Source organism: Eulemur rufifrons, chromosome 12, assembly GCF_041146395.1.
Source record: "Eulemur rufifrons isolate Redbay chromosome 12, OSU_ERuf_1, whole genome shotgun sequence".
Classification (NCBI taxonomy): domain Eukaryota; kingdom Metazoa; phylum Chordata; class Mammalia; order Primates; family Lemuridae; genus Eulemur; species Eulemur rufifrons.
Window position 1 is genome coordinate 18,454,776 of NC_090994.1, and position 144,179 is coordinate 18,598,954.

Consider the following 144,179-nt stretch of genomic DNA (forward strand, 5'->3'; position numbering starts at 1 on the left):
ATTTTCTTTTTCTAAAGGTTTTCAAACCTTTAAAAATATTTTCAAGTATTTCTAAAATATGTATGTGCTGCTTCTGTAATAAGAGAAAAATATAATTTTAAGTTAAAAAGGCAGCTCTTTCTCACATGATGTTCTCAATACTTATATGAGATGTTTGTGTTTTCGAGGGATGATGGATGTATAGGAAAGGCTATTGGTTGCTGCTTTTTAAAACTTAATATTCAATTTATTAAAGTGACAAATGGAAAAACATAGTTTCCCCTTAAGCTTTTAAGTTCAACCTAAAAATAACATTATTATAGTTCTAAGTCTTGTTACATTTAACAATCACTTCCGAGAGAAGGCTGATTAATATTTTTACAGTCTTCTAAATATTCTGTCTCATTTACAAATGTAGTAAAACTGTCTTAAAACATTTTAAACTGTATTTATAAATTTATTATAATAGATTCTATTTTTATGTATTTTAGATATCTGTTTAACAAGCAAAACTTTCCCAGATACTTCGCCATTACCAGTAAATCTATTAAATCGTACTTAAAAAATATAAAGAATCTCAAGTTCTTTAAAATAGTCTAACATTGTTTACAACTTAGCCGAATTCTCATACTTTTCAACTTAAAATTCCAATTCTAAAATGAATGTCTTGGCCACAGGTTTTATGTTTACTCATAATGCTAATCTTTCAAAATGCCAAATTCTTTTAAATGTGACAGTCATTTGAAATGCCAACAAGACCCAGATGATTCCTAAATCCAACATAAATGATCAGTTCTATGGCTCTGATTTGCTTTTTCATGTATGTATTGTCATGGGTTGAATTGTGTCCCCTCCTCAACTCCCAAATTCATATGTTGGCATTTTGACCCTCACTGCTTCAGAGTGTGGCCTTTTTTGGAGATAGGGTCTTTACAGAGGTGATTAAGTTAAAAGGAGGGGGCAGGAAGGGATGCCAGGAGAAGGTGGGGAGGATGGGCTTTGAAGGCCATGTTGACAGTTTCACAGTTTGGGAAAGTTGATGAGCTGAGGGCTGATAACTGCAAGGAAAGTAGAATGAGGTGGTGAAAATAACTTAGCTCCTCCTTGAGAGGTGCAAAACATGTTAATAGGCAAATGCCCTAGGGAAGTCAATGTAGTCATCCAGTCCCACCATTAAAGACACATTCCTTTGGGATACGTGACATTATGTACCAGGGGCTACTGTTGGTATATTCATAATCCCTAAGTAACTGGGCAAGACCTCTTCATTTCTCTGGTTTTTTTTTTTTTGTATCAGTTACTTTTCCTTCTCTGTTTCACTTCTCCACTCCCCTAAGGATCCTGTCTGGAATTACTTCTCATATTATATGCCCTCAAATCCTTGATTTGAGATCTACCTCTGGGAGAATCCAATCTGAGACGGTAATGCACAAGTTACAAAATTGTGTGTGGAGGGGAAAAGCTAAGCTTGAATATTCTGGGGGGTGAGAGGACAGTCTTCTATTGTGTAGCAGAAAGAACAGTGAATTTGGAGTCCCAAAACTTTAATTGGAAACCTAATGCTATGACATATTAGATGAGTAAACTTGGAAAATGGGCCTCTTTGAATCCCAATATCCTACTTTATAAAAATGAAGGTAACAAATGATAATCAAACGATAATCTATGCCAAAGTGTCTAACACATAGTAGGCACTCAAGAAATATTTTTTTTATCTTTGTTCATATTTCTATGTTATTAATACGCAGTTAGAATGACAATGTGATACTTTAGAGAGTAAAGGTCAATTACTTTAAGGTTGTGGGAAGTTTGTAAAGTATTAGAACACAAATCCATTGAAATCTGTTAGTCCAAATTTGAATCTTAGCCTCAATAGGTCAGTCTTTGGAAGTGAATTTGTCAAATACTTGTATCTCAATAATCAAGTGTACTTGATAACACCGGACCAGTCAAATCCACACTGTGTATGCAAACTACAAACACACACACACACACACACACACACACACAGACACTGATCTTATTTATATAACATATGTATGATTCTCGGTTTATGTGGGTCACTTTAGCTCCAAAGAATCAAAGAACTTGGCCCAAATCAGCCAGAACTTAATTATTAATATATTGGTCACTTATCCCTATTGGAGACAGCATTATTATTAATCCTGACTTTTCTAATGGTCCATTCACCAAGATTGGCAGTGTGTTCATAATAAAAAAGTTTATTTTACTCTACTTAAGCAAATTTTAACTTGGATCTAGAATTTGAAGGCTTAAGTGTGTCATACTGATCATTAAGAGATAGACTTTGAGGGCATTACAAACTAAATGTGAAAATTATCTCGGTGAAGTTGTGTTGAACTCAATTTTGAGGACAACAAAAATAATGAAACAATAGTAGATGTTTTTAAAAGAAGACTTATTCTACATCATTATCCTAAATACTTTATACACAATATGCCATTACATTCTGATAGCCAGCATATAAAGCAAGATCGTCTGATTTTCAGTTGAGAGATTTAGGGAAGATAAATAATTGTCCATGGCCTTGTGGTTATTATATGTGTTATTATAGAATGGGGATTTTGAACTGATTCCATCTGACTTCAATGTTTATGTACTTACTAACTGGCCACAATGATGCATGATTATATAAAATTTTACCTAAAGTTTCAAGAGATGCACAACCTTCCAATCTTGTGGCTGAGCCCACAGACTCTGGGCCAGGAACTCTTTTGCTACGGTTCCTGCTACCAGTGTAGGCCTCAGCTGTCACCTTCCCCAGAGTTTAATCCCTTGATTAAAAATCACCATTGTTCCCTTTTGTTGACAAATGTGAGATGTATTTGTTTAGTTTGACATAAAAGGACCCTGAATGAAGCCTTTCCAGCTTCATTCTTTTATGATCTGTCTTCTCTACTTCCTACCCTGTATAACTTTCATTCGACCGAACAGAACTTCTTGCTCTTCTCCCTGTATTCATTTCCTAGGGCTGCAATACCAAAAGACCAAAGACTAGGTGGATTAAACAACAGAAATTTATTATCTTGCAGTTCTGGAGGTCAGAAATCTGAGTTGAAATGTCAGCAGCATTGGTTCTTTCTGAGAGCCATGAGGGAGGAATCTGTTCATGCCTCCCTTCTGTTATAGCTTCTGGGGGTTTGCTGGCAATCTTTGGCTTTCCTTGGCTTCTGTCACCCCAATCTCTGCCTTTACCTTCATATGGCTTTGTCCAAATTTCCCTGTTTTATTAGGACAGTGGTCTATTGGATGAGGGGCCCACCCTACTCCAGTATGACCTCTTCCTAACAACTGATTCCATCTGCAATGACCCTATTTCCAACTAAGGTCACATTCTGCGGCACTGGGGGATACAGGGCTTCAACATGTGAATATTGGGAGGACACAATTCAAATTATAACACCTCCCAATATTCTAGGTGCTTCTGAGGATGCTGTTTAAAGCTGTTCTTCCCCTATTTCTTTAGAGTGAATTTCTATTCAACATTTAAGGCCATCTCAAAAGTAAATCCTTTTGTGAAGACTTCTCAAATCTCCCATGCAGTTGGCTACCAACTCCAAACCCATAGGACACTCTTCCTGATGTTGTAGCCCTCCTTAAGTGGTAGAGTCTAATTCATAGTCTCTTTAATTCATAGTCTCTTTTGAAACAGTAGGCCTTTCACGGGCTGTATCTATTTTTTATTGACTTCTGTCTCTTTAGTGCTATCCTGGTGTCTGGCACATAGCAAGGGCTTGGTAAAAGTTGTTGAGTGAGGAAGGCAAACATTCTCCTATACTCTACTAGGGTCCTTCCAATTTTCTGGCAAAGCAAAGGGTAAGGGGAAGCTTTATTGAGACTATTGATCTTACCAAATATAAGGCTTTATGTTTAAGGATTTGGAGATTGAAAAATTTTACTTTGCTAAATAAAATAAAAGACAGAGCTAAAGTGGTATTTGCTGGTGAAAGTGTGTGATAGCATTTCTCACTTCAATTTTCCCAGCTTCTGCTTTATGTAGTCTCTGCTACCTCCTGGCTGGTGTTTAGCCATTCCAGGGGTCGACCAGATGCTTGTGCAGCAGCCTGTGGGTTCACCTGTGGTCTTGACACTTTCCAAGGTTAGGCTGGGCATCAAGCATGACAAGCGGAGAGAGGATTTTCCTTGTAGTTTTTCTAAGGCCCGCCATCTCAACATGCGTTCTGTTTTTCTGTGTTTCCGTAGACTCCCACCAGTTGGCATGTGAAGGCAAACCCTGGCTAAGTACCACATCAGAGGCACTAACTGTAATGATAAATACGTCACTCCATCGAACAGAGTCTCTGTGATGGACACACGTGGGTGGATGTATTTCTGATTCCTATCCGTCCTACTAGGATGCAAAGCATTTAGCAGTCACAGTGGCTTCACCGTAACGCGGTTAGCATTCCCAGAGTAAAGCATTTCCACTCCTGTCACTGCGAAGGATAAATGAGTTCCTGCAAGGGAGGGAATAGAAATAGCTCCTTCAACATTTTCTTTAAGTGGTTGCTTAAAACCCTCGGCACAACAGTCTCCATCACAGACAGCTGCTGATTTTAACACTGATGATTTGCATTCGCGTAGTAAGGACTCAGAATTACTTTCCAAATATTTCCATTAAAACTTATACTGCTGTTGTGAAATAAGTACATGGTTAATTGTATTTAGCTCATTTTTCTAGGCAGGATCATGAGCCATTGAGTTTAATTTACCTAGAAAATACGGTGATTTAATAATATACGAGACTGATAAAATGACAGCAAAATAATGCAGTTCATTTTCTTAACGGACATTCTAGAAATTCAATATCATGGTTTAAAATATAAATTAAATATCCTTATTCAACGTCGCTGCCATTTTCAGAACTTTGCTTTGCAGCCTCAGTGGTGGAAATGCTTTGTTCATCCTTTGGCTTTTTAGAAATAGCCAAACGATATCCAGAACTCAGGCCGGCAAATACAGTGGAAGAACCCACTGCACAAAAGAGGTTGGGAAAAACAAAACCTGATTCCTAGTCATGTATACATTCTGAGTTGGCTGTTTTGAAAATTTCCCCCCTGCCTGAAATGTTTTCAAGATAGCAGTACTACTGAAAAATAGCCTCTTAAGAGATGTATATGGTAAGTCAGTATTTATATATGTAGGTTTGGGTATATTTTCCTCTTAATAGTCCCTCGACCCCATTCCCATTTCGCTTTCTCCACCACCACAAATGATTTTTGTCTCAGTTCTTCCTGTACCCATAAAAGGACTTTGTGTATCCATTTCAGTGGTCCATGCTCTGAGAACACAGTACCCCTCCTGTCTGACTTAAATACTTTCTTCTTCCATCATACTCTGGGTCGCTGTCCATTATGAATACAAACGCCGACTAAGAAATGTGCCAGCCAATCTGATATCTAGGACAACAATCTTTGTGGGCCACCAAACATTATGGCTGTGACTCAACATTTCTGAAAACGAAAGATTGAGAAAATGGCAACTACCCAAATTCCTCTTCCTACTCTACTAACAATAGTCAATACTTACACATAGTCCAATCTCTACCAGGCACTGAGATAAAGGCATGAACTGTATTAATTTCTTTAAGTCTCACAGCAACGCTATGATGTAGAAACTATCATTAGTCTCATTTTACAGAAGAGGAAACTGAGGCACAGAGCGGTAAGTAACTTGTCCAAAGTCACACAGCTAGGAAGTATCATGTCCCATATGAAGAATACTATAGGTGTTAGGAAAATTATTTCAAAAGCCTCTTAGGAAAATACCCGAGACTTCTTCTCCCCTTCCCCCCATCCTGGGTTATGTTTGGGAAACATGAGATGTTCATTTAGCTCCTTACTAAGGAGGGTAAGCTCAGAGAGTGGTGGGGGTTTGCTTGGCTGAGGGTATGTACCTTCTGCAGCCAGAACTGGTTGTTCAGGACAAGGAAGACAGAGAACACAGCTGCTACCGCCAGGGTCCTTCTGTGTCCTTCCCCCAGGCAACTCTCAATCTCTCCTCTAAATGCATCTGAAAAAATGATCCAAGAATACAAGTTAGAAGGGGCGACAGTGTATTATTAGTCCGCTCGGGGTGTTCAATTATTAGCCTGCATGAAGAGCCCATACGTCTTTGTCAGAGGCTGCTCAGACTGAGTGTATTTTAATGGAATGGGCTCCAGGAGTAATTCAGAAAGAGAAAGAAGAGAGGAAGGCTTGGAGCAAAAGTGACGCAGGTGCTTGCACCGTGTTGTGACAATGGGACTGGACCTTCTCCCTAACCCATGAGCGCTTCCGCCAAGACACTGCGTAATGAACTTCATTTGCTTGTTTTTGTCCTCCCGGGGAGGACCTGGGGTTGTGGCTGTATTGCCTTATGCCACCAGGGGTTTTGCTGAAGTGGTGGAATCTTTTTCCTCTTTCAGTAAAATTTAAGTCCATGTCAGGATTCTCACAGAAGTTTCCATATTTGTATCTGAGCCAAGCCACCATTAGGCAAGAGAACAAAGACATGGCATTTTATGTTAGGAAGAGGCTGCCTTGCCTACAGTAATTGACCCAGGTCCCCACAGTCAACTACATAGAAAGTCTATTAACAGATTTTTATGGATGCACCATAAAGAATGTGTGATGATCACATTGTCTGCCCAATGTCCACACTATCCTAGTGCACACACCCTGCCAATATCCCTGTGTCTTCCAATATATTTTGCTTTTTGCATAAAGAACTGTTTTCTTAAAGTCGTGTTTCTGTTTAGGAATCTATCATGAATACCAGTTGACTCTTAAATATAAACCCCTATGGTGTATATTTCCAAGCTTCCAACAAATATGCTGCTCTATATTCTCAACTAGCTTAACTCTGATCTCTAACCAGGAAGTGTTTTTTGGTCCCATCAGGGCCAATGTATGCACTGATGAGGTCACCAATAAGATGGTGTCATCTCAGGGGACTCCATAGGAGTGGTGATCCCCAGGTATTTCCCCCATCCGCTCGGATGCAGCCTGCTGTTTCATTATTAGCAGTTCTTCCATTAGTTTCACTTTTTGATCTTGTGCACAGTGCTCCCTCCCTAAGAGATGTTCATTTCAAACTGTTAGCAATTGACACTTCAGCGTGAAGGACGTGTCAGAGAGCAGGTGTGACAGGTTAAGATCCATAGAACATGAGAGTGCTTGAGATAAAGGAAGAAAGTGTCACTCCATACGGGACCTTTCACGTGGACACGTGTGTGCGTTCAGAGATCCTAAATAAACAAACGAACCTGTTTTTCAATTTACACGGAAATCCAAGGATGATTCATCTCCACAGATTGATTCATGTTAATTGAAGGTAAAAGCGACAGTCTATAATCTGTATTGCTCTTTTATTTAATATTCTATCTTTAGAGGGAGGAGGATTTGGCTGGAGAACTGGGAGCTGTTACCTGCCTGGACCCGGTAATCAGACACCCTGAATTTTCGAGAGCTGGTGTTGTACATTTCACATCTTCTGTCACATTTCCAGCCCACTACATTCATATCCATGGAACTACACGTCCAGATTGTTGCTCTAGAATAGCTGAAAAATGTCAACCCTATACTTAGGACAGCCCTTTTAGGGAGCTTATCTACTCAGAAAGACATACCATTTTCAAAGGTTTGTCTAGTGATTCTAGAGTCAGAGATAAAAACAAACAAACAAACAAAAAAGAACAACAAAACAAACAAAACCCACCAACCTCTCTCTGCTAGGATATAGTTCAACTGATCCTTCGTTTTCTTTTTACCTCCTCTCCTAGAGAAGAGTTCTATGAATCTTGCACCATATTGGTCTCTTAAATTGAAATTCCTTTGTTCTTGATCTTTATTTAGGACCATGGTCTAGAAAGCCTTAATGATCATTTTTATTCTGTGGTCTCTTCCTAATACTTTGTTAGTGTCACTCTACCTAGAATTCACAGTAGGTGTAACATTTCACATTCACAAATGTACATAGATGTGCAAAGATGTGATTTTTGTAAAACTGAACTTAATGTAGCTGGTAAATACCTGTTCTCACCAGGTAGGCAAAAACATAATCATACCAATTCAAAATTATTAATCAACTCCAGTTAAAAAAAACTTTGTATCTTCATGTGCCTACTGAATGAACCCAGATGTTTCTCCACTTTGCTGTCTTTCTTCCTGGAAGTGATGTATGTTCCAAGATGGCTGACTTATTATGACTTACTGTCCTGGATCGGGTGAGCGCTGTCTGGTCTACCTGCTAACCGTGTCCTCTTTGACCATCGCTGAGATGGAGCTTGTCTCATCTGGCCTTGGACATCCATTTCTGATTCTGCTACATCTACTTTGGTTATCTGAGACTCTTGCCCAGATCCCAGATAACATTCTGCAACACCTCGGTTCAACAAGCAAAGCCAGTTGGTTTCTTCTGTGCTCTTCCTTGGGGGCTGGGAAATTCTTGGTTGCTTTTGCCACATGTTCACAGGAATGTTCTGCTTCCCAAGTACTTGGTTCTCTTCTCTGAGCCCTTCAGCTTCCCAGACTATGCTCTGGTAGGTCAGATATATACCTTCTCTTCTAGGACCTAGGTTTCTATCAGTATTTACATAATCCATCCTCAACTTGGATGCATTCTAAGGTACCAACCAGTTATTCCTGACTTCCCAATTCTTCCTTCCTACTCTCTGGTTGCACTTTTGTCTCTTGGGGGCAGGAAGCTGCTCTTGGAACATGACTCATAATTCCCTTCTCTCTGATTCATGGCATAAACACTCTGCTATGAGTCCTCCATGGCTGTCAGCCCTTGGGAGCTTAATAAAAATTCCAGCTCCTACTGTAGCAAGACTTGGATTTAAGGCTCTTATTTCTGCTCTTTTCAACAATGTCTGATTTGGTGCTGGAAGTTTACTAATAATGTCTTTCTTCCTGGGTGTTTCTGACCTCCCCTGGGGGCAGCACCTATAGAAGATAGTTTTGGTTTTCTCGGGGGCTTTCAGTATGCTAAAATTTCCCTCTTCACCATCCATATTTCATTGCAAGACTTGTTTCCATAAAGGTCATCACAAAATAGAGCACTTTCTCCTCCTCCTCCTCCTCCTCCTCCTCCTCCTCCTCCTCTTCTTTTTAAAAACAGGCATTGATTGCTACATTTATTAATTTGTCAAGATCACTTAATCTAAGAATTGCACTACTGCAAAAGACAAAATGCAGTGGGTGATCAAGGAGATGATTTTATTCAGGCTGTTGTACTAGGGAGACCATTCATTAATGAGGAGCAAGAACACCTGGGGTTTCAAGAGGCCCATAAACAAGGAGCCAGGAGGGAGGAATACAGTGAGACTTACAGGCTTGGGGACTAGAGTGGAGGGAGTTCTTATGGTATCTGCGGGACAAGGTGATGCTTTGTGGTTTAGCCATTTCTCAGAACACAGAGGGCTACAGGACTGAAGTTCAAGTTCATCCATCCCATTGTTGTTCAAGAACGTCATTCTTCTTCCTTTTGTAATCTGATGATTACCCAGAAGTTTAAAGTAAAAAACCAACAAAAAGCCTTTTACAATCTCTTAGTAAAGCAGACAAATATAAACACAAGCTCTGTTTGAAAATCTTTTAAATAAATCCATCAGACCTTAGCTAAGTTTGATCACGGTAAACAAAATTCCCTTTTTGTGAACTTGCTACATCCATTCAGGTTTGTCCTACACAGTAGCCGGTTGTTTTACCTTAGGACAAAGCCCTTCTATTTTTCTAGAACAGAAAAACATCCTTCAAACTTTGCATACAAAGTTGTATCTCTTTGCAGCTATTGCTTCCAGTAGGGTCTCATTCACACAGGCACTTCCATGTCAGCAAGAAAATGAAGAGGCAGATAATAGTGAACTGCTGCTCACCCATCCTTCCCAGCAGACAAGCTGAGGTCATAAATATACATCTCACAACTTCCAATAGCCATGCCTATTCCTTATAGTACAACTTTTCAAAGTGGTAAAATTGAACATGTTCATTAACAGACCCAGATATAGTCTCCATGTAACATACAACATAAGAAGCCAAAAGTATATAAACTTAAAATTATGCTTAATTATTAATGTTTTAGGAGTATGTCTTACTTAGAAATGATCTAGGTTTTCAGTGAATATCTATGAATTAAATTTAGTGTAAATCTAAAGTTTTAAGTTGCCTAAAGACCTTGGAAATTGTCTTCAAGCTGATGTACTATAAAACATAATTACTGTTGAAATAAAGGTTGTCATGATGATTTATTTGGTTGAATATAAATTTATACTTTTCATAATTTTAAACATTAGCCATCTTAAACATTAGTAATATAACTTTAATCAATCAGTAAATCTGTATAAGTTTGTACAGAACATTCCCAAGGAGAATAAAAATCTATGTATATATTATAGTTTAGCCCTGATAAATCAGAGAAGACATAGTTACTTTGATTAAACTAAAAATATTAAACTATTGTTTAATAGTCTTGTTTGCCAAAGCTTTATCTAAATTATGTGAAGTTGAGTTCCTAAATCACAGCCAAGTTAATTTCTGCAAAAATAAATTTTAAATCAAGCACAATGAAAGTATTTGAGATTCAATTTTCCTAATTTCCGGGAATATTAGTAATATTCAATTTATGTAAGTATTTATGTAAAACTATAAGAATAGAGCTCCTTTAGGAGATTTTATGATCTAATTTAATGATACCAGCCCAAGGTAGACGAATATTATGCATTCACACAATGAAAGATAAAGGCCTTTCTGAATTACAGATATGTAAACATGAAGACATAGAGAAAGCTTATAGCTTCAGTTCTGAAATTTTGGCCATGGGTCAAATATAAACACGTTATTACAAAACTCATTGGTTCATATCAAAGAACTGTTCTCCTCACAGTGGGTATAAACCCCCAATTTGTTTGAGTTCAATACAGACAAGTAGAAAAACAAAAGAAGACTAACAAACCAGGTCGCCTGTCACCTCTCGCCCAAGAGAGACACGGTCTTTACAAATCATTAATCCATTTGCAGCGATCATCACATGGTGAGACCACTGAACCCCAAGAAGCCAGAACCAGAACTGAAGTGAGTGCTCAAAGTCAAGTCCTTGCCACGCTACCCGTGGACGCGGGTCCAGAGCAGAGGAGTCAGGGTCACAGCCGGGGCCCCAGAGCAGCAGCCAGGGACGGAGCACACAGGGCTCCAGGAGGCCCCTTTGCCTGGGTGGTGCAAATGGGGACCTGAGAGCAAGCTGTTACCCTGTCCAAGTCACGGCACCGAGGCTGTGCAAGACAAATCTATTCATTCAGGCTGCCGCAATAGGGAGAGCACTCATTGATGCGGAACATCCCAAAGAAGAGGGGAAAAAAAATCTGTTTTGTTTTTCTTTTAGTTTTGAGACGAGGTGTTGCTCTGTTGCCCAGGCTGGAGTGCAGTGGTGCCATCATAGCTCACTGCAACCTTGAATTCCTTGGGTCAGGGGATTGTCCCACCTCAGTTGGGACTACAAGCGCATACCGTCCTACCTGGATAATTTTTTTTTTCCCCACTTTTTTAGAGATAGGGTCTCACGATGTTGCCCAGGCTGATCTCAAACTCCTGGACACAAGTGATCCTCTTGTATCGGCCTCCTCAGTAGCTGGGACTGTAGGCACACCAACCACTGTGTCCAGCTTGAAAAGTGGGGGTTTTACAGAAACAAAGAAACAAGGAGTCAGGAGGAAGGATGGACAGTAAATCTTATGAGATTCACCAGGGAGGACGTTTTTATCTTTGAATCTGTGAAGGCAGTGTGGTCCTTTGTGGTGAGTCAGTTCCCAGGAAATAGAGGGTTTGGGAGATTACTTAAATGTCAAACCTCAAGGCTCAAAGTTCAAAATTCTCACCCCCTCACCTTCTAGTAGATCTCCACTGGTACTGGGGGTTAGAGGTTGAGGTGAGTGTAAAGAGACAGATCTGTATAACTTGGCAAAGTTATTAAAGTGAGTTTGATTACACAACCTCCCAGGTGAAAATCTACCTTATCTATTCCTTAAATTCTTTTAGGTCAGTAATCATATAATCATATCCCTTTGTGATGTTGGGGAAGCTATTTAATTTATCTCCGCATCCCTCTCCTACTCAGCAAAATTAGGAGGTTGCAGACAGGTACAATGATGTTTGTGACATATTTATGTTTATAAAACCGAAAGATTGAAAACAACCTAAATGAGGCCGGGCGCGGTGGCTCACGCCTGTAATCCTAGCACTCTGGGAGGCCGAGGTGGGCGGATCATTTGAGCTCAGGAGTTCGAGACCAGCCTGAGCAAGAGCGAGACCCCATCTCTACTAAAAATAGAAAGAAATTATATGGACAGCTAAAAATATATATACAAAAAATTAGCCGGGCATGGTGGTGCATGCCTGTAGTCCCAGCTACTCGGGAGGCTGAGACAGGAGGATCCCTTGAGCTCAGGAGTTTGAGGTTGCTGTGAGCTAGGCTGACGCCACGGCACTTACTCTAGCCTGGGCAACAGAGTGAGACTCTGTCTCAAAAAAAAAAAAAGAAAACAACCTAAATGGTATGGGGGAACAAATAAATAAAATATTTATATTCATACAATGGACTACACAATGGCAGTTTAAACAATTTGTTTTATGTACATGATCACAAATAAATCATAAATATACGATGTTAGGAAAGAAAAGTAGAGAATGATCCCACCAGTGTGTCATTTATGTAAATTTAAGCTCGCAATATAGAAACGATACTGTGTGTAGTGAGTACGTATATACATGAAAGCATTTTAAAAATGGATGAGAATTGGGCTGGTCCAATGCGAGCCACATGTGGCTGTTGAGCACTGGGAACGCAGCTAATCTGAACAGAGATGTGTTGTGAGTATAAATTACACACCGATCGTGAAGACAGTATAAAAAAAATAAGCAAAAACAACTCATTAACACTTTTTAAATGTTGATTGTTGAAATAACATTTTGGATATGTTAGGTTGTATAAAATATATTATGAAAATTCTACCTGTTTCTTTTTACTTATAAAAAATTTTATAATCAACTTTTAATTTCAGAATAGTTCTAGGTTTATAGAAAAATTGCAAAGACAGTCCAGAGAGTTCCCATATACCTTATGTCCCGTTTTCTTATTATTTATACTTACATTAGTATGGTGCATTCGTCACAAGTAGTAAACCAAATTTTTTTTACATTATTATCCACAATCAATTTTTAATTGGCATATAATCATTGTACATATTGATGGGGTACATAGTGATATTTCAATACATAAAATGATCGTGATCAGATCAGGGTAATTAGCATATCCATTGTCTCAAAAATTTATCATTTCCTTGTGCTAGGAACATTAAATATCCTCCTCCTAGCTATTTGAAACTATATATTAGTGTTAACTATAGTCATGCTACAGTGGTATAGAACACCAGAATTTATTCCTTCTAACTAACTGTAATTTTGTATCCTTTAACAAATCTCTACCCTTCCCAGCCTCTAGTATCCTCTGTTCTACTTTTTACTTCTATGAGATCGACTTTTTTTTAGTTTCCACATATGAGTGAGAACATGCAGTGTTTAACTTTCTATTCCTGGCTTCTTTCAAATGTGGCTACTAGACATTTAAAATTACATGTGTGGCTCACATATTTCTGGTGGGCAGTGCTGAACTAGAAGTTTATACCCCAAATCCAGGTCACTGGGTACTCTTAGGAAATGGGGAAGGAAATAGCATTTGGGATGATATTTAACCGGGTCGTTAGTTATTTTAGTAATGTTTAATTGTATTAAAGAAAAAGAGACTAGAAGCAAAAACAACAAAAATCTTGATAGCTGCTAATTCTGAAGTATGAGAGTAGAGACGATTTTTATAATATTTGTTATATCTTTTTAATTCTCAAAAAAGAAAAAAAAAACAGTTGGACTAAACAGTCTCCAAATAGTTGCATAGCTTCCACTCTTGTAGTTGACTAGATAAAATGACCAGTGCATTGCAGTTTATTAAAAACTAGCCATGTAGCCTCAGATAATCACTTGAGATTGTCACCCAAGTCAGCCTTAGAGAGTGCCTCGTTTTTATTTTCTACAAAATGAATGATTAAAGAGATTCTTGAAAATCTTTCCAGCTCTTGAAGAAACTTGATTTGTTTTTTTACCATCTCATTTCAGGGGCCTAGTATAGTAAATGGTAATAAATTATTGTGGAAAAGTTTATGTTGATCAAAACAAATGTTTCTAGTAGCGGCCATGACGTTGACATATACTGCTCCATGTAATTAGTCTGAATGTATTTGTTTTAGGAATTCGATATAATTTTGAATTAATCATCATGAAAATACTGGGATCTTTTGAAATTTATTTTTCTGTTTCTATAAAGAACTTTGCCTTTAACGTGCATTGGGAAACACAGTGCAACAGGCTGCTATGCAGAGCTTGATGAGGTACATTGTTACTCTGTGTAATGCCAGTGATGAAACTTTGGAGTAGTTATGTTTCAGTCCCTCAAAGTACTGCAAAGGGTCTTCTCTTGACCCTTCATAAAGTATTACAGCATGGATAAAAATTTGAAAAAATATGTGTTTTTTTTTTTTTTTTTTTTGAGACAGAGTCTCGCTCTGTTGCCCCGGCTAGAGTGCCGTGGTGTCAGCCTAGCTCACAGCAACCTCAAAGTCCTGAGCTCTAGCAATCCTTTTGCCTCAGCCTCCCGAGTAGCTGGGACTACAGGCATGCGCCACCATGCCCGGCTAATTTTTTCTATATATATTTTTAGTTGGCCAGATAATTTCTTTCTATTTTTAGTAGAGACAGGGTCTTGCTCTTGCTGAGGCTGGTCTCAAACTCCTGACCTCGAGCGATCCTCCTGCCTCGGCCTCCCAGAGTGCTAGGATTACAGGCATGAGCCACCTTGCCCGGCCAAAAAAATATGTTTTAAAATATGTATTTACTAAGAAATAAAGGATAAATAGTATTATTGTCTATTATTGACTCGAAACCATCCTTCAAAATGCAGGTAGGTTCTCTTTATATGTAATAAGTATTTTTCTTTAAAATCCATCTTTCCCAGAGCTATTAATTACAGCTACACACCTAAATGAGGGAGAGAAACAAATTACTCTTTCTACTTCTGTTGTTTTTTTCTCCTTATATTTCCTAATTGATCATTTTCTCCTGATTTTATTTTTTCTTTTCTTTTTAATGAGTATTTGGTTTAGTGGTCCTGGGTGGCTATTCAAAGATATGCAAATATGAAAACTAGACAAGAGTAGAACACTTAGATAGAGCTTTACCTAATGATAATTTCTATTGAAATATGTTCAAAGGAAGTTTTATCTGGTAAGATACAGAATCTATACTGTCTGGGCAGATAACATGGAAAATAAAGAATAATCTCTTGTTAAGAGTTCTAAAATTAATTGATCATTTTAACAGATAGAAAATAGAATACTAGTTTTTTACAGACATAATATTTGGCAGTAAAGAATACACAGAAACTTTTTCTTATGGATAAACCCATCAAAATCAAGCCAACTTAGATAAAATGTTAACACATGTTGCTTCTTTTCAGACTTGAGTATTGTAAAGCAATACAAATATAAAATTCTCTCTCCTTTTTACAAAGGAGAACTTTCCTGTAGCCATTTAGTGTTTGTCTTTCCTTGTCCCCTACAGGTTTCCCATTCTGGAACAAGCAGACCCTTTAAGACAAAACTCTCTTTTTATATTAAACAAAAACACATTCTATTAATGTCCTTTGCCTACATAGTCACACTTCTCTGCCACCACGTTGTTCTTAGTATAGTCTCAAAGTCCCTATTAATTATAACTTATAATTATATTGTAATATAATATATAACTTATAATTATAATTATAATTATCAAAGTTACTAACTTCTATTTCACAGAGAAAACTGGGAGGTAGATAACTGAGGACCTGCCTTTCATATATAATCATTTTAGCAGGCTAGCTAATCTTAGGGATATATACAGTACATCTTTCTGTAGTCATTCTCTAACTTCTATGCTTTCTTACAGTGGAAAAGCTAAACATGTTTGTCAATGTAAATCAAAGGCATAGGTACTCTACAGCTTGTAAACATAAAATTATGCTTGATAACCTATGCTTCAAAATGTAGTCATACTTAAAAATTAGATAACCAATAGTTATGTATTAATTAATTCAATTTTAGTCCAAGGTTTTAAGTTACCTAGGGATCTTAATATTATGTTCAACCTGATACATTGTAAAATGCAATTACCGATGATACAAAAAGATTTTAATAAAAATGTTTCAAAGTAATTGAACACAAATTAACATTTTCATAATCTTAACTATTACACAGGAGTAACATTAGCTTTTTCTTGATAAATAATCTGCTATAAAATATTTAGAAAGTTCTGATTAACTAGTTTCTTAATGAGAAAATAAACCCTAATCTTATAAACATAAAATGTACTCTTGTATTACATTCCATGCTGATAAAATTTGTGAATAGACATATAGCTATATTTGTTTTCTTTCTTCAACCCAAATTATTAAACTAAAGATTATTGAAACTTAATTATATAAACATGTATTCTCATATAAGAAATATTTTTGAGCCGGTGGTTTCTATAAGAAGATTTTTTTTTCTTAAAAGCCTAGCACATTTTTAAGTTTTCAAAAGTTTAACATCCTATTTTTCTATGAATTTTGGAAACATTTTTCTCTATTGATCTATGAGAACAGGGTTCCTTTAATCTAAGATATATTATAACCTAATTTACTGAACTCTTTGGAAGGAGGAATACAGTTCATTCTCAGCAAGAGTTAAAGGCCTTTCTGAATTATAGATATACACATGTTGAGAGGGCTTAAAGTTTTAGCTACACATCAAAGTAAACACAGAAGCCCAAAAATTCACCGTCCAGATCTTAAAGAGTTGTTCTCCTGCACAGTGGGCACAAAATTAGTTCTTAATTGATTTGAGCTCACAAGTATACAAAACAAACAAACTAAAGACTAAAAGATTGGACTCTATGTTGTTTCTCATTTAACAGAGAAGAGATCTACATCATCCATATGGCAGAAATCTCCGAATGCCCAGACCATGAAATCAAATTTCTAACCATTGCTGCCATCAGATAGTGAATAACTTATCAGCTGTGGGTGATGGAGGAAAAAAAAAAAAACAAAATTAATAGATAATGGGAGGAAAGCCTAGAGAGTCAGCAAATTTAAACATTTGTTGCCACCTGGAAAGAGCCAGAAGGCAAAATAAAAGAACAGCAGTGAAAACAACAACAAAAATCAGTTACTGTGCTTAAACAGGTCACTTCTCAAGTAATACATTTTATTTGGCTTTGTCAAGTGAGTCCTTTTGGTAATCTTGGTGCAACAAAATTGATGTGTTATATTTCTTTGCCAATTGGCTATTAAAAAACTTTTTATTATGGACTTTTTCAAGCACACATAAAATAGAAAGGGCAGCATAATAAAATCCATGTTCTCATCACTGAGTTTGACCATTGTCATTTGTGCCAATTTTCTTGCATCTAAACTCACACCCACTTCCCCCTATAGATTGCTTGAATCAGAATTCAAATTAGTTCCACACAGTGCATTTGGTTGATGTATCTCTTAAGTCTCACTGAAGCTGTGAATTCATCTTGTACTTTAAAAAAATCTTACCTTTTATTTGTTCAACAAACTGGGTCACTGATCTCTTAAAAGTTTCCATATTCTAGATTTCATAGATTGCAATCACCAGGATTTTAACATAGTTCTCTGTCCCCTGTATTTTCTGTAAACTAGTGGGTACATCTATATATTTTATTCAATTCAGTTTTGATTTTCTGGCAAGAATTCTTCATAAGTAGCATTGTATACTTCCCTCAGGAGGATGGACTGTCTCTTTTTTTGTGATGCTAAAATTATCGTTGGGTTCAGGTGTTGCCAGCCTGAAATTTTCATTACTAACCTCCCTCTCAGCTCTTTACCTAATGATGTTAGGTTGATGATCAATGCCTAGATCAATCATTTCATTAGGGATTGCAAAGTGATGATACTGTATCATAGCTTCGTGATTTATTAGATAGAATGCTTCTATTAAAAAAAGGAGTTTTTTTTTTTTTGAACAAGGAAATGACATAATCTAAGTTGTGCTTTAAGAGAATAAAGCTGATATTGATATGAAGAATGGGTAGGAAGGTGAGATACTGGGTATAAAGATATAATTTAGCATTCCTACAGATTGTCTCTGAGAGTTAATGAATGGCCTGAGAAAGGTAGTAATGGAAAGGAGGAAATTGACAGAAAATGTGGCACATGAACTTGAGCTGTCAACTGTCAGAAGAGCATCAGAGAACCCGGTGTCTGGGAAAATGTAGGTGCCACTGACATTAACAGAGAGGACTAGGGATTTGGAGAAGGAGGGAGATGATGGCTATTACTTTGTCTGTTTTCCTGTCTTTGTTAATACAGGCATTCTCTTCCTGCTGCATTTTCTATTGCATTGGAGAGTCTCATTTTTAAGAGTTTCACAGTGATTTCTGTCAATTCCCTCAGGGACCTCCTTTGTGATCTAATATTTTTCACCATCTGGAAGTGGAAAGATTTTCCCGACATCTAATCAGAATTTTTATTCCTTTTTCCTCTCTGAGCTGCAAACGCAATCATTTCAAGGGTTTATGGCTGGGCATTTTGATTTTTTTTTTTTTAAGTTTGAGGGACCACTGTGATGATTCAGCTAATTTGGAATTCAGAAGGTTGTCTCTGAGGATCTTTTAAATACATAAACAAAGGAATTTTATTCCATTCCTTTGCCCCTACTTAACCTTTTTTTCTACCTTCCTTAAAATATTCTTCTCCCCTGTGTTCTTCAATTACTGAGCTGTCACTTCCAAGCCTGGCCTCCTGCTTGAGTAACCTACGTGGACAGGATTTAGTTGTGTGGGTCTTTGCCCATAAATCACTTTTCTACTTTCTAATCATTTGTGTTTCTGTTCTTGTAACTCCCTTGAGTTGATCTATATTGTTCTGGCATCAGTGTGCCTAGGCTTGAATTCGGGATTCCAAAGCAAACTTATCAAAGACACTTAAAAAGAGATTTTTCTCTTTGCCATGTTTGGTCACCATTCCATTGGCCTTTGTTGCATTGTCTGCCCATTAATTCCTTAGTGTTTACCAATATTCTCCCCTGATATTGGAAAAGTCACATTTAGCCTAAGAGCATAGCAGTCAGATATAAAGAAATACTTTACTTCTGTTTTATTCTGGTTGAGCCAATAAATTCAGAGAAATTTTATTCCAGTGATTCATAGCATAAGTAATAAACCTCTTCCTTAAACACTTTATAGAAATTGATTTTTTTTAAAGTGGAACTTTTGAAAAACACAATGAAAGAGCTGGACACATAAAATAATCTTATATAGAGACTTTCTTGAAAAGTAAAGAACTCTCCCCTCCTTTTTTTGATACAGGGTCTTGTTCTGTTGCCAGCGCTGGAGTGCAGTGGCATCATCATAGCTCACTGCAACCTCCAACTCCTGGGCTCAACAGATCCTCCTGTTTCAGCCTCCTGAGTAGCTGGGACTACAGGTACATGCCACCACACCTCGCTAATTTTTTAATTTCTTGTAGAGATGTTGTCTCCCTATGTTGCTCAGGCTAAGAAACCCCTTTTTAACAATGAATAACAACTCCCTAACTAATGTGTCAAATTTTTCATATTGAATTTTCTTTAATTGTGATGGGAGTCTGGAAGACACTCCTTCTTTCGTTTCTAATATAAACAAAGAAAAAGAAAATCCAGACACAGAGCTGAGTATCAAGTTATATCAACAAGTGGGATTTTTAAGAATTGTCACCAGAAAAGAACCCAAACTCTGTAAAATAATTTAAAAATAATTTAAAGAGGTTCATTCTGAGCTGAATATGTGTGACCATGTCCCAGAGAGCCACACGCCCAAGAAGCCTTGAGCAAGTGGTCTCACCATCGTTAGGTTACAGTTTGGTTTTATACATTTCAGGGAGACAGGAATGACATGTAATAAGTCATGAATTAATACATGGAAGGTGTACATTGGTTTGGCCTGGAAAGGCAGGGGATCTCAAAGCAGGGGCTTACAGGTTATAGGTGGGTTTAAAGATTCTTTTATTTGTAATTGGTGAAAGAAATGAAGCTTTGTCTAAAGGTTTGGAATGCTTTAAGTTAAGATAAGGAAGTCTGCTAATCAGAGACAAGCTACTGGACACATACCAACATATAACCACACTCAAGCGATCTGTTAAGTAAATTGATGACCTGCAGGTGTTGTTTAAGCTTTGTCTTACATAGCCTTAGGCCTACTAATGTGTTACAAGGGATATCTCCAAGATATGTCTGACCTCCTTTCTCATGGCCAGCAACTCAGCTTTAGGGTATTTCTGGGGTCCCCTTCACCAAGAGGGAGTCCATCCAGTCAGCTGGGGGCAGTGCTTAAGATTTTATTTTATTTCACAGAATCAAGGATGGAGGGTTATCTTCCACGGGCTGTGGCTGCTTCTGCAAAGAAAACTACCAATCGCGTGGTAGACGTTGTTTATGTTTTGATGTAGTCCAAGCAGGCACCTGGTTCTCTGTACCTCACCTCCAGCTGAGAAAGGCAGTTTCTGAGAAAGAAGAGGTTTTTCTATTTGAAGCTGGTATAGAGTTCAGAGTGGTTGGGGGCTTATGTATTTCATAACTCTTCAAAATGTGAATAAACAATTGCTGTATCATCATGTCTATCTTTTGGAGAGTCTGTAAAAGAGACCTAGTAACTTCTGAAAAAAGGCAGTGCACCTCTTCTATTCCAGGCTCTCTGAAAGAAGCCAGACCATTCACGGCAGTTTCCAGATGAAACCCAGTACAAGGGACATCAAATGTGGGAGCTGGCCCCACCTGGCCTCTGGGATGGCGGTGGGAGGCTAGTTCCTGTGTGGGAAAAGCAAACACATTAGGACAAGTCAGATCATGGAATAGAAACTGAGTCGGGTGTCCTGCATCCCAAGCCTTGTGGGGCCACCAGAGAGGCAGCAGGACTGATTTACAGGCCAACATGCTATGCAGGGTACTGAGTGTTTGAAGCTGGCAGCCTTGCTGATGTGTGGTTGAGCCCATTATACCTGGCGGGTTGTTAATATTTTAGATATCACCACTGAGAAAGCACTCGTTGCAAAGCTCAAAAAAGAATCCATTCTTGAAGTTAGAGTAACTCCTGAACTATTCAGTTCTGCTCATTTAAAAATATATTTGAGTATTATTAAATAAGATCTCAGAACTTCCACCTGAGAGTGTATGTATATTTAGTTCTCAGTTTAGCTAAGCTCTCCAGATTGAGAGAGTGACCCAGTTAATGGAAAGCAGTTATTTGGTTGGTTGAGTTATTTGGTTATTTTCCTGCCTGCTACGTGTTAGTGAATTGCAAACACAGAGAACAAGGTAATCTTTCTGAAATGTGTGCTGGGTGGCTCATGTTTTTCTTACGAAGTCCAAGGTCTCAACAGAGGCATTTCTGGGATGAGATGCTCCAAGCAAGTCACCTTGAGTGATCGCCTGATAGTACCACAGAAGCCAGGGTTATTTCTCTGGTTTGCCATTAAAAACCCATACCAAAAGCATGGCTAAACACGTGTTCTAGGGTAACAATTTCCCTCTCTTGACGTTTTCCAACTCAATTACTAACTGATAATCCTTGATTTTCCCTTTTATGCCACTTGTTTTTTCCCAAGCTTTAATTCCCTAGAAAACTGAGTTTGAAACTCACATAGAATGCTTTCTTCCTTCGTTCTCAAAAGCCTAAATGAATTGAAGGAATGAGATCATGTGCTTAATCCAGACTATGCTCTTGTGGTGAGGCTGGGCATGGTGACATGGGATGTATCACACGATCCCAAAGAAAGATTGGATCAGTGACCCAGGTGCTGACTCTGCTCTTCAGAGTGTACCTGGACCAAAAGCTCCATGATGGAGACCGTAGGTCATCCAGGACTTGTCATGACCCGCTTAGCAAAAGAGTCTGAATACCTGTTAATAAGATACGCTTGGGTCTGAAAATACCAGAAATCTGCCAAAGTTTGTGATTCATCAGTAATGAACTGTAGAGACAATTAGCTAAATTCATCTAATTTGTTGAAATTCACAGCTAGGATTTTAATTTACAAGTAGAGTGGCTGCAGCTGTTCTGCCTTTCAATGTATGTTAAGCCTTTAGCATGAGATCTTCTCTGTAATAACCTTAATGACATTGAGCTGAAGCAAAATTCCTGCAACTTCAGTGAGTCTAAGTGTTCTCCATTCAAAGCTGTGCTAGTAAAATAGTAAAAGATTCAGGCCGACAAAAGGACTGTCAAGACCACTGGAAATAGCTTCAATCCATCCAAGGTGGTCATATCGGGCCATGTTGGATTAGGATGTGAACAGTTTTGGTTAGGTTGCTAGTAAGTGATGGTGTGTCATTAGGACATAAATTGTCCAGGGTGTAATGTGATAAGTTCTCCGAGGTTCAGCCAATGATAATAGGAGCATTCTTTTTTGAAAACTTGCTCACTTTTAATGCTTGCTAACGTTTCTCCATAATTCTTGTGGAAACAATATACATCAGACAAATAATCATTGCTTAAGGAAAGAAGTAAGGCAAATTTCTCTTTTTCTTACACAAAGTACAAGAGGACAATCTTTTGTGATATAAGAAATCAAGCTGTGATTATACCTCTTCTTTGTTGGGAGTCAGTTGAACAAATCTCAAAACTTTGCTTGGAAGGAATCCTTGAGGCTTTCCTCCCTTTGCAAATTTTTATAACATAAATTAAAGAGTTAAGATTTTTGCCATAACCATAAGGGCATAAGATAATGCATGGTTAGTGTTTGTATATGATCTGCTTACATTCTTTATTTATGGTGGGGATTTTTTGCACTTTTTTTTTTTTTGTTTGTGTTTGGGTGTATAGATTTATACATGTATAACTATCTAACTACAACAATACCCAGACCACTGTGACAGAAAAAAATGCATTTCCTACCCCTCTCCCTTTGTTATAGATGTATCTAAATAAATTTGGCCACAAAACAAATAGGTTTAAAAAAAATAGATACTGGCTGCAGCAACAGATGAGTGCTATAGGTTTTTACATAACAAACTTGTGATCAGGTAATTTGTAAAATTAAAGCAAGTATCAGATGAAATTCTGACGCACAGACCATCATTTATTAGCGAGCAAGCACATAACAATTCATAGTACTGTGTAATAAATATGGTGACCCCACTGTCCAGGTTTACCTAGGACTGTCCCAGTTTTGCACTGAAGTCTCAAGTCCAGGAAATACCTTAGTCTTGAGCAAACTGGGATCTTTACTCATTCTATATACAGTCTCTCTTTTTAGATGCCTTAGGCCGCCTAATCACACTTGGAATGACAGCTTTCCATGGGACAGATGAAAAAATTATGAAGCAAGATGTAGTCAAGTTTATAGGTGACATATTGTGAGTACAGCCCTCTGCACTATGAGCTGGCACAGAAACATTCAAGGACTGCAGCCTAAGTGCCATGGAGAAGAATAAATTGGAAGGATCTGCTAGACTCCTGTATCCCAGTCATGCACTAGTAGAGCATCTCTAAAATATTTTAGCTAATCCATAAATCTTGAAAACCACTCATGTCACCATGGAGAACTCATTTGGGCACCTACAGGCTAGTTGGTTAGCTATGACTTTAACCGAAGGAACCAACGCCTTTCTATCACTCACTGTTCTGTCTTGAAAAGCCTCTGTTGTTGCTCACCAGAGCGGTTAGTTGTAGCAGCCTCTGGTTTTCTGATTACACACCTGCTGACCACCACTCCAGAGTGGATTAAAACCAACACTATGCATTTATATGGCACTGTATATGACCAAATATTTTAGAGTAGACACCAGTCATCAAAATAGCATATGCCCCAAGAAAATCTGAAGGAAACCCGTAGACTAAGAAACTTGAGGAAGGATACTTTCTAAGGGTAGAAAATCTAAAGAACTATTTGCTAACAACTTTTTCAAAATATGGAGATTGTCTCTATTACAATAACAAACTTCAGCAGAAAGGAAGTTAAGCCCCTTTCTCTAAGAAATAGCAAAATTAAACCTGTGCCATTTTAGTAAAACATTGACCTACCAGAGAGATGGTTTTGGGGAATGAGGTTTGAATTTTAGTTATTCTGTACCTCCTAATAAGCTCTAGAACTTGGACAAGTCACTGTACTTTTTTTTTTTTTAATTTTTGAATTTTCATGTCCTTTGTTGTTAAGAGTAGTTGAGCTTTGAAGTCCTTTCTAGCTCTTAAAAGTGTCCAAAGTATAGATTATAATTCTAAGTATTTCAGTTTTTCACTTTAAGTTTGAAAGGGATAATTGGCTTTTCTTGGGTTTTGCCAGCATGAAGTAGAAATTTGGCTACTCTGCACGCTGCTAGTTCTTCAATCACCGTGTTTGACACCTTTGGAAATGGTAGATGATTTCTCTGAAGCGGAGAATATAGCTGTGAATGCAGTGGCCTTTTGTAGCATTTTCAAAGTGTCTTTAAGTCCCTTTGACTCTTAGGTATAGTGAATATATCGTGACCACTGGACGAGCTTTGCACAAACATTCTGCATGCGTGCTGACTTCATATTCAAAGACAATGCCCTAAGTAGTCATTCCCTAGGAATGCAGATATTTCAGCTTTGGCATTAAATGTCTCTAAATGGAATTTGCTGTACAGATAAAGCAGAAAACACAGCAAGCTTTGACTCTGAGGACATTTCCTTTGATAAAATACACTCAGAAAAAGTCAATGGGAAGAATATGATTTAAGCCCCTTGTCTATGTGAGAGCAATGATTTTTATAATGCAAGGTGAAGATATTCAAACCAATTCTCTAGAATATTTTAGTTGATTTTTCAAACTGATGGGCTGCCTTACTTCTAACATGTAAATCAAGTGAGCTGTACACTTCAGAGCACAAATTAGAGGACTGGCACCAGACTCCAGCAGTTAGACTGCCGGAGAATCGATCTAGCCCATTTAAGCATCTGGAATACCTATGTTTCATTTTTGACACTAGAGTTTATGCTTATTGAGTGGGGGAGCTTTAACTCTACAGTGGCAATAAACTCATTAGGAAGTGTCATCTGGGATTATAATGCATGTTATATAAATATTTCCCATGCTCAGACACAGTCTTCATTAACTCTTTAGTAGAGAATCTGCATGTGAAAGCAGTCTGAACAGTTTTGGGCATAGTAGGATTCGAGGACAGTTTCTCTCTCCCATAGGCTTGTTACAGTGCTTGAATTCCGACATTAGGAAAGAATGCCTATGAGTGCAAGACTGATCTTTCCTCTAGAGACTTCTAACAAAATGATATGTCGACTGACGTTGTTAAGAGGATTTGCTTGGCCAGGTGCAGTGGTTCACACCTGTAATCCTAGCACTCTGGGAGGCCGAGGCAGGTGGATCATTTGAGCTCAGGAGTTCAAGACCAGCCTGAGCAAGAGCGAGACCCTGTCTCTACTAAAAGTAGAAAGAAATTATATGGACAACTAAAAATATATATACAAAAAATTAGGCCGGGCGCAGTGGCTCACGCCTGTAATCCTAGCACTCTGGGAGGCCGAGGTGGGCAGATCGTTTGAGCTCAGAAGTTCGAGACCAGCCTGAGCAAGAGCGAGACCCCATCTCTACTAAAAAATAGAAAGAAATTATATGGATAGCTAAAAATATATATACAAAAAAATTAGCCGGGCATGGTGGCGCATGCCTGTAGTCCCAGCTACTCGGGAGGCTGAGACAGGAGGATCACTTGAGCTCAGGAGTTTGAGGTTGCTGTGAGCTAGGCTGACGCCACGGCACTCACTCTAGCCTGGGCAACAGAGTGAGACGCTGTCTCAAAAAAAAAAAAAAAAAAAAAAAAAAAATTAGCCGGGCGTGGTGGCACATGCCTGTAGTCCCAGCTACTTGAGAGGCTGAGGCAGGAGGATTGCTTGAGCCCGGGAGTTTGAGGTTGCTGTGAGCTAGACTGACGCCACGTCACTCTAGCCCGGGCAAGAGAGTGAGACTCTGTCTCAAAAAAAAAAAAAAAAAGAGGATTTGCTCAATATGGCCTCCAAACGGGGTCTTGTTGGAAGGAAACTCTAATTAGGCATCTTGTAATCCTGTGTTAGACAAACAGACGTACAGCTAGTTGATTTGAGGAAGTATGATCCCTTCCTCAGAGCGTGTTCTCCAAAAAAATGCTTTGCCATAAATTTTGAAGGCAATGGGTTGATATAACCGTTGGTGAGACTATGATGAATGGAGTCACAGGAAACGAAATGCTGGGTAGCAGGACCTCGAGAAATGCCCTTGGTGAAATGTACTTGTGCTTCCCTACTCAGTGGCTCGGCTCTGCCCCCATCTCAACCCCCGTCTCGAGTTCTTAATCTCAGCCCTCGCTTTCCTGGGCTACACCTCTTTGGTCCATAAGCAGAACAGGATCACTGCAGAGGAAAGTGGTTGGTGCCAGAGATAAGCTTTGCTGGCCACATGGCCTGCCCCAGTCTTGTGTATTTTCTCATCTGTTATGTTCCAGTAGGGTCACCTTAGAATCCACCAAAGCTTTGTTTTGAGCTCCTCTCTGGGTTAAGATGAGTCAAACTCCCCCTTCTGGGTAGGGAGTCCTTTTAAATGCCATTGCTTAACTTTTATATAGCACTAAGACTTAACCTTCTGGGTTCTATCTTTGCTGGATGGGACTCTTCCTCTGCCCCTTCCAGCCAATTGTCCTCTCGTGCCTTCCAACAATCTCACACTTCCTGTGTACTTTCCCACAACTGTTGTTAATTCTACAAAATATGGCTTACAACAGAGAACAAAAGAACTTACAAGTATAATTGATCCTGGAGGCTTCTTCATATATCATTCATGTAATGGGTCATAGAATTCTAGCAGGAGCCACAACTTATGGGCCCACTGTGCCTTTCTGGATCATCTTTTCCTAAGACAAATTAGAAACCTTGGTCATTAGGACCAACACGAGTTTTTGTACACCCTGATTGTACTTCTACAACCAATGGATTCTCAAGAATCTAGTAGGTGTGCCCCATTGGGCTAGAGATGTGGATGCTGAGCCCTAGCCTCTCAGCCTTACCTCAGAGGAAGAAAGTGAAACACGTTTATGGTGACAGTATGTCTGAAAACTTAGAAATATTTAACTGCCTCCAATAACAAATTGACCTGGAACATATCCTTATTAAAAAAAAAATACTGGGTTTTAATGAAAAAGAATGAAAGCATTTACTAAAATGTTAATCCACATAAAGCACTTGGCAGAGAGCCTGGCCGTCCTAAGTGCCTGTGCTTAGCATTCTCCATTTGACCCCTTGGCAACCCTCCCTCCAACCCCCCCACTGTTCATTCTCCCACCTTCTCTGGCCGGCTCTCTTCCCAGGAGAGGAGATCTCTACACAGGACTACATTACCCAGGTTCCCTTGCCAGCCAGCTTCTGTTTGGGGCCAGCCAATGGGAGGAAGTGTCAGGTGAGCAGAAGGTGGGTGGAGAAAGAGGAAAAAGAACTTCCTTCCTGCCCTCTCCTCTGCTTTCTTCTCTGGCAGTAACCCAGCCCCTTTGCTGCTGCGGGGACATCTTGCCTTCCTCTGTTCTTCCAGCCCCAGGTAAGGTAATGCCTTCCCTCTGCAGCTGGTCCCCGAGTGCTTGTTTCAACTTCCCATTTTTTGTTTTCCAAATCTCTGTAGGTAATTCCTTCATTAAATCTAATTCACTTAAATCAGTGGTTCTCAACCCTTGCCACACATTATCACCACCAAGGGAGCTTTTGAAAACTACCAATGCCTGGGCTGGTGTCCCCAGATTGGTGTAACAGGCTGGGGTGGGGTGTGGGTAGTGTCTAAGGCTCTGCAAGTAATGTAGCCACAGTTGAGAACCACTTATTGAAACCATAGGAGTGAATTCTGACACACTGCTCAGTGAATGTTACCTGTTGTTTTTCCCACCACCACCTTTATTTCTACTGTGCTAATGTTAATTTTTCTCCCCAGTGTAAAGATGAAGGAACTTTTACATAGAGTTTAAGAATTTTTTTTTTGACAATCAAGTGATTTCTAAGTTTAGAGTTCAATGTATTTGGTTCAAAAAGCTCATGTTCCTTGTGCTCTTTCTACTGTGATAGATGGTCATGATCAGGTCTTCTCAAACTTTAATGTGCATGTAAAACACTTGGGGCTCTTATTTAAGGGCAGGTTTTGATTCAGTCATTGTGAGGCCCGGGATTCTTGCAGTTCCAACAGGCTCCCAGGTGATGCCAATGCTGCCGACCCAATGACCTCACTTTACATATCAACGGCCCAAACAACTATTGCCCATCCTCTGGTTTTGTCACACCTGCAAAAATGCCTCCCCGTCTTCATCATTTTCACCTGATGACCTTGCTTCTTACCTCACTGAAAAAAGGAGGATTCCACAGACTCCACGTGTATCCACTTACCTGTGTCTGCACCCACACACTCTGCCTTCCTGCCGGTAAGCACAGAAAGAGCGTTTGTGCTCCCATTCAAAACCATTCCACCCAGCACACCAGGTCCCACCTGCTCTTGCTCACCCAAGGGCATTTCTTCGTGCATACTCTTCTCTGTTCCCCATCATTCCCCCATCCCACCATCCTGGATTGTTTCCATCAGCATAATATATAAACAACATTAGTTTTTTATCTAAAAAAAAAAAAATCAAAAAAACTTACTTTGATTCCATTGCCCCCACCAACTTCCACCCCAATGTTTGTACTTATTTGCAAAGAAATTACTCACATTTTCCATATTTTTTGTTTCCAATTATATTCTTCCCATTCTTAGGCCCATTCCACCTTAATCAGCTCTCATCAAGGCCATTAATAAGATCCGTGTTGCTAAATCTATTGGTCAGTTCCAGTCTCCACCTAACTTCTTCAGCATTTGGTTCATTAACTCCCTTGATGTAGTTTCTTCACCTTGGTCTTTAGAATACCACATTCTCTTGGTTTTTCCTCCACCTCACTAACAACTCCTCTTATCTCTGACCTCGTGGGTGTGCTCCAGGGCTCAATCTTTGGCTCTCTTCTCTATCTACATTTACTCTTTTGATTATGTCCTCCAGCAGCATGGCTTTAAATACCATGCACATGCCAAACTTACATCTCCAGCTCAGATCTTTTGCCTGAAAGCCAGACTCATAGATCAAGCTGCCTATGTGACATCTCCGCTGGGATATCTAATAGGCATGTCAAACATAACATGTTCAAAACCGAGCTTCTGATATTCTTCCTTATTTCCCCCATGGTTTTCTCCATCTCAGCTGATGCACTTCCATCCTTCCAGTTGCTCAGGACAAAAATCTGTAAGTCATCCTTGACCTGCCTCTTGTATACCTCACATCCAAGCTAATATGCAATCCTATTGATGCTTCAAAATATATCCAGAATCCATACTTCTCAACACTTCTACTGCTATAATCCTTTTCTGAGCTCCTTGCTTGGATTTACTTCAGTAGCCTCCCACAGAACTCTGATTCTGCACTTGCTACCCAATATCCAGTCTCTTTCAACAAAGCAGATGGAGGATCCTTTTAAAATCTAAAATTATGTGGCTCCATAGCTTGGTATCCTATAAAAGACTGTTCATTTCACTCAGAGTACAAGCCAGAGTTCTTACGACCATCAAAAGCGTCTATGTAACCCATCTCCCTTCTTACCTTCCCCAGCCTTACTATTTTTTATGTCCTGCTACTTTCCTGAGCAATCATTTTTCTGCAGGTATATTGGCTTCTTTGTTGCTTGAACTTTCCTAGGCATGCTCTTGCCTTTGCACTAGCTTTCCTTTGTCCCTAGAATGTTCTCCCTTGATTATCTGTGTGGATGGCTCTTTCACCTCCTTCCAGCCTTTGCTCACATGTCACCTTTTCCGTGAGTCCTATTCTGATCACCCTACTTAAAACTGGAACATTTCCCCACCTACTGCCTCTCTGTGGCTTCTCTGATTTCCATTATTCTGCTCAGTTTTGGTTTTGTTGTTGTTGTTGTTGTTTTTAAATATACAATCTTTTTACTTATGCTTGATATCTATTGCCTGGAGTATAAGTTTTCAGGAGGGCAAGGATTATTGCTTTTTGTTTCCTAACTTTTTTTTATTACCTAAAAAAGTATCTGGCACATAGTGATACTCAAAAAGGTTTGTTGGAAAAAAAAAAAAAAAGAATGAATAAGAGAACAGTTTTATTTTTTAATAATTTTAAGATGGCAGATAATAGAATATTTCTTCAAGAACCGAGGCTCCGAGTATCCTAAGTATGGTAATGAGACTCAGACAAAACACACAAAAAATAAAGACAAAAGTCCCATTTCTTTCCAGACTTCTTTGTTTATCTAGGCTCAAAGAAATGACTTCTAGCCAGAAGTCACTCAGGAGTGGGATTCATTGATGTGTGAGAAAGATCTTCCCTAAGCTTTGGCCTCATCTGCTATCTCAGTTGAAGTGAACAGCTATTTCCTATTTTCTGTGCTGAACAGCATTGGCCAATGTTCTATACTATTTTTAAAAAGTCTCTTAACATGGAATTTGGGCTATTGACAGAATGGATGGGGGAGTCTGGGGGGTGGCTGGGCTAATGTTCAGCATTTCACTGCACAGAGCCCTCAGGGTAATGTTCTCAAGAAGAATCAATAATTGGAGGCCGGCTAAATAGCTTTGTTTCCCTCAAATATGAACCTGGTTACTTTATCAGGGAAACAGATGTTTATGGCTTTCAGGCAGAAAATAATAAGTCAGGCAGGTTTACAAGCCCCCTTTCCATCTTGAAAGCATTTTTGTCAGCTTCTTCATCCTTGGAGAAAATTACCAAATCAAGCCCTGAAAGGTAGATGATTAGTGGGTGTCACACTTGGCATCTCATTTCTTCTTCCCAGATGGGGATACGGAGATGCTATTGACCTCCCACTTAGGGGAAAACACATTTTTGACAGCGGAGTTGTCTCAGGACTTTTTCTTGGAGCATAAAAACCATGTAATGTAGAAAATCAAAGGAACCTGGGATGAGGTGCTCAGACAGCCCAGATCATGGTTTATAAACAACGATTCAATAGCTGTGATTTATTATAAGGGAGAGAAGAATCTCACATCCTCCTCCCAAAAGTAATTTGCAACAGGCAGAAAGGAGTCATCTAGAAAACCTCTTCATCCTTTTATATTTCGAGGACCAGTTTCTACATCTTTCAGGAAAATTCAGGGAAGAACAATGATGGTTATAATACAAGGTTATGGAGTCTCCGAAAGTTGAAATCCCAAGTTCAGAAAGCACTCGCTGAAGTTCTTCAAACACAGAGGGATACCTGTGAATGTTCTTTCAAGCAGTTTAATAACGATTATACAAAACACATGAGATGCCTGTGGAGAAGAAAGTTGCAAGGTCTTGCGTGCCTTTTGAGGTGGAGAAGAGCCAGGACCGAAGGAACTAGAAGAATCTTTACCCACACTGGGGTGCATGTATCAGAAACAAGTGGAATGGGAATCCAAGCGTTGCTTGCAGATAGAATCAATGTGCTTTACACACAGATGTTACAGTATTTTTCATATGGGTATACCACTATATAAGGTCTATGAGAATCTTCAGGCTTGTTTCAGGGTTGCTTCAGAGCCAGCTACTAATAGTGAAATATGCCATCTGGATCCGCCAGCTGCACTTTGTCATCAGAGTGAGGAGACTCACCCAGGATTCCCTTTATGTGTTCTGTTTAATTCTTTTCTATTCCATATGTGGGGATCATACCTCCCTACAACATGGGTAACTGCTTGAAGACAGTGAGAAAGCATGGGATTTGGAGATAGGCCATCAGAGTTTGGGTCCTGGCTTTGTGCTTCGTAGCATAGGGGAGAAGAAATCTTACCAGTCACTTGGTCTACGGGCGAGGCCCCTATAACGAAAGCCAGATTAGTAAGAGAAAAGCATACAAGTTTTACATGACACAAGAATCTTTTATAAGGAAATGAAGACCTAAAGAAATGGGTGAACCTGTGTAGTTTTATTCTAAGTTTGATAATGAAGGGGATAGTCTTGGAGAAGTATGATTGGATAAAGAGGTGTGATCTAATGGTAATAAATTGGGGGGAACTTAGCTAGGCTTGTTTGTTCAATTCTTCTCTGTGTCCCTGTGTCTTCAGAGATAAGGACATTCCTGCCTTCCAGGTATAGAGAGGGCATCTCTGGAAGAAAGTTTTGATGACCTGCATCAGGGGAGTAGGGTGAAGAGGAGGTGAGACTGGCCATCTGTCTTCCTTTGTTTCCTCAAATGCCAAGAGGCCATATTTCGGGGTAGCATGTCCTGAATTCCATCATTAACTATAAGGGCCAGTCAGTGAACATCTCTAAGTCTTAGTTTCTTAATTCCATCTGCAAAGTGGGAAAGTAATCAAAATCATACCTTCAACACAGGACGAATGTAAAGACGGTGTTGACGACGGTGATTTATAAATTGCATGTTCTACAAATACTAATTTCCCAAGTGACACATCACTCTGTGGCTCACAGTTTAAGTCAATTATTGACAGTTGCTCACCTGAGTTTCTTGGTCATTGCTAAATAATGTTAGTCATTTTATCTTAAGAAATTGGGTTAGCAGAGGAAAGAGGCTAAGAGAAAATTAGATTTGTACCTCTGCAGCACAGCCGTGGTGCTCTGGTTACCTCTGCTTATCTACATGTTTTACATTCATGAGATGGTCCTCCCTGTCTCATATGCCCCAAAATAAACTTGTGAAATTCCTAAGGTTCATTTTTAATGTAATGTCTGTAGTTTTTGGCGTTGATATGCAGATTAATCCACAAAGTGTGACCAGAACCACCAATGAACCTCCCCCTCCTCCATATTCCTCTGGCTATGCAAATGGAGGCCTCAGGGTAGCACCAAGAATGAGCATTTGATTTGGTTATTTTCCTCAACAGAAGTACACTTATGTCCATGTTTTAATGAGCAGTAGAATATTTTCGTGGGTTTAACACCTTGGGCTTCAATTACACACACCTTTCTAAATTTTCTCTTTCAGTTCTCAGTTCATGCCCTTAATGACCAAAATACTATTTGCCACCTACAGGAGCGATTGTATTAGCAGGAAAAAAGATAGGGACATTTGTGGAGCCTAAAGTGATGCCTTTCAGGAAGTAGAAATTCTCTGTATCAGCAGGATGTGGCCTCTAGTGTCATGTGCATGAGTTAGACAGTAGGGAAAGGATGTTAAAAATACATAAGGAAAAATAAAATTACTCTTCCAGCAACTATTACCCTAGAACCAACCACAAATTGCCTAGGTCAAGGACAGAAGATTAAATAGAAGGTAGAAGGGTATACAGAAAGAGAGGTTAATAAACAGAAGATAGGTAGTTGGGTTACACGCCAAGATCTTTCTCTCTTTTGAACAAGTTCTTGCCAAGGTCTAGTAGGTTTTTGATACTGTTTTATCTTTTCTGACTTAGTACTGATTCTTTTAAGAAGGGCACTACTGGTGACAAAGTTATAATTACTTGCCAAAGTTTTCTTTAAAAATTAATCTAAAAGACCATGTTTATGATATAATTCCTTAGTAGTAAGAAATATGCCAACTGATCTTATAATTAGTATTAGTATTGTATTAGTAATAGGGAATATACCAACTGATCTTAGTATTATATTAGTAATAAGGTATATACCAACTGATCTTAGTATTAGTATTATATTAGTAATGAGGAATATACCAACTGATCTTAGTATTATGTTAGTAAGAAGGAATATACCAACTGATCTTAGTATTTTATTAGTAATAAGGTATATACCAACTGATCTTAGTATTAGTATTATATTAGTAATAAGGAATATACCAACTGATCTTAGTATTATATTAGTAAGAAGGAATATATCAACTGATATTATAAGATTTTATTTTTCTTGCATAGTCCTGTGGTCAGCCAGAAACTGCCATCAATAATTTTATTAGTTTCTGGTCATCTTCCCCAACACAGTTTAAAGAACACAGTTATTAATTTGGAACTAATTGATCAACACTTTTATGCACATATGGAAATAACATTCATCGGAAATCAAGCAGGTGGGAGGGGGAGGAGGGGATAAGTAAATTCACACCTGACGGGTACAATGCACACTGTGTGGGTGACAGGCACACATACAACTTTGAGTCAGATGGCACAAAAGCAATTTATGTGACCAAACTGTTTGTACCCCCATAATATTCTGAAATTAAAAAAAAGAAAAAAAAGAAAGGACATAATTTAAAAAAATGGAAATTTCCTAGAGGAGAGCTAGTTAAAAATTGAATGTTAGCAGTATATGAAGGCATTCTAATAGTTTATATTTCTGTAGCATTGTGTTTTAGAGAACTATAGAGTATCTTACCTAATCTTAACACCAAAAGCTGGATGTAGTTGGTATTAAGCATTGTTTAGTAGCCGAGAAAACGTGATTACTAGTGGCTTGCCTAGATCTTTGAAAGCCCATCCTTTACCTTGTTTATCTGCTGTCGCCCTCCGTTGTCATGTGATAATTCTTCTTTTAGGAAAAGAGTTGTGTAGAAAGGAATATTTAATCAAGCAGCTTTTTATATTCCATTCTCTCATCCTGGGTCTCTTTCGGTTCCCTTTGCCTTTTACTTCCGTCATTATCTTTCTCTTCTATTTTTTCTTTTTCTTTCCCTACTGGAGGAAAAGGTTAGAAAGAAAGTGGTATAGAGTACATTATGCTCTAGCCATAAATAATAAGGTGTTTCTTGGATTTTTTAAATCTGGAAAAAAAATGGCACTTTTTAGGAAAATTAACATTACCAATGTTGACTAAGGAGAATATATAGAAAACCTAAATATACCAACAAACATGATTGACATAGAAAATTTTCTGAAAACCTCCAGAATTACTGCTGTGTAGACTTACAGGTAAAGTCTTTGAATCTTTTGTGGGGATAGATAATTGACAAGATATGTATATACTATCTCAAAATATAAGGAAAAACGGGGGTATGATATTAAAACTTGACCAAGCAACACACAAAAGAAAGCTTTAGGCGAATCTCACTGAAGAACATAGTTGCAACTGATCAAAGCAAACAGCATTGCAAAAGTTTTAAACATTTATTATTCTTTACATTTAAAAGCAAAAGTGTTAAACATTTTAAACTAATTTTTATATGGACACCCAAGTTATAGAAGTAAGAATGTGTGTTTGTGTGTATAAATGCATTTTATAAATTTGACTTTATAAAGCTAGTATGTAGTCAATTTTATGGAAAATGAGGTTGCTTCAGTGAATAAGACAATCTGAAGCCTAGGATTATGGATCTCAATTGCAGTCACATAGTGGAGAGTTGAAAAAAAATCATGACTCAGAAAAGTAGGTGTCCATGGATCAAAGTTTTTCACAATTTTCCTTATAATTCTTAGGTTAAACTGAGCCAGAAGTCTGCAAAGGGAAGCATAGGCATAGTGTGTCTCAATATTTAACAAAACTTAGTGGCCAACAATCTCTCTTCTTCTCTGTCTTTTTATGATGATTGCTCACTTTGGGAAGTTTTCATCTGTGACTTCTTTTCAGTAGTTTTAGACCTTGGTGTCCCTTCTGCAGTGGCCACAGCGGACATCGTGGCAGGAGTTTTGCTTCATATTGTTGCTCTCACAATGAACAGTGATGTGTCTGCCAACTTGCTGGAGGATGAGATTAAAAACTGATATAATTTGTTTCTCCTTTAATGTGGTATCAAAGTTACTGGGCTTCATGAGACAGTGGGGACCTGTTTTCTAATTGCTGGAAGGTTGTGAACCCAGGATTAAAGAAAATTAAACCATGACAGGTTAAATTATAGGGCTACTGAGTATGTTTAATAGGTGAATATGTTCTTTGTCTCTCTAAGGTGTGAATAGAGTATGACAGATTTCTAAAACTTAATTTGCCATAAAATTTTTTCTTCAAGCAGTACAACTGTTCAGTAAAATGTACTTTGGGAAACCCTAGAAATATTCCAATTCTTCTATTAAGAACAATAGAAGCATGTCAGGTATCTGTTTTTAAATATTATATCTGAAGCGTTGATACAATATAACCAAATAAGGAGTTTAATGTTAGATGTTTAAAAAGTAATGTTTTCATTTGAAGATTGTGATTTTCTCTTACAAATGCAAAAGAAGTAACTAAAACACTTAAAATTGATAAACAGAATATAAAGGAACCTTACGATAACATGACCTCTCCTATAAAAGGCTACAAAATAAAATTTAAAACGTAAAACTCCTTTTCTGATCCTCAGACTAACACTTTTTTTTTTTTTTAACAGAGGAAAAAGCAAAAATTAATAAAATTTGGATTTGGTGAGGACTCTTATTAAAATAATTTCCTGAAATGATTTTTCTGATTTTTTAATATACCTGTTTGGTGGACTCCATTGTATCATGGATTTAAGTCTGCCAAATTCAACATTCCACTCTTTAATTTGTTAAAAGTCTCTCTCTCTCTCTCTTTTTTTTTTTTCTGAGTAAGAATAAGCACTTCTTACACTTCTTCGTTTTCATCACCAGCACTAGCAATGGTTTATTTCTCCCACTAGAGCCATTTTTCACAAATATATTAAGTTTTTGTCCCTTAAAAACAGCTACTGCACAGGAGAGAGGAGGAGAGTAATGGAGCTAAGGTGAGCTGCATATGCTAGGAGGAGAATTAGCCAGCTAGAATCCCCTAGTGTTGTTATGACTGGCCTCACGCATCAGGCTATTAGTGCATACAATTCAAATCCATGCCACCACAAAACTACTGATTACTCTGTGGCATGAACCTTTGAGATCACTTCCAAAGAATACAAAGTGTAATATTACATCCCTGAATGCTAAGAGTCTACTGAACTATAAATAAATGCAGTAATATTTATCATCACCAAGACGGCCAAGTTCATCATTTTTATAGAGCCCTAAACCATTTCTAGGTCACCTAAAATTAACGCCTTTTAGTTAAAAAATACCCTACAGCACGTATCTTGGTGCCACCTATTAAAGATGTGTGTAATTTCTGAAAATTGTGAAATATTGCATATGGTAATAATGTAAGAAAAGTGCAGTCAGCAATAAATAATGTAGGAGAATCTTCAAAATAATGTTGTGTGGCAGATTATAGCTCACCTAACATTAATTCATCTACGTACCACACTTACATCATAAGGGTTATGAGTTCCATTTAACACCTAAGAAAGCACAGACACCAAGAAGCTAACTGGTCTTTGTAGGGCTTTGTGGGAAATTGTTGGGAGGTAGAGAATAACAGATCAAAAATTTTAAGTTTCAAGCCATTTTCTCTGTTCCTTGGATTTGAGTTTTCTATGATTAGAAAATTTCTTATTTTAGCTGGTTGAGTACTCTTGACCTACTCCTGAGATATATTTAAAGCAGAAGCATTATGCAGACATACATACAGAAATAAGAATGTAGAATGCTTAAGTGACTTGAAGTTGGATGTAATGATTATATGGGGAAAGAGAATCTCCCTTAGCCTTGGAAATCTTAACTGAGATCCAAATTACTGAAATGATCTTCAGGCTCCAGTGTGTGTGAGACCCATCTGCTGGGGAATCTTCATTTTTAACAGTTATCACCAAGTCCTTGTGAGGCAGTTAGTCTGCAGACCGTGTTTTGGGAGATGTTGCAGGATAGCACAGTGGTTAGAGTTCACGCTTTGGTTTCAGGTGGACCTGGATTAAAAATATCTTGTCTTGGGTTCCCTTAGGAGCAGACCATCAATTGGATTTAAATGCCTTGTTTGAGAGGTGATTCCAGAGAGAAGGGAATTAAGCCAATAGAAGATGTTAATAATCATCACTGTAAGAGTTAGTTCTCGGGCCCACTGATGACCTCTGGATTACAACGATGCCTCAAAGCTGCCCCACCCAAAGGTAAGAAAGCTGGATTTATGTCTCTACTAGTTTCTGGTCGTCATTTGTTGAAGCTACCTGTTCACAGAGCTTCTACCCACTTCTCCTCCCACCTTGTCCTACGTGGGCTTAATACTGTTCCAATGGCCAGCAGTAGCTCTCAGTCAGAGTGACTTGCAGGTAAGAAGTTGTGTTTGATGTGTGAACATGCAGCTGGGTATGGGAACAGTGAACACTGAGGACATAGGTGGTCAGCAAAGGCATCAGCTATAATTCACCTCTTGGACCACTCAGATCCACTCATGACCCATGCTGAGTTAAATTTGTCCTGTTAGAGATTCTTCAAAGTCATGGCCAGGCAAAATTTAAAAAAAAGAAAAAAAGACTCAGCAAAATGGTGAATGTGATCAGCTGTAGTTCCTGCTCCTGCAGCTGTTTCCAAGGTCATTGTTTACATTTATCATCTTCCTCTACCGCTTTCTAGATTTCTCTCACCCTCAGCTGCTATAGGTCCTTTGCCAGTGAGGTAACCTAGACTCTCACCTCTTAGATGCTTCTGTTTCAATTGTTGTCAGGCTTAGTTACTGCAACTGCCCACTCATTGCTACCACTGGGCATTGAGTACCAGGACACTTCCCTATTAAGTCATTCAATTCCAGACATATTTTTCCTTGCCCTCACTATATAGCAGCAACTCTATCTCCTCATGATGGTCAAATACTCCAGTCAGTATAGTTATTCCTTTCTGTACCTGTTGGTCTACTGGCATGAGAAGCCCCAACTGACTAGGTGATGTCAGTAGTTTAGCGAAACCCATACTCTGTCCCTTGGTATAAAACTTCTTTTCCAGGAATAGAACCTATAACCCGACAGAGCCTGATGTAGAGATACAGAGCACAAACTTCTAAAGTGGGTTACTGAGAGTGGTGGTAAGAATAGGCACTCCTCCCTACTCCTTTGGTTCATGATCCCATGTTTTCTATCTATAAGGGACATAAGACCATATAATGCCTGTTGATTCAAGGTGTATTCTGTATCTCAGAGGACAGCACTCTAACCACGCATGGGGTCATACCCAAGTTGGAGTATTTGTACCTATAAAAAAAAAAAAATTCAATGTTTTATCAGGGTGCCAGCTTCTAAGTGCTGCTGTTTATGGTAGAATCAGTGGATCCCATGATCCACACTTCCTATGCCACAATGGAGACACTTTGAGATTGAGGCAATGCTATTTTGGTAAAGCAAATGTTTTGTGAGCCTTTGGATAGTTGTGCTAGCTGAAGCAATCTGGGCAGAAAGGATAAATCCTTACTCTGTAAACATGAATTTCTGCCTCCTCCAAGATGAAAATCTCTGATAAAGTCAACTTGCTACCAAGTGACTGGTTTGTCTCCTTGGGAGATGATACGGCATTAAGTTTCAGAGTTAGTCTCCACTGCCTTTGTTAGCAGCAGTAGCTAGTTCATCCCAGAGCAGAGGGAGCCCCTTGTAAGCTCATGCCTTCGTGAAATACTGGACCCTGTCTTGCAGCAGGCGGGTAGCTGGGGGTAGTGGCTAGATGACACCTGCTAGGTGAACTGTTCTAACTCCTCTGTTTAGTGCCTCCTCTGGGGTTGATGCTCTATGAAGGGTGTTGACAGGAGATACAAAGTTCTATGTACTTTGTATCCACTTCCATAGGTACCTCCAGGACTTCTTAGCTCTGATCTTCCTCTTTCTTTTTCCAGAACCTTGACTAACTCAAGCCTTTCTTCCTGTCCAGGAGTCCATGTATATTCTTACCTCAGACACTTCTCTCTTCACACAAATTTGAGGAACTGGTATATTGTTCGAAGTCCTTTCACTTTGTAAGATTCCCCTCTCTGTTGCCTTTGACTTTTGACAGATTGTAACAAGTTTCACTGTGGTTTTGGGGGGTTCGTCCTAGTTGAAGTCTTTTGAGCTTCTTGAATTTGGATGCCCATTTCTTTCTACTGATTTGGGAAGAAATCAATAATAATATCTTCAAACAAGCTGCCTACATCTTTTTTTTTTTTTCCTCATCTCCTTTGTAGATTCCCATACGTATATATTCTACTTGATGATATACTATAAGTTCCTTAGATTTTTTCCTGCTTTTTTAAACAAGGTTTTTTCTTTTTGTTAATATGACTCGATAATATCAAATGATCTTTCTTAAAGTTGGTTGTGGTGCTGCAGGGTCTCTGGTGCTGCAAGAAGCCTCTGAGCTGTCCTTTGCTCTCAATGATCCCAGGCATCCAAGGTACACCAGTCTCCTGTCAGTGCTCCAAGTCAAGCAAGACACACCCCGATCTCTCAGTAGCCCCTTGAGAAACTAGACTGTTAGACATAGGTTTCACTCTTCTCTTCTCCTCCTAAGGGAGAAGCTGTGAGTTTGGGCATTTTTTTTGTGGTTGCACGAAGCTGTGCTGTCTTGGGGGAAGGTATATAGTAGGTGAAATGCAATGGCTTCTATTACCCATTTCACTGCAGTTGTTCATAGTTTTGTGTTTGTGTGGGGTACTATGACCCCTTACCTGGTTTCTGAATTTCTCATAAAGGTTTTTTGGATGGTGTATTACTTTTAAGTCAGTGTCTCTGAAGGAGAATGAGGTCTGATTCTATTCTTCCAAAGGCTGATACTGCTTTTTTTTTTAAACAATGAATAATTCTCTGCTTCAGATGGCATGGCTTGCTCTAGAACCCTATAGAGCTGCATTGTAAATCAACTACTGATGCTTGGGAGAGATTCTACAATTTATCCTAAGCTATTATGGAGACTTCTGGCAACACTGGATATGCCAAGTCATATGACACTAGTGGCAGGGCCAGTTGCTTCAGAGCCTAAACACATTGCAGAAGTCTCCCTTGTTCTGGTCACCACTCAAAATCGTCAGTCTTTCACGTCACCCCAAAAATGAGTTGAGCAGTATTCCCTAGTGTGGCATATGCTCTCTCTAAAACATAAAAAAAAAGGTTTACCAAGTATTGTGCTTTTTTTCTTAGTAGTAAGAGGAACAGGGTATAATAACTTGTCATTTATCTTGGAAGGAATATCCCCCAAATACCCCAGATTATTGGTTTCCAAAAAAGAAAAAAAAAAATTTTGGAAGGTCCCTGAATTGTGTAGAGAATATTTCTCATCTTTTGTCATGCCTGCTTCTTACCAAGTCACCCAGAGTACTTAGCACTTCCTACTCAGTGGATGTAATTTGCATGATGTCACCACTATAGAAGATCAGTATAATGTTCTGCAGAATGTCAAGATTATCAGGGTCCCTTATGATTCTATTGTGACTGAGAAAAGAAGGGTATAAAAAGCCTAAGACAAGACTATGTTTTGCAGTGTATTCTAGGTGAATGAAAACAGGTTTTGATCCTCCTCCTTGATGGGCACTGAAAAAAGGCATATACCGTATGCCAAATTCCAGAGGATGTTTTATCCATTCTAGTAAAGGTTCCACCTCCAGCACATTGTGATTGTGACTGCCAGTTGGTTAAGTTTGTATAGTGTAGCATCATCTTCCATGATGTAACTGGTTTTTCCCAGACTAGGGAATTAAATGAGGATGTGATGAGGACTACCACCTCTGTTTTCCTGAAGTCTTTGGGAATAACACTAATCTCTGCCATTTTATCTAGGATATAGTATTGCTCCTGATTCACTATCTTGATGGAGTTGGAGGGAATTTCAGTATCTTACATTTGGTCGTTTCTATTTTATTACAATGGGTCTTTCTCCAAAGTTTCGGAAGTAAACACTTCTAAGTAGATCCATCCTGATTCTGTTTCAAGGAGCTGAGGAAAAAACACAAGTGTGTTCATGGACCTACTGTTACCGTGGAATGGACGGCAACCACTTTATTATCATCTTTTCGTATGCCCACACTCTATCACAGGGGTCATGATGGCATTTTATGTTCCCTGAAATTGTGCTAGTTCAGATCCATTATCCAACAGCTCTTGAAGGATCTGGGCTCTCTCTTTTCCCTACTATACAGCTTCTTTGGGAAATTGGTATAAGCTCTTTCAGGGAAGAATTGGGGGAGTTGCTACTACATATATTTGCACTATACGGACTTTCTTCAAAAAGACCTAGACTTCCTTTTAGTAAATAGGCTCTAGTTCTAAGAACTAGCTTAGGTATGGAAACTGGGCAAAGGATTGTAATTTACAATTGTAGTGGCTAAGATCAGGCTTCTCATCTACTCTTGGTATTTTTTTTTTGGTTTCATAAGTCAAATAATACTCTCATTGGTTGTGCATTTATCTTACCCCTGGGAAAACTATGATCTGTGGCCTTTGCTATAGATCTCTGTGAGCCAAGACCCCCATTGCTCTCCATTATGTAATAACATCTATCTCAGCTAAACAGTTAAGTACTGCCACATGGTCCTGGAAATTCTAGAATCTTCCATTACTACTCCCATTAGGGATTCTAGATTCATATAGCAGCATCTCCTGTCATTAACCTTGGATTTAGAGGACAGCTACCCCCTAGCTTCTCAATGATGATGACACTACTCTCACTGGCACATTCCCTATTACTTTAATAAAAGGAGTATTGGGAATAGAATCACCTGGCAGATATTCTTAATAATGGGGGATCTTAAATAATAAATCCATTCTGATATATCTACCTCTCAGAACTATTTGACTCCTTCCCTAATACTCTGCCAAGGCAGTTCTGAAATTTCCACCTCATTTTCTGTAAACCTTCAGTGTTTCCAAACTTCAAGGAGTCATTCTAGCAACATGTTAGGATGAGCTCCAGGCACTCTTGCCAAAACGCTAAATCATGAATCAAGGAAGAGTATTTCATGCTGGTAAACTCTCCCCTGTCCATCCTTATGTTCCTGTCCTTCCTGGTCTATACTACCCTCAAGCTCCAGTCCTAGACATGTTCTTCCAGTTCCTGCCAGTACAAGATACCAGTCAAGTCCTGAAGCTTGATGAATAATCCCTTTATTCTCATAGCAAGAAGAGTAAATTCTTACTTGGGGCATACTGAGGCTTTACTGTAGATATTAATCTCTAAATAATGAAGGGAGGCAGAATAGATCTTTAAGAAGATAAGCATTATTTTGTGAGGTACTTTATAAGACCTCTGAACATACATGACAAACTACACCAAAACCTAGTATCTTTAAAGCAACAAAGATTTATTATCTTACAATTGTGAGGGTCATGAATCTGGGAGCAGCTTAGCTGGGTGATTCTAGCTCAGGGTGTCCCATGTTGTTACACTCAAGATATTGGCTGGGGCTTCGTTATCTGAAACCTTACCTCAAACTTATTGGAGGAGGCTGGTCCAAGATAGCTCACTCCCATGGATGCTGGCTAGAAATCTCATAAGATATCTTCATGATGCTGCTTGAGTGTCATTGCAACATGGCAGGTAACTTCCCCAAGTATGTGTAATAGAAAAGAGAAAGGAAGGAGAAAACCATAGTGCTTTTTATGACCTAGTCTTAGAAGTAGCATACTGTTATTTCTGCAACATTCTATTGTTACACATGAGTCACTAAATCCATCCCCCATCTGTGAGGCAGGGCTTTAAGCTCTACCTTTTGAAGAGAGGAGTATAAAATAACTTATGAGCTTATTCTAAAAACACCGCATAAGATTTCATTATATAGTATACATGCTTGTGTTACCATCATGTATGGCATTTTGCTAGTACATAAAATATGTTCAACCACTCTTCGCTGAATACATTAATGAAGAAATGAATGGGTTAGCAGATACATGGACATTACAAATAGGAAAATATCTAAATAAGAGCTCTTAAAACTCATGACTAGAGTTCTTTACCTCATAATGTTTACTATAAAATATTTTTAGTACACATAGTTGAAATATGTAATATTAACTTGCATGTGTTATTTGATCTATAATTGAGATATATCCATTTTATTTCAAATAGTGAACTCTCCCCATGCTACTAGGCTGTAAGTGTGAATTGTCACAGGGTTCTCTGCACAACAAAAACTATTAGATAGGTCATGAAGACATGTAGCCTCCACCCCAGCAATGGTCTGAGCTGCATGTGTAATATGAATATATTTCTACTACTTTTTCTAGTGGCTTCTATAGCAGTGCTCTGCAGTGTAACATTGGTGGGCAATCTGGCTTTCATTTCATTTTGAGTTTGCCTACTGTCCAGACATCCACTGAATATAAGCCAATTCCCCCCCTAAAACTAACTCACTATGCTCCTAAAAACCACCATGTTGCTAAAAAAAATCTTTAGCAAATAACCTCTTTAGATACTGTGACTTTTTAAAAGTAATTACTTTGATTTAAATTCAAATGGCATAAAAGTCACGCATTAGTTAATTTTGTTTGTTTATAGATATTTTGTTTCTAGGAGTTTTTACCAAACTTTTGGGCTGCAGCCAGACAAGAGCTATACTTGGGCTGACTCCCAGTTCTGAAGATTGTGGACCCAAGCCCAAATTTCAAGGTCAAGGACTAGGGACTGTTTGGCTGTTTGGAACTATTAGAATTGAGAAAGAAAGGGTCCCGTGACCTCAGCGTTCAAGAGAGAAATCTGAAAGTCCATTGATATATAGGATTTCATCTTTCACCACTTAGAGCTCTCATCACGGGACTCCAGTAGATTTTAGGATGCAAAGAAATTCACTGTATGTAGAAGTTGATGTTTTTAAACCTCTGGTTAAATATGAAAGAAAGCTTGGAAGTCAGGGGGAAGTGAGGATTAGATGATTCAGACTGACTAATGAGAATCTTGCCAAAGAGCTATGGATCCAAGGAGAAGAGTAGATAATGGAGAACTTGTGTACTCTGCAAATGACCTTAGATCTAATGCCAGTTCGATGACTCTATGAGAGCCAGACCATCTTGTTTTTCTTTAGTGTTTGTCCCAGGAGTAATACCTGTGAGTTATGTAGCCACCTTCTTCCACCGGGCCTAAGAATACTGAGATAATGACCAAAGTATTCCCAATATCTCCGGAAGACAAGAGGGAACTATCACTCAGTTATATAAAGGGTGAGACTAAGTTTCAGATAGATGAGAATGACGGTGCAGAAGGCACAGATTCAGGCAATGACAAAACCAGGAGTAAATCACGAGTTTCTTGCCCCCCAAACCTGCGCTCTCCATTCAGATACATCTCGGTCTGTACATTAGGTGATTTTCTCTGTGGTATTAAATGGATTTTTACAAGGTCTGTGGCGTTTCTGCATGCTGTTACATATGTTTTAGTAATGCTGATGTTAAATTTTGCATATGTTTTATTTTATTCCCCCAGTACTCTTAAAAGTAGGACAAGAGTTATTTAAAGGGGAAAAGAGATTATTATTTCAGTTTAAGAGTCCCCATAGAATGGGGAAAACTTGGAAAGTGTAAAGAGTTCTATATTCCTATTAAGTGTGACTCGAAAGCCACCCTTGGTTTTATACCATCTCTATCTATAATTTTACTTCTCCCTAGCATTTTTTTTTCAGACCTGCACAGCAGCTAATCCTCATAAAGGAAAAGCCACACATGAAATTTAAACTCCAACACTTTCACTAAAATTCCTGTAGGACAACATCGCGCCCCTCTCCACTACCATATTAAATTGGCTACATGGAATAGAGTCAAATTTCTCCTTCCAATATTCCCCTTTGGGTGGAATCCAAGCATTAACTAAGAAATGTATAGAAAATCAGGTGTGATCAGATGCAGATTATCTTGACTATGCTTTTGTGGTCTTTAGAAGTAACACATCATGGAGGGAGGGAAACATATTATTGGGGGAGAACCCCCATAACGCACGCATCGAATTCAGCTGTTTATCTAATTGTAGCAAATGTCAAGATACGCAAGATGTACACGTGTACTTGTAAGGAATTCGACAGAAACCCTGTGGAGGGCCAGATTTTATGTTTTATTTTATCCAAAAGGGGCTAGATATTAGAAAGATCCTCATAAAAGTTTTCTCCCCCAAATCCTTTGTTTACTAGGTGTTGGAAGGGAAAGAGAAAGACAAAGGCTTATGGGTTAAAGGCCTGTAGGGCCCTATTTTTTGGTCTGAGTCATCAAACTCTAAAATGTTCAAGTCTAAGAAGCCTCAAGACCACTAGATTTCACATTTTCTTTCCTAGAGCCCTAGGGTACCTCAGAGGCCATATTGGAGAAAAAAGGGAAGATCGTGGTATGGAGCTACCAGCCCAAGACCCCCATTTCAGTGGGATAAGTTCTTTCTTTTGTCAGTCTTATCTGGGAAGCTACATAAATTTTGTTTGAAGAAAGAGGCCTGCTGCTAAGAAAAACTTTGAAAACTACTGATAGGATAGATTCCTTCATTTTTTAGGTAAAAAAAATTGAGACCAAGAAAGGGGATAATGACTTTTTGTTACCATTTTGCTATTCAACATAGCACTGTGGATGGGTGCAGAGGCCTCCATGACCCACCAGCAGGAGTGTTTATGCCACACAAACTTGTGATGTGAGAAAAGTGATTGTCCAACTTCATGTACCGCTTCTTCCTTCCTAATGCTCAATTTGCTTATTTCTTCCTGTGGTTGTTAATGCAGAGACTGCTGGTTGTGTCCTTGACATCAAGTCTCAGGAGAGTAAATCCCTGTGTGTTTAAGCCATTTATGATCTCCGCACATACCTTATGGTTTATTTATGCTCATGCTTTCCAGAAAACAACTGTTTTTTTTTTTCCCTTATGCCCATTATAAATAAAAATTATGTCTCTTTTTCCTTCCCTCAGAGTCTCAGATCTTTCAAGATAACTTAATCATATTCCCAGTAATGACTGACAATTAATATTTCCTCTTCCATATAGCATTTATCAAGGACATTGAGCATTTTGATTTATAACCAGCCCATTTACTAGTGTTCAGAACTTCCAACAGAATGTAGGTTAACTGGAGAGATATTGTTTACAGTGGGGAAATGTTTATTTTCTCTTGGATTTCACTTGGTAGACAATTATCTACTGAAAATTCTTGGTTTTAAAGTATAGGCTCCAGGAAAACCCAAATGCTTCACACTGAAATTGTTAGAGACTTTAAAATTCTACCAAGCATTCAGGGTGATTATTAAAAGTGATTTCGTTTTGTATTTTTAACCACTATCTAAATTTTGAGAATAACTTGTCCATGTGTTTTCAAAACTTGAAATATACATACAGAAACTCTTAAAGACATTGGAGCTGTCAAAAAACATAATTTGCAGCGAGGATACTTCTGACGTTAGAATCACTGGGACATAGACTTCTGCTCATAGATATACTTTGAAGATCATGGTGGTACAACTTCATTTCCCCATTGTGTTTGTGGGTAGAACAAAACTAGAACCTCAGCTCTCTGCTGACTTCATTATTCTTTCTGTCAGCGTACAGCATCTCCTTTCAAGTGTAAGAAAGATATGTTGAGCATGCACCAATATAAAATATAGTAAAAGGAAAAAACAAGTTGGACTCTAGATCTCCAATTGATTTTTAACACTTAGGAATCTTCTTATATGAATGACCTTTATTGCCTTCATTCTGGGTGCATATTTAATTCACCATAAGAAGGAAATAAAGAGAAGATTTCAGCTATTTGAATTTAGTGTTTTCTGAGTCTCATTTCTCAGTGAACCTATCATTTTCTGAAAGGAAGTAATTGTCCTTTGTCAGCTTGGAAGAATGATTTCCATGTACCATTTTGAAGATCACATTTTCTGGTCATTAGTTGGTGTCTAAGTAACCGAGACATGGTAAATTTTTTTCTACAACTGTGCTTGGAGAACATGATACAGTGTAGCTGTAGAGGAAGATACAGATAAATTAAAATGTTTTTTTCTTTTATTTATATAATATTCTAAACTCTTTCAGGAGAGTGCTCTCTCTCATATGGGACAGTGCCTGGTACGAACTTGTAGCATGTTTCCATCATGAAAACTGTGATTTTAATCTCTAGGTAGGTTTTGACACTCGCTTCATCAGTTTTGTACTAGAGATGAGTTTCTGGTTAGATGTTGTATATAAAATTTACCTGAGGAAACCAAAAAACCACAATCCATTCATCCAAAACCCAACAGTTATCCTTATTGTGTTCCAGATATGAAGAGATGACTGTGTTCTTCAATGTTCTTACAGGCTCGTGGAAAATATGCAGAATTTTCTACATGCACAAAATTCTGGAGGTTCTAAGGATAGCTTTCCTGGTCAATAAGCTATCTTGTGAGGGGAAGAGTAAGGGAACCCACTTAGGTGGAGCAGGAGGCTCATATTGGAGCTGCAGTGGGACACAAAGCAGAACAGACAAAGGGGCTCCATTTGAGGAAGGTCCATTTGAGGAAGTTTAAACCCATCCTGCTCAGCAGCAGGAAGTCATGGAAGATTTTTGAACATGAAAGTGGTGGAATAACTAGCAATGGTATGCAGGGTGGGTACGCAGCAGGAAGTCACTGTAGGTAGAGATGCCAGTTGATCAGTTCTGTCATCAAAATCTGCAGTGCATTCAGAGTTGACATAATACAACTTCACTTATTCAGAAAATGTGTATTAGGTGCCTTCTTTGGGTCAGACCTGATGTTAAGAATTGAGAATGCCGCTATGTTCCTGCCTTCTAGAACATACCTATCAGGGGAAAGTTTTGGGTGTGTGTGTGTGTGTGTGTGTGTGTGTGTGTAAGACAGAGAAGGGGACACAATATCTAAGAAATGAAGGAGAAAATCGGGAAACAAAGATGATATGGTTAAATAACTAGATATCAAAGAAATGAATATTAAAAGCATAATAATAAGATACCATTAAGTTGGCAGAAATTGTAATGGGTCGACAGTAGCAGGTGTTAGTAAGAATATGAAACAATAGGTACCCTAATCGTTACCCATCTAACAAATACCTAGTTGAAAGTATACATTCTTTAACCAGAATAAAAACCTTATACATATCTGTCAACAGGGAAATATTAAAAAAAAAACAACTAATCAATAATAAAAATGAATGGACTGGAGCTATGTTTATCAACCTGGATGGATCTTTCAAACATAATAAGTGAAATTACAGAAAAATACGTACAAAGTATCTTTTATATAAAGTGTACAATCATCAAGTCAATACTATGCCCTAATTTTACAAAGAAATGCTTGAGGATAAAAACATGCGATTTAGAATAGAGATTAAGTCCAGGAGCCTGGGGTGATGAGAGTGGGGGTAGGATAGAGTAGCTTCAAATTTCTGGGCCATTCTTTATTTTCTATGCTAGGGAGTGGATCATGAGAGTCTATCGTATTCTTTATATCTCTCTATATATCTTAAATAATTTCCAATAATTTTTCTACATGTCACTGATAATTTGACATGCATATCACGGACCCACTACAATAGTCTAATGGCAAGAAGCTGGCTGGTCACACACTTTTTCAGGAAATTTCTGCCCTTCATGATAAATCTCCTTATTCAGAGAAAGTGGCTTTTTACTGGACATCTCGAAATTTCCAGGGAATTAGTAGAACTACCAGGAACTGCTGCCATGGCATATAGTGATGCTTTTTAAATTTAAGATTATATTTGGGAAGTGACTTAGAAATTATCTACTTCTTGACCACATCTGTATGATCAAGAATACAAGAATACAAGAGCAAGATACTGACTTCGATAATGCAAGTTGATGCTCTGCCTGTGAACTGGCAAAGATATTGCTAAATCTCTGTAAGAACTTAGCGTAGGTCTAATTTTTCTATTTCCTGACAAAATAATGACGATGGATGGGACTGAGGCTTCCCTAAAGTTCTTGAGAGTCTCTAGAGATGGGGCTTTCATTATTGAGAGATGCTCTTTCCTGCTCCACTCCGATATGAAATCAATGCAAGCTCCGGCCCTGTGGTTTGCACGAGGTGGCTCCTGGCTGCGAGTTTCAGGCTGCCAGTCTGCCCCTTCTGTGCAGCACGGCCCTGTTGTCTTCCGGGTGGTGTTTCTCTCCAAGAACAGAGTCCAGTTTCTCATTAGTTTGTGAAATTGCCTGCCTGCCAGACTGACTGTAGTCTCAGCTGAAATTCCCCATGCTGGTGAGTCACACTGCAGGTCCTGGTCCAGCCAGTCTGTGCTGCTTTCTCATGTTCCCAGACACAGAAGAATCAAGAGCTTCACATTCGGAGTCTGACCTGCGTTTAGTTGCATCTACGGGAGCTATGGGTACTTGATGAGCTGAGGGTTTATTGGAGTGTTCTCTTCTTTTAATCATAAACCATCAAAATCTACCCAAGCATTATGACAAAAATAGGAGCCTGGAGTTATAATAAAATTGGAATTTCTATGTTTTTCTGGGAGGGAAGAAAGGCAGGGACATTAGAGCTACTCCATAAACACTAAATAAATCATGTTCTCTTGCTCTGGGGCAGAGGGACCCAGCACTTCCTGTGCAAGGCCCAGCTGATTGACCTCTATAAAAATCCTAGCAGGCACTTAGGTCCCAGCAGGAGCTCTGCAGGGATGAAATCATGGGAGTGCCCGAGGACGGCACCTCCTCTCCCCGTCCCCATGGTAACCGTCCATCTCACAGGAACAGAAGAGATGCCTTGGGTTTGCAATTTCTCTAGGAATGCCCTCTGGGATGGAAAGGCCCTTATTAAATTTCAAAGATTCAAGTCCTGAGACTCAAGGGAGAAGGTTTGCCCTTCTGTCGTACTGGAGTAGGGAACTGTGCCATTTTCTCCTTTTTGGGAAACAAACCTTGGCTGGTGGGTAGAAGTCGTAGGTTGGCGTGTTGCCCAAAGGAATAGACTTCGACACATAAGTGCTGCTCGGTAATGCAATGGCTTATCTTGGAAATTCCAGCATTCTCTGACATTGTGGTAATTCAAGTAGAGGACGAATTGGTCTAAAATGATACAGGAAAAAAAAAAGTTGAACTGAGTGAGGTCCCTAACATTATGTCTGGATTCACCCACAAAGCTTGAGTTGAATCTATTAGGGTTTGGGATTTATATTGTAGTAGTATCCACTCATGCAGACCAATCTCCAGAAGGAATAAGCTGGATGTATGGAGAATTTAGAGAATTTTAAAGGACAAGACAGGGTGGATAAAAAAGCAGTGGAGATGGGAGAAGAGTTGTATGAACTCTGGTTTTGTCCTTGGTATGAGGTGGCTGAGTGATCTCAGACTGGTTATTTGAATTCCCAAATGTAGGTTTTCTCATCCTGTGTAAAATGAGGAGAGTGAGCTAGATGTTTTCAAACACGCTTTTGTACTCTCAGACTCTTGCCAAGGGGAGGGAGGGATATTAGCTATAGAGCCATGTCAGGAAGGGAAATTCAGCATTAGTAGTTTGTGAGGATAGACCTCAACCGGAAAGGGTACTAGGAAGAGGTGTAATGATAATCAAGGTGATGGATTTTTTTTCTCTCAAAAAAGGGGGAATGTGACGACAACTCTAAAACTTTGAATTTTCTGATTTTGATTTTTCCAAACAAAAAGAAACCAGTCCTGTCATTTTGTATTCTCTCTCTTACTTTGTTTTTTTTTTTTTTGAGACAGGGTCTTGCTCTGTTGCCCAGGCTACAGTGCAGTGATGTGATCATAGCTCACTCCAGCCTCAAACTCATGGGCTCCAGCGATCCTCCTGCCTCAGCCTCCCAAGTAGCTGGGACTACAGGCATGTGCCACCATGCCCAGCTAATTTTTGAACTTTTTGTAGAGATGGGGTATCACTCTTGTTCACTAGGATTAAGATTAGGAGCCACCATGCCCAGCCCCTTTGTATGCTTGACAACAACCTAATCATTTCTGGAAAGGGATGAGGTATAGACAGATAAATGAGTAACTGTAAGTTAATGAAATTCTTTCCCTCATTATTGTAAACCACACGATAGATTAGGACGTGGTTTCCTGAAAATAAGTCACCCTCCTGTTATTTCTGATATGCTGTTCTCATGTCTTAACTGTCCATTTTAACAACACAGTAGCAGAGAATTGCTAATACCAGGTAAAGTAGGGCCGGGATACCTGGTGTTAGGTGTAGGTGATCAAACCCTGCTTCAGAGAAAGTACTTTTCATACTTTTCTTCGAAGAGGAAAGGCTGCCTATAAGTTAAGTTCTGAGTCCATAGTTCTAGCAGGGGCATGTTCATCAAGTTTAGTAACCTCCTGAAAAAGGAGCTGTACAGTCTTCAAAGAAAAAACGCTTTTGCCATGCCATGATTTTCAATGTTACAAAATCCCTGAAGCACTCTAGGTTCAGAAGCGGTTATATTCTTGTCACATGGGATAAGTATGAAATTGACTTCATTTCATATCATTAAAACCTATGATAAAGCATGTTTGAATGCAAGTTTTATATTTCTAGTACTTTCAATATAGTTTGTCTTTATTGAACTTAATACCATATGTGATATCTGGAAAGGGAAATTGAGCCAATTCAGCACTGCCATTTATATTTTATAATTAGGAATGGCGTGTAATATATGGACATTTGTGCCTTCTTTTTTTTAAAAAAAGCCTATTTCTAAGCCAACAAACCCTCAATTAGTACAGATTTGAGTTAAGCCAGCAGCTTGTGAGTTAAGGAGGGAGAACTCAATGTCAAACGCCATTTCTTAATTTAACAAACATGAAATGTTTCTCCCCTGCCGTGGTGATCTCTGGGATTTCCTGGTACTTACATTTCACTTCAAAGAATTCCCACACCTCCCATGAAAATCAGTATTACCTCTAGTATTTCCAACATGATCAGCCTTCTCTCGGCAAATAGCTTTAGAAATCTAAATTTCTTCCAACAGATTCATTCATCCTTGGAGTAGCGGGGAATGACTTGTAAATCACTGAAAAGCAAACATACTGTTTGTCATTTGCAATAAGTTTATTAGCACAAATATTGTAGGAAAATTAAAATAAATAAATAAATAAATAAATAAATAAATAAAAATAAATTAACCAGAAACAAGTGTGCTCCCACAGGTATTTTAAGTTTAGAAAAGACTATAGGCTGGGCGCGGTGGCTCACGCCTATAATCCTAGCACTCTGGGAGGCCCCGCTCGAGGTCAGGAGTTCGAGATCAGCCTAAGCAAGAGTGAGACCCCATCTCTACTAAAAATAGAAAGAAATGATCTTGACAGCAAAAAATATATGCAGAAAAAAAATTAGCCAGGCATGGTGGAACATGCCTGTAGTCCCAGCTACTCGGGAGGCTGAGGCAGAAGGATTGCTTGAGCCCAGGAGTCTGAGGTTACTGTGAGCTAGGCTGACACCACGGCACTCTAGCCCCCGGGCAACAGAGCGAGACTCTGTCTTAAAAAAAAAAAAAAAAAAAAAAAAGACTATAGAGTTCAAAATCCCATTTTAAAAAACCTAGTGGCATAGCCTCACTGGGTATGTTCATCTTTAAGATGCTCATGGTTTTTGTTCTGTTCCATTTCTTAAACCATTCTTGTGGGGTAACAGTGAAGATGTTTTTATTTGCATCTTCTCTTCCTACCTAGACTCTCTTTTTACCATTAGAAAACATGAGAAATGTCATTCACTGAAGATTGGTCTCCAGCAAGGAGGATACACAGAGAATGCTTTGCACATTTCTAGAAGGATTAAACACTGGGCTGTTCTTCGATATGGCAAGACTCCTTTTATAGGTCATCAGAACAAAAGCAAAACAAAACACTCAAACATATTGCCCCGGAGCCAATCTAAGTTCCACAGACTTAGAGAGTTTGGTTTTGTTTTCAATACAAACCCCAGCCTCTCCAGTCTGCTCACTCACCCTCCAAGTCTCCCTTGGGTCTCTCAATCTGTAAGCACCCAGTGCCCTCCTGCTTTCTCTTAAGCCTCAATAAAAAGCTAATATTACATTTTGGATTCAACCCTGGGGTAAAAATGACAATAACACAAAACATTCACGGTTGGAAGGCCGCTATGGGTTGAATGTATGTGTCCCTCCAGAACGCATGTTGAGATGTAATCTCCAAAACAATAGCATGAAGAAGTGGGGCCTTTAGGAGGTGATTCAGTCATGAGGGCTCCTTCACTAATGAGATTAACACTCCTATAAAAGAGGATTCGCACAGTGTTGGACCCTCTGTGCCCTCTGCTTTCCACCATGTGAGGACACCACGTTCCCCACCAGAGGACACAGTGGTGAGGCGCCATCTTGAAGCAGCGAGAGCAGCCCTCAGACACCAGAGCCACTGGCACCTTGGTCTTGGACTTCCCAGTGTCCAGAACTATGAGAAATAGATTTCTGTTGTCTGTAAATTTCCCAGTCTGTGCTCTGTTATAGCAGCACAAATGAACTAAGATGAAGGCTGTTTGTATTTAATGGGGAAAACTTTGTGTTAAAGGAATGGCTTTTGCTGAGAATATTCAGTGTAGTCATGGGTGGGGGTGATTCATCAGAGGATTGAAGCTTCTCGTCTCTCTCTCTCTGCTACCAGAAAAGCTACCTTACCTGTGCATTAGGGTTCTTTTCACCACAGAGACAGGCTCAAGGTCTGTTGCATTGATTTCATCAAGGTGAGACGTTGAGAGAGAGAGCCTTGAGAACAGGGAGAAGCCCTGTTGGTCTAACAAGATTCAATGAACCTTCTGGAAAGTGCATTAAGGACACCTAGTTTAGATCGTGAGCCACCATCCAATAGAGTGCCTTCTGACTTCCTTTAGTGTGATCCTGTCATGGTCTGTAAAATCTACCCTAAAATTAATTTCTGAAGAAAGAGGATAGCCTCACCACCATCTGCTTCTCACATTTCTGTTCACTTGGAGCTGGAAGCCCCTGGGGTGATTAATCCTGAATGCCAGGACTCATATTAGCAATTTCATGGGGTTAGCAACTGTTACTCTGCTTTCTTTCCCTTAGCGCTGCATTTATAATTGCCTAATGGTCCTACTAATTGAGGAATATGATGAGAGTGTGCACACGGCCAACAAGTGATAAAGGATGGAAACTTGTTATGTCTTCTAGAAAAACAGAGCAAGAAAATCTTTTGATTCTTTGGCGGTTCCTGGAGGATGTTATTTTTTGTACTTCAACTGTCCAGTCTTTTAGCCCTGTCTGGGTCTTAACGAATTTGCTGTGCACTGTGGTTACTGACGTGTAACTGATCAGAGGTTTAGAGGCAGAGCTGTCTCATAAACCCTGCTCTCACCTGCAGGTAACCAGCAGGGTCCTCTGTGGCTTTATGTCAACAGGAGACTTTCACTAAAGAGGTCTCACCCGGGGTGGTCAGTCATTTCGAGGAATAAGTAGAAAGAAAAAAATGCTTATCACTTTATACCTTAGGGGAAGAGGCCATGGATGATTGCTTTCTATAATTAAGAGAAATAGGCCCCATAAAAGACAGGTTGCTTTGGAGTGGTTAACCTCGGGGAGCAAGGAAATGCTACAACAGTCCAAGGAAAGAAGATGAAAGCAACACATCGGTGCTTCCCAACATGACTGAGGTTTCTGTCAATTTGAGCAGCATTCCTGGAATCCCCCGGCACCGCCTCCTAATTTGACCTTTCGTGATTTGAGGCCTTAAAGCCACAAAACCAAACTGCAATCCCTGTAATACTTTGGCACAAGAGGGCAGACTCAGGAGGGTTTTTATCCTTAAGCCTATATTTGCCGGCTTTTGCTGGCTTAGGCATTATCCATAAAATATCTGGAACACGTTTTTGATCATTCATGATTTACTCTAAAGTTCTGGGGCTAAACCAACAGAAACTGCTCTTGGGGGAATCATTTCACACAGTGGAGCCTGAAAAATTAAGGTTCCCTTTAGATTAAAGTTCGTAAAACAAAGCATCCAAAAGCAGTGGCGCTCAGGATTTTCTGTGGTCTTATAATCTTCAGACTGGAAAATCCAAATTATGAATACATAGATAAAGTACAAGTGTGAATCTGGACTGAAGTCTTACCCAAACTTTTCAAATTAATTATCCAATGTGCACTTACCTAATTCTTTAAGGTGCAACTTTTTCTTGCTTAGTCCATGAAACCTCTCTTTATAACTCTTGTCCTCACTGTTTATTTTCCTCTCTGAACTCTGGCAGTCTGAACACTGTTCTGCAAATATTGTCAGCAAATATTTGCTGCTGGAAATAGGAATGACTCCAGCTATTTTAAACTGAAAGGGATTTAATACAGAGATACGGATGCTCAAAGAATTGTTGGAAGAGTTACCAAAATGGGCTTTAGGCTGAGCATCTTGGAGTATCACCAATAAGACTGCCTAACCAGCCCATCAGAAGAAAAACCTACCCCTACCACATTTAAAACAGAACACCAGTGGGAACTGCTAGGCTCAATACCTGTCTATAGAGCTGGAGTTCAGGTTTTTGGAGGCCATTGCTACCATCTCTGCAACTACCTCTCCATAACCACAAAGTTAGTGACAGAATGCTGCAATGTAGCTGCAGAAAAAATCATTTCTACAATCTACCTGACTTGCTGGCAAAAACACGGGTAGCAGCAATCAGAAGGCTCCTATCTCACTTTTGTCAAATCTCATACAATGAAGTTCTTCCAAATCTCATACCGTGCATCCAATTGGAAAAACCTAATTTGCATGAAGAACTCTAGTTCTAAAGGATTCAGGGAAATGTAGTTTTTAGCTTTGTACATTATGTAGCCCTGAAAGGCAAACTGGAAGGAATTTGGGATAGATGATGAGTGTTAATTGACCATAGGAACTATGAACACACACGTTATTAATTACAGTGTGTGTTTCCTACTCTCACATTTGTTAACACCGAAATCGCCTTGATCATTCATTTTTCAAGATAAGGATAAGATCATTTTTCAAATTTCTGAATGCCTTATAATACCTAGAATAATTCATGCTCAATACATATTTATAGATTGTTTCCCCAAATGATTTTTTTCCTTAAAAATATACATTTGAATGTGTTTAAGATATTGAATGACTTTCCTCCCTTAAAAGGTGTGCTTAGCATAGTTTATTTTTTTGATGCCGGAATATCTTGCAGTAATGTGAGGTCATCATTCTGAACATTTATGGTCACTGTGCAGAAAGAATAATAGAGAAGGCAGTTGGAGGCAGGTTGTGTCCGGTCTAATACTAACTCTGAGTCATGGCTATTTTAGGAAAAGCGCATTGATCTGAATTGTCTTGCCATATTTTAACTTTCTACTAAAAGCTGAATGCAGGAAAAAAATCTGGGTATTTCAGCATTATAACAAGTGTAAGTCTGGCTAATCTAAACTTGGCAGCCTAACGTAAACATATAAACCTAATATCAACATATTAAACTTCTCTATCTAGCAAAAAGTTTCCCAAAGCATTTTCTTGCAGAGGTAAGTAGGTTGTCTATGGTGTTCATTGGAAAGAGTCCATGAACCAAAAAGTCTGAGTGATGTAGAAAAATCATAGTGTCAAGGAATTTTAAGTTGAGAAAGATTCCTAGCAATTATTCAAACACGAACCCCACAGAGATACTATGAGTTGCCTACGGTCACACACAAGGTAAGCGGAAAGCCAAGATCTTAAACCTGTGTCTTCTGATCATTAGCTCAATGCTCTTTTCACCACACATAGCTTATGTATCTGGTTTTCCATAGAATTGAATTTTTACTCCTTGAAAAAGAAAAATGGTTAAAGTATACATTTGTACATGAACCTTTGGAGGATTCAGGAATCTCCAAATGCATTGTTATATATATGTGGAAGCTTGCAACTTTTCCTGGCATACCCAGCAAAAAATATATATACACAATACCATCTGGTTGAAGTGGTGGTTTCAATAGAGACATTAACAAAGGTGATGGCAAGGATGGAAGGAAAACTCTCAGACTCCCTTTAGCTGTGTGATGTTATGAATTCTAGTCAATCCATGTGATGATATATTCAAAACACCAGTATTCTTATCCATATAATGGATTTCTTTTGCTTGGACTTAAAAATTGGGATCCTTTCAGTGTACGATTCAGTTCAATGTAGGGTGACATGAGCCTTCTAGAAAGGTGGTCAGCATTGAGCACCCTGGCGAGGGAATTGGGAAGATGAGTGTCTTAAATATCATGCATGGGTAGTAAATGTCATGCTGGCATGATGAATTGTTTCCAGGAATTGAAATACCAGAGGCTTGGTTCTTCTGGGAAGAAAGAACACACGGAACACGTGGGGAGGGGGAGGGGAATGAAACAGCAGGCAGGTTAGTTAGTGCGACACTTCCCAGGACCAGCGAAATGAAATCTACTATTATCATCTTTTTAGTTCTTGGTGGGGCTTTTAATTTTATTTTCATTGAATTTAGTAATTGTTCGTATCTGCAAAGATAGAGCCCATATGGATCAATAAAGCAGAGCAATAACCAGATGATCCGATGACCTATAGGAAAGCAATCCTTCTCCCACCGTCAAATGCCTTCTCTGCTCTCTCTCAGCATAATGTCTAAAACAATGGATGTTAGCAGCATAATAGGGTCCGCAGGGTCCCCCCTTGTCCGTCAGGAGAAAATCTGATAGCAAATATGTATTCTAAGGCGATGTGCTCACTAAAGAGTACAAGTAAAAGTCATTAAGAAAATGACAATTCTTTGGCTTTTATCAATTGAAGCTGGTTTCCAGGATTCAAAAGGACTAGTAATAGTAATAGTATGATAGTAATAATGAAAGAACAGTAACAGTCTGTTTTTAAAGAACTTAATAAGTGCAAGGTTTCTGTTGGTCATTGTTCACTTTTACAGCTAAAACACACACAACCCCTTCATACAAGAGGCAAATGGTGGCTTCTTAGGAGAAAACTGATAGTCATGAGACGTTCCATTAGAGAAAGAAGAAAACTGGCCACTGACCATTGGGAAGACTCCTGGGAAAGAGACCTTAGCGGAATCGATAAATAATGTGGAGGGTGTATTTTGGGTTTTCCATAAAGGAAAGACTATTTTAAAGACATATTGTCCAGTGACTCAGGGAGCTGAGACAGGAGGATCACTGGAGCCCAGGTCAGTTCAAGGCCAGTCTGGGTAACATAGACAGACGCCATATCTAATTAAAGAAAAAAATTATGCACTAAGATCAGAATGCTAAATGGTATTTTCAACTGCTTCCTGGGGAAATAGTAAATATCCTGGAAATACAGGAACTAGATAATCAGCTAATATCTACTGAGCATTTACTACGTTAAGAACTTTACTTAAATTATTTTATCCAGTCTTTACCCCAAATCTATGAGATAGGTACTACCAATGAAATGTAATGTTTATTTAATATTTATAATCTGCTTGGCAGTACTTTGTATCAATGCACTCTTTCAGCCCACATCATGGCCCTGAGAAGTAGGTACTAGCATTGTCCTCATTTTATAGAAGAGGGAACAAAGCACAGGGATGTTAAATAATTTGTCCAAAATATCTCACTACCAACTAGAAGAGCCAGGACTTGAATGCAGAGGCTACATGCGTATCCATGCAGTATGCTATACTGCCATTATTTAGTAGGACCCTAATATGCCAGTGGTGCCTTTTTGTTTTCTTTTTCCAAAACATTGAAATGTAATGCATCTTCATTCATTTATTTAACTGATATTTGCTGAGGACCAATGTGGTCAGACACTGCTCTAGGTGCTAGAAAACCTCGGTGACCAAGACTGAGTGTCCTGTGCTCTTCTGGAGTTGCCGTTCCTCGTCTGAGCAGATATGAATGCAGTGTGGGCAAGAGAGGAGTGCGTCACGTAGAAATCCTTATCCTCAAAAAGAATGGCCAGGTGACGAGACAACCAAATCAAAGTCCCAAGACAGAAGCGTGTGTTTCAGAGAGAAAATTCCAGGTGGAAGGGACAGCTTGAGCAAAGGCTTAAGGTAGGATCCCGTTGGGCATGTTCGAGGGAAACAAGGAGGACAGAGAGCTGGGGCAGAGAAGTAGAAGGCGGGGTGGTCACAGAGGCTGGACCACATAAGCCCCCGAGACAAGACTAAGCATGCTGGTTTTCACTCTGAGTAAAATGGGAGCCATTGCAGGGCTTTGAATGCAAAACTGACATGATCTGACTTGTTTCTTATTTATTTCAGGATATTACAAGGGTACAAACGTTTTGGTTACATTTTATGTCTTTGACTCGTTTCTTAAAAGGATCAGTTTGACTGCGGAATTGTGAATAGGCTGTGAAGGGACAAGGGTAGAAGTGACTAGTTCCCGAGAGGGAAGATCTGGAACTCAGGTTTGGATATGGTGAGCTCAGGATGTTTATCAGACTTCTCAGTGGCGGTGTTGAGTAGACAGTTGATAGGACGTCGGTGGAGAGATCGAGGCTAAGGGTGTAGAATTGCGAGTTCCCAGCACACACATGGAATTGAAAGCCATGTGGCTGCACGAGATTAATAACCGAGTGGATATAGCTGGAGAGAAGGGAGGGCCTGAGGACTAGCTCTGGGCCATCTGACACGGACAGGAAGAACCAGCAAAGGAAACCGAAGGAACAAACAGGTGAGGCAAGAAAGAGAAAATACAGGAGAGTCTGGTGTTCTGCAAGGCAAGTAAAGAACATATCTCAAAGGGGACTTTTTTTTCCTTTTTACATTAAGCCTGTGGTACACAGGCCTACCTTTTGCCACTCATTTGCTTGTCATTTGTTGTGAGACAGCTACTGCTGCTTTTGTGGCTGAGCCCTCTCATGAACCTGCAGGCAGCTGGCAGGCGAGCTGGGGGCTGGTTGGTCTAGGATGACCTCGGCTTGGCGGATTCAGCTCTGCTCCACGGGGTCTCTCATGCTCCAGGGAGCTAGTCCAGGCTTGTTCTCATAGCAAGAGGCAGGGGTCCAGGAGAGAGAACAAGAGATAAGAGAAGAAAGAAATGCACAGGCATCTAGGGTCTGAGGCTTGGAACTAGAACACTGTCACTACTGCCACTTTATATTGGCCAAAGCAAGTCACAAGGTCAGCCTGTATTCAAGGTGTAAGAAGTAGACTCGATCTTTTGATGCGATAAACTGCCAGTCACATTGCAAAGGTCATGCATATAGAGAGGGGTGAAAACTTGGGGAATATTTTGTAGTCACTCTCAACACCAGTTTTTCTCCTGAAGCCCCAGGCTCTATCAGGAAAATTCCACAGACCACACTTGTGATTGGGGTGCCCTCCGTGTCTAGACTGTGTCCCCATCTTCTGTGCCTTTCTAGACCTGCAGCTTAGCTCCTTCATCCTCTTTTTCAAACCATTCCTACCCATACTGACCTCTCCCTCTCTGAATGCCTCCAGCCCCTATAATTGGAACCTCATATAGGACATTAAAGTGCTTACGTAGGGGACAGGCACATAACAAGCAGTTAATAAATGGTAGCTATTACCACGATTCCTTGTTACCACATTGCAAATCATCTGAAAATGTCCTCTAATTATTTTCAGGCAGGAGTCTTGAACTAGGCCATCATCCCCTTAATAAAAGGGAGATGTCTTCTGTAGCTTTGTGTTCTAACAGCGGCCAACACTGTTGGAGGCACGTAAGTCCTCGGTATAATCTTGTTAACTACTAAGGGTTAATTTAAATTCCAAGGAGCTTCTGATGATTTGAAAATCATCACATGGTTAAAACGTCTTGAGGATACATCAATTCTGGGCATGCTAAGAAAAGTATGCATTTTGGAGAGAACTCTATTAGGAGGCAAAAGGATTTTTCTCTCTAAGGAAATTATCTGAATAGTTTTCTACCTTCTCTCAGCAAGTTTGCCGTTTAATTACTTGGCATTAAAGGAATGAACTTAGGAGTTCAGGGAGCCTGATAAAAGCAGGTTCTAATCACTTCTAAGCACTGTACCTCGTAATTTCAGCAAATATCATGTGGCAGCCATTCAGGAATCCACCTGGAACTTTAAAATAGATACTGCTCTTGCTGGTAAGCTTGAAAGAGAGAAAAGAAAATGCAAGTTCTCTCAAAATTAAAGTGAGGAGCTGTGAAAGAAGGAACAGTAAACATGCAGTAGAAAGAAAATGCTAGCAAATATATAAAAATTGCAATACACTCAATACCCGTGTTCTATGGCTCCTGTTTGAATCATAGGCTACATTACTTTAGCATCAGGTATCACAGTTTAGGAGATAAAAATGGCTGGAATAGTGTTTTGGGTGGGTGGAAGGAGCTTAGAGGTCAAATGATATATTCACTGAATCATTTCCATAGAATCAGGTTATTTTGCTTCCTTAAGATGTGAAATTATTCATAAATAGCACGCCTGTTCTGGGTTTCAACACACTTTTTTTTTTTTTTTTTTTTTAGCAGTCAAATCAAAATCAGAAAGTCTCACAGTGAAATTTGACTTTTAACCATTCAGTAACTTCTCTAAGCTTCACATGAAGCACAGTCTCACCCCGTTGCAGGTATGTGGGTTATTAACTTTGTTCTTTGCACAATGCAGTCTGGAACAAAATTGGAATGCAAAGTATAGAAAACGGAACATTAGGTGTGTCAAGGTAGTTTTCATTTTTTAATATTTCCATAGATTTTGATTTTCCATTGTAGTTGTTAAAGGCCCGGACATCGGTTCACTCTGTGGGCACACATTTGTGTTTACTGTTGCTGAACATGAAAGCTTTTCTGTTGAGATTTTGGGAATGTTTAAATTGTGCAAGACCGCATTTGGAGATCTAGACTCTGCAGTGCAAAGAAGGAGTCATGGTAGCTTAACATGGGATATATATTTTGTGGCCAACGGATCAGTTCTCCTGCTTCCCAACTGATTTACCCATTTTGAATTCAGGAATTACAGCCTGACACCAAGACAAACTATACTTTAACATTCTGACTTTTCTCCCCTTCTGCACTCTCTTCCTTTTCCAATTCACTCTGCTTACTGCCTAGCTATTAATATTTAATGATTTCCCTCAAGTAACAGGATCCTCATATTCATTCCTTATTTTAAAACTTTCAATAATGTAATTAGACCTTGAGAATAAAATCCAAGGTCCTTAGTTTGGTATCTAAAACCTCTCACTGAATAATCTCAACCCACCTTTCCTGTGATTTCCTTGCTCCTATATATGACGCTTGCATTCAGACAGCTGGGCTAATTCTTGTCAATATTTATATTGTGTTTTCTCATTTTATAGAGAGTAAGGCTCTCCATCTCAGGATTCCCATAAACTTAAAACTCCTGCCTTCTCCCCACATGTCTAATCCAATGCTATCTTCAAATCCTCATAAATAAAACTTTCTCTGACCAGTAAGATAGAAACTGTCAAGCACCCACCCAATGGTGTTTCTCCTCTTCTTCCTTTTAACATAAATCTAATTTTTCGTAGTGGCACTATACCCAGTTTAAAAAAATTAAAACTTTCCAACCCCTTTGTGATCTAGTTTAGGTCTATGAGACATAAATGCAAGTTTCAGGAAAGAAGAGGTCAAACTAGTGCTCTTCACTGGTGATATGATCTTATATCTAGAAAACCCCAATGACTCTATCAAGAGACTCCTGGAATTGATAAATGAATTCAGCAAAGTCTTGGGTTATAACATCAATGTACATAAATCAGTAGCATTTCTATAAACCAGTAACAGTCAAGCTAAGAGTCAAATCAAAGACTCAGTACTATCCACAAGAGCTACAAAGAAAATAAAATACCTAGGAATAGACTTAACCAAGGAGGTGAAAGATCTCTACGAGGAGAATTATGAAACAGTGAAGAAAGAAATCACAGCTGATACAGATGGAAAAACATATGCTCAGGGATCTGTAGAATCGACATTGTTAAAATGTCCATACTAGCCAAAGTGATTTAAAGATTCAGTGTAATTCCTGTCAAAATACCAGCATCGCATTTCTCAGATCTACAAAAAAATAATAATTCTATGCTTTGTGTGGAACCAGAAAAAGAGCCTGAATAGACAAAGCAATTTCAAGCAAAAAACAAATAAACAAACAAACAAACAAAAAAAAACAAATCTGGAAGTATCATGTTACCAGACTTCAAAGTATACCAAACTACACTACAAGGCTATACTAACCAAAACGTCATGGTATTGGTACAAAAATAGAGACATACACCAATGGAACAGAATAGAGAACCCAAATATTAACTGTTAATGTCAAGAAACAAATGCATTGTCATAAAATTTTCCAGAAAGTAATAGCTTTAAATATAAAAATTTTTCATGTTAGGTTATTGCATTCAATTGCATACCTAAAATATTTGAGAAATATTTGGACTTGTCCAATTTTTTTCTAAATATTATTTAATGAGGAAATGGTCACAGTGAGATAAAGACACAATGTGTGTTACCTTCTGTGACTATAATTACATTGGTTATGATGGTGTGGTCTTTATGTATTTAGATAAAACTGTGAGGGCCTTTCCCCACAGGAAATGATTATGCAGATTTTCAATCAGGGTCATCTTTCCATTTGCATTCTAAGAGTTTGTAAACACCAGACTGAATGCTGGTGGCTGTCCAGTGTAGCGTGGCTATAGTGATACCAGGTGCTGAAACTTGCCGAGAGTGGTATAAAAAAATAGCACTACTGAAGATAATGGCTGCCAAAGAGACATTTACTTCCTACTTCTTTCAGAAGCCCATGGTGGAAAGTAGTTTTGTAGTTGGTGCTGAAGATTAAGGAGGTATTCAGGACAAAGCCTTGTCTGGTTATGTCTTAAATGCTGAAAATGGTGTTAGGATGTTGGAAGGGAGATTTCCTATCTGTTCTCCCTTCCTCCTTTCCATCATGGAACACATCGGATAGACATACTCAGTGTTGTGAAAAATTCAACCCAAAGATATGGGTTTTTTTCTTGTCTGACAAAAGGGTTGTCATGACAAAAAAAAAAAAAAAAAAAGGTATTACATTTGTCATTGCCAATAGGTAAAAAATGCTGTTATGTAATCATGGGAATCAGTTCTGAGCCTTCTCTCTTTTTTTCCTTCCCCATGTCATCTCCACCTCTTATAACTATAGTCCATATAGGAAAAACTATTGGCTGTTCTATAAATCTTAAAATTATCCTCAAGATAAAATTTCCTTATCAATTTTTGTTTTTATTTTATGTGTGGGGGTGTGTGTGGTGTACTCTGTGTAAGGTCAAGATGAAATGAAAATAATTTTTTTTTCTTTATATCTTGGCTCCACTAGGCTTGAAATGACATAAATTGATTCATGTGAGATAAATTTAAAGGGCTAGACATTTATAATGAATAATTAGCTAATCATACAATTTTTACAGCTGGAATTTAATCAAATGTCTTCATTTTACAGATGAGGATTAAAGTCCTTGGCTTTACTCTGAGGACAGCCATAAAAATTTTTGGCTCCTTAAAGAGATAACTCAAATGACCTCGCATTACTCCCTGCATTAAATGTAAGCCCATATTAGTACTGGATAGAGATTTCTAAACTGACTTCTTGGAAATTGGCATAGTTATTTCAGAGGTCATAGGTCTCCCTAAATTGGCATTTCCAGAGATAAATGGACCATTTTATCTGTGAGCAGTGATATTTGGAATCAATGGTGGATAGTATAAAAATTTATTTAGAGCATCCTTATAGATAACACCTCATTTTGTAGCCCCTTCAAGTATTCAGATGATTCTCATTAATATTTCTTCATTTTGAATATTTTATTAGGATAGTTTTCTTTTAAAAAGTGAGTCAAACAGAAAAAAATGTTGAAAAGAAGGAAATCAATCAACATTTATTTAGCACGTATATTCTCCAAAACACTGTAATGCAAGCTTTTGCATGCACTAAATTATCTCGCTTAGTTCTTGCAACAGCTCTGTGATGTAGGAAATATTCCATTTTATAGATGAAATAAACTAAGACTAAGTGATGAATGATGAGTGAAGCTAAGTGATGAAGTAATGTGCAAGGACCATGCGTTAAATTCAGGTCTGTCTGATTTGAGTGCTCTTATTATTATATTATCTTTGAAGCTTGGACTATACTGAGTAAAAAATGTGAAAATGAGAAATGATACAGACTGAGGAAGCCTGCAGAAAGGTACAGATGGAATTTAGAGCAAAATGGTAGAACCAGATATCTTGAATAATGTGCATGCTTTCTGTGTTTATGTGCTCAGAAAGTTTTCAGTCAGTTGGAGAAATGAATCTGTTTTTTCACTCTGTGTGTGTGTGTGTAGCTAGAGTTTGAGAGTTAACGTCAACATCTAGGAACTAGCCCATGAATTAAACCTATTAACTAAAGAGCCCATTTACAGCTCTGGGAGAGGAGATGATCCTTTGTGAATTAATCCTCAAATAAAATGTATTTCCTCAGTGGCTGAATATTACATATCCTTATCGCATCACCAGCAATGTACAATGGGCTATTTCCTTTCAATTGAGGAAAATATTTTCATCAAATTATTGGTTCCTGAATAATTATGTAGAAACACATACATCTAACTAAAATCTAGCAAGCATGTTTAGTTGGAATATTTACTTTAGATAATATGTTATTAGAATTGTTTTTATCTGAGTTTTATGGGAAAAACCCAAAACAAGAGAAGCTATCTAGGAGAGAAACTGATTTCTTTCACATTTAAAAAGAATATAAGGCTGGGTGAGGTGGCTTATGCCTATAATCCTAGCACTCTGGGAGGCCAAGGCAGGAGGATCACTTGAGATCAGAGGTTCAAGACCAGCCCGAGTGACAGCAAGACCTCATCTCTACATAAAATAGAAAAATTAGCCAGGTGTGGAGGTGTGTGCCTGTAGTCCTAACTACCTGGGAGGATAAGGCAGGAGGACTGCTTTAGCTCAGGAGTTTGGGGTTGCAGTCGAGCTGTGTTGATGCCACTGCACTCTAGCCTGGGCAACAGAGCAATACCCTGTCTCAAAAAAAAAAAAAAAAAAAATCTTCTGCTTCTGGCTGAACTTAGCCTCTCTTTATCTTGTATTTCTGCCATACATAGCCTCTATCCCCAATGTCGCCATAAGATCCAAGATGTCTGCTGGAACTCTAGCAATCACATCTACATTCTAGAAATTAAGAAAGAGGACACTTCTAGAAGTTATACAATCTAATGTTTACTTCCATTTGGTGAGAAGCTAGCCAAATGTCTGTATCTAGCTACAAAACATGCTGGGAAGTGAAATAATTATTTTGGTCAGGCATATGTCTAGCTAAAAAGAGTTCTGTTATAAGTGGACTGTGGACATTGGTGCAAGAACAATCAATGTTCTTTCCTACATAGTGGGATGGAAGTTTTGGGGGAAAGAAAAATGTAAGGCAAAAACTAGCATATGTCATAAATGAGATAGGGATCAATGGATAATGAAGCTGGGGGATACTTTAGGGAAATATTTGAGCAAACAGTATTATTTTTATTGTAAATATCGGGAATAATTTTAGATAACTATATAAACTATAAAAGAGAATATTGTGTCCTGAGGAAAGATGAAAATATAAATAATCCCTCCTCACATGGAATTTATACTTTTTGGTTTTGTTGCAATAGTTAATGCTAGCTACTGTAACAAAACTAGAAAATGTATGGTAGCTCAAACAGGTTATTTCTAGCTCACTTAAAGTCTAAGATGTAGCCCTAGACAAAAGGCTAGCTCGTATCCATGTGGTGATTTAGGGATCCAGGCTCCTTCCAGCTTGTTTGCTCCACTATCTTCAACAGTCGGCTTCTGAATGTGCCATGCTCATGTCCATCAAGCTGGCAGAAGGCGAAAGAGGATGGAGGATCACATGTAGCAGGGTTTTATGATCCAGGCCTGGAGGTGGTGCATATTACTTTCCTTCACAGTCCATTGACTAGAACTGAAAGAAAGGATGTGAAATGGAGTTGAGCTATATGTCCATGAAGAGGAGGAAATGTATACTATACAGTGACTAAATAACCAGTCTCTGGTAGACCCAACACTTTTTGTTTTAAGCTCAAAATCAGAGATCCTTGGTGCATGAGAATGTGACCTTGTGTTTTTGTGTCTTAAACTAAACAGACAGCTGTATGTGTCATATACACACGCCCAGTATACAAAAATGGAGTGGGATCCAGGGTACCCTCAATGAAAATTCCTATTCTGAAAAGAGAAGACTAGGATGGACACAGTAGTCTCCAGTCAATAGCAGTTCTGAAATCCTGCTAGACAGACATGGGGACTGCCTGCCATTGCATGGGGTACAGAAAATCGCTTGATTAGATCCTGGTTCTGCCCTCTGCCAGACAGTTTTCTCTTTAACCTTTACCTTTGCCCTCTAGGAGGTTTAACCATAACCATTTGTCTTCCACAACTACATCTAAAATGGCCATGAGGAGTATGTCTTTCTTGGAAGCTGCCCAGTTCTCAATCTGATTTGGGTTGGTAAAGCTTGGGGTCTGCCATCCCAGCCCATTTCCTGACATTTTTTATTTTATTTTATGGAGTGTGAGATACATACACTTCTATGAGTATTAAGCTACTGCTATGCAGGACTTTTCAGTTATAAACAGTCTAAACCTAATGCTAACTGAATTAATAGTATTTTCTTTTTAAGAGTGTTTTGTCTCATATCAATACATTTTGTAGATTTTGATAATGATTTTCTCCCTCAAGGGAAAATTACGGGCACATTCTACAAGGCTTTTCATAAGTGCCCAGTGGAAATGAACTCCAGTTGCCAACAGCAAAAAAAAAAAAAAAAAAAAAAAATCAGCTTTTCCTCTGTTACTTTTTTGTTCTCCTAAGTCCTCCACTCTTGTTTAATACATGGAATCATTTCTCAAAAATATACTACCAATAAGTCCTTGTTTTAGGTTCTGTTTTCAAGGGGGAACCCAAGCTAAGACAACATTCCTCTCCTGAAATAATATGCAAACCTTTACCTTTCTTACTGAGCTTGTCTAGACATACTACATTTTAATAGAATTCCTTAACTCTCAGAATTAAATATAATACTCCAGGTTTCATCTTATCAGAAACAGACAATAGTCTGGGACTGTGGTTGTTTATAGTTTGGACAAAATTTTTGCTACTTTGTCAGATATTAAAACTTACCTTTGACATTCCTAAATATTTTTCACATGCTTCAAAATAAAATGTACCTTATCCTTCACCTTTTTATAAAATAAACCTTTTTAATAGCTTAGATTTATAGGAAAATTGTGGTGATAATAAAGATAGTGCTTAGTATAGTGCATTTATCACAACTAATGAATCAGTATTATACTTTTATTATTAACTAAAGTTCATACTTTATTCAGACTTCATTAGTGATTACCTAGTGTCCTTGTTCTGTTCTAGAATTCCATCCAGGACACCACGTTAGATTTAATGGTAATGCCTCCTTAGGCTTCTCTGGCTGTGACAGTTTATCTGACTTTCCTTGTTTTTGATAATCTTGGAAGTTTTGAAAAGTATTGATCAAGTATTTTATAGAATGTCTCTTGGGATTTGTCTGATGTTTTTCTCATGATAGATGGGGGTAAGTGTTTGGGGGAGGAAGACTACAGAGGTAAAGTGCCTGCTATGGTTTGAATGTGTCCCCCAAAAGTTCATGTGTTGAAAACTTAATCCCCAATGCAACAGGGATGGGAGGTGGGACCTAAGAAGAGGTGACTGGGTCATGAGGGTGGAGCTCTCATGAATGAATTAATGTCATTATTATGGGAGCAAGTTAGTTATTGTGAGAGTGGGTCATTATAAAGAAAATCCTGCCCCTGGTGACTGTCTGTGTTTCTTGTGCTGCCTTTCACCTTCCACCTTCCATCATGGGATGACCCTCACCAGTTGCTAGTGCTGTGTTCTTGGACTTCCCAGTCTACAGAACCCTGAGCCAAGTAAACTTCTATTGTTTATAATTTACCCAGTCTGTGGTATTCTGTTATAGTAACAGGAAATGAATTAAGACAGTGCCATTCTCAGCTCATGTCAGAGTGCCTACTATCAACATGACTTTATCAGTGTTGACAGTAATCTTGATCATCTAGCTGAGGTTTCCATACTGTACCCTTTGGTAGAAAGTCACTATGGACATTTCACACCTGAGTGAGGAGTTTTGCTCCGTCACCTTGAGGGTGGAATATCTGGATAAATGATTTGGAATAATTCTACACAGGCTATTTCTGTTCTCTCCAGTTATTAATGTATTCAACCATTTATTTATATCAGTATGGACTCATAAATATTTTATACATTAGGTTATAATCCAATATTTATTGATTTTATTTTCAAATTGTTCCACTTTTGGCCATAGAGAGCTCTTCCAATTAGCTCCAGTGTCCTATTGACATGTCCCCATCAATGTGTTTGATTCTTAAAAACATTTTATCACTTTCTCATACTAAGTCAACTACTTTTTAATTCTAAATGTAGATTTTTTTTTTGCATCCATTTCTGTTCTCTTGGCTTTAGTTCATTACTCTAACATGCTAAAAGATTTTAGCTCTTCTTTGTTTTTATTTTAATTATCTTTCCACATTTTGGTTCATCAAGCAAATTTGATGTGCTTTCTGTGTTCATTCAAGAGACAAGACAAAATTAAGGCCAGAGCCCTGTGGTCTCCTACTAACGATCCCCACCCTCTGTCTCACTCTTTCTCTTTTCCAGCCTGACCCTGAAGCCTTAATTGGAGTTCTTTTGCTGCCTTGCTCATTCAGATAAAATGGACTTTATAACATTATCTTCTAGCTCACATTTTATCCTCTTATCCACAAGAACAAATAAAAGAACAGGAAGTCTAATGGAAGAGTTTCATGTGGAGAATAATAATTAGGAGGTAGTTCACTGCTCAGAAGTGAATGGGTTATGGTGAGAGGAGAGACTCTGGAATTTTATCTTTCTAAGGAAGGAAACAGTTATCAAGTTTGGAGGGCAAAAAGTAAGGAATTAAAGATGAATTGAAGTAACCTCCAATTCTCCACAAAGACTGTGTGACATCAAACCAGAAGATAAATGGCACAAAAACGTTTCAGGGTCACTTTCATTTCCATGATGGTAAGGAAGAGCAAGAGAAGAAAAGAGTCATGCCAAGAAACAGCAAATAACACCACTAACCATAGTAGATATAAACATGTGTATGTAGTTTAAAAAATAAATGAATATTGCAAGCCCTTAACATCAAAAAACTTCCAATGACTTCAAGTTTAGCTTCCACTTGCTTACTGCCTGCTTTCTGATGCTTCTGAATTAGCCACTGAATCAAGAGAAGGGCACTTCTTAGAAGGAATCCCATGCTCCTGGGTTAGAGAGTCACTGTCACGAAAAGATGGATGGTTTCATCTTTGGATTCTCAGTCCTGTTCCAAAGGTTTATGTCTCTATTCTTGTGCCAGTACCATGCTGTTTTAGTTACTATAGCCTTGTAGTACAGCTTGAAGTATGGTAGACTGATACCTACTAGTAACATGTAACCAAAATGTTTGTACCCCTATAGTATCCTGAAACAAAAGAAAAGATGGACTTCTGAATTTGGGGGAATGCTTCTTAGAGAGACGCCAAAAAATTCAGTTTGTGGCCTGAAACATTACCCTGCATAATCTCCCAGAATAAGTGTTCAAGCTTGATCATTTTTTAGGTGTGTTCATTCAGTATGCTCAGAAGATAATAGCTACCATCTATAGAACACCTACTACATGCACCGGCTTATGTTTTTTGTAAGTCTCATAACAACTCTGTGGGATAGGTGTAATTCTTTTCATTTACAAACATGGAACTGAGTGTCAGAAAGGTTGAATAGCCTGTGTATGACATCAGGTGGCAGCAGCAGGAAGAACATTTGGGTTGCTGTGGGATTGTGGCCAATCTCTGGCTATGTCAATAATACTCAAAAAGTGATAGGAGACTTTATCTCAGAAATTGAGGTGTCTACCTCTCTTAATGTAGGGGAATATAAACATGAGATGTTGTACTGTATAACTCAGTGTTTGACTTCAGATACGTTAGGTTTCGACAAAGTAGCTTTTTGCTCTTATTGCTACGTTTGAGTTTGACTCAATCATACTTGTTTATGCCTCTCAGAACTGTCAGAAGTCATAGCTGGATAAATATGTTATTGAGAATTGAAACCTTTTATCTATCGAAAGAAACTTCAGAGCTGGAACTTCGATCAAAGAAATGACTTAAGAGGACATTGGTGCTACCTTATGGAAGCTGAGACTTAAAATTAACTATTTTGTCAAAGGCAAGAAAAATTTATTTCATCTTGTAGTAAGCCAGAAAACCCCAAGTTAATTTTTCAGGGCAGCATTTTTCTTTTTTTATTATTATTTCAAAATATTACAAGGGTACAAATGTTTTTGTTTACATGGATCACTTTTGTAATGCTTGAATCAGGGTTATAAGTGTGCCCATCACCCAGATAGTGTTCATTGCACCCACTAGGTAGGTTTTCGCCCATCCTCTTGTCCTCCTCCCCTCCTGCTTGATTTCCACTGAGTTTTACTTCCCTCTGTGCACATGTGTGCTCAATAGTTCCTTCCAGTTTAATATCGAGTACCTGTGGTGTTTGTTTTTTCATTCTTTAGATATTAATACTTCACTTAGGAGAATGGTCTCCAATTTTATCTAAATTGTTGCAAAAGGCCTTAATTCATCCTCTTCATGGCTGAGTAGTATTCCATGGTAACATATACACATTTTGTTAACTCACTTGTGAATATGTTTATTGGCCATTTGTCTATCTACTTTTGTAAAACTTCTGTTCATGTCTTTTGCCCACTTTTTAATGGGGTTGTTTGTTTTTTCTTGAGTTATTTGTAGATTCTTGTTAGTAGCCCTTTTTCAGCTGTATGGCTTGTGAAAGTTTTCTCCCATTCTGTAGGTTGTCTATTTGATCTGTTGATTATTTCCTTAGGCATGCAGAAGTCTTTTAATTTAGTCAAGTCCCATTTATTTATTTTTGTTGTTGCTGTGATTGCCACTGGGGTCGTTTTCATAAATTCTTTGCCACAGATATCTAGAAGAGATTTTCCTAAATTTTCTTCTAGCAATCTTATGCTTTCATGCCTTACATTTGTTTTATCTATCTTGAATTAACTTTTGTGATTGGTGAGAGATATGGATCCTGTTTCATTCTTCTGCATGTGGCTATCCAATTCTCCTAGCACCATTTATTGAATAGGGCTTCTTTTCACCAGTGTGTGTTGTTGTCTGCTTTGTCAAAGATCATTGGCTACATGTAGATGGTTTTTTGTCTGGGTTCTGTATTCTGTTCCATTGGTCTATATCTCAATTTTTGTAACAATACTATACTGTTTTGGTTACTATAGCCTTATAGTATAGTTTGAAGTCTGGTAATATTATGCTTCCAGGTTTGTTCTTTTTGCTTAAGATTGCTTTGCCTATTCAGGCTCTCTTTAGGTTCCAAACAAAGCGTATCTCAAAATTATAAAAGCCATATTAACAAACCCACAGTCAACATCATACTGAATGGGCAAAAGCTGAAAGCATTTCCCCTAAGAACTGGAAAAAGAAAAGGATGCCCACTGTCACCAGTTCTATTCAACAGAGTGCTGGAAGTCCTAGCCATAGCAGTCATGCAAGAGGGTATTGAATGGGTATTCACATCAGGAAAAAGGAGGTCAAACTGTTGGTTTTTGCTGACAATATGATCTTATATCTAGAAAACCCCACAGATTCCACCAAGAAACTCCTGAATTGATAAATCGGTTCAGGAAAGTCTCAGGTTACAAAATCACTGTACCCAAATTGTAACACAAGTAACAGTCAAGCTGAGAGTCAAAGACTCAGTACTGTTCACAATAGCAAACAAACAAAATAAAATATGTAGGAATATACTTAACTAAGGAGGTGAAAGATTTCTACAGAAGAGAACTATGAAACACTGAGGAAAGAAATTGCAGATGACACAAATGGAAAAACATCATGCTCATGGATCTGTAGAATCAAGGTTGTTAAAATGTCCATACCACCCAAAGGGATTTGCAGATTCAATGTAATCCCCATCAAAATACCAATGTCATATTTCACAGATCTAGGGCAGCATTTTTTTTTTCCTTTATGTCCCTACCTCTTCTGTAAGGTCTACTTATATCCTCAAAGGTCTAGGTCATGTTTCAATCTTTCATCAATAACAAGCTGATGTACAGTTATTGAAAAAATTTAATAGCCAGCATGTAGCCTCAGGTCCTTATTCACTCTAAATTTTCTCAGGGGAGATGTTGTATGTTCTTCTTCCTTGCACCTGCCAGAGAATATTTACCTGACCGGTAATACTTGGAGGTCTTGGCTGATTAGCATTCTGGTAGTAACCCTGAGGAAATTACTGTTCCTGAAAATTTTCATTAGCACATTCTTCTTAGAAGATAGCATTCTTTGGTCTGCAGTCTGATTGTTCTCCAGTCTCAGCAGTCTCCGGGCATGAGGCCACTGTAAACTGGAATGTCTTTTGTTTTTTTAACCTCAGTGAAAGTTGATGGGTTTAATTGTTATTGCTTCTCTTAGAGCATGACCATATTTATTGACATTTGATGCAAGCTGTGTATCCTACCACCTTTGTTTCCAAGGCAGTGCTCTCAGGAAAATTCTTTTAATTTATGCTAGGCTGTTAGCTTAGTGCTCTTGAATCCTAAGTGATGATATCACAACTCACCTTGCAAAGTAAGAATATGAAAGTAGGCAAAGGAGATACTAGGGATGTTGGAAATCCCTTGGTACAAATTAAATGACACTCTCAGGGTACTCTTGAATCATTTAAGTTACATGTATGGCCCAGATTCTGAACACTATTTACAAATAAGGAAGAGATGTGATCATTGAAGCCCCTGGCCCAAGTAATTCTTGATCTATGAAGTTAAACACTTGGGAATCCTTTCACTGGTCCCTGGGCAGATATAGTCTCTTCTCCCTTATGAAGGGCTTTGAGTAATTGGTTCTATAAAAGCAGCAACACAAGAGGTCTCATTGCGACTCGCCCACCCCCTCCTTCACAGAACCAGCTATAGGCAATGAATATCAGCATTTTCTGGATCTATGTGCATAGTGTTGTGTTTGAGCCCTGCTCCTTGTCATCGTCATATTGCAGTACAGAAGCTTAGCTATTGGTATTTTTGTGTCATGCTCTTCCAATTATATTCAGCAATATGTTGCTCAAATTGGAAGAATTCAAAACTAACTTCTGGAATCTGGTAATACCAATCCTGGTTTAGTTCTCTCGTTCTGTTTTATCTTCTGTGATTCATAATTAGTCCCCCTTATAAAATGTACTCCATTGACAATAGCCCTAGTAGGTGAATGTCTTCTCTTTGTGCCTTTTTCAGAGCTGTCTTCTGCTCATCAGTGGTCAGAACTGTACACTGTGGCATCTGGCTATTAGGAAGAAATCTAGGATTTTTTAAGACATTTGTAAGAAAATTGGAATCCTTGTCCCAAGGTGAAGAAGATGGCTGGATGGGGACCAGGATGGATCTTCTATAGTGAGGGGCCCAGGGCAGGGGCTCCTCTTGCCCAGACTGCAGGGCCATAGAGCTAGGAAGGAAAATTGTATTTCATTCAGAGGTTAGGGAAAACACTAGCCCTGAATTTCTCATTAACAATGATGTGTTTAACCAGAATTTATGTAAAACTACACTGATATCTCTTCAATGATCCCTGGATATGTTTCTGCTCTGAGCTGGGTAATCAATGGGAACACAAATATTTGTCTGCTTTGGTGAACTCTCATAAGTAGAAAAGAAGGTTTGAGTTCTATTAATCTCTGAGTCTGGGCTTCTAGTGTTGCACTGGATATGAAGTCAAAATTTAGTAGGTGCCGTGTAGACCCAGTGGCTGTTATCAACTGCTGCATGTCTTCAGAAACTAGATTTGGCAAGCCTGTGAAGCAAACAATAAAATAGCATCTTGCCATTGTACAGCAGCAATACATGTTGCTAGGTGTTCTGGAACATTTCTTTATTAGGATAAAGAGACATTTAACAATTAGAAGAAAATGTCAATGAACACATTCAGGTGGGTTATTGAGCTTTCGGAAACATGAAAATAGCTCTTCATACATGGGAATAAGTTCATGTTTGTGAATAACTCCCATTTTTAGAGCCATAATATATTTAAAAATTGTCACTCTGGTTTTGTTATTTCCACAAAATAAAGTTGGTCATATTTTTAAAATATTTTTTCAAAAGGTGGCCCCGTTTTCATGTCATACCCCATGTTTTGAACTTTTTATTTCAAAAGGATTATAAATTTACAGGAAGTTGAGAAAATACTAGAGAGGTCTCATGTACCTTTCACTCAACATCTTATGTAAATTATGTTACAAGGTCAATATCAAAATCAGGAAATTGACATTGGTACAATTCATATACCACACTGAGATCTCACCATTGTTACCTGTACTCATTTCTGTGTGTGTGTCTGTGTGTGTAGTTCTATGCAGTTTTGTCATGTATAGATTCATAAAGCCACCACCACAATCAAGATGAGACCTATTCCATCATGACAAAAGATCTCTCTCATGTTACCCTTTATAGTCACATTTGCCTTCCCCCCATCCCTCACTCCTAGCAATCACTAATCTGTTCTCAATCTCTATAATTCTGTCATTTTTGAGGATATTACATAAATGGAATCATATAGTTTTGAGATTGGGTTTCTTTATGTACCATAATTCCCTTGAGATCTATTGAAGTTGTATTGTGTATGTAATAGTTTTTACCTTTTTGTTGCTGACTAGTATTCCATGGTATGGACATACAGCAGTTTAACAATTCTTCCATTGAAGAACATCTGTTTTTTCCCCCCCAGTTTTTGGCTATTACAAATAAAGTTTCTAGGAACATTTGTGAGTAGGACTCTGTCTGGATAAAAGTTTTCATTTTTCTGAGATGAATACACCAAGGATTGTGATTGCTGGATTATATGGTTTGTGTATGTCTAATTGTTTTTAGGAAACTGCCAAACTGTTTTCCAGAATAGTTGCACAATTTTACAGTACCACCACTTTACATTCTCAGAGAGGTGAGATCCATTTTCACTGCATCCTTGCCAACATTTGGTATTGTCACAATTTTTTATTTTACCTGATTTCATAGGTGTGTAGTCACCTATCCCTACATTTGAATAACATAAAGTATCGTTTTCTTTTTGCCATCAAATAGAGCTGCATCATTAGAAGAATATGGTTAACTCTGTGGACACTACCTGCAAGTACTGGTTCATGGTTCATGGTTCATGTTCTCATTTTCATATGATTCAATAACCCAGCTAAATCCTATGAGGACAAAAGTCCAAGACTGATGCAGACACTCATAATGCAGCAAATTTTGACTGGGCTGGTTGGCTTTCTTATTAAATCCATTTTTCTCTGGCAAAGCCAAAAATCTTGCTAATTATTAATACTAGATTAATTGTGTTGAGTTAGGTGATTATATTGAAAAATGTTTCTGGGGGCTATACAGAAATTAAACATTCTATCCTCTTGTGTGTTTGCTTCGAGCGTGTTAATATATGATCAATCCAATCTACCTATTCTCAGTGTGTTTGAGGACACTAAAGTGTAGAGTGGAAGGTTCTGTCTACTTCCCTATGGAGAACTAGTTATGCAGATGACACTCCCTGACTTGCAGTTGTTACGTACAACCTCATCATTCTTTCATTTCCTGGGTTGAGGTGGAGTGAGGTGCATTAACTTGGACCCCAATATCTGTTCTCTTCCCAAATGGAACTCAGAGTGTCAGCTCCCCTGATTGTCTAGCATTTGAGGTGGAAAGCTTTGTTCTTCCTGGTTCTGTTTCTCTGTCATGTCAGCCTCCTGAAAACATGATAGACTTTGAATTGTGCTCAAAAATTGCCTTTGAATATATGAGGTCCAACTGAAATCCCTTGAGCCATATTTTAGCTTTTATGTATTTCAATTACGAGGAAGAGCAAGCTGGCTAACATGAATGCAACACAAGCCAGCCATTGGACTGGAGTGGTACCATAAATCTACTAAGACACAGAGAAACAGCCTGTTGGGAAGGAAAAAGAAATACAGACCTCAGTCATTGTAAACTATCACCTTTATAAAAGTGTTTAAATCAAAGAGAACTCTAAATCACACATGCCCACATTTACAGCCATTTGCAAGGAGGAAGACAAAATCATAGAAGGAAATTTAGGGTGGAAAAGCGATTGAAAGTGAGTCTCCTCTAATTCTCCCAAATGTGTCAGATGTGTGCTGTTAGGCTATTTAAAATACACCATCTCTTGAGGAAGAACATACAGAAACACTGCTTTTTCCAGAAACCATATTGGTGGCAGTGTTGGATGGAGACCAATCCTGGAAGATGTTTGTTTCTGTTCTTGTCAGCCTGATGGGGGTGGCAAACAAGAAGTGTTTTTTTTTGTTTTTTTTTTTTTTTTAAACAAAATTCCTTTAAGAAGCTTGTAGTAAATTGATGTGTCTTTGTAAACATTAATGACTAACTACAGAAAAATTTTACCTCCTGGTAAGTTTGAACAGTTGTCTTTGGAAGCACAGGTCAGGAAGTTATCCCCAGAGCTATCACAAGTCTCAAATCTCAGATTCACAGTTGCATTTGGCATGTGTTTTCTACCCAGCTTTTATCAAAGAACAAAGTTCAGAGGATGTCGGAATTACTATTCAAACAGTCTCAGAGGAAGACCAAACAGGGCTAGTTTTAATAAGTGAAAACAACGGGAAAAAAATCCCAATGAACAATCCTCATTCTTGTTGCGTAGACTCCTTGTGAATAATGGAAGAAATCTTAGAAGTCATTTTTCCTTCTCTGTGGCAGTCATCAAGACTTCATTTTGTCTCACTGCAGGATCCGAGGGCTGCCTTTCCCTCTCTCGCCACATCATCTGTTCGTCATCCTTCACACATTTTCCTAGACTCTTTCAGAAATACAGAGCATGTGGGTTTTGTCTTGAGATCTGTTTGTGCCTTGGTTTTCATTCATCTCATTCTGAGCCTGTGCTATGTAAAACCATATATTATGTGCAGATAACTAAAGATCATTCTCATAATGTAATAACATAGCCAAGATCCCTAAATTCCATGAATCACATCTTTTCTTTAGAGAAAACGATTATTCCTATCTGTATTTCCAGAGCAGGAATTGTCCCAAAATCATACTCCTCCCCAATAACCACTAAAATTGAAGATTGTTATCACTTCCTTAATTGCTAAATATTCTTAGTGACTAGACTTGTCCTCTGATAAACTTAGAGTGATACGTGAATAGCAAAAGACTTTATATATACATAATTTAATGAAAGAATTCTTCAATTGGATATAATTGGAGACGGTCAGATGTGAAGACTCTAGTCACTATGTTTTCTGCTTTCTCACTTTAAGCACCAACTTACTCACCAGTCTTTTCCATAAACTCTAGTTTCTTTTCTAGGTTTGTGCTGAAATGTGTAAACAACTGTTTTCAAGGATATGTTACTGAAGGAGTAGATTCAGATCATCAGCAAAGTTGAAGGGACTGTCACTGTCTCCATGGTGTCCAGATAGATCAATGCACTCCTATTTTTTTTTCCATGTCTTGCCCATTCTTTGGCCACTCCATTTTGCACTAGTCTTTCTGCTACCTTGTTTTGATTTTCTCATCTCAGCCTAGACCCTGAGCACCATCTCTTTCATGTCTTTCCCTTGTTTTCCCTCTAAACCTGTGCAGCAAACTGCAACTCTGGATCCATTCAACCATCTGCCTTTTCTGACTTATCTACCTAAACTGCTTAACAGTGTTGGTGAAAATTCACAAAGTTGAAGGCATCAGAGCAGTTCTTTCTAAATTCTGGCTGTATATTAGCATTAACCTGGGAGCTTTCAAAAATTATTTCTGCCCAGAACAATTAAATTGGCATCTTTGGGGTTGGAAACTAGGAATAAAAATTTTTTTAACGTTCTCCCAGGTGATTTTCTTAGGAAGGCAGGATTCAGAATCTAAAATTGCACATCTGTGGGTGCCAGTCTTAGCTGAGTCCTTGTCTTCATTTTCCTCTGCTCTAGTCTCTTTTAGCTGCTGACCTTGACTTTCTCCCTTCACTTCCTTTAAAAAGCTGACATCAGAAGTAGATGTCATCGGAAGAAATTTCAGCTACTCCCTGCTCCCAATCCAGACCCCACTAGCCTACTCGCCTGTATCTGTTTCAGGCCTAATCTTTACCTTTCAAATCAAAGCAATTCGGAAATCTTCAGTCTTAATCTCCCTGCATACACTCTTGTTCCCATCCCCACCCATTCTCAGTGTCCTCATTCCCTCTATTTCCCCATCTTCTTCTAAATCTCCCATCTCTCCCTTAGCTTAAAGTTCTCTCCCATCAACATATAAACATTCTCAAACTGTCGCCACCTGTAAAACCCTGTCTCACCCAGGCATTGTCCTCTTCCTTTACCCTCTAACGCTCACTTCTCAAACAATTGCAAATCCAGTTTCCACCCTTCCCTATGATGAAATATTCTCAGTGAGTCAGTAATTAACTCTGTTGTTCAATCTAAAGCACATTTTCTATGCTTATCTTTTTTGAACTCTCTGTAGCATTTGCTTCTGCTCATTACTTAGTTTTTTTGATTCTCTCTTTTCCCTTGGCTTCTTGACACATTTTCCTTCCTGGATCCTCCTCTAATGCTTAAGTCTCTCCTTTCCTTTCTCAGCATATTTTTCTTTTGTAGTTAATTAAATCCCATGGCTCTAATTACTGCTTACATGTAGATGACTCCCAAGTCACACATGCATCCTAGAATTCTCTCCCAAGCTCCTAAAAAGTTATTTGGAGGGCTCAAGGTCTTAGCTACAGTGGGTTCTGTCCTCTTTACCAAAGTCTGTTCTCACTCTTTCACCTGTCTCAGTGAATGGCTGGCCACTCTCTAGCTGTAAAAGCCAGAACCAAAGTATTATGAGTCTACCTCTTTGATGTCCCTAGAATCTGATCTCTGTGATCTACTGCCATAGTTCAGGCTCTCCTCATTTCTTCCCTCGATTACAGGTAGAGCATCGTGGTGGACTTCCCACTTCCAGTCTGCTCCCGCATCTCATTGCTTTTCCCTATTCCCCGTTTCCTTTTTCTCCTCTTCTGGACTTGAAGTTGTTCATTTGGGTTTTACTGGATTAGAAATACATAGGATTAAAAAACAAAAGGATACACCAAAAGAGGGTTTGAAGTGATGATCCAGAGGTTTTATGTAGATAGCAGAAGAAATGGAAATGCAAGATCATAGACAGATCGGAATAACGGGGAAAGGTCAATGTAACAGAGATCTTGAAGTCAAAAGAACTGGTAAAGCTGTCTATGAGGCAGACAGGAGAGGAAATAAATGAAGTGCTTTCTTTTTTCACTTTTCACATACATTTAATCCCCCCTTTCGCTAAAGCATCCCTGGATAGAGTTTTCAAAAGGTGCCAACACAAACCTGCAAAGGAAGTAGATAATGAAGTCTGTGGAGAGAGGTCTTGATAGCAAGTAGGTCAGTGCGTATGGTATGGAAAGCAGGACTGACGGGAGGAAACTGGATCCTTTCTCACTACTCTGTGTCAAGAGCAGATTAAATACAGAAAAATCCCACGTTGTTTTCCAAACTCGAGTTTTATGTTCCTCCTGTGAATATATTTATGGAGAGACAATCCTTAAACTTCTGGAGAGCATTTGCCTTTCAGAAAAATCTTGGGTAGATAAAGTGATTGGAGCCTTCAATCTTTAAAGCAGTGAGTGAAATGGCAAAAGTGCAAGACGATGCCTTTAGCACGAAGTTGAAAATCCAAGCGTATCTGCAAAATCCATCAACACTGGGTTTCCCTACCTTTCCAGCTTGATCTCTTACCCTGTCTCCCTTTGCTGCCTAAAGTTCAGTGAGACAGAACTACTTTCAATTCCCCAAATGTGACATTGCTGTCACATTGGTCTTTGCTGCTCTCTTTGCTTGAAATGCCCTTCTATTGTAGGCTTCTGTGCAAGTTCCTACATCAGGAAAGTGTTAGGAACATAGTAAATGCTAATTGAATGCTTTTGAAATAAAAGACAAAGATTTGGGTGGAAAAAGTACCATTGTGATTTTTTTTTTTTAATCAGAGAACAGATTTAGTTTTAATTAAAATAAAATAATGACACTATCAGGAGGCATTTTTATAGACTTATATTTGCAGGCATTATGCTACTGGGAAAGTCCAGGGTTGTGACTGTGCAGATGTTAGCAGAGCTGCGGGGTAGCTAGGGTGTAGCGTGCAAGGTCATGCACTACTGGTCTGAGTCTGCAGTTTCCTCTTTACACTGTCCTGTGTTTACTGTCTTTGAGTCTCAGCCCAACTTGGGAGCCCAGGTTCCACACAGGTGGAACGTCTGTCAGGCTCACCATCTAAATAGAGATTCCACTTCTTGTATTTTATGCTTGATCTTTAATTTCCCCTATTTTATGAAAACTGCAGATACACAGGGAATACTCTCTATTGCAAAATCTCAGTTACAAATGTATAGTCCTAGGTAAAGAGATGTGGAATTGATGGGTCATAAGTTTTGCAAATAAGGTCAAAGATTTAAGCATTATATCAATTTATATTGCCCCATGCACTTCCAATTACATCCGCTTCAACACTTGTTACTTCTGCTTGAAAAAATAACCTTTGGTATTTTCAGTAGCACTTGTTTACAAGTACTGAATTGCCTTATTTTTGTTTGATTGAAAACGGTTTCCATTTTCTTTCTTTTAAAACATTTTATTAAGGTAAACTGACATGCAGATTTTTAAATGTACAGGCTTTTAGTGAACAGCATGATAGATTTACGCAATTGTACGTACCCGTGTAATCTACACCCCAATTGAGATATGCAACATTGCCAACACCCTGGGAAGTTTCCTCATGACTCTTTCCAGTCTGTCTTCCCCACCTCCCCAGCCCAAAGCAACCATTATTTTCATTTCTATACCTATACATGCCATTCACAAAATTGAAATACCATATATACTCCACTGTGTCTGGCTATGCTGTTGCATATATCAGTAGTCTTTTTATTGCTGAATACTAGTTCACTGTGTGACTACACTATAATTTATTAATCCATTCTCCTGTTGATGGGTATTTGGATTGTTTCTAACTTTCTGCTGTCACAAAAATGCAATAAATATTTTTGTACAAGTTCTTGGATGGGCACATTTTTATTTCTTTGGGGAAATATCACTAGATGTGAAATTGCTGGCTCATAGGACAGATATGTTTTTAACCCTATAAATACAAATGCCCATAATTTCTCTAGTGATTGTACTATTTTATATTCCCACCCATGTTATATGAGAGCATAATTATTTTTGCCTCCTTTTCAACATTTGGAATTTGTACTAGATTTAAATTTAGAAATTCTTATTAGTATGTAGTGCTAACTCACTATGGTTTTAATTTGCATTTCTATAAGGACAAATGATATTTGTTATGTTTATTGACCATTTGTGAATGCTTTTCGTGATGGATCTATGTAAGCATTTTCCCCATTTTTGAGTTGCTTATCTTTTGTTATTAAAACCTTTTATATTAATATTATTGCTTGTGTTTAAGTAATCTGCCTACTCTGATGTACCACAGATACTCATTTTCCTGCTAACAAAGAGCTTTATAGTTTTAACTTTGATATTTAGGTCTATAATCCATCCTTTTTTTTTTTTTTGAGACAGAGTCTGACTCTGTCAGCCTGGCTATAGTGCAGTGGTGTCATCGTAGCTCACTGCAAACTCAGACTCAAGCAAACCTCTTGCCTCAGCCTCCTGAGTAGCTGGGGCTACAAGTGTGCGCCACAACGCCCAGCTGATTTTTTCTATTTTTAGTAGAGATGGGGTCTCGCTCAGGCTGGTCTCGAACTCTTGAGCTCAAGCAATCCTCCCACCTCAGCCCTCCAAAGTGCTAGGATTACAGACGTGAGCCACCCCCCCGGCCTATAATCCATCTAGAATTGAGTTTTCTCAATAGTGTAAGATATAGGTCAAAGGTTTTTTATTCTTGTAAAGATATTCAGTTGGAACAATAAGATTAAGGGTGACTTTCCTTTCCACACTGAATTCCAATGGCAGTTTTTGTCAAAAAGTATTTGACTGTATCTATTTCGATATATTATTAATACTTGACTCTCTATTAGGTTCCTTTGGTCTACTTATCTGTACTTAAACTACTATGACAGTGTGATTCTGGTTTATTATTAAATCACAAAATATGGTAATGTGAGCCCTCAAATATTGTTTTTTTTCCGAAATTGTTTAAATCATTCTAGGACCTTTATAGTTCCATATAAATACTATTATCAAGATGTAATATAAACAAGTTATTTACATTTGTAAATTTGTAAGTTTACGTTTAGGTTGAGGATTGCTTTTGAGTCAACTTTATACATGGCACAAGGTGTGAGTCAAGATTCCTTTTCTTTATTTTCTTTTTTTGCATGTGGGTGATAAATTTTTCCTGAACCGTATGTTGAAAAGACTACCCTTGCTCCATTAAATTTCCTTGGCATGTTGGTCAAAAATCAATTGATTGAGTGGTCTCAGACTCCCGAGTAACTGGGACTACAGGCATATGCCACTACGCCTGGCTAAGGTGTTAAATTTTGTCAAATGTTTTTCTGCCTTAATTGATATCATAATTTTTTTCTTTTGGCCTATTAATATGGTGGGTTACATTGATTTTTTTTAATATTTAATAATCCTTACATCTCTATAATGAACCCTATTTGGTTATGGTGTGTAATTCTTTTAATACAATGTTTGATTCTATTTGCTAATATTTCACTAATGACTTTTTCATCTGTATTTATGAGTGATATTGGTCTGTACTTTTTGTATTTTTTCAGGTTTTGGTATCAAGGTAAAACTAGCTTCATCAAAGGAATTGGTAAGTGCTTCCTCTTCTATTTTATGGAAGAGTTTGTGTAGAATTAGTGTTAATTTTTAAATATCGGTAGAATTCTCACTAGAACCATTAAAGTGTGATGACTTATGTTGAAGGGAGTAATTTTTAAGTGATAAACTTAATTTCTTTAATAGCTATTCAAATGAACTATTATACACATTGGGTGAGTTGGGGTAGTTGGTGATTTTCAAGGAAGTGATCCATTTCATCTACATTGTTAAATTTATGTGTGTAGAATTGTTCATTGTATTCTTGTATTATGCTCTTTAAATCCCCATGGATTGTGATAGCTCCTGTTTTATTTCTGATATTGGTAAGTTGTATCTTCTCTTTTTGTTTTGTTAGTGTTGATAAACATTTGTCAATTTTATTGACCTGTTCAAGAAAATAGCTCTTTATGTCATTAACTGTATCTTTTTCTTTTTCTAATTTCAATGATTTCTGCTTCTATCATTTCATTTTTTATACTTGTTTGAGGTTTCTTTTTCTTTTTTTCTAGATTCTTGAAATGGGAGCTTAAGTAATTGATTTGAGATTTGTTTTCTCTTTTCTAATATGTGTATTTAGTGCTATAAATTTCTCAGCTCTGTTAGGTATTGTCCACAAATTTTATCTCCTATTTTTATTTCGATAAAGTCAATGTAGTTTTTAATTTCTTTCAAGATTCACACTTCTATTGATGGATTATATAAATGTCTATTTAATTTTTAAGTGTTTGGAGATTTTCCTTTTCTCTTATTGATTTCTAATTTTGTTCCTTTGTGACTTGAGAACATATTCTATGTAATTTTAATTTTTTTTTAATTTTCTGAGGGTTGTTTTGTGGCCCAGGACATCTATCTTAGTATGTATTCTATGCATACTTGAAAAGAACATTTTTTCTGCTCTTGTTGGGTGCAGAGTTCTATAAATGCTGACTAGAATTTCTTGGATGATAATGTTGTTTCCTTCTTCCATATCATTGCTGATTTTCTGTCTAGTTCTATCAATTGTTGAGAAAGCAGTATGTGAATCTCCAACTATACATGTGGATGTAGCTATCATTTTTGGCTTCACATATTTAGTAGTTCCATTGCATGTTGCATACATACTTGAAATTGCTCTCTTCTTGGCAGAGTAACCCTTTTATCATTATATAATGTCCCTCTCTGTTCCTGGTAATTTTTGTGGCTCTGAAGTCTATCTGGTAATAACATGGCCATTCATGGTTTCTTTTAATTGTTTGCATGACATATATTTTCCTTCTTTTTACATTCAACCTGCCTATATCATTGTATTTTGAAATGCATTTCTTGTAAGCAGCATGTAGTTGGATCATGGTTTTCATTCTGCTTAGCCAATTGCTGTTTTTTAACTGGCACATTTATACCGTTTGCATTTAATCTAATTACTGATATATTAAGACTTAAATCTGCTATTTTATTGTCATTTTTTGTTCTTTTCTCTGTCTTAAGAGTTGCATTTTTATTTAATCATAGGATTTTTCAGTATATTTCTTTGTATAGTTTGTTTAGTGGTTGCTTTACATATATATAATTTATCAGTCTAAGAATTATTTTGAGTACAGGCAGTATAGAAACATCACCTCCTTCTATATTCCTTTATCCTCATCCATTAATTCCTCCACATACTTTCAGAACCACATCAGACAATTTTTATAATTCTTCAACAATCAAAAGCTAAAAAATTCAAGAGGAGAGTCTACTCATTTACTCATATTTGCTCACTATAATCTTCCTTTCTTTCTGACACGTTAGATTTCTTTTTTTATAACTTTCCTTTCTGATTAGATAGCTTACTGTAGCAATTCTTTTAGGGTAGGCCTGATGACAACAGATTCTCTTATTTTCCATCATCTGAGAATGTCTTGATTTCCCCTTCACTCTGGAGGAATATTTTCACTAGGTATAGGGTTCTGGGTTGAAAACTGTTTTATTTCAGCACTTGAAAAACATTGTGCCTCATCCTTCTGGCCTCCATGCTAATGAGAAATCTGGCATTCACATTGTTTTCCCCTTGCAGATAAGATACCATTTCTTTGTGAGTGCTGTCAAAATGTTTATGTAATCTTCATTTTTGAGAAGCTTAATTTTTATCTATCTTGAAGTGGATTTTTTTTGTTTTTCCCTGTTTGATATTTGTTTGGCTTCTTGAATCTCTAAGTTTACGTCTCCTGCCAAATGTGGTATGTTTCTGCCATTACATGTATTAGTATTTTTTTCAACCTTGCCTTCCTTCTCCTCTCCCTTCTGGAAATCTAGTGGCACAAATTTTGGGTATTTTGTTATAGTGTCACATGCCTTTGAGTCTCTGTTTATTTTTTCTCTCTGTTATTCAGATTGGGCAATATCTATTGTTCTGTATGACAATACACTGACTCCTTTTCTCTGTTCCCTCCATTCTGCTGTGTAGCATGTCCACAGACCTTTTAAAAAACACAGTTATTGTGTTTTTAGTTCTAAAATTTTCCATCAGTTCTTCTTTATATTCTCTATGTCTTTGATGAGGCCATTTCTTCACTGAAGTTTTCTATTTTTTTCCCATGTGTCTCATGCATATTTATAATTACTCATTGAAGCATTTTTATCATGGCTGCCTTAAAGTTTCTGTCAGATAATTCTAACATCTCTAACATTTTGGTGTTGACATTTGTCACTCAGCTTTCATTTACTTTGAAATTTTACTGATTTTTTTTTATGATGAATGATTTTCAATTGAAACCTGGACATTTTTGTCTTATACAATGAGCCTCTGGTTCTTATTTGAGAAAGGTGAGGCACTGACTCCTTACTCATAGGTGGATGTAGAAATCCAGGTTCCCTACTCAAATCCTATTGACACCCATGATGAAGGGGTTTCTCATTGCTGTGGGGCTAAGGGGAAGTTCTGAAGTCCACATGGCTTTCATTGATAATGCTGTGGGTTGTGGACTCATTGCTGTTGGCCAGAGGTGAAAGTCCTGACCCTTTACAATGTCTCCTCAAATACTACCCCCATGGGAAGGGGGAGTGGTGCTTTATTACTTCTGGGTGGAAGTGGAGGTCCAGGCCCCTTGCATGGTCTCCACTGTCACCACGGGAATCGGCCTGAAACAGCCATGAAAGTTCCAGATCCCGACTTGATCGTCTCTGATATTACTCTCACAGAGCCTATGGTGCACCTTGTTAAAGCCTCATAGGGTATAAGTCTTGCTTCCTGCTCAGCCTTTGCTGGAATGGGTGGGATGTGGCCACAGGGTTTTATAATAGAGTAGTTACTTTCTAAAAGTTTCTGTCTTGCTAGCTGTTCCTTGTTCTGGTTTTTTAGCCTTTGTTATTACTGTTTTATTCTTGTGGCTCTGGGATTTCTGAGTTTCCAGTTTCTTCATTTTTAAGTGTGCAATATTTAAAAGAAAATCCATGGAAATATACTACTGATGATTCCTCATGTCTCAAAATCCCTGGCCAGTCTTCTGTCTTCACCTCTTAGAATATTTTCAGATTTATGGTATATGTAATGTGCAGGGTTTGAAGTTAGAGCGAATGAGAAAATTAGGGAATATTATGTATTCTCCATTTTCTTAGAACTGAAAATATTCTTCTTGGAACTGAAAATATTCTTCTGTGCTTTTCTCTTGCAAAATATTTTGCTTATCCTTGAATCATTGAATTTTTATAAAAACTGTAAAATCAGCTTGTCAGTTTCGAGGAAAAAAAGCCTTGTCTTTGGGATTAAATTGATACTATAAATGAATTTGGGGACAATTATCATCTTAAGAATATTGCAATTTGTGAACCGTGAGCATCTACTAGTACAGCTTTCAATATATTTGGGTCGTTAATTGTTTTCTTCAATATTTTCCAACTTGCAACATACAAATCTTTCAATAGTAAGTATTTCCTGTTTTTAATGCTATTATAAATAGTACAGTTTTAATTTTTTATTGCTAGTACACAGAAATACTGTTGATTTTGTATATGTCTATGGTACCTTTTAAAGTTGCTAAATTCATTTATTATATCTTTTATGTAGTTTCCTTAGGCAATTTTACATAGATAATCATGTTGTCTGCCAATCAAGACAGTTTTACTTATTCCTTTCCAATCAGAATGATTTTTATTTACTTTTTCTTGCCTAATTGTTTGTTAGAACTTCTAGTACAATGTTGAACAGTAGTGGAAAAAGTAAACGTATCGATAAAGCATTCAGTTGTTCACCATCAAGGATGCTTCTATTCCCAGTTTGTTAGGAGTTTCTACTAGGAAACTGCACTACAACAAATGATAAAGTTCTTCATGCTGCAGGAAAATTAGATACATACAGAGAATTGAAGAGTTCAGAAAGCGATAAATATTTAGGTGTGTACATAAGGTATTTTTCTTATTCTTTCTACATTACCTGAGACATAACTGATTTAAGGAAAAAAATAATGTGTATTACTATGTAGTGGTATAGTATATGACAAAATTTTAGTACAAAGGATAAGAGAGAAGGAAAAAGATAAATATTATAAATTTTCTGATTATTAAATTGATACAATATCAGTTTATGGCAAATAGCAATGACTTACAGTAATGGACTCTGCATAATTAATACAAACTAACACACAGCCTTAAACATTAAATAATTTTTTATTAAGGGGGTATAAATTTTTTGTTAGATGGATAGCTTTCATAATGCTTAAGACAGGGTTATTAGTGTGCCTATAACAAATAGTGTTCATTGTACCTGATAAGGAGGAGAAGGGGAAAGCCTACCTAATTTCCAATGACTTTTACTTCTCTGTGTGCTCATGTGGGCCCATGAATTAGTTCCAAGTTTTTAGAGAGTAGAGGTGGTGTTTTTCATTCTTGAGATACTTCACTTTTTCACTCCTTTTTATGGGTGAGTAGGACTCAATCCACTCATCAATTGGTGGGCACATAGGTTGATCCCACATCTTTGTGATGCAATAACCTTTCCAGTACAGATGTCTTTTTGATAAAATGACTTCTTTTCCTTTGGATAGATACCCAGTAGTCAGATGGCTACATTGAATGGTAACTCTACATTTATTTGTTTGAGGAATCGCCAAACTGTTTTCTGCAGCAGTGGTACTAGTTTGCAGTCCCACCAAGAGTGTATAAGTGTTTCTTTCCCTCTACATCCATGCCAGCATCTATTTTTTTTTTTTTTTTTTTGCCTTTTTAATAATGTCCATTCTTGCAGGGGTGAGGTGGTATCACAGTGTGGTTTTAATTTGCATTTCACTGATGATTAGTCATTTTGAAGATTTTTTCATATGTTTGTTGGTCCTTTGGAAAACTTCTCTTCATGTCTTTTGAGCATTCTTTGATGGGGTTGTTTGTTCTTTTCTTGCTGATTTGTTTGAATTCTTTGGAGACTCTGGATATTAGCCCTTTGTTGGATACATAGTTTGTGAATATTTTCTCCCATTCTGTTTATTGATTTACTCGGCTGTGCAGAGGCTTTTTAATTTAATCAAATTCTGTTTATTTTTGTTCCTGCTATATTTGTCTTGAGGTCTGAGTCAAAATCTTTGCTCAGATCAATGTCTAGAAGAGGTTTTCCTGTCTTTTCTAGAAATTTTATGGTTTCATGCATCTTGAATTAATTTTTATATACAGCAAGAGATAGGGGGTCCTGTTTCAGTTTTTCCAGCACCATTTTTTGAATAGGGCTGCCTTTTCCCAGCGTGTGTTGTTTTCTGCTTTGTCAAAGATGAGTTGGTTGTAGGTAGATGGTTTTATATCCAGGTTCTCTGTTCTGTTCCATTGGTCTACATGTCTACTTTTATACCCATACGTTGGGGACTATGGCTGTATAGTGTAATTTGAAGTCTGGTATTGTGATGCCTCCAGATTTGTTTATTTTGCTTAATATTGTTTTGGCTCCAAATGAAGCCTAGAATTATTTTTCTAGATCTGTGAATACAATGTTGGTATTTTGAGAGGGATTGCATGAAATCTATAAATTAAATCTATTAAAATAGCAACATCATTTTTTCACAGATCTAGAAAAAATAATAAAATGTGGTATATGCATACCATCGAGTACTGCTCAGCCATAAAAAAATGGCAAACTACCTCCTGTAATAGCCTGGATGGAGCTGGAGCCCGTTCTTCTAAGTGAAGTATCACAAGAATGGAAAAACAAGCAACATCAAACTGGTACTAATCAATCACACCTGTGTACATCTAGACATAACATTCATTAGGTGTCAGGCACATGGGTGAGGGAGAAGAGAGGATGGGTAAATGCACACTTAACGGGTATGGTACACACTGTCTAGAGGATGGGCATGCTTGTAGCTCTGACTTGGGTGGTGCAAAGGCAATATATTTGTACTCCCGTAATATTCTGAAATTCAAAGAAGGAAAGAAAACTGTACCAGCAAAGCTATCATTCAGAAATATATAAGAAATAAAGTTTATGAGCAAAAAAATGAGGGAATTCATCACCACTAGACCAGCCTTATAAGAAAGCTTAAGGGAGTCTTACGTCTGGAAGTAAAAGGACCATATTAAAAACAAAACCATAAAATTCACTGGTAGAGCAGATCCACAACTGAGAATAAGGAATCAAACATGACTATGGAAAACCACAAAGAAGATAAGACAGGAAGATTTAAAGTAGCTGGGAAAACAAACAAAAACCCACCTAGGAGTAAACTTAACCAAAGAAGTAAAAGATGTCTACGTTGAAAATTACACAATGCTGTTGAAAGACATTGAAGGGGACACGCACAAAAAATGTAAAGATATCCCATGTTCTCATGAATTAGAATAATATTGTTAAAATAGTCCTACTACCCATAGAAATCTACAGATTTAATGAAATACCTATCAAAATATTAATATTTTCCACAGAAATAGAAACAACAATCCTAAAATTTTTATGGAACCATCAAAGACCCCATATAGCAATCCTCAGCAAAAGAATAAAGCTGGAGGCATTACACTACCTAACTTCAAGATATACTGCAAAGCTATAGTAACCAAAACAGCATGGTACTGGCATTATATAAAAACAGACATATAGACCAATGGAACAGATTAGAGAACGCAGAAATTAATCCACATGTTTACATAAAACTGATTGTCTAAACAGGTACTAGGAACATACATTGGGGAAAGCACACTCTTTTAAATTGTGCTGGGAAAATCAGATATACACATTCAGCAGAATGAAAGTTGACCTCTATCTTTCACCATATATGAAAACAAACTGAAAATGGATTAAAGATTTAATTGTAAGACCCAAAATTATAAAACTCCTAGAAGAAAACAGGGTAAATGCTTCAGGACATTGGGCTAGGCAAAGATTTTTATGTCTAAGCCTTCAGAAGGATAGGCAAATGGAACTATATCAAACTAAAAATCTTTTGCACAGCAAAGAAAATAATCAACAGAGTGAAGAGACAACTGTAGAATGGGAGAAAATATTTGCAAACTGTTTATCCAGCAAGGGACTAACATCCAGAAAATGGAAGGAACCCATCAACTCAACAGCAAAAAATCAAAAATGGGCGAAAGATCTGAGTAAACTTTTCCTGAAGAAGATGTACAAATGGCCAGCAGGTGTATGAAAAAATGCACAATAGCTCTAATCATCAGGGAAATGAAAATCAAAACCACAATGAGATGATATCTCACCCCAGTTAGAATGGCTAGTGCAAAAAAAATAAATGTTTTAAGGATGCAGAGAAAAGGGAGCTCATACATTGTTGGTGGGAATGTAAGTTAGTAAGTACAGCTATTAGGAAATCCAGTATGAAGTTTCCTCATAGAACTAAAAATAGAACTACCCCATCATCCAGCAATCCTAGTATTAGGTATTTATCCAAAAGGAAAAAAATCAATATACTATAGCGATCTTTGCACCCCATGTTGACTGCAACACTATTCACAATATTGAAGATATGGAATCAACTTAAATATACATCAATAGATGAATGGATAAAGAAAAGATAGTATATATACAGAATGGCATTTCTATTCACATATAAAAAAATGAAATCCTGTTATTTGTGGCAACATGGATGATCCTGGAGTACATTATGTTAAATGAATTTATGTCAAACCCACAAAGATAAGTATTGTGTGTTCTCACTCATATGTGAGAGCTAAAAAATGTTGAGCTCAGAGAAATACAGAGTAGAATTGTGGTTATTAGAAGTAGTAAGATGAGGGAGGGAGGACATAAAACATTTGAGTAGAGAATACAAAATTATAGCTAAATAGGAGGAGTGAGTTCTGGTGTTCTATAACACTGTAGGATGTCTATAGCTAATAATATTTTCCAATAGCTCTAAGAGAGGAGTTTTAATATTCTCAACACAAATGATAAACGTTTGAGGTGATAGATACGTTAATCAGCCTGATTTGATCATTAGGCATTTATATCTGTGTATCTAAATATCACACTGCATTTTCATAAATATGTACAATTACGTGTCAACCAAAAATAATTTTAAATTTAGAAATAAGGCTCACAGCTTCAGGAAGTTCAACAGGATTTCAGATGGAAAGTAGAACGTCCACACTGCTGTGGATACTCTTTGAAAACCACCAGAGATGGTGAGTTTTCTTAGGTGTTGTCCCAGATAAGACTTTTGGGGCTACCCTCATTAGAAATGGAGCCTTCCAACAAGGCTGTTTGCAAGGTGGTGGCAGGCCTGGGTCTATCCAGTGATTTCTGGAATCTTGAGGGCTTTGCTCTGCTTTCATATGTCTCTTCTTGAAAGCTTTTTGGGACTTCATTCCAAAACTTCTGTGCAATGCAAGATGCAAGCACTATGTCTACCAAAGGTGCATCATGAAGCCTGGAACAGCCAGCAGGAGACCTAAATTCTCTGCTTGGCTACTCTTAAAAAAAAAAAAAAACACAGGAGACTATACCACAGGCAGTTCTCTTTAGCACCCTATGATTGAGAACCCCATTTTTTTAAAAGCAGATTAATTTTGGCAATCATTATTTCATACTATAGTGCAACCCGAAGTCTAGGAAAGACGAGCATTGTGGTGTGTCTGTCAATGGTGGTGACTTATAAGCCATGTTATCTTTAAAGGATATTTTCATATAATCACACCAATAATCCACTAATTGTGGCATTTGTCAGTCATGGAGAAGCTGCCGTGTATGTGGACTTAGCTGACCTGTGGCTCAAACAGTGGGTGGTCTATTTGCTTTGCTGCAGACAATTTCCTGTAGCCAGCCTGGATGTTGGCCAAAGAGGGACTGTCTGGTGCCTGCTCTACAGAAAAGTGTTGTATTTTTGATGAGAAGGGGAGTTTTACCTTGCCGGATCCACTGGAGTACCGACAGGGGATTGGCAGCTCGTGGACTGAGAGCTGCAGAAGGCCGTCCTCTAACACAAGCTCCTTCTCTCTCTCTGCCAAAGAGACTTCCGCAGGGATGTTGCGAAGTCCATCAAAAGTTCAGCTCTAGTGCCATGGGACTGGAAACTGCACAAGAAATGGAAATGCACTGTGATTTCCCCTGTCCTCTTCTTCTCCTTGAGGAAAAATGGCAATTGAGCTCTGGTTTCAGGGAGAGAAAGAGGAGGTGTTAAAGTTTTTTCTTCCTCATCTTCCCATCCCTGCTTGCTCCCAGCCACTACCCTGGCTCCGAGGAACATCTGTTTCCAGGTAACCTGACAGATCATGGGAATTGCACCTTTGGATTCCACCTCTTTGGGGCCCCTCGGAAATGTTCCCACAGAGTCATTTTTTCCAACAAAGTGTTTCTCCATCCTAATTCAATTCTCCCTTCACTTTGCTATTGGAACCGGGGACAATGATAATTTTCATTGGAAATTGAATCAATTGCAAATCACTGGAAATGAGCATGGTTTAAAGCCTCAGGTTAGGTTTCTTGGAATTCTGAGCCAAGTCCCTTTCCCAGTTGCTCACAGGAAGTTTTGACTGATGTCATTGGAAACTGTGTGTGTGCACGCATGTAATGTAAGTCACAGTAAGGCCTTAAGGATCTAGAATAATCCCCTTCTTTCTGATCTTATCCAATGCCTATATCACTCTTCATGACTAGCTAATATTTGGAGCCTTGTGACACTGATGATCCAGGCAACCATTCCTGACTTTCTCAGTCTGCAATCACCATCAAAAACTAGTCCACTTGTGTGGGGAAAATCACAGAGATTTTTGTTTCACTTGATGTTTCACAGGTGTAGGTCTGTTTTCAGGATGCATATTTAGATCAAGACTGATCCTTGATAACAACTCAGAAGAAGTTCTTAATTCATGTCTCACAGTTTTTCACTTCCAATGTTAAGAGAAATTGGAATTGCCCTCAGGGAAGAGGGCAGATCCTTTAATATATGACAAAAACAGCTCTTGGTCTGTTAAAATATAAAGAATGGTGGGGGGAGGGAGTCCACCATGTGCAGTGAGCAGAATTCCACAAAGATTCATGGAGGTTCTGGTAGAAGGACATTATTTTGGTCGTGCAACATTTGTGGTTTCGCTGAAATCCACCAGGCACCTTGCAACCAAATAGCAAGCCACTCTTGAAGTTCACAATTCATTGTGCTTCACCCCCACCAAACTTTAGTATTTAATGACAGGAAAATATCTGAAGGTCCACATTTCTCTAACTTCTCCCAAGCCCTCTTTTACAACCTGTCCTTTTGTCTGTCTTCTTTCAACACAACTGTGGTAAGTTGTCTAAGTAACATCTCTAAGGATGTGATGAGAGCCTGACTGTTGAAGGGATACAAGTTAATGTGTTTTGTCTCTATTGTACAGCCTAGTTCCTTTTATTCTTCCTCTTGTCTATCTTCCTTGAGCAACACTGATCTGTTTTCTTCTGGGGTCTCTTTTGTATTCCCCATGCGATGTCTGGCAGGCTCCCAAATGACTTTTCCTATTCTCATCCAATTATGATACAGAATAATTCCAAAGCTGTGGCTCTGGTCTCTTTCTAATCCTTGAAGTGCAGTGTGAAACATAGTGACTGCTCTTGCTGGATTAAAAGATCTGATTCCACAGTATTGACTTTTAGCTTGCTGCAAACCTCCCTCCCTCCAGCTGCTACTGGTAGCTTCTGAAGTATTGGTTACTGTCCACCCACCACCAGCAAAACACCCCACAAAATTCAAAAATCCTGAGCAACTTCATACTTCTAAATCAGTCATAAAATCCAGCATTCTGACTTTGGCTTCTACTTGGCTCTTGGTCTGATTTGAAACTCTACTTGCATCCATATTTTGGTGTACATTAAGCCTTACTTTTCTCTTTTTTACATGGTAGTGGGTTTTATAGAATATACCCAACTCAGTGTTGCTACTTTCTTTCTTTTCCTCTCTCCTTGCCCTTTTCCCCCTTCCTCTGGTCAACAAGCAAACCCACTCCCAACATACATAACATTGGGAACTTGCTCACTGATCATAGATTCAGTCCTCTATTCCATATGTTTCCTCTTCAGGTATCTCAGTATCTTCTCCCTCTGTGCAAACAGAGGTGAACCCAGAGCAGAACATAAGGGTTTTCAGTGTCTGGTCAAGATTCCTTTTTGAGCAGCAGCAATCTTCCTGGAATTACCCACTTCTTTCCAAAGCCAGCGGTTCATCAATTTTGGGCTGTGAAAAAGACACACTCCATGAATGCAGGAATTTTTATCTGCTGTGTTCACAACAGTTAGAATAGCACCTGGCATATAGGTTCTCAATAAATATTACATTAATGGAATATCTAAGAATTATATTCATTTATGAGTTAGAGAATTATTTTTAATTCAAATCATAGTTTAATATTTTTAAGCTTTATCATGAAAACATCTGAAGACATTTGTATGCTGCAATATTTGACATTTTAAGCATTATAAGTGTTCACATTTTCATCACTGAGATTATTTCTTTAAAATGCACTTGGGCTCAGTTATGTGAGGAACAGATATATTTGAAGAAGAAACATCATGAGGGCTGCCCAAGGAGAACCTTAAGTTCTACTTAAACATGTACTTGTTGGTGATAGCAGTACTGGTAAAACTAGTCCTTTGGTGAATTTGAGATGGATGTAGTCACTTTGGTTGTTGAGATACATCACCTATGTTTCATACCGACAGTAGACTTTTCAAATTCAATGTATTGGACGTACATTTGGTGGCCTGAGAAATGGCTATTATAGCCAATCCTAGGTTGCTATTACATTGTTTGATGTAATATCAAGAGCTATAAGTATGCGCCTAACTAGCAAAGAGGTCAGTTGGGAACATGTGAAAACATCCCTATCATAAGAGACATTAAGGGCCATAGAATTAAGGCAAAATCCGTTATCTTGCAACAAAAGAAAAATCTGTAGTCCTAGGACATTTCTGCCTGAAGTCACACAATGTTGAAAGGCCTTTTCACTGGCTTGCCAGGAGACTAACTGTGATCCTGTTTGGAGTTTGTTGCCATGTTTGCTCTTCCCCCACCAGGGGCTGTCACAGAGCCACCTCAGTAAGTGCCAGACTCAAGAGGTCGCTCTGACAACCGGTCTCCTGATGAGAATACGAGAACGAGGCTGGAGTCAGAAGCCTAGTTTTATGGACAATTGTCCTCTACTGCAGGATGCAGTGTTTGCCACTTTACTGTACCGCTAACCAGAATGTGGGCTCAATCTTTGGGGCACTGGAGACGAATGGGCTTCGGAATGAATGTGGCAGTCTAAGAAAAATGCCTTCATATTTTGGAACTACATATTTAGCTGCTGGGACCCCAGCTGTTTCCTTTCTGAGTTTCAAATACAAGAATGCTATAGTCCTATCAGCCAGAGATACAAAAATTTAGTGGGTTTGGATTTTTCTTCTGGAATTAGAACATATAAGGTGAATCAAATATCCCTGGGGCGATCTCCAAATATCCAATAGGTTAATAAATTAGTAAATCATGATATAACAACTGATTGAATATTTTTCAGCACTTAAGGTAGTGATTATTAAATCAGATGAGAAAACACTTATGGTAAACTATTGAGTGGAAAAAGCAGAATATATTTCAAATATATGTATAGGCACAATTATAGCTCACAAAAAATAAGGAAGCCTAATAGGAAATGCATTTTAAAAAGTTATCATAGGATTATGGGTAGCTTTTTTCTTTTTCTATATATGTATGTTTTAATAACATTTTATTGTAATGAAAGAAAGCAAACTTTCAGTTGGCAAAAATGAATCATTAAAAATTCCCAGAACATTAAAAAAAGAAACAATGAAACATAGCATACCATCAGATTACTGGGAAATATTTGCAAATGTTAAAAAGTTGTTGTATCATTTATCTACATTATGAGCAGCAATTAACAATTGCGTGACAAATGCATTATTTAGTGATGATTCTGTATCAAATCAGAATTCAAAAGATAGCTTTCAGCAATCAAACCAACGCATCGTGCAAAATTGTTCATATTCTCTTTTGGTTTGTTTCTCTGATATCAGCCAGGTTTTTCCTGTGCTTTTGACCATGGCTGTGTAAAACTAATTAATAATTTCAGTGGGTCTATTTACCACTCTAACCCTCCTCCTCCAAATATTTCCCTGGTCTGAATTAAGGCAATTATTTTATTGGAAAAATAGTTCCAATAGCTTGGCTCACTGCCTCCAACCTGATTATTGTGATTATAAGCTATTTGCTGAAATTAAATGCTATTGGCTGCATGCTGGCTGCGTTACACAGTGTCCAAATTTTTTGTCTTCTATTTGCATGTATTTTTGCAAGGGAAAAGAACAAACAATTCTAGTCTAAACTAACCAAATATTATTTTCCACAAAGTTCTCTTCATTGCACCATTTTTTTAACCTCAGTCCTTGTTTTGTACACTTTGTCATTCCTGCAGGCATTTTTATTTTACAACAGTTTTAGATTTACAGAAAAAGATTGCAAAGATAATGGAGAGAGTTCTCATATACGCCACAGCCAGTTTTCTCCATTATTGGTAACTTACATTAGTATGGTACACTCGTTATAAATGAATGAACTAATATTGATACACTATGATTAACTTATGTCCATACTTTACCAAATGTCCTTTTTCTGTTCCAGGACCCCACATTACATTTAATTGTAATATCGCCTTAGGTTCCTTTGGGCTGTGACAGTTTTATAGATATCCCTTGAATTTGATGATCTTGAAAGCTTTGAGGAGTAGTGAACGGGGATTTTGTAGAATTTTCCTCCATCAGGATTTGTCTGATGTCTTTCTCGTAGTTAGACTGTAGTTATGGGTTGGGGGAGGAGGATCTCCGAGGTAAAGTGCTGTTCTCATCACAGCACATCAAGGTATGTGCCAACAATGGGACTGACCCTTGCTGCACGTTGACCTTGATCATCTGGCTGAGGTGGTGCTTGCCAGATCTCTCCTCTGTACAGTTACTCTTTTTTCCTCCTTTCTCTACTGTACTCTCCCTGGGGAAAAGTCACTATCCCCAGCACATACTTAAGGAGTGGAGAAGTTACGTTGCACTTATTTGGGGACAGAGCACCTACATAAATTATTTGTATTTCTTCTGCATCGGAGATTGATCTGCTCTCATAAGTTACTGATGTCAGTAAATTATTTATGTCAATATGGATTCATGGATATTTACTTTATACTGTGAGTTACAATTCAATTCTACTGTGTTGTTCCAGCTTTGGCTATTGGGAGGGCTTTCAGTTGGTTCTGGGGCCCCCCCTGATCTGCCCCCATCCTTGTGGAATTTTTTTTTTTAATGTGAGCACTTCCTTAATCTGTGGTACTAAAAGATGCTCCAGGATTATCATAGATACTTTCTGCCCCAGTTTTATAATCAGCTAGTTCTCCAAGCAGCTGTGATTCCACTTACTGTAGAAGGATAGTAAAAACCAAATCTGGGTGTTAGATGTGCTCATTACTCCTGGGGTGTTGTTGCTTCCAGGCCCTTAACTCTTGACAGAGCAAGGAAATATGTGTGTGTATACTATATATGCACACATGTCTACAAATGTTTCTATGTGTAACCATCTAGATATTAAGCTGTACATGAGTTTATAATGATGTTTTCAATTCTAATCCATTACCACATGGATCCTTCTCATCTCCTCCCCTGCTTATCTGTAAATTCTCACCCTGATGACGGGGAAGAGAGAACATAGATCTTGCCATCTACCATGTATTTACTTAATTGTTCAATTCCAGTATAGATAGATAATGGTATCAGAATTGTGACACCTTACACAGCCATTTATTTTTGAGCAGAGTTTTTTGTAGTCCATGGGTTGCCCGAGTTTGATATACATATATATTTGTGTATCCATGTGTATATACATTTTTAATAATCTTCATTAAAGTGCATTATATCTACCTCACAATTTAAACATCCCTGTTAGTACAAGCATATGATCAAATGTTACATTAGTAATGCAAAAATATTATAAATAATGTTAGCATACTCATCCTCCCCAGTTTAGATGAGAGCAGAGAGCTGCATACTCCAGTTCCTACAGATGAGTAAGAGTTATAGATTTCTGTGTTAAAATGGTAGCATACCTGTTACACTTCATACACTATCTTTAAATTTCTTTTAAGAGATCATAAAGATACATTAAAAGGCAAGAAATTGCAACTCTATTGGAATGTAAATATAAGAGAAAATATGAATAGAAATTTTATTGATTGCAGCTCCAAAGAAATACCCTGGAGTTTTCTTTACCTATGCACAGAACAAATGCAGATGCACCAGAAGAAAATAGGATTGTCAGAGAAGATGAACCAAATATTTACTTAATTCTACAATAAAGGAGCTTCAATGTCTACAAATATTCCTGAGATGTTTGCCCAGCTAAAATTGTCAATAAAAATGTTGAAAGCAGTAAAAAAGAAAAACATAATTAGTGAAATGTTTTCCTGAATGCAGAGCACAGGAAGGAAAGATGATAATTATGAGGGAAGTTATCGATCTAGAAATCAGAGAATAGATGTTTTACCTATGTAGGAGATCAAAAGGGCACAGAAAATGCAGTTTTTGAAAGTTCTTGGTAATATAATAAATCTTGTAACTCAAGCAAAAGATACAGTGACTGGAACTGTTGTTTGCCTATGAAATAATTGGCTACCTGGAAAATGCAGGAAAAAAAAAACAAAACAACTAAAAAGCTCCTAGAATGAATAAGAGTAGTGACATGTACACTTTACTATAATCACAAAGAACTTATGATCTTTAGTACTAATAACCTTAGAAAACATAGTGGAAAAGTATTCCAGTACCCATGGTGTTAGGGAACTGCTCCCATATTCAAGGAAAATGTACAAATACCAAAGCAGAAAGGACCATAAATAAGAATTTTCAGGCTCACAAGATGCAGCTTTCCATGGGAGGGGCAGGTTTAGATCACATTGTACTGCTTTTCTGCCTTCTATGCTGCCTTGAGGAAAGGAACATTAGCATTAATAATACTAATAGGTAACACTTACATGGTTCACATGAGGCAAATGCTCTTATAAATGCTATATGCATCTAACACATGTAATCTTACCTCATTTTAAACCTATAGGGTCAAGAAGTCGGGTGAACCCTAAAGAAGATAAACCAAAGAAATCCACACCAAGACACACCATAATGAAATTTCTGAAAACTAAAGACAAAGAAAAAATCTGGAAAGCAACCAGAAAAAATAACCTTACCTTTCTACCTACAGAAGAAAAACAATTTGTATGACAGCAGATTTTTCTTCAGATAGATAGTTATCTTAATATCTCCATTTTATAGGTGAATAAACTGAGACGTTGAAACATTCCATAACTTCCTCACGGTCCCCCCCCTAGAATGTGGAACCAGGCTGCCTGATCCAAGGGTCTGTGTCTCCACCCTGTGCTCAAGGAAGCCGTAATTAGGCAACCATTATTTTTAAGATGCATATATGTTCAGGCCCCATTCACCAGAACAGCAAGTTGTACAGGGTGGTGGAATCAAAGCCCCAGTTAGAAATAAAATGCGATTCTCTCGGGCATGTGTTTTATATATGTATTTCTTTGGACTCTCCCTGCAGTTTCAGAGAAATTGAGAACTCGTAGAGGATTAAAATGTTCTCGATCCTACAGAGGCTAGACTTAAAAATAGTGACAATATACATAACTATTTATAAACTTAAGAATGAACATAAAAAGAATGATGTGGCACCTATAAAATAAAAATAAGATGCCTACAAACCAACTGGGAGAAATAAAAGAAGATTTAAGGACTTGCACTTCAGGTAATATGAAGTAGCTATACTTCATCCTGTTCCTCCTCCTAATTACAACTAAGAAGGCTGGACATTGTATACAAAATGAACCAGGAGACTCTGAAAGATGAACAGAACTAGGGACCTTAAAACCTAAGGAATAATGTGGTGAGTTGTATGGTGGTTTTTTGTTTGGTTGGTTTTTGTCTCTTATATCCCCCCCTTGAAGCTGAAGATGGTGGCAATTTAGGAAAACTGTGTGTGTAGACGTGCCAATGTGCACAGACTAAAGGAGAAACACCACCAGCCCGAATAAAATCTGCTTTCTTTAGCCAAAGGCCAGGATAGGGCAGCCCAGCAAGAGAGAGAACTTTTAGACAATCTATTCCAGCCATACACTACCACAAAAGGAAGGAAAGAAAGAAAAATAAACAGTGACCCACCCTGTCCACATCAGTAAAAACAGAGTGGAAAGTCTAGATGTCCATCTGAAGAGGTTGCAACAAGGTCCTCCAACACCCCTGCAGAGGTCGTGTCAAAGAAGAATTAGGAGGGAGCTGGAACATTCATTGCCGCAGAGAGGCACAAAGGCCCTACCTGGAGTTTCAGAGGAGACCCTATGGAGAGCCTGGACTTTAACACCTACTTGGCATTAATGAGGTGTTCCTTCCCTCCTTGCTTGTTGGTGTCAGAAGGAGCCTAGTGCAGAGTCCGAATGTTCAGCATTCTCCTTCAGCAGTGAGGCCACCCCCACCATGGTGCCAATGGAAACCATCTGAGAAAGACTTGAACCCTGCCGGGCAGGAATACAGTGATGTGTCACCTTTCCCTTCTGAGCAATGTCAGAAAAAGCCAGCTAAAACAAAGTTCAAATAACTAGAGTCCCACAATATAAAATGTCTAGGATTCAATCCAAAATTACTTATCATACAATGACTAAGGAAGATCTCAAACTGAATGAAGATACTCTCAATAAATATCAACACTGAGATGACAAAGTTGTTAGAATTATCTGACAAAGATTTTAAAGCAGCCATGGTAAAAGTACTACCAGAAGTGGTTATAAACATGCTTGAGACAAATGAAAAAAATACTACAAATCTCAGAAAAGCAAAAAAAGATGAACCAAATTGAAGTTTTAGGACTGAAAATTACAATAACAGACATGCAGAGCCCAGTGGATGAGCTCAACAGCAGAATAGAAAAGATAGAGGAAAGAATTAATGTACAGAAAGATAGAACAATAGAAATTATCCAGTCAGAACAATGGACAACAGACTGGATAAAATGAACAAAGCCCTGTACTTGTGAAACTGTCTAAAAGATCCAATATTCGTATCACTGGAGTCCTGGGAAGAGAAGAGACAGCAGGGGATAAAAAAGTACTTGGAGAAATAATGGCTGAAACTGTCCACATTTTGCAAAGACTTAAACCTACAGATTTGAGAAGCTTGGGAGGACCCCAAACAGGATGCAGCAAAGAAACTTACACCAAGAAATATAATAATTACACTTCTCATCACTAAAGAAAAAAAAATATAGAAAGCAGCAAGAAAAAAATGACACTTTATCTATAGGGGAAAACCAATTTGAACAACAGCAGATTTTTCATCACAAACCATGGGCATCACAGGAAGGGGCAAATATTTTTCAGGTGCTGAAGTAAATCAGTTGTTAATACAAAATGCTATACTCAGTGAAAATAACCATTAGGAATAAAGGGGAAATCAGGACATTCTCAGATAATAAGAAAGTTTAAATTTGTTGCCAGCATACCTCCCTAAAAGAATAACTAAATAAAGTTTTCCAAACACAAAATTACTGAAGAAGAAATCTTGGTATTTCAGTAAGGAAGAAAGAACATGGTAAGCAAAATATGGATAAATAGATTTAACTTCTACTCTTGGATTTTCTAAATTGTGACTACTGTTTGAAGCAACAATCTTAACATTGTCTGATATGTTATAAATGAGGGAGGGTAAAGGAACATGAGATAACCAGTAAAATGACACACCAGTAGAGTATGATAAATTATGTACATATAATGTAATAAATAAAGCAACCACTTAAAAGGCAAAGATTGGCATAGTGAATTAAAAAACATGGCACACTATACTATATGCTGTTTACAATAAACTCCAAAGATAATTATGTAGTTAGGGTGAAAGGAAAAGGAAGAAAAAATATATCATGCAAACATTAATCAAAAGCAGGAATGTCTACATTAATAATATCAAAGTGAGCTTCTGAACAAAGAAAGAGACGGAGAGAAGGGTCATTTCACCAAGGGATATAGCAAACAACAAAGCTGGAAAATAAGTGAAAATGATGGAAACTTCATCACCCCTCACTCGACAATTGATAGAATTGGACCAAAAAAAAAAAAAAAAAAAAAAAAAAAAACCGCAATAAGAATATGGAAGAACTCAACAACATGAGACAATAGGATCTAATTGATATTGCTAGAACATTCTACCCTACAACAGCAGACTAAGTGTTCTTTTCCAGTGCTCACAGAACGTATACTGAAATAGACCCTGAGCCGTAAAACAAACCTCAACAAATTTAAAATACTTTAAGTTCAACAGAGTATGCTCTCCAACCACAAAGACCCCAACTGGAAAGCAATAACAGAACGATAATAGGAATATCTCCAAACAATTGAAAACTGAACAACAGCATTGATGTAACCCGTGGTCACAGAGGGAGTCTCAAAAGTAATTTTAAAAATATGTGACACTGAATGAAAATGAAAACACATCATCCCAAAATTTGTGGGACACATCTAAAGCAGAGCTGATAAAAAAACATATACAGCACTAAATGCTGTAGAAGAAAAGTCTCCAGTCAATAATCTATTCCCACCTCAAGAACCTAGAAAAGAAGAAAAAATAGACCCAAAGGAAGCAGCAGGAGGAGTAAATAATAAAAAGAAGAAATTACTAAAATTGGAAACAGAAAAACATCAGAGACTAAAACCAAGAGCTGATTTCTTTGAAAAGATCAGTAAAATTGATAAGCCTCAAACAAGACTGTCAAAGCAAAAAGAACTCACTGATCCCAGAAATGAAACAGGGATATCACTACTTGCAGACATCCAAAGGGTCATAAGCAGATACTATGAATAATAACTCCATACACATGAATTTGACAATTTGGACAAAATGGATCACTTCCTTGTAAAACCAAACTACTGTAACTCACCCAATATAGAATAGGTTATTTGAATAGTTTCATAAGCACTGAAATAGTGAACACATTATTTAAAAATTCCTAAACAGGAATTCCTCCAGGCTAAATAGTTTGCAAACACAAGTATTTAACAGCAATCCTATACAATTACTTTGAGAAAATAGGAAAGGAACATTGGCCAGTTCATTTTGTGGTGTTAGTATTACCCCGACATCAAAATTTATATTATAAATTGATAAAATATAAAACTCCTATTAGAAAAAATTTTAAAATAAAAATTACAAAAATACTTGGAATGAATAACAGCATAACAAAAAACACTACAGACCAACATCTCTCATGAGTATAGACACAAAAATACTTAACAATATATTAGCATATGGAAGTCAATATAAGAAGAATTATTCATCATTACCAAGTGAGTTATTCCAAGGATAGAATACTGGTTCAGTATTCAAAATCCATCAATGTATTGCATAATAAACAGCTAAAGAAGAAATATAATTGTATTAATATAGAGAAAGCATTGACAAAATCCAACACTCATTTATGAAAAAAAAAAAAAACTCAGAAAAATGGGAACAGAGGCAAACTTCCTCAACTTGATAAAGAGCACCAACAAAAACTTTCAGCTAACATTTTCCTTAATGGTAAATGACTTGATGTTTTCTTCCTGAGCTTGAGAGAAAGGCAAAGATATCAGCTCTCATGACTTATTCAACATAGGGCCGGAAGTGCTATGAAGCGCCATTAGGCAATACAGGGAAATAGAAGAAAGAAGTAAAACTGTCCTTATTTAAAAAAGCATGTTTGTCTACCTAGAAAATTTCAAAAAAAAAAAGACTCTTATTAATAGTATACAGAACAACCTGAATGACTCTTCAGAGAATTATGCTCTGCAGGGAAAAAAAGCCAATCCCAGAACCTTATATACTGGGTAATTGCATTTATAGCACATGCTTGAACTGACAAAATTATAGAAACGGAGAACAGATTAGTGCTTGTTGGGGATGAGGGGGTATGAGGGGCAGACAGGAGTTGTGGATATAAAAAGGCAACCTGAGAAATTCTTGTGATGAAAATGTTCTGTATCTTGACAGTATCAATGTCAATATCCTGGTTGTGCTACAGTACAATAATCTTGCAGGATGCTATCATTCGGGAAAACTGGGTAAATGTTACACAGGATCTTTCTATGTAAATTCTTGCAACTAAATGTACATCTACAATGATCTCTAAATAAATGTAACTACATAGCACACACACGGGTAAAAGACAATTTTGCTAAGGATTATTTTTGTCCTAATTACCATGTGGATTTTGTACAACATAGACCACAATCCCCTAAAATGTAGATTACAAATTGATAAAATATCAAACATTTGTATATGACAAAATAAAAGATGAACAAAAATTATAAAACACTCATTCAAAGGAACAAGAAACACTCTAAGACTGCAATATACAAGTAGGCAAATATATGGACAGTTTACAAAGGGAAAATATGTATGATCAGTAAAAAACCATTACGAGATGTTTAATATCCTTAGTTATCAAGGAAGCATGAAATAATAATGCACACATCTTAAGTCTCTAGCAGAACACTGACCAAACTTAAATTTCCCACTTCACCTAGAATTTATTTTGCTAGATCATTTTTCCTCAATAATCTAAGTGAATTCATAACTCTTCTCTCTGAATACATCCTTTGGAATAATTGACAAGACACTGTGTGTCCCTTTCCTACAGCTTCCTAATTTGCCTTCTTGGCCTTCTTAGAATAAGTCTCTCTTCTTGGAGGGAATAATGGAGTCTAGGAAGAGGGCTGGCAACATAAACCTCAGAGGTGGTAGGTGTTTCTAAGAAATGATACCTTCATGGGCACATCCTGCACCCAACTCACAAGCACTGGGTGTCACACTCCCAGGGACCTCGAGAGGGGTGGTACTCTCCAGCTACAGGCTGACATGTGCAAACACAGGGCTACCTCTTGGATTTCCAAATCTTGAATGCATTCCACATTTTTATTTTTCCTAAGACTTATCTTTATTGGGTTGAAGTATTACCAGTCTGTACAGTTTCTCCCCTTAGTCTGTGACAAGTTTGAGAAAGGAGAAAGAATTAGAATTCTGGTCTCAGATTGGGGAGTGAACCGGCCCGGCCCTGACATTGACAGGACCCAGGCAAGGGTATGGGGTGGATACAGCTCACAGACCAGGAGCAGTGAGGCGCTCAGTCCAAGCCAAGCAACTCCTGCCTACAACTTGGGCAGACCTCCCACCTCTGTTTACATCACCCTTTCAAGGTTAGAAGGCCAGATTCAAACAGCACTCCTGTAGAAATTCCCATAGATTCCCAGAGAATTTCTTGAGTCCTGAGCCAGAGTATAGCAGCACTGAGAGCTAGTTCCCTTCCATGCATTCATGCAGGCCCTGGACTGCAGCCAGCAGCCCTTCCTCCTCTTCCAGCCTGGGCTCCACCCTGTCCTGCAGGTGCCTTCACAAACACGCACCTGGACACCCCAGCCACTGGGCTCTGTGCTCACTCACAGGTAGCTCATTTCAGGCCCCCCTACCTGGGCATTTCAGCTTTGGGTTCTGCTCTTTGGAAGCAGGACCTGGTGAAGAGCCTGCATAGACCCAGGAAGTGAAACCAGGGATGTTTGGGCAAAGAATTCTGAGGTGCCAGGACCCAGAACATGGTCTAGAAGGGCACAGTATGGTCTCCAAGTGAACAAGTTTCTTTGGCCCCATGACTCTGCCCTGCTCGGAGGAGCTCTGCTAAAGGGCACAGTGGGTTTTTCAGAAACACGAGGCTCAGACGAGTGATACTTCTTGCCAGATCTGAAGGTAATTTTCCGCAAGAGTGGAAAATTTTATCATTTGCCCATTGACCATTAACAAGCAATTTAATTGGTTTCATTCCCATCCGTCCACTTAAAATAGTCTTAATGAATTACTGTGCGTATTCAGTCTTCTCAGCATCTTAGGCTTTCACAGGGAAAGTGGTAGATCTGGAAGATTGGATGAGTGCTGCTTTTCTCTCTTACGCTTGGAGAAAGAGCAAAGGGAGACCTGTTCAGTGGTAGAATATGGCTTTGTTTTTTCTCTCTGTTGCCATATGATAGGGCACAGTGTACTGCTAGGATGGTCACCAAGATATTTGCCTTTTATGCCATGTGTCTTTCTCACAAGTATTTGCGACAGCATTACAATCCATTTCACTTACATTTGCCCTTTTTTAAGCTTTTGTCATCACAAAAATTACTTTCGCAAATAGCATTTCATTTCATTCTGATATACTAGATTGCATTCAAGAGTAATCTTCTGATTTCTAATTTTTGGTTCAGTAGTAATAAACAACTATACATATTCACTGAATACATATATAGTGAGTGATTTTTATGCATCAGGTACAATGTTACGTGCTGGGAATATAATAGTAAACAAGACAGACATGATTGTGTCCTCATTAAATTTATAATCTATTGGGGAAAACAGATTCTCCCTCCCCAAAGGCAAAAAATTTTAAAATAATTACCAATTTTTTAAGAGGTAGCTTTAAAGGGGAAAATATAAGAGCCTGAAATGCAGAATGTCTGTAGATTCTGTGTCTATTTCTACATGGGATTTACAGCTCTATTTCAGGTCTTTGCTCAAAGATCACTTTCTTAAGCCTTTTCTGACCACTGTATTAGAAATAGCCATCATTCTACTTCAGCACTCTATCTCCTTACTTTCATTTTCTCTTACAGAAATATACCCACGTGCAAACACATATAATTGGCTTACGTTTTCCTCTCTCTAGTTATATGTAAGCACTGTGAGGATGGGGGTTATTGCCTTTTTATCGTAATGAGTTTTACTCTTTTTGTGGGACTAAAATGGTATCGGACACAGAGTCCAGTAGTCTCCCTTTAGTCACAGGGGACATGTTCCAAGATCCGCAGCAGATGCTTTAAATTGCAGATAATACCAAACCCTATATACAGATAGTCCCCGACTATGATGGTTTGACTTAGGGGTTTCTTATTTTATCACCATGTAAAATATGCATTCAGTAGAAACTACACCTGAGTACTCATACAGCCAACTGTTTTTCACTTTCAGTATTCAACAAGTTATTAATACAGGAGATATTCAACACTATTATAAAATAGGCTTTGTTAGGTAATTTTGGCCAACTGCAGTCTAATGTAAACGTTCTCAGCACGTTTGAGGTAGGCTTGGCTCAGCTATGATGTTCAACAGCTCAGGTGTATTAAATGTATTTCTGACCTATGATATTTTTACCTTATGATGGGTTTATCAGAACATACTCCTATAGTAAGTTGACGAGCATCTCTATACTGGTTTTTTGATCCAACAACGAAAACAGCTCCAGGTAGCGCACGCAATCCAGATACGCTGGACAAAGGGATGATGCACATCCCAGGTGGGATAGAGTAAGACAGTGTTAGATTTCATCCCACCACTGAGAACAATGTGTGATTTAAAATTTATACATTATTTAGTTCTGGAATTTTCCATTTGGTATTTTCAGACTACAGTTGACTACAGGTAACTGAAATCACAGAAGGTGAAACTGCAGATAAGGGGGGAGGGAAACCACTGTGGGTGCTCAGTAAATACTTATTAAATGAATAAATTAGGTAGTCAAGTCAGGAAAGGTTTTCTGGGAAGTAAACATGTAAGCTGAGACTTAAAGATGGAGCCGAGTCATGCAAGGGGAGTGGGAGGAGGAGACCTTTCCAGGTGGAGGAAACAGTACATGCCAAGGGCCTGAGGCAGGAAAGAGGTCAACATGCAAGGAACTAGGGAAGCCCATGTGCTGGGAGCCTGTGTTGAGTGGCACCTGGAGCTGAGGTTGGAGACGTGCACAGGGCCAGGTTGTGCTATCTTATAGACCAAGGTAAAGACTGGGTTTCATTGTAAATATTAATAAATTAGAAAGATACAAGCAAAGCAGGACATTGGGTTTAAACAAGATCAGTCTGGCTTCTGTATGTAACTACTACTGGAGGATGACCGTATTGTTTACCAGAGAGACAAATTATGAGACTAGTGCAACAATAGCATTGATCATAGTAGCCAATATTTATATATCATCTCATTTAAATTAAAATTTAGTTTAATTGATAAATTCTCGATATTTTTCAAGGTTTTTTTTAAGCTTTACTTTTCCGTATTGTAATCTGTGTTACTATAAGATATAGCAAAGCAGTCATTGTTTTAAGGTTACTGTATTAGCATGTAATGGGGCTCCAAGGAGAACACTGTGATTCCAAGGGATTCTTCATCTTAAAAATTGAGAAATGTTCCCATAGATATTTAAGAATTACAATTAATTCGTAAGCAATTGAGAGTGGTGTTTGGAGAAGAACAGTAATGTAGAATAGTAATGTAGAATATCCTGACTTACAGGATATTCTAAAGTGGCAACTTGTCTGGGAAATGGGTAGGAGAATCCAGGTATTAGAGGAGGAAGTATAGACTCACGTGAGTGCAGTGGGAAAAATGCAAAGAAGATACATGCAGGAAAATTGCAAACAATAAAATGGCAAAAAATTGATGTCTGATTGAATAGAGGGAAGCATGAGAGAGAAAGAGAGAGAGTTAATGAATAGAGGGAAGCATGAGGGGGAGAGGGAGAGAGAGAGAGAGAGAGAGAGAGAGAAAGGTGTTAAGGACGTCTTCAAGGCTGTGAGAAGGAGGGAGGTAGTGGATGCTTTGTGCCCTGCCCAGGTCCCATTTTTGTGCCCAACGCATCATCTCCCAACTGCTATGGATTTTGTCTGCTAAGATCCACAGCTAAATTCTTGTCTGCAGAAATGTCCTCAAGGATTGTCCTCAGTAGAGAGAGACTGGAGCAGCCCCACACCCAGAGCAATTATGCCTTTCCTCCAGGAACAGCTAACAGCTAATGACTGACTGATAAGTCTTGGAATATGCCTCAAGGTGAGACAACTATACGAAGCCATTCATGCTTCCGAGTGCTGTGGGATCAGGCTGAGGCTAGACTTCCACTACAAGCACATCTTGCTTAGCTTCTGCCTTATCTGTTTCCATTACTTCCTTCCAGATTTCTCCTGAGAGCATTTCCTCCATAAATCACGTATGCAAGGATCTCTGTCTTGGGCTTTGCTTCTGTGGATACTAACCTAAGATAGCAGAAGAAGAAAATACCGGAGCCACTGACAGAAAAGGGAAAGTGAGACAGGGGAGGTAATTTGGACTTTTCTGATAGATACAATCAATCTTTTCCCAACATAGTCTGAGTTCTCTTGATGCACTTTCACACAGGAAACATATAATCGGAGAGGAGGAAATCAAGATGCCCTGAATAAGTGGGCATATTTCAAGTACTCTTGATCTAAATTTGACTTTTTAATATCATTTAACTAGAGATCCAAATGCCCATTGAACGAGTTCTAAGTGCATTTTATTGAGTGACCTAAATTTTAAAAATCTAAGTACTTTTCAAATAGAGATGAGAGAACCCATGAGTACCTAGGGATCCGCAAAACATCCCAAACAACTTTTCAAGTGTTTTATTTTTGGCAAAACGCGGTTTAACTCATTTTTGCAAGGGCTCGTCTCTCAGTTTTTAAACCCTTGGGCATTTCAAAGGAAATTTAATCCATATGTTTCTGATTCATTTACATTTTAAGTCATAAAAATGTTATTTTTATAAGAGTGGTTTGATATCCAAGAAACTTTCTGAGCCTTTTAAAAAATCTCTTTAAAGTCTTGTTAGTCGGAGCCAGGGAGCAGACATGGTGTGTGATGCGCCACCCGAAAATGTAATCCAGACAGACGCAACCAGAGACTGACCTCAGAGCAATGCTCGCCACAGCCAGACCAAATAATAATAATAACAACAATCATGGCAATGTGATTTTCAAGACAGTTGGTTTGGACACCAGAGAATCCTTACGAAACCGAAGGGAAGACAATAGCGAATGATTGCAAACATCAAAGTGACATTCATTACTGTGTCCTTGATGTGTTCGGGAATATTAAGGACTAACTAGACAATCCTATGTTACAGCAAGTATCATTCCTGGCAGCTTTCAGGAAAATCAGCAGAATTCTGCAGGACAAAGACCTGTATCACCACCCACATACTTTACGTAAAAAAAACTGTGCCTTTTCTCCCCACTGCGTATAGTAAGACATCAAAACAACAACATCCAAGGACTTTGAGTAACTTACTACATATTCTTACTACGGAGTACTAGGCAGCAATTCAAATGAGGTAAACAAACATTTAAAGATGGAGAAAGATGCTCACGATTTGTTGCTCAATGAAAACTATGGTGACAAACCTGTACATGGCTATATGGACCACATTTTTTGTTAAGAAAAAAGGGAATATCAAAATTATGTTTATATATGTGCATTGACATAGTTAATAGTAATTATCTGTAACTGCTAGGATCGAGGGGTTTTCCTTTTGTTTGCTTGGGTATATTTTCTGACTTTGCTACAATATGCATTGTTTAATTAAAAAGAAACTTTCTGTCTGTATTTCAGAAATTGTACAGAGCAGTTTTCCTGAAATATCGTAAGAGAGCAATGCCCTTCTCCTTTTTTCCAGAACAACGGTGCGCGGAGGCCAAGCCGGAGGAGGTGCTAAGGCAAGCACTGGATGATCAAACTGTCTGGGAGCTGCTGGAATGCACGTCTTCATCTGGAACGGCTGAACCTGTGGTGACCACACCATGTGAACCCCACATTGGTCACACAATCTAACACGTGGGGGGGGTACGCGACAGGGTACATTGCTTAAAATCAGAACCGTTCTCCAAATTCTGGGACATACGGTTGTTCTGGCTACGGGGTACATTGCTTCAGAAAGGAGGAAAAATTCTAAAAGGCAACCGAAGGAACACTCTCTGAAGTATTAAAAAAAAAAAAAAATTCCAGCTGGTAATTTATAAAACTATAGTTTGCTGGTACTCAACCTGCCCCGAACAAGAACTCCTGATGCTCCCTCATGTGAATGTGGACGGCATTTTAACTCCAAAAGACGATGACTTTCACATCTTTTGGCACCTCGTCAACTGCAGTTTGAAGCCCTCCCTGCACCAAATGTGGACTGCCAATATTAATTATCTCCAGAATTCTCCTGAAACCTGTAAAATAAATGCTTTCCCCGAAGAGCCGCTCTCCCTAATGTCATTAGCACCCCATTTCGCCTCCGCTTCTCTGCCGTCCCCACCAACCTCAGGGCTGATTCTGAATAACAATCCCTTTTCAGCTGGGCTCATTAGATCCTCTTTGATCATAAACACGGAGTAATGCAAAGCAGAAACAACATTTTCCGAGCCCCCTTGAGTGGAGGAAAAAAGTGAAATAAATAATCCTTAATGCTTCCTTTTTTAAAAAAGTGATTCTGCAACATTCCAATCAAAAGGAATAGGATAAGTGGAGAATTCAGTTAATTATCATATACAATCAACTTATTTCGAAACCCTGGAAGGATTTTCTGTTTTAACATTCTGTGATGATTCTAATTAAATACGGTGTATTCTTTACCTTCTGGAATGACTAGATCCATTCTAAATAGGCATTAACTTTAATGCTTAAAAATGATGAAAAATTTAACCAGTTGACCTGTCATGGCTAATCATACTCTCGCGCCACACGCTTTCTGCTCGACTCACGAGATGATGAACTCTCAGTTTCGTGTCCTATGGGATAGTTTTCAAATGCTGGCAAATCTCTCTTCCGACAGACAGCATTTTCTTCAAAAGTTTACCAGGGCCCTCGTCATGGGTAGGTGTCATGCAGAGTCAAGATCCATTACAAATCAGACCTACATAAGTGAACTTCAAAAGTCCTTCATCCCAGAGCAAGGCAATAGGATGTTTTATTGATTCCCTGATCTGAGCAAAGACACGTGTGTGTGTGTGTGTGTGTGTGTATTAGAGACAGAGAGAGAGAGAGAGGACAAGGAGAAGATGGAGGAGAGAGGGAAGGAGGGAGGAAAAAGGAGCTTGATTTGGTCTTTGATAGGTTCATGTCCTAATGTTCTACTGTTGTTGTCATGCCATGAGCTCTGGATTCAAGTATCACCAAAGCAGTGGCACCTAACATTAGATGGGTTGTAAATTATTACAGACTACAATAGGTGCCTAATAAAACTATCTCATCATATTAACTAATGATTCATTCATTCATTCATTCAACAACTTGAGAATCCACTACATGGTAGCCAGCAGGGTAGGCATGGAGCACACAGAGGTGCGTGAGACAAAAATCCCTGCCCTCAAAGAATTGAAACTCTAGCAGTTGGACAAACTAGGGAAAAGAAAAAGTATGTGGTGATCAGTAAAAAAACAAAGAAGGCTGTATGTATAGGGTGCTTATGAGAGAGAAGGTAACTTTCTCAGGGAAGTTGGCACCTGATATGAGTTTTTAAGCATGATTAGAAGTTAAGGCCAAGGGTGGAGTGTGAATGCAAAAAATGAATGAATGAATCAATGAATGGTATTACCCAGTATTTTTTGGTCAGGGAATGTCATCTCATTACCACCTAGAGCTGGCTGGCTTATAGACTGCACCCTACCCCCGCCCCGCCAAGAAAGCATAAATCATAACTAAACTATGATTGTATTTATTTAATATGTTTGAAAACATTAAATTTAAAAAGTTTTGTGAATCAGCATTCCTAATTCTAAGATAAATTTTTATCAGAGGTGTGATAGCATTTTATTCTATTGTTGCTACCGACTTATCTAAAACCAAGCTCAGATTTTTCTAGAAAGCAAATGAGAACCTGTATGTTTGAGAATACTGTTTTTTTTTTTTTTTTTTGCATCGAATATAATATGTTTGAAAAAGCACAAATTTAGGTTTGAACCCCAGGTTCCACCATATAACAGCTATGGGACTAAGCACATTAACTCGTCAGAGAGTCAGTTTCCTCATCTAGTTTACTAGTGGTAAAGCTTTCTCTTTCATCTAATAGAGCTGTTGGGAAAATTTAATTAAATGGTGTCTATATGGGTGCTAATATAGTGTCTGACACTTAGCGCATGTTAATTCTCTTTTCTTTCTTCGCTTGTCTTGGGGCTGGGCATCTGAGCAGGGGAAAGAGACAGCCCAAGTTCCTCATCTGGGAAGAAGTGGCCATGTGCAGGCCACACTGGTATTTGCCTCGCTGGCGTCATGTAAGTTCGCCAAGCCTGACTCAGTCTGATCATGTTCCTCCTTTTCATCAACTGGAAAAAAAAGTACTATTTAGTATGGCTTTTGGATGCCAGAATAGAACTAATGCTTACCATTTCGTTTGCACAACGGAGAGACACCTGCAGTGTAGCTTGTAGAACAGAATTGTGATAAAAAATATCCCCCATGGCAGCAAAGACACTTACAGTTAATGAGCTAATAAATATTGTCAAGTGACCTTTCTCTTGCCAAGTATTAAATCGTAAAGAGAGGGGGAAGGGAAGGATTAGAACCGCCTATTTCCTGTAGAGTTCAAATTCTGGGCTTCTTCTGGCAAACTTTTTATTACAATTGACTATATTTTAGGCTTGTCAGTCCACTAATTCCCCATCTTGCCTGACACTGTGTGCTCATTCTCTAGGGCAGAGACTTCTTTCTTGTAGGCTAGCACCTGGCAGAAAGCACAGTGTCGTTTTTCATGTCAGTGATGGCCCCTTTGCAGGTTTGATTCTCCTGCTGCTGCCGGAGTTTGAGGACTCGTCTTCTCTGCTGCAAAACTATAGCCCTTTTCAGTCTCATTTCCTACTCTCGTTTCTCTCCAGAGATGGTTATGAACGCTTGTTCTCCAATATTTGCTCAAAAATTTATGGATTTAAAACTTCCCATTCTGGCCAGGCGTGGTGGCTCACGCCTGTAATCCTAGCACTCTGGGAGGCGGAGGCGGGAGGATGGCTCGAGGTCAGGAGTTCGAGACCAGCCTGAGCAAGAGCGAGACCCCGTCTCTACAAAAAAAAAAAAAAAAGAAAGAAATGATATATAGATATATAGAAAATATATATATATAGAAATATATATATATATATTTATAGAAATATATATTTATAGAAATATATATATATAGAAATATATATATAGAAATATATATATAGAAAAAATATATATATAGAATATATATATAGAAATATATATATAGAAATATATATATAGAAAAATATATATATAGAAAATATATATATAGAAATATATATATAGAAAATATATATGTAGAAAAATATATATATAGAAAAATATATATATATAGAAAATATATATATATATATAGAAAAATATATATATAGAAAAATATATAATATATATATATAGAAAATATATATATAGAAAAATATATATATAGAATAAATATAGAATATATATATATATAGAAATATATATATAGAAAAAATATATATATAGAAAAAAATTAGCCGGGCATGGTGGCACATGCCTATAGTCCCAGCTACTCGAGAGGCTGAGGCAGGAGGATCGCCTGAGCCCCAGGAGTTTGAGGTTGCTGTGAGCTAGGCTGACGCCACAGCACTCAGTCTAGCCCGGGTAACAGAGTGAGACTCTGTCTCAAAAAAAAAAAAAAAAAAAAAAAAAAAATTCCCATCCTGAGACTTCATTCCAAATTACTGGTCTGTCCCAGTTCTTTTTCACTGCACTGACGTTACAACTCACTGTTTCTTCAACTTCTAATTACAGCCAGTGTGGTGGTTTAAAAAGATGTCCACAAATACTTTGATACTCCTTTCTTCAAAAGGTGGATCCTGTTCCCTCTCACCTGTAGTGTGGACTGAACTTACTGACTTCAAATGAGTAGAATGTGGTAAAAATGACAGTGTGAGAATTCTGAGACTAGGTCATAAAAGGCATTATGGTCTCCTTCTTGGAGACCTCTTTCTTGGATTACCCAGTTTGGGGAAAATCACTGCTATGCGGTGAGAACGCTCAAGCAACCTTATGGAGAGACCCACATGGTGACGAATGTAGGCTTCCTGCCGCCAACAGCCATGGGAGGCAGCCATCTTGGCAGGGCACCCTCCGGCCCCAGTCAAGCCTTCAGATGACCACACTCCTGGCTGACACCTTTCTTTCTATCTCATGAGAGACCCTGATAAATCACCTAGCTAAGGGGCTCCTAAATTTCCGACCCACAGAAACCGTGAGGTAATGAACACTTGTGGAATTAAGCCACAAGTTTGGAGGTAATTTGTTATACAGCGAAAGACAACTAATGGAGGTGGATCGTAAGATGTGTTCCTGTAGCCTCTGGGACACATAAGGGCCCACTAACCTGCACATATTATTTTGATTCCTTCCTTTTTCTTACTTATGGATTGAAGAATCAGTTTCCTTAGAGTATTTTCATTTTTCCCAAAGAAATGGTAAGTTTCTCTTTGCCCTTCCTGGAGTTATTTCAATACCTGTCTCTGTGAAATAGCAGAAAGAGAATTTTATTTGGGATTCCAGCCTTCAAATAGATCTTTGGAAAAAGGTACATCTCCAAAGCAGGGTGTTATCCCTGAATGTGCTTGTTCTTCCTTGTCTCCTCCTGGGACTTCCCTTGAGCTCTTGCTCTCAACTGCCATCCAGACTACCTGGGTGGAAGCCCAAGTGCTGCAGGGAAGGCACACCTGTGACATGGGTGGGTGGGGGCCAGATACAGAGCCAGAGGGGCCTTGCCTAAGCCTAGAGACAGTGAACTGTCATTTCTAGAATGGAGAAATGAAAACCCAGTCACTGAGGGCTGGGTCACAAGCCAAGAGAGGGACAAAAATCTATCCTCAGTTTGAGGTGCGAGCCAAAGATGTGGCTAATGGAAAAATAACCAGTGAGATGGTAAAGAGATTTAGGAGGAATTTGGCATCTCTAATGACATCAAGATGTTCCAAGTTTCCAATGACGCCTTTCTAAAAAAAACTTTTCATCCTTCTCTTGTTTTAGGGGGTATCACAGGCACCTGACTTTCTTATCTAAGTTTCTGAATCTTTGCTGTGTCCTTCTCCACTGCCGGATCTCTAAACGTTGGAGCATCCCAGGACTCCATCGTAAACCACCTTCTTTTTCTATACGCTCACCTTAGGTGACATCATCTCGACCCATGGCTTAAGATAAATCTACATGCCAGTGACCCCAGATCCACATCTCTAGACTCTTCAGATTTATACATCCGAAAACATCCTTCCTGTCTCTGTTGAATTGTCTGAAAAAGCAACTCAATCGTAAGATGGTCCCAAAACCAAACTCTCACTTCCCCTCTACAACAAATTAGTTTGTGGGTTTTTTGGTTGGAGTTTTTATTGTATTTTTTCCTTCGACAAGTGCCCAAGCCTCAAACCTGGAAGTTATCCTTGATTTTCCTCTTTCCTTTAACACTCACATTTTGGCCATCACCAACTCTTATTAAATTTATTTCCCAAACTCACCCTGTTCTCCCGTCTGGCCTGCTTAATATACTAGCCTAATACATCTCCTTACTTCCACTTTTCAATTCCATGGTCCATTTCCCACATTGTAGCTAACTATAATCATAAACAATAAGTCATATCATAATGTCCAATCAGTTTTGAAACCCAGACTTCTCACCCTGGCTTTCTGAAGCCCTCCACCGTGACCTGGCTTCTGATTCACACACTCCCTTCGCTCCTTCCAGCCATACTGACCTTGCTTCTATTCAAACACATCAGGTACCTTCCTGCTTTGGCAACTGGCACTTGCTCTGCCCTGCACTTCAATTCTCCACCTCCCAGTCTTTGCATGTCTACCTTCTTCTTGGCAGTCCATCTTCAACTTCAGTGTGACTTCCTTCCGGGGGGTCATTCCCAACCAACTCCCTAAAATGGCCATTCAGCCTCCCGCCACATCACCTAACTTCAGTTCTTTGCCCGGCCCTATCAAAAGTATCTTGATCATTATTGACTTGTTTCTTTTCTATTTTGTAATTTTTTAGGTTTTTTTTTTTTTGTTTGTTTGTTTGTTTTACTTTTATATCCTTTCACCTGGAACAGTTCTTTTTGCACAAAGCAAAGACTTGGTTAATACTTGTAAAATAAATTACTCAATGATGGCCTCTGTTCCTCATGTGAAGCTCAATAATATTCCCCAACTCTCCCCTCTATTAATTTTTTGGTGAAATGCCTTGATGTTGAGCAGTCATAAATTTGGAAGCGAGCGAGAGTTCTGTCTGAATGTGGTCTGTTTGTGTCCCGAGAACAATACAGTGCCTCATTTCCTGGAGGGGCTGGTGACAGGGTTGATACAGGGGGCTGCTATATGGTATATTGTTATGCATTTGCTATGAGAACAGTGTTTATAGCACTCATTGGAATAAACAGGAAAATTATGGAAAGTGCCCGGCTGCAGAAGACGTGACATTGTGCTTCAGAGCTCCAAGGGGACAGAAAGGCAGAACTGTTGAAAAAGTATATGCACATATTAATTGGCATGTCATACACCTCCCTCTAGTAATGCTAATTGGAGAAGAAGGAGAAAACTTTCCAACATGTTTTATAGCTGAATACCAAGTACTTTCGCTTTCTTATTCTTACAGCAGGCAAAATTCTCATTAGGTGTGTACATCCAAAATCTATGTGTGCGATGTGTAAATACTAATACCTGGAAGTTAAACTAATAGCCACAGTAGAAAAGATAAGCATCTTTCTTATGTATGGTTCTCTTTACACTTCTACCTTCTAGGCAACTTAATTGAATACACATGTCCTTGTTAGGAACTATGAGCACGTGGCAAAAATTGCCCAGCCCATTGTCCTGGTTTTAAAGTATGTCAGGTGAAAGAAGCTATAGAAACGTTAGTCCTCCTTTTCCCCCCCCTCCCCCCACACAAGAACAAGGTTCCAGAGAGGTTACATCACTACCCAAAGTTCCGTGAAGTCCACAGCTGAGATGAAGTAGAGCATATGTTATAGAAATGCAAACACACTTCAGTTTACTCATTAACATATTAAAAATGGAATTCCAAACTCAAGCTAGCAATTTTGAAATTGGAAACATTCAATTCAATGAATGAAGGGACTATCTCTACCTCATGTATTAGAGTTCATTCTGTGACATAAAACCTGGAGACACACACACACATATGTCTATCAGATATCTATATTCTGCCTGTTTTCACTTATCTTGATTCTTAATTTGACAGTTGCAATGCTAGTCAAGCCTTTTTTTTCTTTTATTCTTAGATTCTCAATCAGAGAAAGAGTTCATGAGTAACTCTAACACATTTTACACATACAAGAGCCACAGGGAGTGATATCTTCACGTAGAGCTTTTCCAGGGACTAATCAAAAGTTACAAATGGAAAAATACTTAAATGGCATATTCCTCCCACCCACTTTCCTTATAGCTCAGTTCTCTAAGGGACACTGACATTATTTACAAAAGCTACAAGCTATCAAAAGGATATAAAAGTGCTTTACTTAGGCAGAAGCATCTTTACAATACAGATGGCCGGAAGAACAAAGGCCAAAGACAAAGTTATTTTTTGAATACCATGAATACATTAGGGAACTTTAATTGTGTAGTCTGATTTTAAAAGTTATATATGCCCAATAATTGCTGCTTTGACCAAAAGAAATGAGAGGGTGGGGGAAGGAAAAGGAAAGGAAAAGGCAAAGAAAAAAATTTTAAAGAGATTAAATGACCCTCTTTATACACCAACGTAACGAAAGGGACAGCTATTAAGAAGGAAAATGAAGAAAACAGGTTAGTTCTTGAAGCTGTAGTGATGGTGATATCTGGCTTCCAGAAGATGGACATTAATACTGTCCACTATTGGTGGCAACACCAACAGTTCTGTATAGAAGCAACTTAGGTAGAACAATCCTATTGGCAGTGGCAGATAGGGGCTTTTCTTGAAGCTGTATTTAGCCAGCACATTACTATGACCACAGATTGTATATTTATTTGGATAGACTTGGGACACTGATAAAAACTGAGCAAGACTGAAACACCCGCCCCCACCCCAAACACACACACACACACACACACACACACACAACCCACCCTTTAGGTTTGCTGCTGCAGTTGGAATATACATGTACTCCTGGTTATACTTTTTATAATAGAGAAACAATAGTGCAGAAACAAATGAAATGAAGAAAAACTCCTACATTATTAGAGCTAGAAGGGACCTAAAATAATGATCAAGTCTGTGGTCTCAAGGTCATACAAGGAGCCGAACAAAATGCTGCTAATTACTGAATATGATAGAAACATTGAGATTTTGTTATAGTATTCTAACTAAATTATGTATACTTGAAAATGTTCATAATAAAAGGAGAAAGAGAAAAGAACGAAGGAAGGAAAGAGGAAAGAAAAAGCAAAACAAAGAGAAAGAAAGAAATAAGAAAAAGGAGAAAAAAGAGAAAAGAAAGAAAGAGAAAGAAAAAGAAAGGGAAGGAAAGGAGGGAGGAAAGAGAGGGAGGGAAAGAAGGGAGGGAAAGAAAGGAAAACAAGAGACCTCAAGTCCTGTAGAAAAGAAATACTGATATTAATAGTTTCCCCTGCCATTAAGGGTAAAGATGTCACTACAAAGGACGTCGTGCCCTGCACTTGCACTGTGTCTCAGTAAACCGGGACCCACATTCTGACCCTACCTTCAACGTGCATCTTGCTCTTTCGCTGAAATTGTCCCACCAATGGCCTCAGTTCTTGGGCAAATGAGCCCCTTTTGAGAGGTTCAGCAACAAGAGGAGTCTGGATCTACCCCCAAAGCAGAAAATCTACCAGGTGACATCGAAACACCCCACGTACTCGGTCCTCTATAGATCTTTGTGCCACCAGAAAGGCAAACCCAGCACAACCGCCTCCCAGCTGTGTCCCAGACGAGCAAGTGGAGTCATATTTTATGGGCCCTGTTCGCAAGCATCATTACACAGACTCTTTCATTTCTTAAAAACCCCTCCATGCTCAGCAGGCCCAGAGATGCATGTCAGCTTTTCCTGTGCCAAATTAAGAACCTGCATTTTCAGATGCCAAGTTCAGAAGGTGTTTAGAAGCAGAATGAAGGGCATCTGATTTGGTAAGTAGGGATAGTCAGCTCTTTGTGAACAACTGGAATGAGTAGACAGACCCACTGATATTCCAACCCAGGTGCGTTTTTTTTCCCCTGTGCTGCTGAGACTCAGGCTGGAAAACCACTGGGACTGTAGGTGAGGTCCCTTGGAAGTAATTCTTTATAAAGTCAAACAAATTCACCAAAAGGTCACAAGACACATGCTAGGTGCCAAGCACTGTGCTATGTGCTGGAAATATGATACAAATGACCCTCCTCAAAGTCAATGTCAAGTGGGTAAGATTAAGTGAGAAATCAACAATGGTAATACACTGTGACACATGTATTGCTAAGTGTTTACAGAAGGAGAAATCTGTGCAGGCAGCAAGGAAAGGCTGGATGAAGCATATGGCATTTGAGCTGAGTCTTGGAAGACTAGGAGCTCACCTACTGCGGGGGTGGGGGGGGGAACATTGCAGGATGAAGGAGCAGCAGGAACAAAGTCCCTGGACCACACACAGGTGTGAAATGTGCACATAGCATCCACTGGGTGAGTCAGTCTGTGGGCAAACATCAGGACGTGCCTTGCATGAGGGAGGGGGCACCTTGTTCCCAAGCTGTGGGGGAGGGGATGATACAAACAGCAATCATATGTCCCTGCCCAGAAGGGCTCACTGTGAAGGCTGCTCACCTCTGCTGGTGACAGTCTCACTGCACTCATGGGACAAGTCTGCTCCTACCCCAGGCAAGAACACCCCACGCAGAAGGCAGCTCAAGACCCCCAGGCTTTTGCTGGATTCACCTAAATCTCTTCTATCCTCCCGTCTGCCTCTTGTCATCCCTGCCCCGCTGACAGACAGACAGACACACACACATGCACACACACACACGCACACACACGCACACACACACAGAGCCTGGCCTACAACTCTGTGGGCCTCCCACACTGGAAAACCCTACAACTGACTATACCTTAGATTACTTTTCCCAGAAATGGACTTTACTCCAAAACTGTACCCTTTCCTCCCCCAAAAAAGTCCTTTATGCCTCCAACGAGAGGGACCTCAGCTTGATATTAAGAAAAAAAATGAACAAAGTAGTTCTTAGTGAGGTATGAATGATTAAAATTCTCTCAAATCTCCCTGGGAACTCGTCTTTTTTTTTTTTTTTTTTTTTTTTCTTTGAATAGCTGTCTCCATTTCTAGGTGGCTGTTGTGGCAGTTGGGAGGGGATGCTTTAGAGTGGGGACTTGTTTCAGTGGTTCATGTAGTCTACAGCCAGAACACAGGGGTCCACTCGGGCCTACTGCCACCCACGTGGAAGCTGGCCCTGGGGACAGAGAGAGGGGAGGATCATTCTTAGGGCTTCCTAACTCACTCTCCTACCCGAGGGAGGAGACAGCGGCTGCCGTTCTCTTTCTTGAATCTGCACCACCAGTTTATGGTGACCTCTAAGCCACCCTGGGCTAATCTGTCTATCCATGAAGGGCTCCCAAGGGTTGTTAGAGAGAGATCTTGGAGAGAGCTGCCCAGGAGCAAGGCAGAGGTGGCTTCAGTACTCAGGTCTTCCCAACCACTGGCACCTGGCACATTCAGCCAGGACTCACGGAGGGCCAGCGACCTCGGTCAGGGAAGCCTCCTATCTCCCGTTCATCCTCCACCCACCCTGCTGAATTCCTTTGTTCCTTCCCCCAGGTCACCAGGCATTCCATAGATGTTCAGGAAACTTCGGTGCAGATTCTAGCATTCCCTCTCCCAGCCACCAGGCTCAGCTCCTGCCCTGTGTTTTGATTCTTACATTCGCTCAGGACCTTCCTAGGAGGCCTTGGATGCACAGACCCCTGCCAGCAGGATGCTAAATCGCATCCCTGCCTCGGCGACACAGCCCTGGCAAAGCCATCTCTGGCTCAGATCCTGCCCCAGCTGGGCCTCCCGTGAGTAGAGAATTTATCTTTTGGGACCTAGCCCCAGGCCCTCCTCAAAGCCTTGGGTTACATATGCACAGCCAAGCCTCGCCCATGTCCCCGTGGTTGTTCTTGTATCACCGCCACACAGGCAGGTGGTCACCGAAACGTGTCCTCTTGCAGCCAGGCGTGGCATCACCACCAGCAAGGGCAGCTGCGAAGGGGACCACGACCAAACGCATGCCAAAGGGGGAGGATCGGGAGCCTGGAATGTTTTCACCTCTTTGTTTCTCCAGTTTCAGGAAAATAGACAAAAGTAATCTCGAGGGGTGACGGGAATGTTATCAGCTGAAGGAACGCAAGGAAACCTCGGCTGTTTTGCAGGCGGGATTGTTTATTTTCTATGCGGTCACCCTGATAGCCCCCACTGGGCTCACTTCCCTTCCCTGTAAACAACTGCTTCTAATTAAACTTTTTTCTGTTGGATAAAGGTATATAACCTTGGAGAGTCCATTTAAAAAAAAAAAAAAAAACAGCTTCACTTTTAAGACTTCAAATAGCGCGTGGTCCCTTTGTCAGGCCCCCCGACAAGGTTAATTTATGTCGTCGCTATCTTACTCTGAAGGACTCTGGTTACTTCGCATCTGTTCTCTGTCTAATCTTTGCACGAACGTTGTGGTGGTCTTGGCAGCTCAGTGCAACTAGTGGTCTCTTAACTGTTTCCTGCCCGAAACGTCCAGGCTTTCCGATTCGATTTTCTGTCCCCCTTCGTCCTCATAAAAGCTTCCAATTTCCTCCCAGATTGTGTCCTGGTGGTTGCATGTTCTCTGACTCCGGCACAGAGGGACTGTCCTGGCTCCTCACCCAGATTGGGCGACTTCAAAGAGAGACTGGGAGACCCTCTAGGAGGATGAGGCAATTAAAAAAAAAATTATGAGAGGGGAAATCGTGCAGGAAAGTATGTATGGTACAGAACATGTTTTTCAATTTGTAGTTGCAATCAGAATTTTAAAAAATTAAATAGAATAAAAATATTAGTGTGCATTCTATTGGTGAGGGCATCCTTTTGTAACACCTTTGCCTTCAATGCGTGTGCACGTGCACGGATGCACGTGTGTGGATTCTGGGTCATAGCTGAAAATGCACGTCCTCCTCTAAGTTGCAGGCAAAACAGGGCAAGCGCATTTGGAGCTGAATCTCGGCTCTGCAGCCCTGCCGTCTTCCACCAATGTGACCCTGAGCAAGTCCATTATCTTCTCCGAGTCTCTATTTGCTCATCTGCAAACTGGGATAATATGTACCCTGTATGTTCCATGGGATTGTTGAGAGGACCCCAATAAGATAATATGTATATAAGCTTTATACCAGAGCTCCACACCAATCAGAATTCATTCCACAGACCAGAAAGAGATCCACAGAGAATTCTCAAGCGTAGCACTTGAGGGCAGGAAGGGGGAAGCCTCCGGCTCAGGCCTGGCCTGGCTTCATTCAGGCCCTCACACATTAATTTATTTATTCAGCAATATTTATTGGATGCCCACTGTACATCAGGGACTATTTTACTGTCTGGGGATAAACAAAGTTCTTGCCTCTGAGTTGCTTTCATTCTAGTGAAGGGAGACAAATTAAGAAAAAAAACAAGATAGTGTATGATACGAGTATGTTGTTACATTTTTCAGAAAATACTATAAGTAAACTAGGGCATCTGTTAGCAATTTTATCTAAGACCCCATGCAAGTTCTTTTTAAGTAAGGTTGGGAAAACACTGTTAGAAAATCACTGTCCGATTGTACCACTTTGGAGTAATGGACTATGTAAGGTACCCAAAGACTCTCCTTTAAGAGCTTTCTTGGACAATCTTGGGCATCTCTCAGTTATGTCACCATCAGTTTTAATAAAAATAGGCTCTAAATCAACGGGTAGGGCTTCTTGTCCAGAAAGGAAATAAACATATGGAATTTATTACCTGAACTACTTATAAAAGCCAAGGCATAAACAGATTCAAGACAGGTTTAGATAAATCCGTGGATAATAAATGCATAGTGGCACTAAAGATTTTTAAAAGACATTATACAAACTATGATAAGGGCTCGTAAGAGGCTGTAGGTGCTCTCAGCTCCCTTGTGCCAAGCCATCTCCTAACTCATCATCATCAACACCATGTAACCGTTGCATTGTGACTGAAGTCCCAGGTCTCACGCTTTGGCAATTATATTTAGCGGCAGAGTCCAAATGAGAAAACCACAGAACTGGATCGTAGGCCACTTGAAGCAACAGGGCAGCCAGGGGACCAGGGCTGGGAAGCCTGGGGGCTCATCTTGGCTCCTGGTTTTAATAAGTCACTTGACACTTCTGGCTCCGGTGAAGGTGCAACAGCATGATCTCCACGCAGGCCTATTAGCCGAGGTGGGCACTGGCGAAGATGGCAGTGGTCCTGTGGTCCTCCAAAGCCAAGGCTGTGGGCATCAGCCGGGGCAGTGAGGCTGCTTGGGTCCCTTCTGATTTTTTTCTTTCACCATAGAAATTGTGGTTAAGGTGATCCCCTTTGGTTCCAGGTCTAGCTTCCAGGTATGCTTGTGGTGGCACTGGTGTCCGATGCGTGACACTCAAGGAAAGGTCACAGTGCCAGCGCTTGGATGATTGGCACATGTCAGGGACCACCGCTCTAAGGTCCAGGGAGGCAATGGCACTGGTGGCTCATTGATAATGGTGTGTGAGGTCTGAGTGTTTGTGGAGCAGCTGGGGACCTAGAGTGTGGAACACAGGTGCACACAGAGCTATGGCATCTCCAGAGACCAGGGCATGTGTCTACAGTACAGGTGTGCCCATGTACCATGGCTCCATGTCCCAGGGTGTGGACCAGCCTATTGCAGCAGCAGCTCCAGTGTCAGAGGTACCAGTGTGCACAGTGCAGCCACGTAGCCAGGTTTGGATGCAGACACACGATAAGCCTCCAATGTCTGGAGAGTGGGCCAGCTCGCTGTTGTGGTGACTCAGAAGTCAGAGGCATAGACCCTCATGGAACAGCAGTGGCGCTGGTGTCCTCAGATGCATGCAAAGCAACTGAGGCTCCCAGGCCCAGGACAGGGACAACGTGCGGCAGTTGCAGCTTCAGTGTTTGAGGTAGCAGGTACACGAAGTGTGGTTGCAGGTCCAGGGTCTAGAATGCAGGCGATCACAGAGCAGCCATGTAGCTGGGGTCTGGAGGGCTGGCACACACAGAATGGCTGCGGGTCCAGGGGTCTGAAGTACATACAGCATTTGCAGAGGTGACAGTCCCAATCCCAGGGCAACACAACAGTGGCTCCTACGTGGTGGCCTAGGGTTTGGGGAGGAGGTGCAGAAGCATCTCCCTCATTGGGGAATCAACAGCAGGATGGCTTCAGTAACCTCAGTGGTGGAAGATGTCAGTGTTCTCTTCAAAGGAGGCCACCGGGGACCCACCATGGAACCTACTGTATGGCTGACCTTGTTAGGCTCCATGTTCTTGTTTCTGGCCATCTCAGGATCTCCCCCTAGCAATCCTTTCCATGCAGTTATCCATTTTTTGCCCCACTGTGTGGCTGCGGATTCTTGATTGGACCCTTGAGTCCTCCCCAAAGCTATTTTTGTTCATGGATGGCTGCCTATTTGTTGTGTTTTTGGTGGGGAGGTGAAGCCCCGTATTTCCTGCTCCGCCATCTTGCTGATGTCACTTCCCTCTCTCACAGCCGTCACCTTCATTTTATACTTGTCTCCAGAACTGTGAGACAATAAATCTGTTGTTTCAAGCCACCTAGTTTGTGGTACTCTGTTATGGCTGCCCTAGCAAACTAAAACAAATATATTGATCAAATCTTGTGCTTTAGTGCAAGGCTCTGTGCACCTCTAATATATTGCAGGGCATTGGTTTTATTGCTCAACACTCTGAGAGAAATTCATTTCTCCTTCTTCAATTTTTAGGAGCTCCTCAGATTTCACCTCACTTCCTACACCTGGGAGGGCAGATATTTTTTAAAATAAGAATTGTTTATTGCATGACCACCCCCAGTAAATGCTTTTTAGAAAAGTTTTGCACAAAATACTGTCTCGTACAAAAGCACACTTACAAAGAATATGTGAAAGTACATTTCCTTAGACGTTTCCAACACAAGTAGAGTTCTCTCTCCCATAGGCATGCAGTGGGTTAAGGAACTAAAGCCTTCACCCTCAAAGGCCCTTCTTTTTCTATGACTGACTTAGCGTGTTACCCATTAACCTTCATGTCTGGAACCAGCCTGCGTTCCTCCCCCAAATTAGACATAACCCACGTAGATCAACAGCCTTTAAGAAACAGAGCAACTCACACAGGCTCTGGCTCAGTCACTGGTAAATGACAGTGGTGATGATGACAGGAGTCTTTGGCTTTTTAAGCCTTAAACTTAAGCTCAAGAATTTTGATTCATGGCTGGACACAAAATACAGTGTGACCGTTGATTAGCAGGTGGTCCCATCAAGTGGATGAATTGCTCATGCTTTCTCCATAGTTATTCACAGTTCATTTTCCCTTCAGAGTTTTTAGGTAAGAGTTTGGAGCTCTTGCATGTTTGGGTTTCACATTTTGGAAGGAATGCAGTGGAAATTTTTGGCACTCTCTCTCGAGTGATTTATGTTCTTCTCCCATTGGATAATTTGTTTTACGCATGTGTGACAGGGCTGGTGCTGGACTTCTGCTTTGGAAACCGTTGCTTCAAATTTGCATGTGTTGGCCCTTCTGGACCGTGCAACTTTACGTTTGGATGAGAAAAATCCTTCCCCAAGAGACGGTTCTGCTACATTCTGAGGCAAAGGATCCCGAGATCCCTTCTTCCTTTTACCTAGTTGTGAAGAAGTGTTAAGAAGCAAAAAGTAGGAACTTCGTCTCTTAATGTAGAAATGCTAATTTTATAAGATTGGCAGAGAAAGTACTCAGCTAAAATACCTTGGAAATATGTTAGAAATTTCTTTCAGGAACATGATGTACGGAGACCAGGTAATTGAAACAAGAATCACTGGGGCTTTCGACAAGCAGCAAAGTAGGAAACTGCTCAGGCATCTGGTTAGAGTTTGTCCCTTTGATGGCAGTGGATGACTAGTGGCCCTTCCAGTTCTGAGAATGAACATTGTCCATGTTAAACAGATAGAAGGACAGCAAACAAATCATCTCCAAATTGCCCTGAAGGTGGTGGTGCTGAAGCATCAGCCCTCTTGGAATAACTCCTTTCAGAGCCATCCTCTAGGACAGTGGCCAACTCACCATATTCGTAAATAATGATGATCAGTCTCAATGTCTTTGAATTTTAGAGTTGGAAGATGGAGGAGACATTTTGCTGGGTTGTAGACAGACTGTTCAGTCTATTCAATGCACCACCACTGTCAGGGGATACCATACCATAGTCTCAATCTTTCATAATTAGTTAGGAGCCCTGCAGAGTGAAGGATGAAGCCCACAGTATAATGATCAGAATACCAATGGTAACAGAGCTCAGGTCTGAAAACTTGGGTTTTCAATAGCCTGCAGTCACACAGCAAAACCGAGTCCGGCTCATTCATCTCTCTCTTAATCTAGGATAACAAGTGGTTTTGTAGTGGTCAGTCACCATGCTTGGTGTCATGGGAGAGACACATGTGCCCAGATCCATCCTTATAATGACAAAGAGAAATCTGGGTTCTCTTCGAGAGGGCATTGCATGAATTAGGGTCTATGCAGCAGGCAGGCGATGCGTGGAGAGTTTAGCCAAAGAGAATTTAACGAAGAAATAGGGGTTAGGAGAACCATCAAGGGTCATTGAGGTGCTCAGGCACTAGCAACAGTAGAAACCTGTCACCACCCCTGAGCCTGAAAGGACACAGAGAGGCAGTGGTGTCACTGGGGCCTGGAGAGCTGGAGCGATGGCAGAGAGACACCTGGTGAGTCCTTCAGCCATCGAAGATCAAGCCACGGCCAGAGCTGCAGTGAGGCAGGAGGGGAGCAGGGGAATAAACACTTGGGCCCCCTCTCTTGTCCCCACCTTCAGCCCAAACTCATGGGAAGCCCTGGGCGAAGGTTCCCTGGGGATACTGTCTGTACAGGACAGCCTCCTTATAGGCACAGAAGAGTGGAGAATGGATTTGGGGTTGAGGGGGAGGCAAACAAAATCATGTTTGGCACAGGCTCCTAAAAAGGAAACAAGCCTCTCCTTAGAATAAGGTCATAACCATAGGTTACCTTGAGGGAAATCACTTCTGTTTCGGGTAGGGTCACTTGTGTGATCCACTATCCGCCCTCGGAGACACACGCTTGCCCTAAAAACTGTGTTGCTGTAGGGCAGGGAGGTGTTCCTTGCTGGGGGAGGGGAGGATAACAGAAATATATAGAATTTAAAATAAACTTTGGTATGAAACTGGTTTCTGGAGGAGAAATGTACTATAATAATTTGCAAAAAGGCCTCCCCAAGGAGAGGTAGCTAAGAGGACAGAAGGGACCTGGGCTGGTGACAAAGACTAGAAATAAGGGCTTCCTAGAAGTTTCCATAGCAGAGCTGATTTTGCACCATGACAGGCCACCGCAGAAGATTCTCTAGCCACTCAGAACCACATGCTTGAGTAACAGCAGCTGAGTATAAGAATGTGAACCAGAAGGAGCTGTGATCTTGGCATCTAACACAGGTCACACTACTAACTGGGCAGGGACCTAGATCAGCAAGGAAATCCCAGATGCAGTAGCCAAATACCCGTAAAAGTGGCATAACTTGTCTTTAATTACAAGGGCAACTGGCAGCAAGAAATAACAGCGGCTGTGAACTGATGAGAATCTGCCTGGAGGAGTGAATTGTCTCAGCTTTGAGGAGCCTAACGCTCAGATAGGGAGACGAGACTTACATAAGAAGGTGGACTGAATTGGTATTATATGCCAGAGGATTTCAGGTGCTCGAGAGATTGTTGTGGACTCTCACAAAAGGCTCATGGAGGCCGAGCCTGGGGCTGAGCCCAGTAGGATGAAGACTGCTTAGGGAGGCAGAGGAGAATGTCAGGAGAAAGCCGCATTCTGAGCAGAGCTTCCCTAGCTGGAAATGCATCAGTCATGCTGGGACGACTGCGAGTAACTCCTCTGGCTGGAGGAGAGTACACTGAACGCATTGGAGAGAGAGAGGTGATGAAAGCAGTGTTTAGAGAAAACCGCTCTGGTCACGGGGTGCCAGATGGAGAGCACTGGGGAGCCACGGGAGGTAAGGAGACAAGTTCGGGAACTACGCTAGCTAGGAAATAGTTCAGGCGTGAAGTGATGGTGAGGATGGAAGGATGGGCCAACTCAAGACATCAGTAGGGAATGACTAACAGGCCTCGATGACTAGTTGAAAGTGGGGGGGAAGGATGAGGAGACAAGGAGCCCATAATGAACTTGAACTTGTAGCCCTACTGACACAGGAAATGATTTTATAAAGAGATGTGGCAAATTAGATAGGGGTATCTAATAACTTAGTGAAATAAATATGATGGATTTAACACTTCAGCAAAGCATCTGGGAAGATATTCACTGGAGATGTTCTTCTGAACACAAATCCTTCACCTGCGTCCAAGAGCTCATTAAGTAACACCACCGTCCACCATTTTCCCAAACCCAAAGATCATCCTCATCAGTTCTTCCTCCATTACTCCCCAAAATAATCAGTGTCCAAATTCCATTAATTTTATTTCATTATCTTTCAGATTTACCTACTTTCTCCAATCCCATCCTCTTTACCTTAGATTAGATCACGGCTATCCTTTCACCTGGAATCAGCAATTACGTCCCAAATGATGCCCTGCCCCCTGCCCCACCTTCAATCGCTTTCCACAAAGTCAGAAAGTTCTTTCTGATTTAAAACTCTGATCCTTCCATCTGCTGATTATATACCTTGTGTGGCTCCTTCAGGACAAAGTCTTAACAGAACATAATGATCTTCCCATGGTGGGTGCCCGTTTCATTCTCTGTCCTCATCATGCTATGTGTCACATTCCACGTCCCAGCCATATTGAGCTATTTCTATTTTCTCAGATGTGTCATCCTCTCTCACTTCCCATCTTGCACGTGCCTGGCCCCTGGCTGGAGTGTCTTCCTTTCTTTACATCGCATCATTCTACACATTTAGTGTCAAAATATCCCTTCTTCAGGGAGCCTTCACTGACCCTCCCAGGGCCTGGCTAAGAAACACTTTTCTGTGTGTTTCCTTAACACCTTATTCATTCCTCTGCCACAGCTTGTATCACTGTGTACAGTGAACTGTTTATTTACCTCTCTGACTCCCACCCTACATGTATATGCTCAATGACTAAAAAAAAGTATTTGCTTAATGAATGAATAAATAGAGAAAATAAAAAACATGGTTTTATTGATATTTAAACCAATTAGACTAGATGAGCTGGCATTGAGTACCTACTGTTTGCCACACCCTATCCTGGGGGCTGGGAATATCATGGTGAACATGCCCTTGGAAAACAAGAAATGTACAATCTAGTATTACAAAGTCAGTGACAAGTCAGCAAATATATTCCACAATAGAAGTGTTAAGTGATATTGAAGAGTCAGGGGAATGCGATGGAAAAAGCCTTTATTTAAATCTCAGACTGAGGTTCAAATTCATTCTCAAATTCATTTTTATAGGGTCTTGAATAAGATGTTTATTTTTTTACCTCTTGAACTCAGTCCTTTCATCTACAATGAAGATATACATCCTATTTTGATTAATAACAAGCCTTGGCCATCACACAGCACATGCTCAGTAAACGCTATTCCCTTCCCTCGTGTGGATTGCTACTGCGCTGTGCTTGCACGTGCTTCAGACACATCTTGTTAAAATATGACGACCAGGGGGTGGGAACAGGGTAGAATTTAAACACAGAGAAGGATCCTAAGAATGGCTAACAAACATATGAAAAAATGCTCAACATCTCTAATCGTCAGGGCAATGCAAATCAAAACTACAATGAGGTATCACTTCAGTCCAGTGAGAATGGCCTTTATCAAAAAGTCCCAAAACCATACATGTTGGTTGACAGGAACACTCACACACTGCTGGTGGGACTGCAAACTAGCGCAACCTCTGTGGAAAGCAATATGGAGAGACCTTAAACAGATTCAAGTGGATCTAGATCTTTGAGAGTTTCTGTTAGGGAGAAGAAGGAAAGCATCTTTGGGAAGTGAGGATGCTGCCGCTGGACAAGACAGAAGGGCCCAGAAATTGAGAGTAGGAGCCTGAGACGGCTTCTCCAGCCTGCAGTGGGCACACAGGAGGCAGAAGTGGGCTCTGATTGGCATGTTTGCCTACGGCTGATGTTGACCTACTCACATGAAAATTGCTAATAGTCCTGTCGTCTACAAGCATTTTCCAGCCACAAGCCAATTCAATTCCTTCACATCTCTGACACATTTTCTCCTTCCTTCCAAATAGCTCAAAAGGACCCCAGTGTGACCGACCCCGTGGGCAACAGCAGACCAAGACTAACATTCAGCCTTGCTTCTAGCTAACTATATACCTTCACAGCAGCTTTATTCATTTTCTTTATTCAATCAGCTATTTTCCTGCCCTTCAATGATCAACGGTTTGAGATTTCTACTAAATTTCTTAGGAAATTTTAAAACAAACAAAAAAACCAATATATTAATACAACTCTATGCAAAATGTCCTGATACCCCAACCTCCTCCTGTGCATCTGCTATGTTTGTGTCCTCTCCTCTCCTTCCCCTCTAGGACAGGGTTTTTAACACAGGGTTGGGTTCTCCCCTATCAGCGGCACCAGTGAAAACTGACTGCAAAACAATCAGTCCAAAATTGGGCTCTATATGCAGATGGCTTGAGTCTTTATATAGAAAAATCCCAAGGTATCTATGCAGTAACTACTAGAATTAATATGAAATTTAGCAAGGTTGCAGAATACAAGCTCATACCAAAAAATTAATTGCATTTTATACGCTAGCAGTAAACAATTAGACAATTTTAAAAGTTCTATTTGCAAGAGCATACAGAAGTTAAAAAATACTTAGGAATATATTTAACAAAAGACATGTGAGAATGCCTCATTAAAAACTACAGAACATTGCTGAAAGAAATTAAGGAAGAATTGCAAATGGAAAAATAAAACGTTCATAGGTTTGTCGGAAGAGTCCATTGTTAAGGGGTCAGTTCTACCCAAATTGATCTGTAGGTGCAGAGTGATTCCAGTCAAAATTTCAGTAGGCATTTTCACTGAAGTTGGCAAGCAGATTCTAAAATTTATTTAGAAATTTGATAGATCTAGCCAAAACAATTTTGAAAAAGAACAAGATGGAGAACTTTCTCTATCTAATCAGGTAGTTTAGGGTTGACATAAAGCTTGACATCTGAAACAATGAAGCAGAATAGAGTTCAGAAATGGATCCACTCTTATATGGCCAAGTGACATTTAATAAATGTGTCAAGGAAATTCAGGGGTCCTGGAACAATCAGATGTCCATATTTTTAAAAAAACAATCTCAATCCTTACCTCAAACTATATACAAACACTAACTCAAAATTATCATAGACCTAAATTAAAGCCTAATGCCACAAAATTCCTATAAGAAAACAATAGAGAAATTCTATTGACCTTCGATTTTTTTTTAATTTCAGCATATTATGGGGGTACAAATGTTTAGGCTACATATATTACCTTTTCCCCCACCCCAGTCAGAGCTTCAAGCATGTCCATCCCCCAGACGGTGCACACTGCATCCATTAGGTGTGAATATACCCATCCTCTCCTCTGCCTCCCACCTGCCCAACACTCGATGAATGTTACTACTATATGGGCACATAAGTATTGCTCAATTAATACCAATTTGATGGTGAGTACATGTGGTACTTGTTTTTTCCACTCTTGTGATACTTCACTTAGTAGAATGGGCTCCAGCTCTATCCGGATAGCACAAGAGGTGCTAGATCACCATTGCTTTTTGTGGCTGAGTAGAACTCCACGGTATACATATATCACATTTTATTAATCCACTCATGTATCGATGGGCACTTGGGTTGTTCCACATCTTTGCAATTGTGAACTGTGCTGCTATAAACATTTGAGTGCAAATGTCTTTTTTATAATCATCAGAGAAATGCAAATGAAAACCACAAAGAGATATCACTTAACTCTAGTGAGAATGGCTTTTATCAAAAAGTTCCAAAACAATAAATGCTGGTGTAGATGCAGAGAGATAGGAACATTCATAGGAACACTGCTGGTGGAACTGCAAACTAGTACAATATCTATGGAAAGTAATATCAAGATACCTCCAAGAGCTAAAAGTAAATTGATTCAGCAATCCCATTACTGGGTATCTACCCAAAGGAAAAAAAATGATCCTGAGTTTTATAAAGACATTTTAGATAGCACAGAAGCCATGAACTATAAAAGAAAACATCAATAAATTAAACTTACCAAAATTTAAAAATTTTTCTCTTTCAAAGACATTGTTAGGCATATAAAAGGACAACCCACAAAGTGGAAGAAAATGTTTGCAAAGTATATAATCAACAAAAAACTTGTATCTAGACTATACATCTCAATAAAAAAGCAGACAATTCAATAAAAAAATGGACAATTTGAACAGATACTTCACTAATGAAGATATATAAAACGGCATTAAAACATGTGAACCACATTATTCTTCAGGGAAATGGAAATTAAATTATAATGATATGTCACTATGCCTCCTTTAGAATGACTATAACTAAAAAGATGAACGATACCAAATATTAGCCAGGATGTCAACCAACATCACTGATAGGAATCTAATATGGTACAATCACTTTGAAAAAGCTGTTTTGTAATTTCTTCAAAAGTTAAACATAAAACCCAGACATTCCTCTCCCAAGTATTTACACACAAAAAATTGAAAACATATGTCCACACAAAGACTTGTACACAAATATTTATAGAAGCTTTATGGACCATAACCAAAAATTGGAAACAATGTATTGCAGCTTTATGCACAATAAGTAAAAATTGGAAACAATCCAGATGTTTACCGACAGGTGATAAACAAAAATTGGTGCATTCATACAACGGAATATTATTCTACCATCAAAAAACTAGCAATATGCACAACAAAATGAATTAATGCCAAAATCATCATGTTGAGTGTAAGAAGCCAGAAAGAAGAGTATGGCCCCATTTATATAAAATCCTAGACAATGCAAAAAAAAAAAAAAAGCTATGACAACCAAGCAGATCGGAGGTGACTGGGGCCAAGGGTAGAGGAAGAGAAGAAGAGAAAAGAGGCAAGAAGAAATTTCAGAGGGTGACAGAAGTATTCTCTATCTTGACTGTGGCAGCTTTCACAGGTGGGTACACAGAGCTGTACACTTGCAATGGATGCAGCACACTGTGTACAAACAGTACCTCAGTAGAGTTGATTTTAAAACAAGCACACTACCTGGGTGATGGGCATACTTATAACTTTGACTCAACACAAAAGCAATTTATGTAACCGGAATGTTTGTACCTCCATAATATTCTGAAATAATTTCTTTTTTTTTTTTTTTTTTTTTTTTGAGACAGAGTCTCGCTTTGTTGCCCGGGCTAGAGTGAGTGCCGTGGCGTCAGCCTAGCTCACAGCAACCTCAAACTCCTGGGCTCAAGCGATCCTTCTGCCTCAGCCTCCCGAGTAGCTGGGACTACAGGCACGCACCACCATGCCCGGCTAATTTTTTCTATATATATTTTAGTTGGCCAGATAATTTCTTTCTATTTTTAGTAGAGACGTTGGTCTCGCTCTTGCTCAGGCTGGTCTTGAACTCCTGACCTCGAGCGATCCACCCGCCTCAGCCTCCCAGAGTGCTAGGATTACAGGCGTGAGCCACCGTGCCCGGCCTGAAATAATTTTTTTAAAGAAGGATGAGGGGGTGAATGCTCTGTCTTTACAAGCTAATCTCAGGAATTTGGACTCAGATTTTCTTTCTAAATAACACTAATTCCTCCATCACTCTCATATAATGACAGAACCATCCCATCTCTATGTTCTTTTCCTTTTTTGTGTGTGTACCCCCCCAGTCTACTCAACTTGACATTGTACTCAAAAAATAAATACAGGCAGAAGGTCCCTTTCAAATAATGAAAAGTAACCAGGTGTGTATGGTGTGTGTGTGTCCTTCCCCTCAAAACAGCCCTTTATGGGGAGGGCTATATAGGGAAGCAAATAACGTAGTTTTGTGGGATAACTAAATGTTCAGAAAGTCAAGAATGAAGAATTGCAGAGGGAATATAAGTATTAATCTGGAGTCACACGTAAACCACGCCACTTTTGGGTGGATGATCCAGGTGAGGGGACAATTCGCAGATCAGCTGAATCAATCTTGGTCTAACTTGGCGACAACACAGGTGTCCTGCCCACCCTGAGTCACATCCAGGTCCCGTGCTGCACAGAGGGTCAGCTCAACAAGCCCATTCCTTCAATCTAGGGAGTCTTTTCTTCTTGGGGGGAATCCTTAAAGCTGCAGTTAGTCAGCTTGACCCTATTATTTGCTATGAGCCCAAAGCCCGTCCCAATAAATTCCTCCTGATCCCACAAAAGGTACATCCAGCATCCAGAAAAGTGTTCTGTTCCTGTCATTTGCACACCCAGTCCTGTCACTTTGACCAGCCCTTGACTGGTATCTGTGTAGGGTCTACGTTCTGCTACTCTTACGTGTCAACAGTCTTTGCTGGCTCCGAGAGGGGTCGCTGCGGTTCAAGTGGAGGTCTCGTTCACCTCTGGAGCCAGCTGGTGCCGTTTCTGAGCTGAAGCATTGAAATCCTGAAATTTTATCGAATACAATCATAACATATTGCATTCCTGCCACTTGCCCTCTGGTCAGAAGGTATAATTAAAGGGTCTGCAGATGGTACTGGCAAGGTTTCTAGAAGCCATAGGTACCAGCAGCTGACTGAACAACTATATGCAATTAAAAACTGTTTTGATATGTACCATATGCAACAGATACGAATCCATCAGGGAACATGGTGAGCTCTTTGCATTATATGGGCATTCAAAGCTATGGGAAATCCATAAGGGGCAATCAGAAAAATATATAGAAAGGAAAAAGATAAACACAAATCAAAATCTTAACCCAGGAGACTTGGTACCCAGACTTAGCAGGACATACTTTGGTTAAGAAAACATGGAGCGAACAGATGCAAGATTTAAAACTCAGAGACGACTGTTCAGGAAAAATGAATAACAATGGCAGTACCTCTTTTTCTGCAATCCTTAGAAGGTACTAGGTGTTCCACTTTAAACCAGAGAGGGAGACTAAATTCACCTTCTTATGATAAGCCAATGTCTTTATTGTAACAGCAAGTCTAGCCCTATGGTATTCATTTTATGCATGTTATAGATTTGCATAATATTGAAGGAGCAAGGAAAATGATCCTTATACTTGAAATTGGTGGTAAGAGGTTAGACTAGCGGAGAAACGAAAGGTCAAAGGGAACCTTTGACAAGACGATGAGATATTTGAACGGGTTCTTGGGGTTGGGATGCAGCAATTGAGACACATTGGGCTAAATGACCTTTCAAAGTTTTTTCACATAGGGCCCCTTAGGATGTTTTTGTTGAACAGATTTAACGGATTCTATAAAGATGTCAAGGCAAACTGTTTACCATCTGTTTTAGCTAAAAGTTCATTTCTTAAAAAATGTCATAGATGAGACCTATACTATTGGATACTCTGTTCCTTCAGGAGACCAACCCTGGAATGGAAACTGAAAATCTTTTCATCAGTTTTCTGAATATTGGGGCAATCTAGTGTTCAGTTTTAACCCATATGGTCAGCATTTTTTGAGTCAGCCTTCTTCCTGGTTTCATGAGCCATTAGGGAATCTGTCCTTTTAGTTGTAGAATCCAATGTGACCCCTTAATGAACCAGGGTATGAGCCTAGTTTTCACACACTTTCAATGAACTCTTTCCCAGCTCAGAGAAAATTTCCTCCAAAGAGAATTAGTAGTAAGAAAACCATGAAGGATTTCTCTCGTCCGAGTCAGCCTACCACTAACACAGGCCTGCCCTAGGTGAACCTGGTCTGCAATTCTAGCACAGCTAGGGTTTTGAAATCAACAATGATCATGCTCCGAGTTCAGAAACAAATCAGACATAAACAAGAGAAAGCTCAAGACAGAAACACTGGGCATGGCACAGCGTGGTCCTCCAAGCTAGAAAATTGTCAGCAGAAGTTTTCCTTGGGCTCAGGTTAGATTTCCAAAGATACTTCTCTAAGAGAGAGTGAATATTAGAGTTCTGAGAGCCAGCTAAATTTTTTAAATACTGTAATCTGGGCCGGGCGCGGTGGCTCACGCCTGTAATCCTAGCACTCTGGGAGGCCGAGGTGGGCGGATCGTTTGAGCTCAGGAGTTCGAGACCAGCCTGAGCAAGAATGAGACCCCATCTCTACTAAAAATAGAAAAAAATTATATATGGACAGCTAAAAATATATATAGAAAAAATTAGCCGGGCATGGTGGTGCATGCCTGTAGTCCCAGCTACTCGGGAGGCTGAGACAGGAGGATCCCTTGAGCTCAGGAGTTTGAGGTTGCTGTGAGCTAGGCTGACGCCACGGCACTCACTCTAGCCCGGGCAATAGAGAGAGACTCTGTCTCAAAAAAAAAAAATAAATAAAAATAAAAAATAAAATAAAATAAATAAATAAATAAATACTGTAATCTGAAGCCATCTCTTTAAAGGTAGCAAAGTTGATATTTATACCACTAGACTGAGATCTTTGACTTAAATTATTTTGAAGGACAGATATCGTAATTTCTAATACTCCCTGTAGTTATTATATTAGTTCTATTCAAAACCACTTCTCACAGGTTCTTTGCACATTGTTAAATGTATAAGAAATGTAGACACTTTATTTTTTTTTTTCCCAAGTGAGCAGAATTTTCAAGGGCCTTGGTCTTCACTAATAGCTTATATAAGAAAGGGTGAGACAGTATAAAGACATCCTGGCATTCATGAGCCACTCTAAAGAATCGATGTTTTACAGTTTGCACTCATCTTTTTTCTTGAATTTTGATACCTGGCTCGGTTTTGCAGTGATGTTTTCTATCTTATGTACCAATTTACAATTCTATTTCATTCCTATATCAATGTCTGACACACAGATGGTATTCAAAGGATTGAATAAATAATTGTTAAACAGATGATTGTTGAATAAATGAATTTTCTACTATTAAGCAGCAAATGAAACACTTAACTATGTTCAAGTTAACTGGGAAACAGAAAGATGAAAACCCTCATATCTAGAAAGAGCAGCTCTGGGCAGTGTTTTTATGCAGGACTAATTGTTTTACCTTTAAGTTCTTTCTTTCATCCTTTTTTCTAGACAGAACAGGAATCCATTGCTTAATTTTTTTCAAAGTGTTCTCAAGGCTTCCTCCAAAGTCCAACCCCTCTTCTCAAATGGCCACTGCAAACTCTTACGCATACCTCAAAGCCTTTTTGAGGAGCTAGCACACAGCTCAAGATTCAGAGACTATGCTATTTTGTGCTATAATTCCAATTTACTTGGTTGGGAAAGTTCCAAAGTTACTTGTTCCCTCAGTACAAAAATCCACATTCTTCCCCTTCTTTAACTTCAGAAAGTGATGGCGCAGTACAGAATTGGAACAATTAAGATGTTGGATCAGGTAGTGCTTAACTACCAAGTACCCAGGGTTTTGTTTTTCACTGTTCTATCATATCAAAGAAGGAAGAGAACTTTGACCACTCTTCCTGAGAATAACTAATGATTGATTTGCTATGTTCGGAATGTGTCATGGAGTGAATTCCAGAGAACGTGCCTATCCTTGTCAGCGGGCAGGAGAAAATGTGCAAATCATTCTCAAGAAAATAATCTCTGATGGGACATCTCACTAACGATCATGAGTGCTGTTTTGGGTGTAAATCCTGCTCTGAAATTGAACCCTAAGCAGAAATTCTGTTTTAAAAGACAGGCAAAGATACAGCCTAAGAAAAACCTTCCTTATCAAGTGTGTATTTGTAAAAACTCTACATATCTTCCTTTGCAGACGTAGTCTTTGGCAATAATTCTCCTTCTGTCTCCAATGTTCGTTAGATTATATGACCTTGGGTGAATCAATACCCTATAAAATAACTTAAGACATTGTTTTCAAGATTGAGTAAATCCAAAGTTCTCAGACATTTAGCATCACGTCTGGCATACCAAAGCTATTCATTAAATACCGGTTTTCTTTTTTCTTTTCTCCATATGTGGCATTTTAAACAGATTTTGTATAATGCTTGGAATTTTATATGAGCTATAGGAAAATGCAATTGAATATTTGTGCTTTAGGAGCACTATGAAAGAATTTATCCCAGCTACACACTTCACTCACAAGAACAAAAGCATATGACATTGTGTGAAAATTGGGGACGGAGCTATTTTGTAGGTCTTGAGGCTAGCTAAGTATTTCTCGAGCCGCAACACGTTCTGCTTTCCCTAATCAAAGAGATGGCAGAGCACTTTAAGAATCTTGAGCAGTCGTTGGTATCAAAAGAAAATTATTCTCTGTATCACCTTCCTTCTAATAGTGTACTTGAGAATCAAAGTACACTTGGATGGATTCTAATTGAGAAACAGAACCCCCTATGAAATAAGGATTTTTGTGCATGTACTCAGTGGGATTTGTACCATATTCATAGCATGAAAACCCGAGGTGAATAATGGCCCAAGGAAAAGGGATTCTTCAAATTTTTCCTTTTGTTCCCTGAACAGAAAGGAACATAACTGTGTACGTTTTAAAGCTCTAATCGTATTGGCTAAATGATAACATGGCTAAAGAGCTATGCTGGGACCAACATGAAAGTCTCTTTGTTTTTAGTGGGAGTTTAATGCATAAAGGCCTTCGAAGAAACTGCCTCTTAAAAACTGGAGGATTCCCTACTCCCTTCAGCCTAATATTCCAGCCAAGGGTCCCCTTGTGTGTTGGTGCCATTCACAAGAAACAGATTATCCTAGACGTGGTAGTTAGGGATGACCCCCAGTTGCCTTCACAACGTTTAATTTCCAACCACCTCCTCCCACCAGGAAGAGTGAAAACATTTGACATGTGCATTGCAGCCTCCCGTTGGGCTAGGAACGGGCATGTGACCCCACGTGGCCACCGGTTTCTAAGAGGAAGTCTTCTGAGGTACAAATCCCTAGAAAAGAGGGTTCCTGCAGTTCAGAAGGCATGTACAATACAAAACTGCTCTTTCTTCTTTTCCCTGAATGCATTTATGTGAAGACATGATACATGGAGATACACCAGCGATTTCGGAACAGGAAGAGGACAATCCAAAGGTGAAAGCCAACGTACTGAGGACGTTCCAGCAGAAAGCTGATGGGAACACTTGGTTCCCCAATGGCTTCATCTTAGCTCCATACCTCTTGTTATTAAGTAAACCCATAAATTTCTTTATGGTTTCAGCTGTATTAATTGAGGTATACTTTGCTTAAAGCATTCCAATTGCTACAATAGTTCTTGTCAGAGAGTGAAGAAGTGCTTCCATCAAGGCTAGCAAAGCTTGGGAAGAGAGGAACTAAGAGATTTCCACATCATGTAACTGAAAACCTATTGAAACCTATGCCCCTACCCCTTGGCATTCTTTATCAGAAATTCCCATCAGTAGAGAGGCCTGATGATACTCATTTATTTATTCCACAACCAAACTTTGACTTCTTATTGTGTGTGGGGTTGTTAGATAAATATTAGCAATAGTCATACTAAAAATCTATTCATCATTTATCAGAAATCCACATGTAACTGGACGTCCTGTGTTGCTATTTGCCGAGTCTGGAGCTCACCTAAGGGCCATGTCCTGTCACAGGCCCTGGGATGCATCACTGTTTTGTTTGTTTGTTTGAGACAGAGTCTCGCTCTTTTGCCCTGGCTAGAGTGCCATGGCATCAGCCTAGCTCACAGCAACCTCAAACTCCCGGGCTTTAGCAATCCTTCTGCCTCAGCCTCCCCAGTAGCTGGGACTACAGGCATGTGCCACCATGCCCAGCTAATTTTTTCTATATATATATTTTTAGTTGTCCAGCTAATTTCTTTCTTTTTTTTTTTTTTTTAGTAGAGACAGGGTCTCGCTCTTGCTCAGGCTGGTCTCAACTCCTGACCTCGAGCGATCCTCCCACTTCGGCCTCCCAGAGTGTTAGGATTACAGGCGTGAGCCACCACGCCCGGCCTATCACTGTTCTTTACTTCAAGGATATCAGCTCCTTTTAAAAGCTTCTAGTGATTCTAAGGTGCAGACTGGTAGGAAACTCCATGTCTTTGAACCTGTCTGCTTTGACTCTACACCGTACAGTTCAGAGAACCAAAGCCAGAAGAGGGCATGCCACTCACCCCAAAGCACGCAGCTGTTGGAAGGCAAAGGCGGCAGGGGTTCCCATGTTAGCATTCCTCCCAGTCGACCTTTTCCCAGTTGCCTCTTCACTTCTGCTCCTGAAGGCTCTTTGCTTTACAATGAAATGAGAGGCTTATGTTGTTTGACTTGGTAGAGAGAGGGAGGCTTATAACATAAATGGTCCAATTTCCTTTGATGAGGAAGATAATCACATTTCAGTCACCTAAGTTTCATATGGCAGAAGGGTATTTTGAATAGGAAGAAAAAGACAAAATGGTAGCACAAGAAAATGCCCAAATCCATAGAAATACTTTGAGAAAGTTTTCCAAACATTCTTTTATACAGGTGATATATATGTGCTATATACGTATGTGTGTGTCATATATATGATATGTAGCTTATTACCGATAGCTCATATAGGCGATAGATAGCTCAAAGCTATATCATGGCTTGATATAATTTACAAATATCAATCACAGGCTACATTCCTTTATTTCTCCTCACGTATCTTTTGTTAATATTTTGATCAAGTCTGACAAACCTCCAGCCTCTCCAAACAACGAGCTCTGTTTGAAATTTAAAGACAGTGATCATGGTGATTTGCCAGCGAAGAAGTCATTTCTCCTGAAACTGGGCATCATAGAATTTAAGGCTTTCTGGCTTGATAGCTGTATATCTCCTTCCCAAAGCAAAGATCATCAGGGCAGAAGTCTCAGAGTTTTCCCTATAAACTTTTTCTTTTTGCCTTTCCGCCCAAGGCAAATCTCTCATTTTGCAGTGTTAGTCCAAACCCTATGAGCCTGTCACTAAAGAGAATGACTGGATTAAGTCAATTCTCCATAGAAGATCTTAATCTAACAAGCTTTCCTCTTAATCTTCTTTTCTTGTGTTTCCTGTATGCCAAATCCAATTATCGTAAATGAAAAGACATAAGGCGAATTTTACTTTAATAACAAGAATCCCAAAACATATTGTAGAAAATGGCATAAAGTTCCAGAATCAATAGGATAAATTCAGATGATCTTTGAAATTCCTTATAATGGAATA

General features: G+C 39.0%; 1 long non-coding RNA gene across 2 annotated transcripts; it reads left to right on the forward strand.

Moving 5' to 3' along the window:
• The first annotated feature begins 27,579 nt into the window (after nt 1-27,579).
• On the forward strand, nt 27,580-112,983 carry LOC138393777 (uncharacterized). Of its 2 annotated transcripts, XR_011235240.1 has the most exons (6): nt 27,580-27,636; nt 37,748-37,913; nt 83,980-84,031; nt 84,480-84,520; nt 110,717-110,845; nt 112,488-112,983. It is a non-coding gene; the product is annotated as an uncharacterized lncRNA (long non-coding RNA). The 2 variants fall into 2 exon arrangements; XR_011235241.1 differs by lacking the exons at nt 110,717-110,845; nt 112,488-112,983 and adding an exon at nt 101,028-101,731.
• The last annotated feature ends 31,196 nt before the right edge of the window (nt 112,984-144,179 follow it).